At 41.1% G+C, this 132207-nt stretch overlaps 3 protein-coding genes and 1 long non-coding RNA gene across 15 annotated transcripts in view; all 4 read left to right on the forward strand.

Annotated features, from left to right (window-relative positions):
* Positions 1–6153: 6153 nt before the first annotated feature.
* On the forward strand, positions 6154–42134 carry sema3aa (sema domain, immunoglobulin domain (Ig), short basic domain, secreted, (semaphorin) 3Aa). Of its 2 annotated transcripts, XM_063500490.1 has the most exons (18): positions 6154–6484; positions 6609–6835; positions 18433–18593; positions 19965–20027; positions 25755–25874; positions 26632–26722; positions 26815–26934; positions 28850–28992; positions 29497–29611; positions 29716–29785; positions 32137–32281; positions 32380–32599; positions 34071–34162; positions 34259–34300; positions 34545–34702; positions 37839–37906; positions 38003–38151; positions 39305–42134. In XM_063500490.1, the coding sequence occupies exons 2-18, from the start codon at positions 6730–6732 to the stop codon at positions 40019–40021; spliced, it is 2580 nt and encodes an 859-aa protein (XP_063356560.1). In that variant the 5' UTR covers positions 6154–6484; positions 6609–6729; the 3' UTR covers positions 40022–42134. The 2 variants fall into 2 exon arrangements, with proteins under 2 accessions (XP_063356560.1, XP_063356559.1); XM_063500489.1 differs by having other exon boundaries at positions 6154–6835.
* Positions 42135–42758: 624 nt separating this feature from the next.
* LOC134615691 (uncharacterized) lies at positions 42759–44804 on the forward strand. Of its 2 annotated transcripts, XR_010091320.1 has the most exons (4): positions 42759–42777; positions 43620–43668; positions 43837–43899; positions 44299–44804. It is a non-coding gene; the product is annotated as an uncharacterized LOC134615691 (long non-coding RNA). The 2 variants fall into 2 exon arrangements; XR_010091319.1 differs by lacking the exon at positions 42759–42777 and having other exon boundaries at positions 43408–43668.
* A 13459-nt stretch (positions 44805–58263) lies between these two features.
* Positions 58264–116566, forward strand: pcloa (piccolo presynaptic cytomatrix protein a). 9 transcript variants are annotated; one of them, XM_063500464.1, is made up of 27 exons: positions 58264–58755; positions 60896–61886; positions 63506–64519; positions 80955–83843; positions 84814–88897; positions 89221–90749; positions 91363–93424; positions 94872–94919; positions 95533–95615; positions 95814–95889; positions 97650–97775; positions 99589–99697; positions 100029–100093; positions 100538–100722; positions 101450–101500; positions 101663–101793; positions 103169–103195; positions 104250–104343; positions 105673–105744; positions 105832–106078; positions 106662–106919; positions 108036–108224; positions 109294–109435; positions 109590–109651; positions 111574–111708; positions 113271–113416; positions 113507–116566. In XM_063500464.1, exons 1-27 carry the CDS (start codon positions 58544–58546, stop codon positions 113648–113650), a joined length of 15171 nt encoding a protein of 5056 aa, XP_063356534.1. In that variant the 5' UTR covers positions 58264–58543; the 3' UTR covers positions 113651–116566. The 9 variants fall into 9 exon arrangements, with proteins under 9 accessions (XP_063356534.1, XP_063356537.1, XP_063356535.1 ...); XM_063500471.1 differs by having other exon boundaries at positions 58268–58755; positions 80955–81152; XM_063500467.1 differs by lacking the exon at positions 106662–106919.
* Positions 116567–130416: 13850 nt separating this feature from the next.
* The window catches only part of cacna2d1a (calcium channel, voltage-dependent, alpha 2/delta subunit 1a), a 103383-nt gene continuing 101592 nt past the window's right edge, over positions 130417–132207 (forward strand). For both annotated transcript variants that reach the window (XM_063500754.1, XM_063500755.1), the window contains exon 1: positions 130417–130681. In XM_063500754.1, coding sequence (XP_063356824.1) covers positions 130602–130681 — 80 coding nt within the window. In that variant the 5' untranslated portion in view covers positions 130417–130601. The remainder of the gene's footprint in view (positions 130682–132207) is intronic.

The raw sequence follows: 132207 nt of genomic DNA on the forward strand, positions 1-132207 counted from the left end.
TGTAACTTTTACTTTGCACTACAGTTGAGGAAACTTGTCATGTAAAAGCTAAAGACAAAACCTGTAAGCTGCACAGTCACCTGTGTGTGTGCTAATGTTTTAAATTAGGCATATCCGGCTTGCGGCACAAATTTTTCGTTCTGTATTTAGTGGTAACTCAAACAAAATTCCGTCACGGATATAAATTTTAGTGAGTGTTAGATTACATACGGGCGACGTATGTTGAGAACGTGACACATGAAACAAACACAGCGATGCTGAAATAAACATAATGTATTAAAAAAATCAAAAATGATTGTGAGTTATAATAAATGATTAAAAAACATAGGTATAGATGTTAATAGTCACAGTATGTGTGAAGATGCTCGTGGAAAGTTTCAGTCAGATTGGACCACCTGTTACAGACATACACACATATGCTATGATGATTATAGCAGAATAACAGTTTTAGACATTTGATTTTCTAACCAACCATCTTGAGTTAAATTTTTGATTTATTTGTCAAACTTTATTAACAGATGGCAAAACAAATGCTATTAGGATCAAACTTAATCTCTGAGCCGACACGGCATGAACAGGGTTCCACTCTGATGCTTTTTGTGTCATCGTTACTTCCGCACAAAATTCTTGCCACTCGGTTTAATTTCACCGACCTAGAAGAGAAGTTAATGCTCTTTGAGGAGATCTGTCACAGCCCCTATTCACTTTGACTCTGGGTGGAGATGGGAGGCAGGGGTGAGAGAGTTCTTAGAGGCCTATAAGCTCCCTGATTTAACTACACACAGGGAATAATGAGCTACTACACTGTTGTCTCAGCCCAACTGCAGACTTAAGTCCTCCCCCAACAAACCCTCATTCAGAAATGTGAGTGTTTTGCATTTACATATACATACAATTTAAAGGAATCCTTTAGGTCCTGGATTAGTCCACTCCCCCCTCGCTTTAAGGTTTCTATTGGTCTTTTCCGCATCAGTGATGCTGCATGATGAGCTTTCTCTGGAACCAACCAAGTTGCAAGAAGTCTTTCACCCCAGAGCTGAAGGTTGCTCAATAACTAAACATAATTCTTTTTTTCTTTTAAGTCAAACTGAAGTTACTGAGAAGGACAGATTACACTTGTGACATCATCAAATTGTGGCTCAACAAGTGCAAGCCTGTTAATGTCAGAGAAAACAACTCCTCCACATCGTCCCCTCCCATGTGAACGTCAGCAGTATTGCGCAGGAAATAATCCCGTTTTTTATGAATCAGTGTGACACTTCAGTCAAATTTCCTTCCTTCCTGTAAACGATTCCTGATATCCCTCGTACCACCGTCATCAGATGTATGGGGTGGACACATCTGTGTGAGTCAGAGCTCCACAGGAGACCAGAAGATGGATTGAAATGTATCAACGACGAATAAATACACCCAACAGCTTGCCTTCATCCATCCCTCCCTCACTGCAACAGATGTTACAACTTTCCCCTCGTGCAATGTGGTTCCACTTTTGTTTATTTGCGCTCCGATTCCCGTCCTTGTCTTGAGTGGATGCGGAAACACCATGCGAAACTGCGTGTTAGTTTGCGTCGGCGGAGCTTCTCGCTAAAAGAGATTACCCAAGTTCTATCATGCACACGATGGGGTTGCGTGACCCACATTGTAAACCTGAAGGACAACCTCTGACCTTTCGAGAAGCGATGAAATGGAGGGAAACCTCCCATTTCCCTCCACCAGAGTTGGAGGCTCTTCTGGGGTAGAGGAAGCATTGTTAATGAGCTCTAGAATTGATTTTTAATGAAACCACCACTTTGTTTGACGAGTAAAAGAGCAGAGCTAAAGAGCATGTGAGAGCAGAAACAGGTGTTGACTGGGGAGCCAGTAAATTAAGAGGATGATTTTATATGTTTTGTGATTTATTTATATTTTTTTAATTTTTCCTTTTAAAAGGCTTAGCAAGGGGTCACATAATGGCTTATTTCTGTCCCACATCAGCTACTTTTCCTTCAAAAATGCTCTCTTTCTCCGGATTTTAGAAATATTAGATACCTTAATATTAAAACACTTTCACATGGTTACGGAAAAATACTTTCAGGCTTCATCTACTTTGATATATAGCTCTTTGTAAACTTCTGACAGAGAAATATACATTTACCGAGTTCCAATGATGATTGTCCACACAGATGTTTGGGGTTTTTTTGGTTGCTTTCCCATACACTGCTACGTGCTCAGGCAAATGCTTAATTGTGACATAGCATTTGCGCAACTGGTGGTGACATATAAAGGGATTTTTCTTTTTACAACAAAATGTGTGTGATGGAAGGGCACACAGTTGCAAAGTAATCAGTCTTAACTTACTCTTTCCTTCTCCTTCCCTTTGCAGTAAATACTGTCATGATTACTATAGCTGATATTTTACAGTTTCCTTTCTCAACTTGTCAAGTTACTGTATCTTTTAAGGTGTTACATGATCACCCCTTTCCTGCCCGTCCCACGCACATATGTGTGTATATGAAAAACATACACCACACTGACCCTAGTATCCTTCTTTTGCTTGCCAAATAAGCAACATTAGGCCCTTGGTTAGCTGTTCTCCAACACACGCACGCAAGGAGATGCCGCTCTCATAACTCCCACGACATACTACTGTTCTTCCTCTATCCTTCCTCCTATCTATCCTGACCTTTTCCTCTCATTTCCTGGATATGTCATTTGCTGAGTAAGGGGCTGCTGTGTGACCTTTGTTAACATAGAGTGGGTGTGGGTGTTTGGGAATAGGAAGTGAACAAGAAGAGGAACCCCGGCAGTATCAAGGAAATGATGGCTGGCCGTACCTTGAACTTGAAATGTCATTTATCGGGACAGCGAGGAGTTTTGCGGTGTTGCTCCCAGTGGCAATGGCCTCAGGAACTTGGGGTCAGTTAGGATATGAGCAGGAAGGTTTTAGGTGTGTGCTAAAGAAGAGAAGAGGTCAGAGGGCGGTGTGTGCGAAGTACTGGGTGGGACATTTCCAATGTTCTCTTTAAAACAGACATCTGGGATCATCTTACCATAATCATTTTCTCTAACGCGCACACAAGGCATTAACAGCGGTTTCCATACCGCCAGATGAAGATACACCGTCATATCAGTAACAGCACATTGACACTCGCCGCACACACAGACCCGCCTGACGCCGCTCTCCTATCTGCTGTGTCCTCATAAGCAGGGTGTCTCGTGTCCTCTTCTATTTTTACCGTCAGGCGCTGAAAGCCTGTGGAAGCTCCTTGTCAATGGGCATCTCATTCCGCCGCCAACGGCGTGTCACCATTTATTAAGTCGTCATTACTCAGGGCCGCTCCGGCTGCCGGCGTGCCAGGGGGGTGTCGCAAATAGATCCGCAACGATAGGTCAGACTGTTGCTGCACTCCCTAAAGGGCAACCCATAAAGGCGTGTTCCAGCACATCTCACTCCAGCGGTGAGGATCGATGCAGGTAGCTGCGCCGCTATTAGTTTGCCTAATGCAGATAAATGGAAGGAAGGTGGCGGATCGGGGCAGAGGAGAGAGGCCGAGGTCGATGGAGATGAGCTGAGTGAGACGGGAGAGGGTACTTTCACGTGTCTGTCCACACATCTTTTTGTTGTGGGTAAACAGCTAAAAAGGCTGTTTGGACTAAAGGGGTGATGAGATACGAAGCCAGGGACACCACGGTGGTGGAAGTGAATGCATAATGGAACAAGGATGCGCATCAAGATTCAATTACACCCACTAAGACAGAAATAAGGGCTGTAAATGTATAAAAAATAACTAACTTTATAATTTAAATCAACAGGTCAGTTCTCTGAACATCATAAAAGGGGAGGGCTGCTTATCGCCATAGCTTTAATTAATTAAACTGTTAAAGTTGTGGTAATATTGGAACTTAAAGAAGACCAATAACCCCGAGGTTTAAAAATCAGACAGGTCAGAAAACAAGATGATGTACAAGATGTATGTACACAAAGGTACAACTTTTTTTTACCCAGTCTGTAGATGTTAAAACACTCCTCAGCGAGTGGTCTTCAGAACCACTTGCTTAAAGAATACTTTAGTAAATAGAAGATGTTTGAAACTCCAAAAATATAATACAAGTCATAATAAACTGGAAATAACCTTCTTGAAAGAGGCAGATACCACAAACAACACTTTCTTTTGTTTGGAGGAGGGCAAATGATATCAAAGCTTATGCTAAAATCTTACAGACAAATAGATACACAGATCAGATATGCTTTATGATACAGCAACAAAAGCCTCAAAACACAAACACACTGGTGGGAGCGCTGGCGTATAGGGGCGCCCTCATACTACAGCACACTCACCGCGCAGACTTATACTTATACCAGCTCAGTTCTCAGGTTGTTTTCCTTTAGTGTCTTGAGGTGTGTGAGTTGACACATCAGCACTCCTGTTTATCAAAGCTTTTATCACTTCACCACTGCTATGTCACCCCTCAGAGGAAACAGGAGGTGCCCCCTCTTTCTCACACACACCAGCACCTGCGGGGGCCGGCGGGGGTTAAGAGGAGGGGGGTGTTGTTGACCTGCCTCGCTGATGTGAATGACTTTAGCAGAGACAGGATCCCTCTCAGACTATGCAGGTTAACTACCAGCATGTGTTCCCTTTAACAATGAGGTTTCATCTGGATAAGTCGAAAACACGCTGGAGCGCTACGTTCTCCATGTGCGTGGAAACATTTATGAATAAAATATTGCAATTCAAAATTCAAAGAAGTATATCAGACAGTAATCACGTTCGAGGCCAAGCATAGACTTAGCATGAATATAATATTGTTATTAAGGAATTGAGACTCACATGTCGGTACTTTTTCTAGCACCACCATCTTCATACTGAAAGTTTCAAATTAAAAACATAATAAAATAAATAAAAACCTAAAAAAAAGTCAAAAGTTTCACCTTGAATAAAATAATGCAAGACTTTTTATCAGACTTTCTCCCCTGTATGTATTTAATTCCACCCATATTATTGGTTAGGTTCTGCTTGTTCTTATTCTGCTTGTCCATTTCAGGGTTGCATAAGTGCTACCGTAGGCTAAGAAGCAGGATACAGCCTGGACAGGTCACAGGGCTAACATTCACACCTGCGGCCAATTTAGAATCGCCAACCCCATCCATGGCTTTGGACTGTGGAGGAGGCTGGAGTACCCGGAGAAAATCCACACAGCCGTGGGGTGAAGAACATGCAAACTCCACCAAGACAGTCCCCAGTCGACCGGTGGATTTGAACCCAGGACTTCCTTGCTGCGAGGAAACGGTGCTAATCAAGAAAACGAACAAGAAAACGGTGTGTTTTGGGAATTTTTATTGGGCGTATAATCACACATCCTGACGGCACCCTGAAACAGCTGCAATAAAAGATATAAAATGTGTTAGAAGATCGTAAAAAATCATAAACATGTGTATGATGTCTGTCAGTCTAAAAAAACCAAAATAAATCACACATTACTTAAACAATAATTTAATAAAAGTTGCCTTTTTTCACTATTTCACTTAAAAATTGAGCCAATGATTAACTTTTTAAATTATTATTATAATTACAATTTCCAGATTTCAACCGAGAACATAAACATGTAGACACTAATGTATTTCATGTCTAAGACCTTTATGTAAAGTATTCTTAAAAATATAATTTTAATTAATAAGTAAATTAATGTATTCATTTAAAATAATCAGAAAATTTGAAGCAAGCAAATGAAAAAAAAAACCCCTTCCTGTAGGGCTACTGCTGTTGGATGTAGTAACTCAAACATCTATGTCTGCTGTGTCAGTTGTATTTATTTGGAGTTTTCAAATTAAAGTCACGCTCTTTTGTGTGAAAGTATTTACTCTCCTTGCTAATCGTTACAACCTGAGATCAAGCTGTGAGTTACTGTACGTGGCCAGAGAGAAAGAATGGGTGAAAAACTGCAAGGCAAAGCATATGAGTTTTAAAGTAAGTCGTTAGAATAGCATTAGAGAGGAACTGGTGACAAATAATAAAAGAAAAGAAAAAAAAACAGGAAATGGGGAGGGATGACTGGAAACTATAAAAACCTAACCATTCACAATAGTTCTATCCACTACACTGGCTTCATCATTTCTTTCAAGTCATAGCGCCCTCCTCTCTCTCTCTCTTGCTCTCTTTCTCGCAGCTCTCCTTCCCCTCCCCTCCCCTTCTGTTGATGGTGTAGCTCTCTCTCTCTTTCTCTCTCGCTCTCTCTCGCAGTCTGGTGGAGCTGCACACAAGGATTAGAGGGTTGCTGTGAGTGTCTGCTCAAAGAGAAGAAGGCAGAAAGAGATATATCTATTTTTTTAAATCTCTAGGACAGGATAGCCTTACTGTTGTGGATAAGTGTTCTGATTTACCTTTGCACAGCATCTACCTCTCATCTAAGTCGCACCAAGCTGAAGCGCTGCTGCGCCTTCACCTGGGGGAGGACAGATCAACCCGGGGGACTATCTTGCCTGGACCTCCACACGGGGAGCCATGTGAGCAGCACCCCACCACCACTACCGACTTCACACTACAGAAGTCCCCCTCCACTGTCTGCACTCTGAGCTGGGGAGCACAACCAGGATTTTTCACCCCTCTCCCTGGAATCTCTACTTTCAGGGCTTGAGTGTAGGGACTCTCCAAGCTTGGTGTACCCCAGTGGAAGGCACTCTTCTCAGGGCACTGGTCGGGCTGTGAGTGCCCCCCTGGTCTGGAGGCCAGCCAGCAGCACTCCAGCACCATGGAATACGTTCTTGGGATTGTAGTGCTGCTGTGTGGGGCGGTGCAGCCGGGAAGAGGAGTTAATCCAAAGCACAACGTACCCAGACTAAAGCTGTCATACAAGGGTAAGCCCATTCTCCATTCTCCCCTGGCTCCAGGTTATATAGGCTCACCGTAGTAGCTGGTGCTTTTAGCCAACACTAGCCTGTCAGTTTATTTTTCTTGCCCATGGGTTCTCTTTTATGCTTTGCTTTTCATCTATTCTTCCTCATGTTGAGTATGGCTTTTTCCTCCTTTATTTCTGTGGATCTATTTCTGCCTCTGTGTCTGTCTCATTCACTCTTTCTCCCTCTTGGTCAGCATACATGATCTAACTCTCTCCTTAACCTACTGTCTTCCTCACTCCCATTAACTCACCCCTTCTTTCTGGCTGGTTCTGTCTGTCACTATTCTACTTACAAATAGTCAAATTGGTTCCATATGCTGTGAACGGCTCTTGCCTGAAGTTAAATGTATATATTGGCCCCTGTACCAATTTTCCCTTGTGCTGTCCCCTTGTGCTAGTACTGTACAGCCCTGTTAAGTGCTCTGCACGGGCAGTAGAACCTCTGTTTTAATGGCTTCTGTCCCAAAAACTCCTGAAAAAAAGGAGGAGATCTGCTTTGGTTGTGACACAGAGCCCCTCTTTATGGGGCCAGGTAGATTTCTCTACTTCACATTACTGTATCCTGTACGGATCCAACAGTTGGAGTGTGTGTGTGTGTATTAAATCACCTACTTGCACTAGAACATACATTAATGGTAGAGAGTAAAAGAGAAATTTATTAGTTTTCTCCTTTTTTTCATCTTCCTTTTTTGTTTGTTTTACATCGTGCACGTGTAAGTTTTTGACGTATATAGCAAACATGTTATTCTCTCTCCTTGTGTGTTATTTTGAGGGGAGACTGCGGAGCGCCGGTTCTTCCTCTCCTCCTCCCTCTTTCTCTCTCTCTCTCTTTCTGTGTCTCGTCTCCTCTCTCACACCCTACACTAAATCAGGCTTTTTGTAATAGCAGACTTTTCATCGCAGCTAGAAATAACTGGCAACATTTTTGGCATATTTTTTTTTGCTTTTTAATGTCAGTGAGGGAAGGCTATTGTGGTTCTTTGTCCTAAAACATGACCGAAAGTATATGCCTGGGAGTGTGGTCTCTCAATTCTTTATTTTCGTCCTGTTTCCCTCGTAAGACGTGCCCTCTGAAAATTTACGAACAGGCTGATTTGCCGTCGGGTTGCAGCCGAAAACACGAGCGTGCGGTTGAAAAGTACGCGTGTGCGCTTCGTCTGTCACCCAGAGCTTTTGCTCCTCACATGATTTCAGTCCAAGTTGAGGGAAAATCACATTTCGGGCTTGAGGAGGGTGAATATGATGTTTGTCACAAATTCATTCTCTATCTTTAGACAAAACCTTTACTATAACTTATGTTTAGAGGCCTGCCATATGACATGCACGTTGTAATTTGGGAGTAGTATATTTTCATTTATCACCCTTTCAACTTCCAAATGTGTATGATTGTATGTGTTTTAAATCCAAAATAAAATCTGTGTGAAATAGTATTTAAAATTCTAAAAAAGAAAAATAAAGCTTTAAGAGTGCCATCATCATACGGGATTTCAAAGGGTGATGACATGCATTTTCCACATGAGCTGAATAAATCTGGAAAGCATCATTCTTGAACTCACCTGCTGCAAGTCATGTATCCCCTGGGTTCCATCTCTTCAGTTCACACGAAGCCAAGCCTCTAGGCATGATGAGACGATGTCATCCCTTCTTTACCCAGCCATCTGTTTAAAGAATGTGAATATAGTTCCCTCCTGCCCCCTTTTTGTGATCCTCTTCACTGTTCAGTCTGACAAGTGAACATGTTGCTGACAACAGCACTAGACAAGAGATATGTCATCAACCATCAAAGTCTGTATTGACTGACTGTGTGAGTGATGGACGAGTGAGAGCAGGTCTGCTCGGGAAGGGAAGCCTGTCACGCTAGACGTACTTTTATGGATTTCTTTTTTCTTTTTTTTCTTTTTTTTGTGCTAAAAGTGCATCAAAGCTTTGTTGTTTATGTATGTGTGCGAATGTTCTTGCCACATCTTGGTGTGAGAACTCAACACCCTCTCTTGTGATTTCCTCCCCTTAGACTGTAAGTGGTGTCTCTGCATGCGAGTGTGTGTGTGTGTGTGTGTGTGTGTGTGTGGCGCAAATGTGTCAGGTCTTGCGTGTCCCCATATAATTAGACACCTGGTTGTGTGCATGTGCATGTGCCCGCGCGCATATGCATGAGCTCACAGATAAGTTTCTTTTATTGTGCCGTTGCATCAGTGTTTCTATAATTATGCGTGATTGCATTCTGCTGTTGGCTTGCGCCGTTGTGCGTGTCACAGCGCGAGCGGGCGTGGGGTGTAAAGGCATGAGAGCATATCGTGCGCCGCTCTCTTTGTGTGTCACCGCTCGCCAGCATCTGCGCCTGTGTCTCAGGCCCACAGGTGTTTGATGGCTCTCTTGATGTCTGTCAGGAGACAATTCGCAGTTCACACCCACATTGTGACGGATGGAAGGAGGAAAGGGAGGACGCTGGTAGAAATGGTGGAGGAGATGAGATTCGCGTTTAATGAAGGAAGAGCTGGCAGGCGTACAGTTGATGACGCAAAAGGATGGGAGGCCGGGCTTCGAGTGAAGTGTCGCTCATCCCTTCTCCCCATGCAAATCCAGCTTAGTAATTAAGTCAAATAAACAGCAAGGAGGAAAGCTCCCAGGAAGGACAGTCGGGCAAGCACCGTGCAAAAAGTCCAGCACGAGAGCCGAGAGTGAAGGAGAGACTCCCAGGCATAGGACAGCCACAAGAACTAGCAAGGTTTGTTATTTGTGGCAGTCATATAAACACAGAGCATGTGAGCAGGGGCCCATGAAATCATTCTCAAATGAGCACTGATGACACGCCTCCAGGGGCCGATAGTCACACAAGACGGAGCGTTTTTCTTCTTCTGGAAAGGACAGGCGGAAGATTGCAGAGTGAGCAGTTTGTGACGGAGAGCGACTGAGAAATGGGAGACAGGTAGATAAAATGACCTCTCATGGGACGGCTGGCAGGGCAAGCGCGGAGTAAATGATTTCCCTGTGGGGTCAGTTAGACGTTCAGCAAAAAAGGGATCGTGCTCTGCGGGGACGGGACGCTGATCAAAAGAGTTAATGATTTTCTTGTCTCCTTGAGACCGAAATAGCGCTTACTTACGTCGCCTTGAAGTAGTAACACAAGCAAGGAAGGCGTAAGGTGAAACTCAAGTCCAAGTTCAAATGATCTTGCTTAAATTTGTGGCACGTGTTGATACCATCTCATCACAGTTCTGCTTGCGTGAAGAAGAATTTAACGCTGTGTGTGTGTAATGTTTTAAAGCAAAAGAAAAAGGAGAGGCTGACTTGTTACTCAAAGTGAGTCATTACCACCTTGAGTTTTTGAGCAACACATGTGGAAATCATCACTTTAGAATGAACTGCGACTGCTCCACAGTCCTGTTGCACCACTGCAATACGTCATGCATGCGAATCACAAGGAGAAAACACGGGTACACTCCCATGGATCAATGCATACCTGCACACACATTCCTGAACAATCGATGTACAGCACTCTCCCTTACTGTGTTAGTAGCCATCAGGAGGAAGACTGACCCCTAAAGGTCATCTGAGGTGCATGCAGCATGAGGGGCCTTTCTGTGAAACTCCCACCAAGACCCAGTGTGTCGGTCTTATAATGAAATGAAAAGCGAGACTTAAAAAACTTTAAAATGTCCCATCAAACAACCTGATAAATATTCTCAGTGTGTTTGATTATGGAGCCTAGGTATGACCTCTCAGCGCCATCACAGACGCCCCACGCTGGCTCGATGGGTGGAGCTGATGAGGAGCCGGGGAATCTGGAGTTGGCTCACAACCCTTCAAAATAGACACTTGGTGTGGAACCGCACTCGACGCAGTCAGTCTGGACTCAGCCCCCATAATAAGCCTGTCTGTGTGTCCATGTGTGCTTGTGTGTGGGCGTGCCTGCTCGCCTGTGAAAATATGCGCCTGTTTGTATGTTTGCGGGTGTTTGCATGTGCGTTGGGTTCGTCAGTGTGTGTTTTTTCTATTTATTCTTTGATATGTGAATGAGCATCTGGGTGTCTCGCTCTCAGCTTCTCTCTGCTGTATCTGTCCGTTCTTGCGGGCTGGGGCTGACAGAGCGGATGTAGATAATTATAAGGTGTTCGTACAACGCGCCAACTTTGGAGATGCCTGCCTTCGTCTCTCTCTTTCTCTCTTTCTCATCGTCCTTTTCTCCCTAACCCTCCTCCCTCTCCTGCGGCTCAGTCGCTTCAGTTGAGGAACCACAACACCGCAGACCTTAAGTACAATCTTCAAGCAAGCTCTGTGTGTGTGTGTGTGTGTTTATAATTTTTTTTATGTTCGTCTCCTTTTCCCGTCTCTTTGATTGCAGCTCACTTGATACATATCTTTTGGCTATCCTTCTTTTCAACTCTTTTTGGACACACACACACCCACACACACTGAACTGCCCTCATCTTTTCTCCCACACAGCCACATTCCAATAGTATAAACCAATGTTTTGCACTGGTTTGGTTTTCAACTATGCCCCTGTGTTACATCGGAATATATTACTTTTCCTTCCCCTGACTCACAAACCTGACCACAGAGTTTGGTGAGCTCCCACCACCCCGAGTCCACAAGTTTAAAGATGGCAGAATGAATTTGTGCATATGTGTGTATTTATGTGACACTCATTGCCCCACAGATACCCAGCTCCACTTGGGAAACAAAAACAAAAATCCATTCATCAAATCCCTGAAAAAAGCAAATCTGTTTTCACTGAGCTTTTATACCGCACCAGCTGATCTCATCCTGTGGCATATATAAGAATATAATGCAGGAGGAAGACAGCAGAACCCTTTGTGTAATTTGCAACTTCTATGAGCATCCGTTGCATGTGTCTTCTTCCCATCAGCTATTTTCTTTTTTAAATTGCCATAATAAAATAATCTGCATGTGCACTCAAATGTCACAATAGAAGGGAGCGTCAGCGCAGTTGGTGTTTGCCGGGAGATGAATATGTGTGCGCACTGCAATTGTGTATGTTCGCTGTGCATTTTTTGTGCCTGCGCACGCATAAACACAGTACGGGCATGCACGCGGGAAAAATATCCCGTGTCTTTGCATCTGTGTTTGGGATGTAGGCTTAGGTTACAGCATGGTGCAGATTGCTGAACCGTGGGTATGAATGGGTCCCGCCACCTGCTAAGTCTTGTCAGTCAGATGGAGAAAGGGTGCACCGTTCAATCTGAGCAGAGTCGCGTTACAAATGAGGGGGACATCTCTGCAGAAAGACGGACTGAGGGACCGACAACAGACGAATAAAAGGGGAGCAGCTAACAAGAAAATGTTAAGAGAAAGTAGAGTGTGTAATGATTTTTTACACAGGCTGATATTACTAAGCATTAGTGGCTATTTATAAAAATTATAGACACTGTTAACAATTTTAATCTGACTCTACCAATTTTAGTGTTTTACTGTCAAAATCAGAGGTCAACTTGAAATAGCAGCGCCTTAAAAATCACTTTAATTTAAGACTCAATTTAATGTGAGGTCATTTTTTCCCCGTTTCCTCAGACTTGCTGTTTTATTCCTGTCATAAATAACAGGAACAGCATAAGACATAATGAGGAGGGGTTGAAAACATATTGCTTCATTATGACAATATTAGTCTTGACAGTTTAAATTGCTTTCATTATCATTTTCCAGTGGAACTGCCTTTAACAAAGTGCACACAGCAATAATTCTTTTTTTTTGTTGTTTTTGACACAAAACCTAATTTGTTTGCACAATACCCCCCCCCTAAAAAATGCTGCACAGAGCTGAAATGTGCATCCTCGCCCGTGGATTTGTGTCGCATCAGTGTGTTTGCTGTCACATTCAGATTCCTGGCCCTGCCTCATTAATTTGTAATAAAATGGCAGAGCTGACATTCAGCTACACTGTACAGCTGACAGGCTGCACTAACAGGCAGTGGCTCCAGACATGACCACCATAACCACAGCCTGGTTCCTCTCAAAGTCCATCCATCAAACTGCCTGGTGATAGCACCAGTGGCTTTGCAAGAGGAGCGATTTATTTTTTTTCTTTGAGTCTACGCGTATGTGTGCTTGAATAGACACAACCATTTCTGCCAGTTTGTTCATACTCCGAGAAGTTTGGATGGGTGACTGCGTACAAAAGTCAGTGTTTAGATTCCCTTGTGTGTCTGTGTTTTCCTTAAAAGTAATAAGAACCAAGGCAGGCCTCATTATACCGTGAACATTTAGTGGTGTGTGAGTGCGGTAGGCACGGCCAGGCCTCGAGCCGTCTGTGGTCGTAGCCCTGGTCTGTGGTCCAGCCGTCCAATGACAGGAGGAGACACACGCTAATGAAACGGTTCCATATTTGACCGCTTTTGTTGTACGCAAGCTTTTTACGGGTTTCTGCCTCTGTTTTGTCATTATCCTTGATTTGAAGGAGGTTTCTGTCTGTTGCTCTCTTTCTCAGTCTCTCTGTTTTTTCCTCCCGTCAGATTTTCTAGTATACCGTCCTCTTGTATTCTGTATTCCTCCTCGCTCTGTCTTTTTCTCTCTCCCTCTCTCTCTCGAGGGAAAACAGGCATGGCATACGGTGACAAGGAAGTCTAGCATTTGGGTTGAAAAAGATGAATGAGCTGTGTGGTGAAATTCAACACATACTTAAACTATTCATATAGATTCGGTGCGGTTTGGATTGTGGTCACATTTCCTTATTAGGGCCTCTGATGCATATTCTGTGTTTTCACATACACTGAGTCATATTCACAGGACAGAATATGGTATTAAAATGTCCCATAAGATACGGTACTTGACTATGAGTTATGGCTGTGAGTCACTTTTGGTTAAAAAATAGAAAATTATTATTGAAACTGTGTAGAAATCAAAGGAAACTTGCTCATTCTTCCTGCAAAGCACCATCACTGTGGCTTCAAAAGCAAATTTGTGACATATTTAGTGTGGCTGTAGTAAATAGTCCATCAACACGGGCTTCATTCACACACACACACACACACACACGTACACACGCACACACACACACGTGCTCCGTTCTTCTAGAGTAAAACGCTCATGGGAGTTCCTCTTAATTGTAGAGTTCGGGGCACCGTGTGTAAGGAAGCACATTTCCTGTCAGAGCTGTCACTCAGCTGCACCTGAATGAGAAATCCAACAGTCCAGGTTGTGTTATACAGACAGTCGCCATGGAAACCAACCCACACCTGCTACTGTGCTTAGAAAGAGAGCGAAAAGGGAGGGAGGAACACCGAGAGGGGAGGTGAACTTTTAAGGCATGTGTGGATATCCTTGAGCTTAGGATAATGTTTGAGCACTTTGTTAAGCAAAGCTCTCTGCAAATTTCCATGCGGCGGCTGTCTCCTCTTTTTCTGCCTCACACCTGCGTTTTGTGGCCGAGGCCATCACGAGAGAGGCAAAATGTACACTGCACCACACACAGAGAGAAAAGAAAGCATTCAAGAGCTGAGATGCCAAACCAAACCGCTGGAGATATTATAGTACTGTTCGCCTTTGCTTCTGCAAAGCTAAGCTTGATAAACACGTGCCATTTTTTCCCCCCGCGTGCATGTGAATGGAGTAGGTCTTTCGTAATACATAGATTTACACACTCGTTGAATCCACAGAAACAGCACCTATGAGGTCTAAATCATACACCGCACAAGAAAAAAGAGGATATAAACAGGACGTGGTCGAATAAAATGAGCATTCACTTGGACGTATGAACAAGGGGGAAAAAAAGACTTAAATAAGAGCGACATTGTTTTAGTGGAATATTATCCATCTGTTGATTCCCAGTCAAGTGTTTTCCTCTGTCAGGCTTTTATGTTTCGTGTCACTCGCACAGCACACACATCCTCACATACACGCATTCAGATAAACATAATTTAATGCCTCGTCGCCTTTCTTTCATGTGGTTTCATTATTCTGCTATTGCGTGGCATGTAGGCGTCTAAAACGCCTGGCTGTTTGGAGAATGGGGGAGTGAAGAGTACTCCATAGACAATTGCACTTGAATTTTGAATGTAGCTTTTTTCCCCTCTAGCTTTTTAAGACAAGAGCCAGGTTATTTTCCATAATGGAGTATGACGGTGAGCAAATGGTAATTTATTTGAATGAATTGCTTGTATTTGCCTGTTTCAAGCTGCGTCCTTGAATATTTGTTTGCAGTGATTGAATATGAAAACAAAGACATATAACGGCTGTCGAGTAGCCTACACGTGTAATAATGTAGATCAGCATATATGGCCATTCACTCTTGTGTTAATCTCAAAGGGAAAAGAATACACTGATGGCACGTAATTTCCGGTGTGGTTGCATATTTGCATCTGCGTGTGTAGGTGTGCCCTTGGCATGTTTGTCTGAAGCCGTCCGCATCGTCCGTTGTGCCTTTTGCAAAAGGAAAATGTGCAAGAGAAAGACAGCAGACAGAGGATGTGTGTAACAAGAGACAGTGAGGAACAGACACAGAGTTGTGTGCATGTGTGAAATGAGGGGAATGTATAAGCATGCACCAGTATGTGTTCAAACGTCTCCGTGTTCAATGGCTAGTGTAAGCAGACTGTGTGTGGTGAGGGGGCATGTGGCTTTGTATGAACGCATACGTGAGCAAGAGTGTGTTTCTGTGTGTGTGTCTGTGTGTGTGTGTCGGGGGTCCGGGCAAGGGAAGAGTGCTGGAGGTGGAAGCTGCTGAGTGCGCTCACTGTTCCACGAGTTCGTGCTGCATAAGCACAAATTCTGATTGGATTACAACTTGGACTATGTGTGTGTGTGTGCATATATATATATGTATATACATGTGTGTGTGTGTGTGTGTTTGTGTTCAGAGAGAACTAATGTGGTGTATACATTTAGGTCAATATCTGCATGTAAGTTCAAGGGTGTGGCAGGTGTTTGCATTTTAAAAACTAGAGCGCTGTGAATTCATGTCAGACCTGCTTTTCTTTTGTGTGTTTGTGTGTGTGTGTGTGTGTGTTCGTTCTATATGCCTGCTGACTGTGTGAGCGTTTGCTTGGTTACTATATTTTGTATGAGCTGTGCCTTGTGCTCTCTATCTTCTCTTGTTCCCATTTCCAAACGAGTGTGTCTGTGTTTAGGTTGGAGGTCCTTAGGTGCTTACGCCCCAGTTCCTCCGATTTTCCAAACCGCAGTAGATCCCGGCCCCAGATAAAGCCTCTCTGTGTGTTTTTGTGCGCACAGGCCACCTTGTCTTTGTCAGAGATTACCACGTGTTGAAATATGTGTGCGGTGATTTTTTTTTTTTTTTTTTGGCCCATCTGGAGGAAACTTTTCATGAAGGATCTCAGATACTGACAAATGGACCGCAGTTCTAACTCAACTCATATTCGATGAGGAAACTGAAAATTGTCCTCTGGTTTGTTATTTTGCTGTTTTTGAAATCGTCTAGTCTTCCTCTCTTCCTTTGTTTTCATCTTCTATTTTTTTTCCATTTCATTCTCATTTTTTATGCCCAGCTTGGCTTTCTGCCACGTCCATCACTTTTTCCGTTACGCCATAGCGAAAACACAAGAAGACCTCTCTGGCGTCCTGTCGGCTGGAAACAGCATTTCCTGACTTCCCTTCTCAAACTCATTTCCTGACCCTTCTGTATTATGTCTTATTGGTAAACTGAAAAAAGTGGGTCCCGACTGGTTAGCATATGATAACAAAATGTTTATGAAAATTGCTCTTAAGTTAAACAATGACTTCCTTGAGCACTGTGGATTTTTTTTCCCGTGGCAGCCGAGTGTGTGCAAATGTGAATGCCAGCATGTCAGTGTGCACGGAATGGCCCGCGTAGGAAAAGATACCTACACGCACTGAAACCCCCACACATGCGCTCAACCCTTGTGTGGTACAGTACAAAATTTCACACAAATTCACTCCCACAGACCTCCATTCATGCCCTCACCCACCCCCTCCAGGTTCCTTAACCTCAAAGGTAGCCTCAAACAGAAATCCAACTGACACAGATGAGCTGCGAGCGTCTTTATTAGGTGATGACCGCTCCTTCTCACAGCCCTCATCCACCCGGCTAGCCTTCGATCCACAGAGCTGGTTGACACACCACTTCCTCCGTATCCCCTTTCCATCAATCCACTTTTTATGTGGACACAGATGTCTAAGATCTTACACATTGTGAGCGGGCACAGATGGCTCCTATAGCAGCCCGTCAATCAGAGCTTTGTCGGGAGAGCACGGAGATCACAATCCACTGGACTGTATACTCTTGTGCATGTTTTCAGATAGATAGATAGATAGATAGATAGATAGATAGATAACTATCTGTCTATTGGAGCAGCATGCAGTGAAAAGCCAAAATGATGGTTGACATATTGGATATTTATTTTTGTTGCCATGTAATGATGTTACAGAGTTTTATTCACAATGATAATTAAATATAATTTAATGGGTTTGGTCAACGTATTCTCTCCACAACAGAAATATGTAATAAATAAAAACATCACATGAATGGCCGTACTAAAGTGTTTTTATACACAGTAAAGGATTTTCTTTCATATTTAATTAGGACTGCAAACAACAATCTTTTGATACATATTTTCTTTCTTACTTTTGTGATAGTTATTATATTATTATAATTTAGTTCACTTACTAAGCAGTTAATCTAATATCCGTATCAGGTCATGTCATATTGTAGATTATTTTGGGGTTTTTTTATGAAATTGCCTTTGACTTTGCATAATTGTAAAAATCAGTTTTCTTGGTTTTTTCGGACAAGTAGGTTCACGAGCATAAACGATGAGATAATCCAGGGTGGGAGTGCTGTTCTTTGTTAATATAATACTGTTGGTCTTGTGATAGCTGACCCTGCAGAGTGGAAGGGACTCATCTTTGCTGATTAAACTTTAACTGACTGGCTAGACTTCAGCCGATATGCCAGGTCTTTGGTTTTCATTCAGCTTGACCACATATTATAAGTTGGCTTCGCATACATGTGCTGTAGTATACGTGCAGCCGCAAACTCGTTTATGTAACATAGTAACCCGTTTAAAGATACATGGACACCTCCGCACATACTTGCTTACACAAAGTGTCTCCCCTGGCCTTTACTCCATATGAATTATTCAGCCAATCACACGGCTGAGCAGTCTGAACCGCGTCCCTGATTGGGACATGCTGTGTTCACTTAAAATGTCTCACGCTATACTTGACTGACAAGTGTCCGTGCAAGTGTTTGTGTGGAAACACAATTAAGGAAACATGAAATCTCCTTAATATCCTACAACATTATCATAGATAGGGAAGAACTGTTTGTTTGTTCTTTTTTCCTGCCATTGAAACATGGCTTTGATTAAAAAGCATTCACTGGTACTGACTGATTTAAGATATGAATAATTGTGATTTCATGCAATATTTAATCAAAAAGATACTGTGTGTTGCAAATGCATTTTTTACACTAGTCTTTTGTGGTTAGTCCAAACTTGGTGGAAGTGCGTTGGATAAATATAGACTTGTTTTTGTCATTTAAAAAAGCTTTTCTTCTGTCGTATAGCCTTTTCTTCACCCTTTCTGTGCATCTAAGAATCACCATGTTTTTCTTCTTTCCTTCCAGAGATGTTAGAGTCTAGTAACCTCATCACCTTCAATGGCTTGGCAAACAGCTCGAGCTATGACAGTTTCCTATTGGACGAGGAGCGAGGGAGACTGCTGGTTGGAGCTGAGGACCACATTTTCTCATTTGATCTCGTTAATATCAACAGGGACAACAAACAGGTAAAACTCGTTTCAGGTTTGTCTAAAAGTCGTCTCTCTCTTTCCATCTTTCCCTGCCTGCTGCTCCCTCTGGAGTCCATTACTCCATCACTTTCTCTCCTCCCCTCATCCCTCCCACTGTCTGTCTCGGTCCAGACGAGGCTGTCCATAATTCCATTACTCCACCTGGACTAGGTTAACAGTCTCTTTTATCTGATTCAGGCTTCTATCACAGACACACAAGACTGACACAGACTTGCCTGCAGGCTGCAGAGAGCTGAAAAAGGGAATGAAAGTGCTGAAAAATACATAGTCAATGCGGAGAGGGGAAAGTGCGTCTTTTAAATCTTTTGCCCTTGGCTCGGATGTGTATTTTTCCCCCCCTCCTTTCCTTTTCGTTCTTTTGTTCTAATCTTTGCATCATTACGAGATAAAGGCCAAAAAAGCAGTGATTAAGCAAATCTAATGTAATTATCCTAAAAAATGTGCAATGCAGAATCCCATGAGGGGAACAGTCAGCTGATCTAGAGAGGAGATAAATCTAGGAATAGAGTGAGCAGTGCGTGTGTCTATTGTAAGCACATAACAGTGTGGATATGTGTACGTGCATACATTTGGACATGGAGATATGCATACATTTCCATTGTCTGCAGACATCTGTGTGGCCAGGAGCAAAAAGTTCAGCTCTGTCGCACCCATTTTTGCAGTGTAATTAAGTATAATCTTTCCCGTACTTATTACAGCTCACACATGCATGCTCATACACTTCATATGCCCCATGTGTGTTTAATTCATGTGACACCAAAGGCCACAGATGGATGACAATGAGACCTATCTCTTCCAAAGCAAAGTAGCAAAACCCTGGTTTCTTTTCATATTTGAAGTGAAAAGTACAACCTTATGGCGAGGATTTCAAGCGTAGACACGCTGTAATTTAAACCAGAACCCCTGTTTAGACTGTATAAAATGCCTGTATTGACACAGCAAATGTCAGAGAGGGCAATAAAACGTATATTAGTCAATTTCAATAAAACATCAGATTGTATTTCTTTTTTTCATTTTCATGTCTGTCAATAAATCTCTTCTTTACTCCCCTTTAATGCAGTCAATCTTGCGCTGTTCTACAACGTCCTTATATTTATTATATGTGCACATATGTTTCTGATGGAATTGCCAAAGATATAAAGCGAAATAAAGAACTGGGTAATCCAGGAAATATCTTTCTTAATCATGTCCTGGAATTACACGAGGCTTGCTTCTTTCCTCTGATTCACTCTATCGACTCACTGCCTTCCAGTTGAGTGTTTCATGAAATGACTTTTAAATGTTCCTCTCAACCCCCAGCATGATATGACTTTGCTTTTTTGCTTTTTTTTTTGTTCATTTGCACAGATTGCGTGGCCCGCCACCCCCTCTAAGAGGGATGAATGCAAGTGGGCAGGGAAAGACCTAGGGGTAAGTCCACATTTATAACAGCGTCATGATTAGAGCTGTTCCGTGTAATGTTTGCTTTTTGTCACGGAAATTACATGTCTGCTCTGTCTTCAAATTTCCCTTTTTTGCTTTTTTTAACATCCTAATAACAATATAAGACAGAAATAATTTCAGGGCCCAGCAGTCGTTAAAGAAACACTAGCACGAAGAGGTATTAAATTAGCTCAGATAAAAGTCGTGGTGCAGTACCCGTGTTCCATTTCACCTCTGGCACGCTGTACTCTCTATAGGCTGTCCCACAATGACACCTACATCTAAACACACTGTACAGCAGATGTTCAGTCACACGATAGTGTACACAGCATGTCGGGGGCACAAGGACAATGAGCTTATTTGCTTCTGCGATGTACAGTTTAATTTTGGGAGCATGTTTATCCATGTGCCTCAGAGTGCGCGTTTGTGTGCATATTTATGTGGGAGTGTATTGTTTGAGTTCTCGTTATCTGACGCGGTGTGTTAGCTCACATGTCGCAAGTTTGCTGAACGCACTCTATGCTGCTGACTTTGTAAGCACAGTGGTGTTAGTGTGCTTTATTTGTATGTGTGTGTGTTTCTGTTTGGAAAGGCCTTGGCTGCATTGTATCTGATCCTAATTTCATAGCTGGATGAGTCTCGAGTGCGGTGCTGCTGGGTTTTTAGGATTATCAGGAATTGCGCAGTCTTTTTAAATCATAGTGGTTCCGCTGGGATCTAACTCACTAGCGACTTTTTGGGTTTCGCACAACCACGTAGGCAACACTTCACCTTCACTCCCTCGTGCAGTGGAAAGAGTGTGCTCTGGCAGCACAACATCACACAAAATACAATGATGAGGTATTTGCCTGCTGTGAAAATGTTTACCCTTGAAAATGAGGCGGTGAGAGCAGAGACAGAGTACAGCACGGAGAGGCCTTGATTAGGACATTACTAAAGCATTCAGAGCTCCCATAGTGATGCATTTCCCCAAACCACAGTTTACAGCGGCAGAACAAATGTAACAGCTGCCCCCTAAAAAATGCCTGATGGCTGTATCACTATCCGTGGTAGAATGGCTGTGTAACATGGTCCAAGTTGTTGCATTTGATTCACTGAACAAAGCGTTCAGAGTGTGGATTTACGATTTCGTAGAAGTGCCTGATGTCATTTCGGATTTGCTGTCCAGCTATTATAGACATTAATGGGAAAATAATACTCTCGAGTTATCCCACATTTCCAGTGCATTTTCTTTATTGAACTAGAGAACTCAGCATTATCTCAAAATTCATTCAAGTCATTTAAATGTTTACAAATCTGTCCACCTATTTTGCCCATGGGAGGTCAGCATTAACAACCAATCCAACGAGAGCCATTAATATCATCCAGTAATGACTCATTTATCCTCTGCGGGTGTTGCGGTTTCCACATAATGACATGGTTTGTGATCAGGGAAGTCATTTTTCTCCATGGAACAAGAAAGAGCCGCAAGTTTGAGTGACCATAACGACCGCCTCTCAGTGTTTAGGTGTGACCTACCTACCACGTAGCTAATGATTCTAACTGAGACAGCCGTGTAAAATCCCAAACAGAGCTGACCCTGGAGGGGATTTTAGAAGCTGATGAAATGTATATAACGAGGGCCGTGAGAATGATGTGGGGGGACATGCACGCTTCAGCAGTACACAGAGGGTAAAACCATTAGACACACAGACACACAAAGACTTGCAGGGTTAAGGTCAGCCACAGGGCTTCAAGTTAAGTTAATGATAACACACATAGTTAAAAGGTGTTTAAATACATGGAAAACCCCAGTCTTTTAGCATGCTATCACAGATTTTATATTAAGAGAACAGTTAGACTTAGAGGAGATAGAGTTATTTGCTTTCTTCCAAAAGTTAGACAAGAATATTGATATTACAGTCTGTAAGATAATTTTTAAGATGCTGTAACAGCATCAGGCAGTTACCTTAAAAACAGACAGGAAACAGGAAATTAACCAGTCTGGCCATTTCAACAGGTAACAAAATCTGCCTGCCAACACCTCTAACACTCACTGATTAACATCGATCTAGTTTGTTTAATCAATGAAATATAAGTGGAAAGGACTTAATGGAGTCTCCACCACAGACGGATAGATGCACAGTACTGCAAAAAAGTGTTGGTCTACCCCTTGTTTCTTTATATTTTTTATTGGAAAATGTAAATAGGTGCAGAGATTTACTGAAACATTTATAAATATACATTGAAATACAGTATATAAGGGAAAACTGAGTTTTTACAATTCTAATGAGCTTGAAAATCAATATTTGATATGACCAAAGCTTAAACTCTCCTGAGCCTTGATTTAACTCGGTTGCGCACACGGGCATGGACAACTGGAGATACAACAGCCCAGTCATTCCTGTTATAGTTCTTTGAAGTCCACTCGAAGTCCGCGGCCTGGGGCACATGCATAGTTAAGGCATTGAATTAATTCATCAGCTATGCATGTGCCCCAAGGACCGCGAGACCACATGCTCACAAAACACAGGCTGGCAAGTGGAGTCCAATGGACTTGTGGATACAAAAAGTTTTCATGTAATTTCTTGAAATAATCTTAAGGAAAAGTTCTCCAGTCTTTCTCTTGAAAAACATTCAAAGGCTGTCTTTATTTCCATCCTCTGTCAAGGTGACTCCTTCAATAATATTGAGGTTCAGGCTCCAGGGAGACAAGTAAATGACTGTTAGTGTTCCCTTGTGTGTTTTTCTATCAAGATATGCTTTGCATTGGCAGTGTGTTTGTAATCATTGTCATGCTGCAGGATCAAGCCGTTTCCAATCAAATGCTTTCCAGATGGTACTGAATTGTCGATCAAAATCTCATGGTATTATTAATAATTCCATCAATTTTGATAAGATCCGCAGCACCACTGGCTGAAATGCAGCTCCAAACCATGACAGAGCTTCCATCATGTTTTACAGATGGCCATAGACACTCACTGTTTTTCCTCCCTCCTGACCTCCTCATTGACGACTTGAGCCAAACATTTAAACTTCGCATTTATCACTTAATAAGCGCTGCTGCTTTTCTCTCCACTTCTTGAGAAATATAGCATACCACAGTCTTTTCTCCATGTTTGCCTTCCATAAGAATGGCTTCATGACAGCTACCCTTCCCCTCAAAGCATTCCTAATGATGTTTTGATGAACAGTAGATTGATCGACTGATGGGTCATATGCATCATTCAGGTCCTGTGTCAGGTCAGCTGGAGTTTTTCTCATTTCTTAAGCACATGATTTCCAGATACTGTTTATCTGCTGTAGGTAGTTTTTAGGCCTTAAACTTTTTTGATATCCTCAAATTATCCAAGAGCATATGAACGGTGGCTCAAAACATTTGCACAGTACTGTGGTCAGTATATGGTTTTGAACCTCATATTTTGAAGCTCATTAGCAGTTTGGCTAATGCCATGCTAGTTTGTTTGAAATTAGCATATTTATCAGCTAACACTAGCAATCCCTGCTAATTAGGGCAATGTACCAGAAATACTAGAATTTAACTCAGCAGAACTGGAGCCTCATCTTCTTGGATGGGCCGTACCTCACAGTAGGTCATATTATTGATAATTTCATGTTTCAGAAACAATAACAGCCTAGAGATCCAGTTCAGTTTGTTTTTCTACCTTGTGCTGTAGCGTTTTTTTTCAGCTATCGTTACAACCATGAAATAATCAATGAAGTAGCCTCCTGTAAAACCACAAACTCTATTTTTTTTACACTTTTTACAATACAAAAAAATGCATGGACAAGCTCATTTTTTTAACCTTCAAACAGACCTCCAGCTAACAACCTTGCTAAGCTATTTAACTCTCGGGCACACAGATATGTGAGTGGTATTCATGCCTTTAAAAACAAAAAGTCAGTGGTTTTCCCAAAATGTCAAACTTTCTCTTCGTGCAGGTTACTGTGGAGGAGAAACAGTTAGAGCTAAAACAACAGTTTTTGCCTTTTAGAATAATTACAGAAAATTCTGCTTTTTTTTTTTTTGAGGGGGGGGGAGGCGGCTTTGCAGTGAGTGATCCCAGAGTTTATTTTAAGCAGCACTGGAAAATGTCAGCATCCATTTACGGCTCATATAAGAGACACCATCAAATCATCAAAGCGAAATGTCTGCGAGCTTGAAAAGACTGAACAGATACATGTGTTTTAGGGAGGGAAGAAGAAGGATAATTTGGCTGCCTGTGTGATGTGTGCTGTATTTTCAAATCCCTGAGCAAATGTGTACTTATTTGTTAGGTAGATATCCAGCATGTATTTATAATTAGGCAAACCCCAGCCTAATCTCTTAAACACATGTGGCCAAATCAGCTCCTCAAGGCTGCTAATAGGCCTCCTACATTAACCAATCCCGTTGATTAGCACTCTAATAAACAGTCTCACACCACTGGGACTTTCAACACGCGCTGCAGCGCCAACCCAAATATCCTCAGTAAATTCAAACATATGGGTCGTTAAAGATCTGTGGTAGATTTGCCTGATTTTCCTTACAGGTGGGATTTCCTTAAAAGAGACTCAATTACACACACAAACTGGAAAGTCCCTGCTTAAAATTAAATTCCAGCAAATCTTTGCTATATTATATTCTGCTTTCTATTAGTCTCTATTTTCAGTTTTTCTCTAATAAAAACCTCAAGTTTATTTTCATAAAGCATACCAGTTAATTTAAACTTTATGATATGAAGGTGGCAATTGGCAGAATGAGGTTACTGTTAACATATCAGATCATAAAGAGCAAAGGTCACAGAGTTGCATGTGGCTGTATAATATCCTACACTGGTAACATTACAGCATAAACAAAGATAGGTATCACATTAACAAAAATGTATTCAAAACAGTTTTCCAGCCTTAAATCTCACGGTATCCTGTAAGCCACAGCCTTACAGCCAAAAACTTCACATTACTGGCCAAAATGTAGGTCTGTTTTATGCTAGTTTTTATGATTGTTTAACTTTATTGTCATGTGAAATGTGGTGTAAAACTTTATGCATGCTGTACAAAACTCATCCCACCGGCCTGTAACTTAATTTAACCTTATGCCTGCAGCATAACTGCAGCATATTATAACCGTAGGATATATAAAAGTTATAAATAATTCAGTCTTTTAAAGTAATGTTTATAGTTACTGTTGCATGGCTAAAGTTATGCCCTTTTATCAACACACATATTGACATATAAACATATTAATATGAAGACGAATTATTATAGTCAAGCGATCTTCATGCATGCTGTAAATATAATATTCATATAATAAAAAGATATTCTCAGTAATTGCAAGTTAAAAAAGTATTTTTATTATATTTAGGATTTGTGAAAAATTGTTTGCTTGTCACACTCCAGTCTCCAAAATGAAGAAAGGTTTTTTTATTTTTTACTTTTTATGGTCATAAAAATGCTTAAATTTCTAGCAAACTGGTATTAGAAGAAATGCATAATTTGGTAAAAGGTATTTGCATTAATATATCCAAAAAAAACAACTATTTACATTTGATGATTACCACTGAAACCTGTGTGAACTTCATCACTAGAACAAACTTTATATCACCAACACCAGCTTATGTAAAATTGGATTATTCACTGGAAAATCATATTTTTTTCCACAGATAAACCCAGTTTTGTCATTTGAATATGCCTGATCCGTATTAAGTTATTGTAATAGTGGAGGCTTTATGTTTCTGTGTCTCATTTCTTTTTTAGAAGGAGTGTTCTAACTTCATCCGTGTCCTTCAACCGTACAACCAGACCCATCTGTACATCTGTGGCACAGGAGCCTTCCACCCCATCTGCGCTTATCTGGAAATGGGCAAGAAGGCAGAGGTAATTCATTCGGGGCTTTTATTGTAACCAAATGTTTTGGGGTTTTAATCAGTTATATATATGCAAAGGGTCATTTAAATCTTAAACTGAACATTCATTAAGAAGGCATGAAATGTGACAACAGCGCTATAGTAAATTCATGTGAGAGAAAGTCTGAGTATTGTCTAACGTACAGCCGTGTTTATTCCCTCTGACGATTATCTTCCCATCAGCGTTGTCTTTTGTGCGAAGCAGTGGAAAAAAGCGGTCACTACATGGTTCAATTACAGCTGTCGAATATTTAACAGCCTTCCATCCTGCATTAAAGTTTAATCAGTCATCTTGAGAAACTTCTACAGGTTAATCAATGTACTAGCATGGATCCTGCCGTCCAGCAGTAGGGAGGGGTAGACCCCAGAGGCGTTCACTTCAGTTTAAAGTAGTGCTGACAGTCTGTAACTGATTGAATAAATTAAAAGTCACAAAAAACTCACTCGCTTTTCTTTAAAAGACTCAGAGGTCGTGTTTGTTTTTACTTCATTTTACTGCTTATATTCCCTTTTTTGGTGCATTTGGTAACCAAAGGCAGCAGTGTAATAAAACATTTCTTGTTTCTCCTGTCTGGAGGAAGTGTTTTTTTGCATCCCACTCCCCCAAAGTAGCGTGCTATAATGAGAATGTATTGTAACTTGAAACACATGCTATAAATGTACCTTTAACCATGCTCGTTGTGGCTTTCACTGCCCTCATTTCGATCTTTGACCTTTTCCCACCGCAGGACAACATCTTCCGACTGGCCTCACAATTTGAGAACGGCCGCGGGAAAAGCCCTTACGACCCCAAAATGCTCTCAGCCTCACTTCTCCTTGGTGAGTTTGATGTGTGCTTTTATTACTTCCAGGGAGGACGCAGTCACTTCAGAGCTGGTCATTTGTTCCTAACTATCCTTTCTCGCTGGCAGATGGAGAGCTGTACTCGGGCACATCTGCTGACTTCATGGGAAGGGACTTTGCCATTTTCCGTACGCTGGGAGATCATCATCCAATCAGAACAGAGCAGCATGATTCAAGATGGCTGAATGGTAAAAAAAAAAAAAATCTTAGAAGATGAGCTAAGAGTGAATTCTTTTATTTCTCATGTTCAATTCAGCAGTTGAATTTTTTTATTGTGGTGTATTCTGCTGAAGATTTCTCAATTATATTTATTCCTAGTAGCAACAGTGAAGTATAAACCACTTGAGACTGCAAAAACTAGATAACATGACTCAAAACACTTTGCTATTAAGGTAAAATTAGACCATTGTGGTCTCTATAGACCTCAACCTTTCCCTAAAAGCTGGATGTAAATCCCTGTCATTGGCCATTATTTGGAAAAGTATACCATTGAGCTTTTCAGCAGACTTTGAGGCATTAAATTCTCTCGCAAGCCTCAAGTCTCCAATCATTTCCATTCATGTGCAGACATCAGATATCAGAGCCCATTCACAAAGTCAGTGGATTTGCCTGTGCTAGCAAGATTAGCGCTGCAGTGAGGGTTATTGACTGCTCAGTCTGTCTGGCTATCTTTCGGCACCGCAGAGGACTTAGGGAGCCACAAAAGGTCAGTTTGAACCTTTCCCTCAAGCTCTGCCATCCCCCCCACCCTACCCTCTTTCCCACAGAACTAATCCGCTCTTAGCTGTTTTCCTCCTGTAGTGGAGTCAAATTCCTCGCAGTCCCCCACAACCGCCCACGTCCCCCTCCCCAGGCACCATCAAAAATCACAAACACGGGTCTCGCCAGTGCTGATTACTGTGACATATTAATAAAGAGCAGTATAAACCGAGGAAGTCATTGTTATAGCGTTAATCCTCATCGATCTTTCACCTTGTTCAAACAAATACGCTGGGGATTGTATCCATTCGGCTCGGCAGAATCCAGCGTCTTCTGCACAATGAGGGGATTGTAATTGCATGGATTACCGGGGTGGAGATATTCTATTGAGGCTTTATCAACAAGGTTATATGGTACTCAAATGTAACAAGAGAGAAACCAGCGAAGGAATCCCTAATAGCAGCTGATTCTAAAAGGATTTGGGGTTAAACTGTAGTTTTGGTAGTCCTGATTTATTTACGCATTCCTTCACATTTTGATGACCTCTTGCTTATATGGATGGTTGGATTTTTCCTTTGAATAAAGCAGCTTTTTGTTTGGATTATAGTTAATCAGTGGTATGACTTCAGTGGTCAGCAGCTTGTTTTTGTTTTGTTTTATCTGTGGTGTGCACACACAAATTTATGGTGGTCTGCATATAAGGGCAAACATTCACGATGGAAGTATGAAGTGTGTGTGGGGTACACACAATTCACAGCAGAGGTCTCGCACCTGCGCAACCCTTATAAATCTGCCTCCCACTTTGGCCACACGCTCCTTTTTCACAGCTACTCTATATCCTAAACGCCCATGGAGGTGTAACATGGCACTGCTTGTTTCTCTCCGCTTAAACCCCCGAGCTTTTGGACGTAGGCTCGCTTTACGTGCGGCGACGCCTCAGTGACTGCGGCGACTTTTCCTCGATTCTTACGCCCCCTTTATGCCAAAAGATCCCAGCCCTAAGGCCTTGGCTCCTACGTTTAGCTTTGATTTCCTCTTGCGCTTAAAGTCAGGATAAATTTATTCAAGTGTTACCCAGGACAATCAGAGCCATGTGTGTTTGCGAGGATGTGGTCTAGAGACAGGGTTTATGTGGGATTTGGATTTGGAGCGCTCACTTGAGGTAAAGTCACATACTGTAACACTATGGTGTAAAGTGAAGGGCTGCTATTACCGAGCCGTGACTGGAGAATATCGTGGGGGGGGATTGGTTACAGAGGTGTAAAATAGGGGTGAAATGATTGTCACCGGGGCAGAGGTTGGATTGTAAAATTGTATTTGTGTGTCTGCTGGGGTGAGTTTATGAGTGTGAACAAAGTTTATGTGCTTTATTTGTTTATTTTTCCTCTATTTTCTTTTTTGTAGATCCCAGATTCGTAGGCATACACCTGATCCCTGAGAGTGACAACCCCGAAGATGACAAGATCTTCCTGTTTTTCAAAGAGAACGCAATGGACGGGGAGCACACTGGGAAAGCTACTATTGCCAGGATAGGACAACTGTGTAAGGTAACAACACACACAACCCCACAAAACTGTTATAACAGTGTGATGTGGTATCAATACGATTCTGTTACACAAAAAAAGTAGCATACTTCTTATAATGTGCCTTAGTTATCAGTTTATATATATGTCCTAATGAGAAAATCAAAGTAATAATGAACAGCCAGAGTCATAGTTGCTGAAAAAAAGTTAACGATCATATGCCCATAGTTAACCTTTACCTTCCTTATAAATGCCTTAATATAGTATAAGTATAAGTTAGTTAGAGGTGGGAATCTTCAGACACAACGCCCCACAATACAATATTATCACAAAACTTCACACATGATACAATATAGAAGGAGACTGCAGTCCTATTTTTATTACTGCAATATGTTTTATAAACAGAAACTTAATACTTCTGTAACATTTTTAAACTTTCTGTTTATATAAATGTGATATTTACAAGGACCTTACTAACAAAAGTGCATACGGAGGTTTGGGCTGACAGCACGTCAAATGTTGTTGCAGAATGACATGGGAGGTCACAGGAGCCTGGTCAACAAATGGACCACTTTTCTCAAAGCGCGGCTAATATGCGCGGTTCCTGGCGTCAATGGCATTGACACACATTTCGATGAACTACGTAAGTGCGTTTTATTTTATTTATTTGTGTCTTTGCTCGATGTGGAAAAATTCTAACCTCAACTCAGAGCTTCACCTTCACACATTATTCTTCTCGCTGTTTAGAGGATGTGTTTCTCATGAGCTCCAAGGACCCAAAGAATCCAGTTATCTACGCTGTATTCACCACATCCAGGTACAGTCTTTTGCCCTTGACCTCCAAAGTGAGCATGCAAGGGTTTCAAATGTTCAAACTGCGTGACAGATGCTGGTAGTATCAGAATTGTTTTGTTGATGTGTTGCTAAGAGATCAGAAAGACTCGATTATTTCAACGGTCAACCTTCCTGTATAGGTTTCATCCTCTGCATTTGAAAAACACGCGCCTCGTATTTCTTTTCAAGAAGCCTTTCTTTTCTCCTCCTTTATCCTGCCCCTTTATCTGTAATTTCCTAACCATTTTAAATGGCACGGCACGATGCAAGCGACCAAGTGTGCCTCTGTCAAATTCCCAGACAGCGCTCTCGTAATCCACTTACAGGTGTCTCACGGATGCTTTTCTCTCCGAGGGTAGCCCTCCCCTCGTCTCAGATTTGGAGATTGCTTTTATCCGATTCCCCAATTCCTCACTACCTGTCCCGTTTTTCACTGAAACCTTGGCAGGCTTGTAGGAAAATCAGATTATGGAGCAGGAGGGAGCGAGAGAAACATGATATTCACTTAACAGAAATCCATGGGGTTTGTTGTTTTTTTTTTCCTCCCACCCCCCCTCGGCCACCGCCCCAGCTTCGAATGGGTTTTTCAGAAGCCGGGTGTGTCTCTACTGAAGCATGTGGAGAGGTGAAGGCATGGGGCAGGGCAGATAAGTGAGTTGAAATGGCACAGATGGTGGCACTTATCGTGATGATGAAGATGATGAATTTGCATTCAGGAAGGAGGAGGGCTTTTTGTGTGTGTGTGCGTGTGTGTGTGTGTGTCCGGTACTGTTTCTGCACCGTTTCGAGAGGAGGACAAACACTTCATCATCAATCACTCCTAATGATAAGACGAGCTGAATAGAGGAGCGGTGCAGGCTAACGCATAGTGACAGGCGCCTTGCTTTACCAGACCTGTTTGGCTTTTCACTGCTTTCAGGGATGTATTAAAACCCAGAGGTTGGTGGGCGCTGGTGGGCGTACACCCACGTATCCACGTCTGCCCACACACGCACGCACACACACACACACACGTACACTTTAAAATTCAATTATGGGGCATTGAGGAATTAGAGTGGTTTAATTGGTTTTCTAAGTGGCCGGTTTTCAGAGATGAATAGAGCAGAGATTCAGAGGGACCGGCTTTTAATATCACTGCTTAATGAGGCACAAAGAAGCTGCCACTGACAGATCAGTGTCTGATTGTGTACCTCTGTGTGTGTGTGTCTGTGTGTGTGCATTCTAGGGGTGAATTTGCATGCCTCTGTCTGTGTGAGTCTGTGTGTATCTGCACAAACACATTTTCACCCTTCTTCATAAGCACAGATATTGGAGCGTCTTTTTTTTTTTTGCCCCTGGAGTTAATTGAATTTCTCTGTAATTAACATTTTCAAATGCTAATCCATTCATCTTCCATGCTTTGTGGAGTACTGTCGGCTGTGTGTTTGCCAGCCACATCCCTAATTAGGCTGATACAACTTCCCATTGCAGTCAGCAAGACAAAGGACATCGAATCATTTTGAAGCATTCGGTTCCTGCAAGTGAAGGAGATTTGCTGTCCAAAAGAAAATCTGTAATTGTAAAATGTGACACCTGGAAAGTAAATGAATGATTATTTGGGGGCATTTATCTTTATAAAGTAAATAATTATAAATCTATAAAACTGTGAAATAGATGAATAGATATGACGGAAGGTTTATAGACTTCACGCTCTCCATAGACTGCAAGCATTGTGCTTATTCTGTCATAATCTCCACAAGAATATTTAATAACTCTTGTGGAGTATGCATGTTGGAATATTCATGTGAAACTCCCCGATTCTCCCATTTAATGACTCACGACTCAAATTGCTGTCTTCTGGATGACCCGCGAAAGAGCTTAAATTGAAAAAATAAAATCCACATCACTTCCCTTTTTTTAGCATGATTGATCGACCTTGCCTGCTTTCCTTGTGAAAGCAAAATCCACCCATCTGGCTCAAGCAAATGCTCACAAAATATTGGAGGGGATTTCAAATATGCTCTGAACCAGGTCTCCTGGTTTGTTGGTGGTGTGCCCAAATTCCTGTCTGTTCTCAAGAGGCTGGAAGCAATCAGAGAGAAGTTCCAATCTGTCATTGCTGTACTCAAGTAGTGACAACTTTGCTCCGCTCTGTCTTTGTGCGATGATGGGTCATTTTGTTGTCTTTCTTCAGTTTTTAACAAGCTCCTAATCCCTGTCTTGTGACCGATCATTTACGAATCCCCTTTGTTTGTCTCTGTCATCTCTTTTATTTCACCACCCTCTTGCTTCCTCCCCCTCTTGATCCTTAAACTCACCCCTTCTGGATTTATTTCTTTTTCTCTCCTTCCACAGTAACATATTTAAAGGCTCAGCGGTATGTATGTACAACATGGCAGACATCAGGAGGGTTTTCCTGGGTCCCTATGCCCACAGAGATGGACCCAACTACCAGTGGGTGCCCTTCCAAGGGAGGGTGCCCTACCCTCGCCCTGGAACTGTAAGGCAATTTAGCAAAAATGTTGTAAATTTATAAGTAATAATGAGACATTATAAGACGATATTAGAAGAAACAAACATATCACGTCTTGATCTCAGTGCCCCAGCAAGACATTTGGAGGTTTCGATTCTACGAAGGACCTTCCGGATGATGTCATCACATTCGCCAGGGGTCACCCTGCCATGTACAACCCGGTGCACCCAATAGGAGGACGACCCATAATGGTACGCACAGACGTAGACTACCAGTTTACCCAGCTGGTGGTGGACAAAGTGGAGGCAGAGGATGGGCAATATGATGTCATGTTCATTGGCACAGGTATGCAACAGATGACACCGCAATAAATATACTGCTTCTATATGTTTATTTTCACTGCCAGGGTGGTCCGCCATAAGTACTTTTGGCGTACACTGCAAACAAAATCAGTTCAAATAAAGTCCAGTGTATTGTTTTAAAATTAAAGACATTTTTAACCACAGATAGATTTTTACGATTTAGTATTTACAGATATTTCCACTCAAAAACAGATACAGAAAATTACAATAATATTTTCCTTTTTTTTTAACCGACTTTTAATTTATTTTTTTATTTTATTTTTATTTACAGTGTACAGGCATCAGTATCTAATACACTCAAAAAGCTTGATGTCACTAACAAATGTCTATGTTGAAATAGGGGGAGCTTGGGTGAAGATGGGTTTCAAAGCAGCTTGCAGGATCCAAATTTCACTTTTTGAGATTGCAAGCCGAGTGTGTAAAAGGATATCATCATGAGCCATCACATGGCATTGGGATCAGTTGATGTACCAGTTGATTCCGATTAACTTCTTGGCCTGAACCACTGAGCTCAATTTGTTTTTAATTAAAATGGGATTAAAATAATCAGAAATTTTGGGAAAGACAACTAATGACTAGCAGGACCGTTAGTCATAAATTATTAGTGATTTTTAATGGAATATCTGTCTAGGCACACAAAGACCCCTCCTGTGTTCCAGTGGTTCTTTGTGGTACTTAAATCCAGTTGATCAACTTTACAAAGCTGATTGATCGGTGGGAAACCCCTTTCCCAGTGATGTTAGCACAGCTGAAAACTGTTGTACTGATTAAAGGAGCAAAATGTTTGGATAGTTGAGCATCTGGATTATTGTAATGGACAAAGAAAAGACATTTCTTTGAAACTCACAGAGTATTATTGTTCCTGGAAATAAGAATAGAAAGAGAAATGGGAGGCCTCTGTGTGCACATCTGAGAAAGAGCACATCAGAATTTATAGTTTGACAAACAGATGCCTTGCAGTGCCTTTACCTGGCAGCTTCATTAAATGACACCTGAAAAACACCAGTCTCAGTGTCAACAATGAAGAGAGTCCTGGATGCTGGCTTTTCTCTGCTGAGTTATAAAGAACAAGCTGTGTTTTAGACTGGGCAATAAAATAGAAAGATTAGGATGAGTAAAAGAACACAGACGTTGGACAGAGAAAGACTGAAAAAGTGTTATATACATACAAAAAACCAAACAGAAAGAAAAGTGACTGAACGAAGGAAAATATGCTGGAGTGCTTAATGCACTTGTCAGGCATGTTAAAGATTTCTGAGAATCTCTTTTAATCGTTTTTAATTTTTTAATCTATTTCCATGTTTCTTCTTGCACTTAACATGTATTTTGAATAAGGCACACACGCGTATTTCTAATCTGTTACTTAAACCATGCATACATGCACCACAGATGTTAATGTATGACCAGCACAGGCCTGCATGTACACTTACTATATGGTGTCTTTTGCATTTCAGATAAAGGAACTGTGCTGAAGGTGGTGACGATCCCCAGAGAAAGCTGGCATGACCTCGAGGAGGTTGTATTGGAAGAGATGACTGTCTTTAGGGTATGACGTTTTGTAATTGCGTGCTAATAGCCTTCCTATAAAAACACATATTGTCCGTAGAAGTGTTGTTAAATGGGGTTTATTTGCTTTGTACAGGAGCCTACTCCCATTACTGCTATGGAGCTGTCCACTAAGCAGGTAAAAACTTGCTTTCTCACTTTGTAATTAATCCAAAAGCTGTTGACAAGGGTAAAGGTCCAAGTGAAACAAAAAAAAGCGAGAAATTCTCAGTCTTTAAACATACACTGTTATCCATAAGCAAAGAATGTGCCCACTGAGAACTAAACCCACAAGCACCTTCTTTTTTTGCAAGAACCCTTCCAACTGAGGCGCACAGGAACATTTAATTTTTACATCCTTGCTCTCTCTCTGACTCCCACAGCAACAGCTGTACCTTGGCTCAGCCCTGGGTGTATCGCAGATGTCTTTACACCGTTGCGAAGTGTATGGGAAAGCTTGCGCTGAGTGCTGCCTGGCCAGAGACCCTTACTGCGCCTGGGACGGTGCTGAGTGCTCGAGATACTTTCCTACCGCCAAGAGGTAGGAGCCCGCAATCACTAAACACCCTTCTTTAACCTTTATTTATCCTCAGAGGGTTTGCTGAGCATGCACGCTGCTTTTCAACAACATCCTGTATTAATGTCGTCACATGCAGTCACACCTGGGACTTATCAGTACACCTGCATTCTGCTGTTTTGGTTGGCTTTAAAACAATTGGTTTTAAATGTTTTGCTCAAGGGCATCCTGATGTGCAGCCTCATTTCTCTAGCGTCAGACCTCCACTGGCTTATTAGTAAGTGTGGCGACTCCAAAAAACAGACACAGATAGCCAGTGTATGCCAAAACATGGAAACATGGAAGTAATCTGAATACGCACTACTTATGCATTCCAAGAACGTACAATCCAGCAACTTAGCCAGTAACAGTTGTTCTGAGTTGTGCTTCAATCATCCTACCGACCAAGACACATTAAGAAATATGCACAAATATCCAAAGACAAGCAAACACACAATAAATTATAGCCACCAGGAGCTGCCTGACCACTTCACCCTTCAGCCAGGAGGAACATACACACCATCAAATGACCCTCTGTTGTACCCAGCAGGATTAGGCTGACCACTACACCACTACTACCCTCCCATACACACACATGGCGCGACACCCCCACGTCGTCTCATTCATCTAGAACTTCTCACACCAACAGAAGTAGGCCAGTGGGTATACTCCAGCTTGGCAAGATTACAGACGAGGTGGCACACCCCATGTTTAAAGTGGGGACAGGCTTCTCTCAGCTCTCCACTGCACTGCAAATATTTTCGCTACCAGAATGAGAACCAGACACCCAACCTTGCACGTGCTCAGATGGCCAAAAAAGACAGGAATGTTAGCCCAGGAAATGTACAGACGAGGGACATGTGTGAAAAAAGTGGGACGTAAGTGGTCATAATTTTGTGTGGAGAATTCACACAAACATGCTGAGCATTTTTTATCTTGTTTTTTTTGTTTGTTTGTTTGTTTGTTTGTTTAGTCTTTTTTTAAACCTTCAGTGGTTCTACTTTTTATCCCTACCTTGGTTCTTTCTCTTCTTTCCAGCCCTTGCCTCATGTTTGGCTCGCACCCGATTTGATTTTTGCAGCGGCCATCAGCGTTTTTTGAACCATGACAGCTAGGAACTGGGGAGCCATTCACAGCTAGTCAGTAAAGCCAGACTTTGAAAACGCCTTGCCATCGCATTAAAAAGCCAAATCACACAGTAGATTTTTTCATATGGAGAGGACAAAGACTGAGCCTGCTTTTACAAGGCATTTCAAGGGCAACACAATGCTGTATGTGTTTCATAATAACGGCTCATCGGAAGGCAATGAAGCGCACTGTTTCACTGCTCAGCAGGTTTATGTTTCTTACATTCTGCTGTTTTTTTTTTTCCATCCATGTGATTTATCAGTGGAGTTAAAGGTTGTGTTAGTGCCTGTTTTCTTGGGCATTGGGTAAACATTGCCCCCAAGTGGTGGGAATAAAAAAGTACATAAAAAATAACTTGTCATGTACAGCAATGATTCCCAACCAGGTTACAAATATACCACTGGATACTTGCAAAGCTAATCTTAGATAAGTTAAGTAAAAGTATAATTTACTAAGTAGTAGCAGCTAAAAGAAATTCATAAAAGATTTAAATAAAAAAGCAATGGAAACAAAGTGAATAAATGGTTAAGATCTCTCACTTACTGTATAACAGTTGAACAGCTTTTACCTGATAGCATGGGTAATGATTTTCAATACAATTTTATTTATATAGCCCCAAATAACAACAACAGTGGCCTCAAGGTGCTTTATATTGTAAGGTAATAACCCTGTAATAAAGAAAACGGAGAAATTAAACAGAAATCTAATGACAGGGGTCAACAAATGAAACAGTTGCAACACATTCAGTAGCTAAAAAGATGTTTTTGTTGTTGCTTTTTTGCTAAATGTACAACTAACTATTAGCTAATGGTGTATGTTAAAGGTTAAATAGCATATGGATAAAAAGTGAAATTTGTTAGCTAGCAGTGTCGGCTAACTGTTAGCTAAACTTTATGGAGAAGCAGGTCAAATCTGTTCACTGTACGTGTAATTATATAGCTGTAAAATCAAGTATTAGCTTACAGCAATGGAATTGGAAGCTAATAGTTACATGTGGTTAAAAGAGTTAACTGACAGTAATTGAAAAATTTTGAGGATTGTCCAGATACACTTTAATTAGTACAGTTAAACTCATTTATGTACAGAAAAGAGTTGGGTTCCACATAATTCCACAATCTTCCAGCAAATTCACCCCAGGGTCAGACCTCGCAATGCTGAGATAAACTGTAAAAACTTTAAGGGCAACATCTCTAACGCTAACATTTAGCATGCCAACTGAGAGTAAAGATGATAACAGTACAATTGAAAAAGGACTCAAATATGTATGCCTTGTGTGGTGTGATCACCTGGAGAAAGTTGCTTCACTCTAAAAAGAACATGACAGCATAGCTTAGGTTTACAAAATTGCATTTGAACAAACCACTAGACTTCTGGAATTGGCCATAATGCACAGTACCACGTTTGGAGAAAACCAAAAACATCATATCAGTGCAAACACCATAAAACAACGGCCAGCACAGTGGTGGAGGGGTATTAATTTGGGTTTGTTATACAGCCCCAGGACCTAAGCAGCTTGCAGTCACTGAGTCCCCCATGAACTCCTCTGTGTACTAAGGTATTCTAGAGTCAAACGTGAGGTCATCTGTCCGACAGCTAAAGCTTGACCAAGACAAGATCATCCAACAGGTCAATGACTCCAAGCATAGCAACAAATCTGTAACAGAATGGGTGAAAAAGAAAAGAAAAGTGTTGCAGTGATTCAGTCTAAGTCCAGCCCTCAACCTGATTAAAATACTGTGACATGATCTCAAGACAGCTGTACATAAACAAATGCCAACAAATCTGAATGAACTGCAACAGTGCTGTAAAGAGCAGTGGGCCAAAATTCTTCCACAACGATGTGACAGACTGATGAAGTCATACAGAAAACTAGTTATTGCTGCTAAAGGTAGTGCTGCATTACTGAATTATGCGGTGTACTTAGTTTTCCACAGGTCCTCATAGCTGTCTGTTTCCACCACTTCCATTCAGTTTCACTGTCGTTTTTTCACAGGCGAACCAGACGGCAAGACATCAGAAATGGAGATCCTCTTTCCCAGTGCTCAGACCTTCAGCATCACGGTACCTTAAAGATTTCATACAAGCACATACACACTGTCTCCTCCTCATGCCATTTGCGTCTCATTAGTCTGTCTGCATGTGCTTTGCATTGAGCAGATGACATGGATGGCTTAGGGGACAGCGTGGAGGACAGGAGTGTGTTTGGTGTGGAGAACAGCAGTATGTTTCTAGAGTGCAGCCCCAAGTCTCAAAGAGCGCTCATCTACTGGCAACTGCAGAAGCCCAACGACGAGCGCAAGCTTGAGGTGTGTATGCCTAAGATGACTTGCTAATATACTGCTAGATGATTATAAAATATATTACACATAGTTAGATTTCTTCAGACAAAATATCTCCATCCAGGGCTCCACCTTTCCTGCTCCATCATCTAGTGACTTATGACACTTCTAATCTTTAACCTCAGAGACCCAAAAGGGTGAAAACCACTGGGTGTGGGTGTTTAGATTAACTTTTGTACTGCGGCTGTATTTTTATAGCTGGCCTTTCTAGGCGTGTTATTTTAGGTACCAATAAGCAAAGAGAAATACGATACAAAAAAGTCCAGCTGTGTAATAGATCCACAAGTCAGAGGGTTTATTAAATGTGAAACACAGCCGTTAATAATTTTATATGGAAGGATATTACTGTTTCAGCAAAAAATAGTGTTCAGCTAAGAAATTAACCTAATAAGAATTTGCTGTATCCACCCACACTTGCTGCATGATTTGCTGCTAAGTTTAAGCCAGCTTCTACTTTTCTGGACAGCATCACTCTGTGCTGACAGCCCAGGTGATTGATGTAGCTGCAGTTTTTCCATGCAGTGTGAAGCAGCGTTAGCTTGAAAGGAACCTTTGGAGTTTGCTTCGATCTTTCTTACCAATACTCATGTATTCAGTGAGACCTGAAACAAGGCATTTCCTTTGAACCCTTGTTCATTGTTCTTCTTCTTTCCTGACCAAATTTGACATTATAATATAAAACGTGTTTTCTTTTTCTGATGTGACTTTCCTCGGTTAAGTGATACCAGCTGTAGAGATATATCCCTTCCCCTGAATGTAAGGGGGCTAAATGGCAGTATCTCCTTCCAGAAATCCTGATGTGATTATTAGAAATTGGTTTGGGGGTGTAATTTAATAGAAGGAATATTGTATAGTTCTGTCACAAAACTTCTCACATCAAACTTTATGGATTTTTCTGAGTAACTGGGTCATGATTTCTGGAAAGAGTTTTTCTAATGGGTTATTTTTGGGTAGTTTTGAGCACTGCAAGACAAGTGTGAATTAATTAAGTCAGACATCTCTGATATAGATTATCAAATATGTACGTTTAAAAACTGTGGTTCATTCTCATGTTCCATCTTTATTTTTTTCAGTATTTTCACCCATTGTATTCTTTGTCTTCCTCTTTGTTTCATTTCAGATAAAGCTAGATGACCGAGTGCTGCGTACAGACCAAGGTCTGCTGATACGCAGCCTCACTCAGTTTGACACAGGGGTCTACCATTGTCAGGCTGTGGAACACGGCTTTATCCAGCCTCTGCTACGCCTCAACCTCCAGGTCATCCCCACCCAGAGATTGGGTGACATCCTGCCTGGAATTCCTGGTGCGGGAGGTGGTGCAGGTCACTCAGCCAAGCACAGGATGTGGTACCGAGATTTCCTGTCTCTCTTGGACCACCCAGAGCTAAACAGCGTGGAGGAGTTTTGTGACAGAGTGTGGAAGAAAGAGCGCAAACAGAAGAGGGTGAAGACACCTAACGGCAACAGTCAGGGCAAGCCTGACAGCACAGGCGGGTCCAACTCTGCATTACAGCCTAGAGCTTTAGCTCCCACTGCTCAGAAACAGCAAGCCAGTCCACCTCTCAGTCGGCCATGGCTTCAGGCTGGAGCTCTAACAGTAGAAGAGCCAACACTCAGTCAGAATACCCAAAAGGGTATATTGAGCAGTGAGGCACCTAAGAACAACCAGAAAACCCAAAATGGCCAGAAGGGGCAGGCCAGGTTAGCTGGTTCTCAGCTCGCAGGGGGATCTCGGGCGAGCAGCCAACATGCAACCAAGTGGAGACGGATGCAGGAAAATAAGAAGGGACGCAACAGGAGGACCCATGAGCTTCAAAGACCTCCACGCAGCGTTTGAAAAAAAGAAAAAGAAAAAAAAAGGACACATTAAACCAGAACGACACACATGCAAGCACAAACCCACGCATCCACACAAAAACACACAAATACGTTCTATAGATGCAATGTGTGATTCAGTGACCTCTCCATAACAACAGAAAAAGCAAAACATCTGAAACACTTTTTAGGTAGAAACATGAACTCCGCACATGTAACGTCAGTGAAGCTCTCATTCAGACACAAAAGCACACAACCTGTGAAAAGGACAAAAATGAGAAGAGGACTGAAAAACTGGAATGCATACTGTAAATGTGTGAGGATATGCTGGTTGCCTGGGATACTGGCTGGCAGACACGTCAACCTCCTGTACATAAGCTACTAAAATAAGACCGGGACAAAAAAAAATGTTTAGTGAGGTGTTTGTTGGTAAGCAAATGGACATAGCATGCTGGGAGGACAGCCGTGGAGACGTTGAAAGAAGCGGGAATTCAGTGCGGCCCGCTGGCCCGTTTGACCTGAGCATGTGAACTGCTAAAAGAAAAGGATTCAAAACTCTTATTTTGAAGAACTGCTTGAGAGAAGAATAGAACCTCTCATGTCGTCTTTCAATTCAAGACGAGCAGCACGCTCACAGGAGGGCACAGAGGGGCTGCGGTTCGCCTCGACATGTGCACAGATGGCACCGGTGGTTTTCGCAGGACAGAAGCATTATTAGATGGAGAAATAAAAAAAACAAAAAAAAAAAACACTGCAAAGTCATGCAACTGTGCAAAAGTGCTTCATCATAACCCTCTCCAACTGAAGCTCGGAAAGCATCGTGCATGTTGTTGTTATGTTTTAATAATAAGCTAATTATTTTAAGAGGTTCTTTTTTTTTACACCCTTCCTAAAAAGCAAAAAGTTACTTCTTTTTTTTAATTTGCTTTCCTTTCGAAACCAGTGCTTCTACTTTTGGGGGGCAAAAATTGCAGGCGACATAGTAGTCTTCAGTGTGCGTAACCCCTTCTGCTCCCAAGGATTCTGTGTATAAGTTATTTTGTTGTTGCTTTTTCTGGGATTTATAGGGCACAAATCCCAGTTGTCCGCTATGCTAAAAGCCCAGTCTGAAACAAGACTGCCAGTTGTTTGTGTACATATATACGACAAACGTAACTCTCTGTGTATATACAGTACATATACAGTACAAGAACACCACTTGATTATTATTTATTTGCTCATTGTTTTGTGAAAGGGTTGCATTTATTTTTGATATTATGGTATTTTTGGCTCATCAGTATATTGGAGAAACAATGGCAACAGCAGCAAAAAAAAAAAAAATCTTTGATGGACCAAGTGGCCGGATGTCTGTGTGTCAAGAAGGAATCCCCCTTTTTGAGGGAGCTGAACATGAATTAATTAGAAGCATGAGTGCAGGGGTTTGTGTGTTCATTAAACAAAACGTCTGACAGAGATCCACCAACGATAAGCACAATTTTGTCTCTTTTTGCCTTTCATACCAGATCATCTCACTGTTTTCCTCTTCTTTTATTTTCTCCCGATCCCATCAACATTTTTCATCCAGTAGCTATTATGTGTAAGATAATTTCCCCAAACTGAAAAACATTAGCTGTGAATTTCTGTAAGAAATAGTGGAGAAAAATGTTAAATCTAGTCTGAGGAGAAGACACATTATACTGCATGTGAATGCTACCTACAGTAAGTGCATCTTTTTTATTGTCTTTTTACGTGTTTTGTGTGAGAGGTTAAAAAAAAAGAAAGGAAAAAAAAAATTCCTCAACGCAACGTGTGAATTAATTTTGCCAAACAGTGATATTAACAACTCATGATATCCTAGCCAAAGCTATTTTATAGGTCCAAGCTCCTTAATCTTTGATTCAACAATGGTACCTCCTGTCTCCCCGCGCCCTCTGAGTTCATGACGAGAGTAATGTGTCAATGCAATAAATTAGGGCAAGATAGTGTTCCCTACCAACGCTCAAAAGTTTGTTGTGTCCCTAATCTGGGTCTTTCCCTCAGAGTTAGAAATGTGAGAGAGCTGAAAGTTACCACTGCTGTAACACAGTTCTTTTTGGCATGCATTCAGTTGTCTAAATAAACATCTCTGTTACAAGAACAAGCGTCTTTGTTCTCATTCATGTCAAAAAAAACCCTTTCGATCCGCCCTCACCCTCCTACAATTAAAGGTCCCAAGGGCACCTTCATGACCCTCAAATGTGCCTCTCAGGTTTCTGCTCATAACACCATGTAGATTCATTCTTTCATGTGTGTATACACCTGTTTTGTTGTTGTTGTTTGTTTGGGGTTTTTTTTCAAGTTCTGCTCTAAAATTGATATTCTTAATGTCTGTTGCGTGACACTCCGCCATTCCAGAGCTGGACTTTCCTGAGGAGAGGTGACTGGCCAGCCTTTCAAGACATCACAGCACACTGTAAAATGTAATATTGTGTTTAATTAAAAATATTAAATAGGCTGAACTCAATTTTTATCAATTTGTTATTAGAACTCAATTTAAATAAGTTACCAGTACTTTTTATGCAAAAATGCTGATAAACTCGATTAATTTGAGTTGTCCTAATTTAGAAAAACTAAGTAAGCTGGAAGTTTTGCTTCTCAGGGCGGAAGGATGAAAGATGTGTTTTGAAAATGCCACGTGACTGCCGTTCTCCTCCCTCCCGGATCAGTCCGCATGTTCATGGCGCCAGCATTTGTTATGGAATATATTGAGCAAACCTGGAGATATTATTGTTGTCATTGCTGTGGATCTTTACTGACTTGGTGAGTAAATGTTTACTCTTATTCAAACTGATTTTGTGGCTTCTCTTAGTTTAGCACCAGGTTTATAATCTTGCTAGCTAGTTAGTGTTAGCCTAGCGTTGCTGCTGCCGCTGTGCTCATGTTACTTAAAAATTAACACCACAGCCTTAAAAACCTTACATAAAACTACGTCGGTGAATTTTTTTGTTGATTGTTTGAAATAAATAAGTGAGATAAGAGCCCAGACAAAATTCTTTGGGAGGTGCAGCCGTTAGGGGTGGGGTGGGTGTGGGTGTGGGGGGTGGATAACGGAGCTCTCCGAAAACGTGGAAGCACTTTTGCAAATATGTGATATTTTGATAAATTAAGTAGATATTTGAGCATTACATAGCTACATTCTCCCCTGAAAATATCTTAAAAGGTTATTTTGTGACCCAGAAAGGGTCTGGTGAAAAAGAGGATCGCATTTGTCGGCCACGGTTGTCGGAGCCTGTGCGTACTTGTAAGCGCGGCAATGGCGGAGGAGCACTGCTGAAAAACGTATTACTTTTTCTGGGTCACAAAATAAACTTTTAAGATATTTTCAGGCAAGAATGTAGCTGTGTGAATTTCAAATATCTGCTCGATTTATCAAGACATCACATATTTGCAAAAATGCTCCGACGTTTTCGGAGACGTCTATTTTTTCATGCTTTGTGGCAGCTTTAGAACATCTGTGGCATCTATTAATGTCAAATCTAGCCTTTATTTAACAACATAAGCGAACTCTATGTTACAATGATTGCACAGCCATTAAGGATCAAATCAGTTTCTGAAAAATGTTCTGTTTTTTCTCCCTCTGCTTGCTTCTTACTGTCTTTGAGGCTCGGGACCAGCACTCCTGTTGTTGGACAGAAAGACATCAACTCAGTGGTAAGTATTTTGGTTTTCCAATATATTAGCAACTGTCAGTGACATTTATATTAATCAGGCTGAACTTTAATCATACTTTAGATCAGCCTGTCTTACTTATTGTTTTATTTGTGCTTTGGTTTGGGGAAGTTGTTTCTTTACTGATCTTTTCCTGTCTTCTGTTATTAGACTTGAGATATGACTGCACTGTGCTGTTGCTGTGACTCCAGTTAATTCTGCAAGACATGCTGTGTAAGTAAACAAACAACAACAGTTTGGTCTGCACTTCTTGAAAGATCACATCCCCCAAACTTAGTTTAGAGGGTCTACACTGTATATAGTGAAGTCTGCAAGTTTTCTAACAGCAAAATTTGTTTTGTGCCCAAAATCATTTTGCACATCATTAGAATGAAAGTTATTGCCCATGTTTGCATAGCCCTTTTTAAAATTATTCTTTCATGACAATATTGTGTGTTGCGTGGTGGTCACGGCTATCCAGACTGACAATTTGGGACATTGAATGTCACCTCTCCGGCGGGGAGGGAGCCTGAGATTGTCTAAATTGGAGTCTGTTTTATACCAAATGCAGAAAAAATGTTTTAAGAAAGCAATTAAGTTCATGTTCCAAAAAATATGATTGTTTGCTTGCAGGACACCAGGAGAGATGAGTCCCCCGTCACAGATGGTGTGGTCAGTGAAGATGGTCGCCTGCAGGTTCAAGCTCATTGCATCTCCAACCCACATCCACTGCGACTGTACTTAAGGGAAGTTAAAGACTTTCTTCTGCACTTACATTTGGATCACCTCGATCCATGATAGTCATTCAGGCAGTAATACCTGGACTGGAAACAAGCCATCCTTAAAATATTACAACATTCCAGCTCATGTGTTGGAATGAAAAACGAATGTGTTGTTTAAATTAGAGACTGCACTTGTGACAGAACAATAAATATTTTATGTTGATTATATAAATAGTGTAAGTACAAAACAAACTTGTGGTAGGCCTAAACTTATTTTCAGAATAATTACATCTAAGACTTTGTTTCGTTGTAAGATTATAACAGTGATGGCAATATCATTTTTATTCAGCAGAACAGTGTCCAGTATGTTGGCTGTTGTACTTTGTTGTGTTTGAAAATAAAAGTTGTGCTCATTTTAACATCATTACAAAAGTGTTGTTAATTATTTTTAATGATATTCATGGTACCACAAATTGTTTTTTCATTTAGTTGAACTTGAAATGTTTGTCAGTAGGTAAACAATTAGTATTGTCAGAAAGTCAGAAATATCAAGTTATTCTTAATACTGCAGACTTGCAATGTATAAGTTGTCCTAACAGTCATCCTAAGTAAGCTTTACTTAGTTTTTTTGAGGCAACGAGTTTCCATAATTTTTTTGAGTTCTGGGAACTAACACGGCTGTGTACATTTTGAGTACAGTGTACTCAAAATGAGTAAGTTGCCCTAACTTGGTCATCTTACGTAAACTTGATCCAATTTTTTTGAGTTCTGGGAACAAATGAGCTTGTACAGAGTACTCAAAATAAATACGTTGTCCTAACTTAGTCATTTTTAGCTAAGCTTTACTCAATTTTTTTGAGGCAACGAGTTTCCATAATTTTTTTGAGTTCTGGGAACTAATTAGATTTTACAGTGCAGGCTGCCAACCAAAACAGCTCATTCAGGCACTTTATTACCGATATAAGGGAAAAAGCATGGCCTTTTCTCTGATTTTGAGAGCCTATAGAAAAAGTGACTCTTGCATAATTGAACCTTTTTTGACAATTGAGACAGTTGTGTGTTAGTTTGAGAAAACACAGCTGTGTCATTCTGATTAAATAATTACATTTTGTAAATTTTGGATTCTGACTGCATTTAAAGTCATGTTGGAATTGGATGAAAAGTCTAGATCCATCAGCATTAGATTCATCTTCTGGGAACGTCCACACAGAAGATGAATTTCTGGAGAAGAGTCACTGTTTATTTATGCTCAACTTCATTAGGTAAACTGGCTAAACTAGGTGGTTCACATTGCACCATCAGCCTGAACTTCTGCTACATGGCAGAAAGGATCCATGCTTTCATGTTGTTTATGCCAAATTCCGACCCTACCATCCAAATGTTGCAGCAGAAATAAAGACTCAGCAGACCATACAATATTTTTCCAATCTCCCGTTACCCAATTTTGGCGAGCCTGTATGAATTGTAGCCTCAGTTTCCTGTTCTTAGCTGAAAAGAGTGGTGCCCAGTGTGTTTTCTGCTGCTGAAGCCCATCTCCTTCAAGGTCTGACATTCAGAGATGCTCTTCTGTATACCTTAGTAGTGGTTATTTGGGCAATTTGTTGCCTTCCTTTCAGTTGGGAGCAGTCTGGCCCTTCTTTGGATTCAGCAAGGCATTTTTGCCCAGAGAGCTGCCTCTCAATGGATATTTTCTTTCTTTCCTTTTTTCCTCACCATTCTTTGTAAAGCCGAGAAGTGATTGTGTGGAAAAAACATTCAGATCAGCAGTTGGTGAAATATTTTAATACTCTATTTGAACTTCAACAGGTAGTCTTGACCATACTGACATGCTTAAATGCATCGAGCTGCTGCCAGAAATTGGCATTAACATACAGTTGGACAGGTATCTCTAATGAAGTGGCCAGTGAGTGTATTTTACACAGATGAAAGCTCTACTGGTGATGGTAAGGGAGCATAGCTAAAATTTCCACAGCAGTGTATTAAACTCTGCTTATTAACTTCGCAGAAAACACTTTCCATCGGGACTATTTCTTGGAATAAAAGTTTAGCATAATAAGCTTCTGGTTTTAAAGAGTCATTACAGACATTCTGGCAAACCACAGTTGGAATATCCCTGGCACAGCACATAATGAGTTAGGTGAATTAGTTTGCAAGGTTCTGTGCATGTCGGCTCACTGGCACTGTTTACTGAGGCATCGTTACCAAAATATTGTCCCTTGTGCATGCCCGGCTATGACAAGTGTCCAAATGTCTGCCTGTTCTGGAAAGCTGGAATGTCTTGGTGTTACATTTTTAAAGTGCAATCTGCATAGTGCTTTAATAATGAATGTGCCTTTATTGTGTTGTGATGCTGCCAAAAATCTCAGGGGCAACTTGTGCAATAGAAACTGACTGCAAGGCTTGATGCCACTTGAGATAAGTGAGATTTTTATTTCTGGAATTTGACTGAACTAGCTCTTCACTGCTAGCAAGCATGTACACCCACATTTGAAGCTCTCTGGGGAGTTAACTATAGTTATGATGACTTGCAAAACTGACCTTTCTACTTGCCAGAGTGGATGCGTTGTTGATGTTTATTATAATATCAGCAATCTTCCTGTTCTATATCCCGAAACTGCAACGCTCATCTTTCTTTAAAAATATTGTTAATTATGTGTTTTCTAGAGATCACGTGCCATCTATAGACAGCCTTAAACTCAGACCCAAATATGCTTCTCATGAAGATCCACCAGAGGACGCTGCTGGCCCACCACCTTATACCCTTATAACGCTATAAGATATATATATATATATAGAGAGAGAGAGAGAGAGAGAGAGAGAGAGAGAGAGAGAGAGAGAGAGAGAGATAGATAGATAGATAGATAGATAGATAGAAATAGCTTCCATTCAAATCCAGGTGCAATGACTTCAAAGGTAACATGTGGATGTGTAAGTGCATGCATGTTGTATGTCAGCTGAAGTGATTAGACTGGTGCAAACAGTTTCCCTGCCCCTCAAGTTTTATGCACATTGTGAATTTACTGCTCCTGTTACCATGACTACTGTCCTTGAATGTCCTGTGTGTCAGTCTGAGTTCTTAAGATACTCACTTTCAGCTGTAGAAACAGGATGTCTTGACCATTATGTTTGGTGATTTTATTCCTCTTTCCTTTGCTTCAGGGGGGCTTCTCACTGTCTGAAGGGCTTTCCTCTAAACGTCTCCTATCATATCCGTGCCTCAAAGCTACATTTCTATTTGAAACCATATTATTTCTTCAGGGGGTGGTACTGATAATCCACAGTTTTTTTAAACTGTGGATTATTAAACTGTGGACTGCTTAGGAAAGTGTAAGAGCAACATAAAAGTCTACACACAAATGTATTATAATAGTATCTCAGACTGTGTTTTACAGTAGGTACTGGTAGAGTCAAAACGTCCAGATTCAGATTTCTTCTAGCTAACTGTACTTTATTTAAATAAAGTACATGATATGTGCTAGTGCATTTGCAATATATGTGTATTCACATCCAAAGCGCCTCACGACTTTTAGAAAGTAGGCTCTGCACTGCTCAGAAGCTCTGACTCATTCCTTCTTGCCCAGGAGCTAGCCCAAGGGATTGTGGGAAATAAAGTCTGTGGGCAAGGAGAGAGGAGGAGATTTAGGTCAATGGCAGGACATGATAGCAGCAAAATGCTGAGCTCACTGCTAGTCCCCCCTCTCTGCTACTTTAGTATATTTCAAAGATACAGAAGATACAGTGCAGCTTTTTTTTTTTTTCCATTCTCTTTGAACTCAGTTTTACCTCAAGGGGTGCTGCTCAACTCTTACTATACCCTGGATGTAGTCCTGAATGCTTCAGCCATTGAATACAACTGTCATTTACTTGTAAAAAAGCTGCTGTGAGAAGCACTGGCACACATATGTACAGACAGTAGTCACGCAGCAGCTCAAAAAAGAAGGCAAGTTTCAAAAATTGCAGTTCCTGCACCGACCACTTGGGGCCGTTTCAAAAAGCAAGTCAACCTCATACATGCCATGTTAAAGTGTTTAGCTATGAAACATGAATGAACATGTTTACAGTCTGGTGCAAAAGACATTTTGTTTTCTACAGCTAATTTAATTCTTCAGTACGACTGTGTGGAGGTATTTATTTTATAACTTTCCAATGTAAATTTTATTAAGGCTTAAATTGAGCTTATTTGGGGGCATCGCTGCTTTGACTGACAGGTAGCCATTAACTCTGTCCTTTAGCTGTCCGCTAGGCTTCAACTGAGCTCATTTGAGTATTGACTTGAATCATGAACAACTAAACCATAGTGTCAGTACTGTTTGGAACATTTCAAGGCAACTATCACACAAATATTTTATTACTATGTTACACTGTCTGTGGGTGTATGATGCATTTTGCTACACTGAGCAAAATTAAACTTAAAAACATTGGATCTTAGCTAGAAAAGATCAGAAGAGAAGACAAGAGAGAAGAAGCAAGCAACATCAGGTGAAAGAAGAAATATGCTGGTCTCTGAGGTCATCTTCTGAGGTTTGGTTAAGGTTATCTGAGCTGCAGGACATAATAATGTTACATTTTAGAAACATTTTAGGCTTATAGACATATTAATCAGTTTGTAGCATTTCAACATTTTGTTCAATTAAACAAATGCAGTTTTGTCAGCTTCTGGTTATGGCAGAGACACGGTGCGATGTGCCAAAATCATCCAACAGATGTCTGTGTTTGTGTGTCCGTCTGTGTGAGAGCGATAGATAGATGTCGTTAGGCGTTAGGATGTTGTGGCGAACTGTGGAAATGACAACAGAAGGTTCTCATGCACGTTCATTAACTGTCCACTCCTGCACATGCTCGTGCATCAAAAAATTTCTTAAAGCATAGACTAGTTGTTCTGGTCTCTTATTATGGGTGTCCTACAGCAAATTCTTTCATAACTCAAATGGTGCTTAAATGGCTTTAAAAATGGCAAATAGTGAATAGGCCTGTCTCACGTTTGTCCATCTTTTACACACAGTCTATAATGTTGCTTAGCTGCACTATACTTCATGCAACTGATGCATGTTGCAGTAATCTTCAAGAGATCCCATAATTAGGAACCCTGCAGCTGAGTGGCAGCTGGAAACCATGGCAACTGGGGGAGGGATGTAATACAAAGCAGCTCTTCTTGATGATAGATGACATTTCCCATCAAGACTGAACCCTACTGTGTTCTCCAGGTGCAGCTTTCTTTTCTTGGCTGCACACTGATTTAATTTACTGGATTTGGCACAGTGCTGAAAATTTTCTAAATCTTCCAAGATCTAGAAAGGTTTATGGAAAATAGATTTAAATGAATATATATTTCCCCACTGCTCAGTCTAATATGTATTTAAAGTATATTAAATGATCTGGCTCTATAATTCAAATTAAAAATTAGGAGTGCTTTAATATAAAGTCCTATGATTCTACTCTTAACAAATAGAGGTTTTACTCCATTAAAATTATATTCTATTAGTTTAGTATTTTACGTACAGGTTGGATAATATTCAGGAGTAATAATAATAATATTAGTGAAGCATATCTATAGTCTGTATATAAAGGATGGCTGTAGATTTGGGGTATGAAAAGTGAAGTGAGTGAAATCTTTAAACCTGCATTCTTTCTAATGACCAGCAAGAGGCGACTCCTCTTCTCCTTGTATGGTCTGTGATAAATCATCCTTACTTCTCCTTTGATCTGTACCCTCGGTATACACTTGCCATGTCCAGTTTCAAAATGGCATTGTGGTTTGTGAAAACACTCAGCTCGATTTTTTAACAGTGATTTTTTTTTATCTTTTACACACAGTCAGTAACCAGACCTTTCATGTTTTTACCGTCTAATATCATCAAATCCAAAACAGTGGATTCGAGCCTACATTTCCCATCATGCATCTCAAGAATCACTAGAATTATTGCTTTTTAAAATCCACATCTTTCAAAATAGTTACCTCTTTTTTTGTACTGTTTCTGCCCGTGGTGCTTGTTGTGTTAAGTATGTGAATTTTATGGATTTGTTTATTAACTGATAATATGCAAATGAGTCACAATTATGCCTCTTAACATACTTGACTTTAAAGATACCTTAATTTGGACTGAACTAAAAGCCATTCAGTCATGCATGACTTCCATATTCTTCTCAAACACCAAGTTAATTTGCCCATGAGGATGTCAGTGCCTTCTAGGTGTCCTGTTTGTTGGTCTCTCTTGTGGAATTATGATTTATTATTTTTGATCCGTCCTCCTTATTGTGTTGGTACAGATATAAACTGATTCGCACTCACCAGTTTGACCTCAGCCACGTACCACTCGCTGATTGGTTGTGATTGATGAGGTGATCAATGACCTATTCCTGACCATCTCTGGAGAGAATACTGAATCAGAGGAGATTGCAGAGTTACACTCAAGGATTGGGTAAATCTTCAAGGGCTGCCAAAGCTCTCTGGTCCAAGCAGCTTTACAATCCAAGGAAAATACTATATGAAAAATACGGCAGCATGTAGAGAATGACCCCAAGTCCTGTGGAGTATTTTATGTAACCCCCTTGTTAGCTCCAAAATATGATGTGTTTGAATGGACATGCTCAGTTGAATTTGCCCTCACTATGACTCATCTGTGTTTAGTTTAGCTAGGGACTTACTCCCCTGTGGCAAAATGACGATGCCACGATCTGTGACGCACTGCCCTGACAACAGGTGTGTGTTGTTAATGATTCATAAACCACGGGGGTGTGCATGACTTGATTGGCATTTAAAGCCACATTACTTTGACATTAACCCTTTCACCTCTCTTTCCAAAATGAGCACTCTACCTCCCCCCTCTCCCCCAACAAAGGGCTACTCCCAGTCCTGTACCACTACTGATGAATCAGCTCATTAGATCCTGGAGTAGCATTAGTTAAGATGTCAACTTCTGTCAATTCACTGCAATGAATAAAAGAGGACTGTGGAGTGAGAGTGGGAGAGGGGCACAACACAAATCCATTATAGCAGTGAGTCGTGCTTTAGGAGAGTGCTCTCAAACTGAATATTTACCCTGAGAAAATAAAATATGGAAGGAAATGTAAGATTGATATCTACTATCTGACTCACGGAGATATTTTTGATAAAGTAACAGCGATTAGAATTGCAAATACATAGTACATATTTTGATGCGCAACAGCGCAGATGAGTTGCTGATGTAAAGAGTGACGTGATCATTTTCAAATTAAAGAATAGTTTGGTTTGGCTGTGGTGGCAATCTTGCCTCCCCGGCAAATAGATCCTGGATTTGATTCCAGTCTGAGCCTTTTCTGTGTGCGGTTTATGTGGGTTGTTCCCAGGAACTCCAGCTTCCTCTCACAGTCCAAACACATGCACGTGATTTGGTATTGAAAATGTATTTAAATTTATAAATCCAGCATCATGCAATGATTAGCTAAACTTTCAGATTCTGTGACTTTATGTGGGTCCTTTATTTTTTTCAATCTTTTCTATTTAAAAGCTGTTGGTAGTTGAATTTTGTCAGTTTGGGAGACTTTTGGCTGTTTCCCTTATGATTCTAGTTGTCTCCTGTGCAAGGATAGCATCCTTCCATGTCATGGCACAGGAGAGAAGAACATTAAGGGAAGAATAAGGCTAAAGCGACTGGAAACTGAGAACTAAGGACTACATGAAGGTAATAAAACTATTACACAAACCAGGAATAACAACGAATAATTAAATAAACAAAACTCAACCCAGGACCATGACAGCCATGACCAGCCACATCATCTCCAAGTTCCTCTTGTCCATGACTCTTAAATTCATCCCAGTGTACCATCTTGAAGGGTATCTCAAATCCTAAAATGCATGTGGCGAAAAGAAGAGCAATGAGATAGGATGCCCGCTGGAGGAGATGTGAGAAGGATGCACAGGTATATCCTTAACATTAGTCTTTTGGATCTGTAAAGTATAAAAGAGGTATGACACAGAAGTGGAATAAAATAAATAAATACATTTTTTTGAAAACCATGGTGGAAACAGGACAAATAAATGTTCTTTTTCTATTCGTGAGTTATATTAGCTGTAAAGATAATCAGCTCTGCGTGACTTTCAAAGCCCTTCACTGTTTGTGGGTGTTTGTATGACTTTAATAGATTCTTGTCTCACTAGACCTCGTTGTGAGTTCAATTAAAAGTAAATAAGTTGTCACGAACACTGTCATGCTCAGAGATCATAAAATATAGCAGCAGGCTTTGCAACTGTGCCATACGCCATAATTAATTGACATCACTTTAAAATGACAGCTCCGAAGCAGGGATGTCTCATTTGCTTAAATGCCTGTTGAGGCGACTCCCCCCTCCCCATATCTCTTCTATGACTTCTCAGGAAACAGAAAGAAATTCTAAGAAGCCTTTTTAAGGTAATAATCTATTTATTTACATTAAAATTAATGCTAAATCACAGGAGCTCACCGCTGTTTTAAAAACCCAGCTTTTAGGCAGTTTACCCCCTGAAAGATCCTTGCGCTGTGTTTTCACTCGACTGCAGCTTCTGTGGAATGCGCTGCAGAAAGTTTCTCTTAATTAGCACGAGCTGCCGCCTCCATTGAGCAGACTTCGCAATGACTGGTATGCTCACAGGAATTCAAACTTCCGAGGAACACAACATCAGAGTGCTGTCACGCTGACTGATCACTGGGAACAAGTGCCTCTCACCAGCTGAGCCTAAAGTGGAAACTGTGGCTACTTGTGCTATAATTACCCGCTTTTCCTGTAGTTTCTCCATATCCAGGCCCCGCTGTAACCACTTCACCTTTATTTAGCAAGAAGTGTACGCTGCTGTTACATCAGTCAGCTACTGGAAAATTGGCTTGGAGATTGGCTCCCAGACAATGACCTGCAAATCCTATTAACAGTTCTGTTACCAGTTAAAGTCTCCTTCCCACGCCCTTCACCCTAGCACCATAACAACCTCCGGGAAGCAAATCCAACACACATCGATTTTAGATTTTTTTTTCCTGCAATTTTTTTAAAACTGGAAGCCTGAAGTCTTTTGAGCTGACCACTGTGATACTGCAGCGAGTCTGTGCTCCTTTTGTATATCGAGGAGAAGATGCAGATGAGGACAGGTGTTGTGAGACTCCATCTCCTCCTCCGTGCAGTTGAAGCAAAGAAAAAGTCTTATTTGGTTTTCATCATATTTCAAGCCACATTTCAAACATGATTTCTGGCTTTTCAACAGTTCATCGCGCATATATACGTCGACATTCTCAGCTCTTTGTGTTTGTGCTGCTGTGTGTTTGTATGAAACAAAGGGATTTATATAACTTGTGTTGAGTCTCTGAATCTGACGCCTTTGTGTGTCTTCAGGGAGCGAGGAGCACTATTCACAGAGAATTTAGCTCCAAGGAAACGGCCTCAGCAATACTCTGAGAAAGAAGAGCGTCCTATTTCTTAAATACCACAGAGTAATCCTATGTTTTCTGTAATGCTGCTGTCATGTCATCCACTGCTGCCCACTCCCCTTGTTTGTGTTTACTGGGTTCAACAGATGGTGGTGTCGAGGCCTCTCGGTGCAGTTTTGGAGGCCAAAGAAATGAGGGGAAAAATTCAGTCTGGCAAGAGATGAATAATTGATGATGGATCCTTTTTTTCTTGCTTGTTTGTTTTGTTTTTGTTTGGGTGTTTTTTTTTCCCCACTGGGCTAACTTGACCCTCAAGTTTGGCACCAAGTCACAGCAGAGATGTGCTCACATGAAGTCTGTGTACAAGAAAACAGCTTACAGTGCAGAGCAGTGTGTGATTGGCCTATCTTTCAGAGGGAAAGCGGATTAGAGTGGCCGCTTATGTCTGTGCATGAGTGTGTCTTTGTCTGTTAGTGTGTGTGTGTGCGTGTGTGTGTTGGCAGCAGGTGCACTCAAGCACGCCTACCACGCGCTCCCGCTCCTGTGCATAAGGTTAGTAAGATTGAGAAACGAAAGGAAGAGAAGGGGCCTCTGTGACTTTAAAAATATTTTTAGTCCACCGTGCCTCAGTGGTCAGGAAAAAATTGGCACTGAAGGCGGAATTAGGCTTGTGCCAGGACGCTAATAAGGTTAAGGAAAGCTCACTCCTAATGTACCAGAAATTAAACGTCACTTGCAAGTACACCGTCACCTGGGAGCTGCTTCACCTCATCGCACACAGACTTTGGAGAGAGAAGGCGGCGCATATTTGTGCACGTTAACACAGGTATGTAGCCCTTGCTTGCTCTTCTTAGAATAAGGACAGCGATTTGGAGGAAGTTGGGAAATTTCTAGCAGGTTTTTTTTTTTTAATTTTAGACAAGAATATAAGAAGGGAAAAACAGGTGTTGCACTGTATTCACAAAGGAATCAATCTACAAGGCCGTGTTTGGGCGTATTTGGTTAATTTTCTAACAGTGGAAGCCTATTCTTGTGCTTTGGAAACTGTAGTTTAAACTTGAGTTTTGCAGTGGTGTGCAAGAGCAAAATAAATATATATGTACATATTGCATTTGTTAGCTTCTTTGCTTCATACCCCAACTGACTATTCAAATTTAATGAACACAGCCCAGTGTGTGTTATCTGGTTACCAGACTCAAGTTACACTTATGAGGCTACACAGCACGAACACACATACCTCTCGGAGTGTCCAGAAGAACACCTGATTCAGTGTTGGAGAGTACCTAAAGTACTACTAAAGTTTAGTTTTATTGTACTTTTAAGCTACACTTTAAGGAACTTCTACTCTAATACAGAAGGAAGTATTGTACATTTCTAGTCCAGAAAGCTGTGGTCGCATTTCTGATTTAAGGTTCTTCATAAAACATAAAAAAAACCCAGATATATGTCTCATTAAAGACTAAATCAATGCTTTAGTGTATGTTTGCCTCATGAGTGTGAACATGTCCAGTGAAGTGGTGTATTGAAATTACTTTTCATGGTCCTGGGAGTGTTGGATTTCTACTTGTAATGCAGCGCTTTCAGATTGTTTTGTATTGATTCATTCTCTTAATTAACAAGATGATCTGAATACTCATTTCACTCCTCTGCAGTTTTGCTTTTTATAACAGAAGCATGCCTAAAGGGCCCTGGTAGCACTGTACTAATAAGTGTATGTGTACACTGTATGCAGGTGCGTATGTGTCTGTATAAATTGCTGGGTTTGCACATGCCTCAGAGAGTGCTTGTCCCTAGGCCTGTGTTTGATGTTGCGCCTCTACGCTGGTTTGTGTTTGTGTGTGTGACTGTCTGCCCGTCCGTCTGTCTGGGTGAATGCTTTTGCTTTGCATCACTGAATACTTCAGTCAGTGTGTTTATGTGACTATGTGGATGAGACATACACACACACACGCACAGAGACGGAGGCGCATGTATGGACTGCTTCCGCCTCACAGCATAGAGACAATCAGGGCATGCTTCGGCAGTCAGTGGAAAGAAGGGGAGGAACCGAGCAATCGCTACACCACCATCATTTATCACCGAAGACAGACACCGAAACTCACCTCTGCCTACACGTACACATTCGTTTAGGTGAAGAGGAGGATGAGGAGGAGGAGATGAAACAGGAAGAAAGCAGAAAGAGGGAGACAACTATAAAAATATCCACATCTGTGAAAGCCAAAGAGGTGAAGTTAGGATGAAGAAAGCATGTTTTTGCAGAAAGAGGTACAAAGGCTCAGAGAAAAAGCAAAGCATTACAGGAAACAGTGAGAGTGATGGAGTAAAGCGTAGATTTGAATGCTGTAGCCACACCAATTATGGTTAACATTTTCCTACTCTAAAATATAAGAAACAAAGAATGTGACATTTGGCCTTTTTTTTCCTTCTTCTGCAACTAAATGAGATGCTTAACATACATCTTCACTTAAACGTGAAGCTACAACCAGGAGACGGTTAGCTTGGGTGTCAATAAAAACTGGAAACTGGAGAAGGGGAGAAAAAAACAGACTATTATAGCTCACCTGGTTGTGTGGGGGGGCCATATGCCAAAAGGCTGCAGGGGCTTGGGTTTGAATCTACCCCAGACCATTTGCTGCATGTCATTCTCCCTATTTTCCTGTCTGCTCTTTACTATCTTGCCAAAAAATAAAAGCTAAACACCCCCCCCCCCCCAAAAAAAATATAATATAATATAAATATAATATATAATATAAATATAATATATGTAAAAAAAAAAAAAAAAAACCCCGCTAATTAAAAACTCTAAATTTGAGGGGGTGGGGGGGCTGTTTGCCCCAAATTTGGATCTTAGACAGAAGAGTGATTATCTGATCTAAAATGTCATCTATACCAAACTTTAATTAAATAATCTCTCTGAATAGATTGTATGGCGGATTTTTATCAAATATTTATATCTAATTATTTCTATTCCAACATATTTATAGCAAAAAATCAAAAGACTGTACTCTCATGTGTAGGCTTATGGCTTTCAATGCCTAAAAACAAAGATATCTGAAGGACAAACAAATATCATCCCACTTGCAGGGGCTGTCATGCCATGTAAACAGTGGTAAAATGATGATTTGTAGTGCCACATGCTCTTATTCCTAACCATTCTCTTATTAATATAACAGGAAGAAATAGACACAAGCACTAAAGCTCTGGTCTTTGTTGTTTCTACCGCACTGTCTAGTTACCCAGTTTTTCCCTTTACCAAGCTAGTCCAGGTACTAAGGGCTTTGAACTGGGTAAAGTGAGGACACATTTCCCCCCCTCAGAGCTCCACATGCAAAACAGCAAATGAGCACTTGCTGTCATATCGTGACATATCTCCTTGATGTACAGCAGAGACGACATATTTTAATATCCTACTTGCCGAATCTGGTGGCCTGCTGTGCATGTTCTCAAGACAATAGAGCTAAATACACTGTAGGTTTAATTTGCAACATGTGGGCAGGTTTAATGTAATTCTGTTTACAGCTTTGGACTGTTGTGTGTGTGTTGCTGTGGTGGTGTTATGGTGTAAAGATGCAACATACTGCTGCCTCTGCGTTGTCTTTTCATTACCCTCCTTTTATATTACGCTCATTTGATCCTGTGCTGTGTTCTCCATGATAACAACAGCAATTAAATCTTCACAAGGAGAGAGGAGATAAAGAATTCATTGCAACTTATCTGGCTTCAGTCAGTGAAACCTGATTTTCCCAGCCAGCCTTCAAATGCACATTATCATATCTGACAATATAATGTATTTTGGATTAAAAAAAACTGAGAAAGAGAGATGTACAGCTGCCAACTGAAAAGGCATATGAATTACTCTTCATGTTAGGAGTCATCTGTGGACTACTGCAGATGTCCGTTACATACTTTGTGATTGTTTCTCTCCTTATATTAGATCTATATAATTTAACTATAACTGAATGGTTAGTCCAGGTGTAGGCATTATACAGCAACATCAACAAACACTTCCAAGGAGCTCCTAATACGTTCAGCTGTCTGATCTGTTTTACCTGCTTTAACTTGTGAGAAGCTGAACATACGACTCAATATGAAGGCATCAGTGAACCCGCCTGTTCCATACATTATGACGAATGGGTCTCCTTTAAATCCATATTTTCCCCCGCTGATGTCTTCGGATCACCTGTCATAGGAGGAACATGCGCGGTGGACATCAGAGCTGAGAGGCTGGTGGAAAACCTGCGTATCACAAAGCGGAAGTCAAATTCCGCTTCACTATAAAGGCATCCAAATGTCATAATTGAAGATGAAACGTTTAAGGATGAATTAGTTTCTTTTTTTTCTTTCATTTTAATTTACGATCCTTACTAATCCGTTTTTAACCTTCACTAGTCCAAATACGTCGTTGTGTGCGCAGTTTACGTTTTAAATGCTCAGTAAAAAACGCTTTCATTTCCTCTTAATTTTGATTTTATTTTGTACGACTGTACCGGAAACCAGCTTTTGTGGCTGTAAGCGGTTGTAGAAACGGAGACCCCTATTACGGAAAACTGTGGTTAACTGTGCTGTAGCTACCGCTGCAGAGATGCGAGGGACAGAAAAACGTCGAGAAAGGAAGCAGAGGGCAACACCGGACCTGAACGTAAAGTAACCGCCGTCACAAATCATCTGAGATGTTTCGAGAAACCGAGGAGCAGCATCTTCGCAGCGCTTTCTCCTGCTGGAGATAAAAAACCGAGAAGAGGATCGCGCATTGATCCGAGAACAGGGGGACGGGAGGGGCCGATCATGGGGAACGAAGCGAGCCTTGAAGGAGGCGAGGGGCCGCCGTCTGGGCTACCCGAGGGGCTGGCACCTGACGGGAAGGGGGGCTTTTACCGGGTCTCAGACGGGACACCGGTCAACCTGAGTGAACTCAGCGAGGAGCAGAGGCGGCAGCTCTCCGCGGCGATGTCAAGGGCGCAAGGCAGGCAGCCCGGAGGCGCGGCGGCTGGACGAAGGCAGGGAATTTAAACCGCATTTATGATGCACTTCAAATACCCATACTAACCAGGCCATTTTATACGACACGGAGAGAGGATGGGCACGAGTGGATGTGTTATGGTTGTGTGAAGCATCGTTTGGGAATCTCTGAGATGCTCTAAAGGAGGCAGAGAGCCCGATCACGCCCATTAAAAAAAAAAAATCATGTCAACCGCTCCAAGAAATGATTCCCTTCTTAGAGCTCGCTCTTATGGATAATCACCGAGATCTGATGATCTGCATGGCTGAGAGTGATGTCTCTCTTGGCAATTAAGTCGTACAGCCATTCGCGCTTCTAACACAGACGTGCAAGTCTCATTTTAACCCAGCAAACGATTTGTGTGTATGTGTGTGTTCCGTATTAAGAAATATACAGTATTGGTCACTGTTTATGTGTGGTATGTGCGTAAGAGACACACCTCCGGTATTTATGCGAAATTTTCGAAATGCCTGCTGGGTAAGAAAATCTGTCGTGCCCAGTGTGTTTTTCTCCGATCGAACGACGCCTTAACACCCAGCTAAAAACAAACCCGACACCGTCAGCCGTGAATGCGCGCTCCGGTGTCGCCAATTAAACGTTTACCCCTGAATTTCACCGAATTGGATTTTAACCGATGGTGTCGTGGAGGAGGAGTGGGGGGGGATGCTGGGTTGTGAAACTGGGGTGTAGAAACCTGCCGACGAAAACAATATGCAGATTTGGGTTTTACGTCATGTTTATCACGGTAAAAGGTTTGTGAATAGGTGTGGGATAAAATGCCAAGATTTGCCTTACTAATTGGCTCCAGCGAGGGGGGGGGGGGGTATTTATATCTGAGCTAGAGGCTGAGAGTGGGGGGAGGGGGCACATCAATATTAATATGACTATAAATAGAACAGAACAGGCGTTAATGTCATCACTCATATATGTCTTCACAGCTGAATGTTTAACTAAGTCGGGTTTCATCCTCTGTTGTGGACACATCTGCCCTGGAATGAGGCTGATCGCTGTCCGTGGTCCTGAAATCCACGATGCAGCGGGCTGGCTCACAGCAAGCATTGCGCCGCCACTACTTTTCACTGTTTGCTCGGCTCTTAAAGTACCCCCACATAGCCTGTGCTCACTATAAAAATAATCACATGTATTCATTACTGCATTAAACTTTATTGCCTGAGGATGTAATTTAATAATGGCCAAAGCCTCAGAGACTTTAAAGCAGCAGAACCAATATATCTCGGCTGTATGTTGCATACACACATGGTGATACAATAACAAACAGTATCCAGTCGGTCCATTAGCACATTGATGCATTTCTCTAAATATCCTGCAGTCCTTTGGCTAGGCTTGTGCTTACTGCATGTTGCCTCTCAGTCTGAGCTAACAAACACGTCTCAGCTTACCCCTGTGGAGCCAAGCGTCTCCCCTCTCTATCTCAACAATCTACACTCCCATGTCATTCAACGGTATTCACTTTCCTGTCAGCTTTACTCCAGGGCTGCTCACTACACATTTTGTGCTCACTGATGTGTTGAATAGGCCTGAGAGCTACGGGCTTAGCTTGTGTTATTAGCAGAGGGATGCTACAGATGAAGTTTAGGCGTTTACAAGTTTAGGTTTTGTTGTTGAAAGGATTAATAGCATAGCATGCAAACAGTCCAAGAAAAAAAGGAGATGATAAATGTTCCTATCCTCTGTAATTCACAATATTATTGGAAAAAGGAAGCTTTATTAAGCATTAATGTACACGTAACTAAGACAAAAGGCTCAGGTAGATGTTAAAGCGTGTGGTGCTGATGCGATTGGGTTTGGTTTATTTTTAGCGTTTGTTCAGAAAATGTGTTGGAGTGTCAAAGTGAATGTGAATGATTCAAGCAGAAACAATAACACAAATGAGTTGTTTTTCAGGGACATTGCACATTTATCTGAAGCTCCATAAATGTGTTAATTTCAGCCAAAGGAAAATTTTCAACTGCCGCCAGATGTTGGTTTGTTCTCTTAAAATACAAAGATTAATGGATGAAGGTGGAGTTGAAGTGGATTTTGGAACTATCCAGATATTAAAGTCTTGTTCCCAGTTAGCTCTTATTATCTATCTGTCTAACAGATAAACCTATCTGTGTCTGTTTTCTTTCTTCCAGACCATCAGAATCTGACGCACAGCAGCGTTCCCAGCAGGTAGGAACCTCCAGGGGCCCAACAGGTCTTAGCAAAAGCCGAACTGTAGACGCCTTCAACCAGGGTCCACTCGGAAAGCCCACACCAGGCCGCAGCCCTTCGTCTCTCAGCCTTTTTGAATCAAGATTCCGGCAGGAGCCAAAAGACCCTGAGACCAAGTCATCCGGCATGTTTGGCTCCAGTTTTCTCAGCGGGGCCAACCCCCTCAGCGCTGTATCGTCTATGACTTCGTCTGTCTCCTCCTCCATATCCTCCATGGGCGATACTGTCAACATTCCCAAATTTGGACTGTTTGGGGATGAAGAGGAGGAAGGCTTGCCTGCAGCTTCTGAGTCCAAGCAGGGAGGGAAGCCACAAGGGAAAGGCCCACAGCAAGGGCCAGGTCCGAAGGGACCACAGCAGGGAGGACCCCAGAAACAGAGTCAGGGCCCTCCTGGACAGGGAGCAAAGCCAGGGCAAGGACCCCCTGGTCAAGGACCCAGACAAGTTCAGGGACCACCAGGCCAAGGGCCAAAAGCAGGCCAAGGTCCTCCTGGCCAAGCACCACCAGGGCATCAGGCCCCCAGACCAGGTCAAGGACCACCGGGTCAAGGCCCACCAGGGTCACAGGCACCCAGACCAGGTCAAGGACCCCCAGGTCAAGGACCCAAACAGGGAGGCCCTCTCCAACAAAAAGGTGGTCCGCCACCACAGCAACAACAACAACAAGGACCTGGGAAACCTGGACCCAAACAGCAAGTGCCACAAGGGCCTGGTGCACATCCTGAAGCCCCAGGAAAGACTTCTGGGCCCCCTATTAAGCAGGGAACTGGAAAGCCTGCAGCTGGGATTTGCCCACTATGTAAAACCACCCAGCTGAACGTTGGATCTAAGGATCCACCTAATTACAATAACTGCACTGAGTGTAAGAACCAGGTCTGCAGCCTGTGTGGATTCAGCCCCCCAGACTCAGCGGTAAGACACGACTGTTCATTCTTTTCTTTTTTCTTTTTTTTTCCTCGAACCCCTTTCTTGTCATGAAGACTTTAAAAGAGTTATCACACCTTGTATAACATCCCAAATGATTCATTTCATGTCAGCACCCACAGATCTGTGCTTTCCAGCCATCTAAAGGTAAAAAAAACCAACATGTATAATTCCTATGTTAGTATACTGGCATTTAACTAATATTACACAATCTAGTTTATGTTATGATGACAGTGTGTGGAAAAGGCCAAGTATCATTAGATTTTATGTCAGTGAAACATCAGTTTTTCTGGGTTTTTTTAATAAATATAATCTGCCAGTAGGAAGACTTCTCGGCTCTGCATTTAAATCACCATAAAATGACTAGTCAAACTGATTTGTAAACAATGGAAGTTAGCGTCCTCATCCTAAATAGACCAACAAAGAAAAATGATTGCAGCATAAAAAAGAAATCAAGATAACTAGCCCAGGTGCACATCTTTGCGCTGAAGCTGAATTCAGCGCTCGCCTGTTAACAGCATATCGCTGTTCCATGAGCCTGGCAGAAGGAGCGCATTTAATAAGAGTTGCAGACGATTTGAGGAACAGAGGGACCATATGGACCCAGGGAATGTTGATCAAGGTGACTCATGTCATGGCCACAGGAAGATACTGTGCCAGCCGTGAGGACACTCAGTCACACATGGACTGTAAACGCTAGTGGGCCATGATTATAGCAGAGCAGAATGGCTGGTTCCGTCTGCTTGAGTTTCTTCTTGGGATCGTCTGATGTGCGTAATAACACTGGGGATAGTTCAGAAGGCACATTTTTAAAACAAGAGGCTTTGATTTTTGGGTGCATGTCTAGACAGACACTAGGCCTTTAAAATATCCCCCAAATATGTAAAGGGGGAAGTCCACCAAGGGTGTATACAACTCTTAGAGCGTGCTTCTATCGCTGCAAGTAGCAGCTGATACAATAATATATCATCACCCACGTTTATTACTCTTATCTGCAACAGACTCTACACAGCTTTGCCATTTATACTTGGGTTGTTCTTCGAAAGCCTGCGTATTTGCATATGTTGGACGGATTGATCTGTTTACAGTTACGCAATAAATAGGCAACCATTACACACAAAAACACGCACACTGCTCTATGCTACAAATACAAATACACATTCTTCTAGATAGCGATCAGCCTGTCAGCACTGACCCTTTTGAACACTGTACTTTGCACACAGTGGAAACCAAGGAGATAGCCAAACACTGAACAAAGAGCTCTCTACTGTAAACCCGGCTTTTTTAAGAACAGGTGTTGATATCTCCTGTATGGTGTAAACAAAGGCAACAAAAGACAGCCAGTTATCATCAACATATAGACCACCTGTAATAAAGCTACTATAACCTGGCATTGATGCATGAATAGTATTTGCTTTTTTTGACTGATTAGTATTTGTGTAAATGTTGTTGATGAAAAAACAGGAATTAGCATCATTTGAGATGCAAATTATTTGGTTGTGTCTTTTATTTGCGATTAAAGTTAGTTATTGGGCATATACTGTACTTACACTTGTGACTGGTGCATCTAACTAATGCTTTGTTTGTATCTTTTCTTTCATGCACAGGGTAAAGAGTGGCTGTGTCTGAACTGTCAGATGCAGCGAGCCATGGGAGGAATGGATCCCCCTGGTGTGACGAAGCCCAAGCAAGGCTCCGCCCCACCCTCTCCTCAGAGACAGGCATCGGGAAAACCTGGAAAGCTCCTGATAAAACAGCAAAGCACCTCCGACCAAGGGTTAACACCACCAACCACACCAAGGCAGAAATCCCCAGGTCCTACCTCTCCAGGACCACTTTCACCAGGCTCCTCAGTCGCGGGATCCCCCAAAATCGACCCTAAGACAGGTCGCCCCATTATTCAGAAGTCCAGTCCTCAGCAGTCCCCAGCTAAACCCAAGCAGGAATCAAGCTTCTTTGGAGGGTTGGGAGGTATCAGTTTAGGGGGGCTCACAGATGCAGCTAAGCCACCAGCAGCTGCTTCACATGCTGCTGAGTCAGTCACGGGAAAACTGTTTAGTGGGTTTGGTGGGTTGATGGAGTCGTCGAAGCCTCAGGCCCAGGCTGCTCCAAAACAGGAGGAATCTGTTGCTGGGAAGTTGTTTGGAGGTTTTGGAGGCTTGACAGAGTCCACTAAACCTCCTGCGGCCACATCTCAAATGTTTAGCTTTGGATCATCCCTCTTGAGCTCAGCCACCAGTCTTGTCACGGGAGAGGAAGATAAAGCAAAGGGTTCACCTCCTGGGTCACCACCTGACTCCCCTGCAGACTCTGGTCCCGGTTCACCACCTGACTCCCCCCTCTCTGGCCCTGGCTCTCCCCCTGATTCAGACTCTGCTCCTAAAACACCGCCCCCTAAGACCAAGAAACCGCCCAGAACCATTTCTGTGGAGCGGGAAGAGAAAGCCCCAGAAACCAAACCCGTGCCCGCTTCAGCTCCAGCGACGAAGGAAAACTGCCCTCTGTGTAATGTGGAGCTAAACGTTGGCTCGACAGACACGCCCAACTACAGCCTCTGCACCGAGTGCAAGAAGACAGTGTGCAATCTGTGTGGATTCAATCCTACTCCTCACTTAGGAGAGGTAAGAAACCCTTATCATTGTTGCTGTTTTCTTACGCCCCTACAGCTTCCTGCGCTCTCAGCACCGTGCACCTACTGCTAATTTATGCATTCTGGTGTATATAAATAGAACACAAACATCCTCTAGATGTTTCGTTGAAATAGGTCACAGTAGAAATACAATTACGACTATTCAGTTGAACGTTTTCCCCACTAGCATCTCGCAAAAATACCCTTTATTACTTCTTTTAAGTCTATTAGTTTGACTCAGATATACAGTGTAATGGCATCTGCACATATTTGACCGCTGAATTAATGGATGTGGTCAATTATGCAGCGTTTAAAAAAATCTGTAAGCCTCATTACTGTCAAGCTTTCTTTAGCTGAGAGCGCGGCCAGACACGTGAAGATGAATAGCTTTTTTTTTTTAAATTGAGGACTCATCGTCAAAGAGCACTTGACTGAACACTGTGTGTCTGTATATGTGTGTATGTGGCTGTGTGCGCTTGTGTGGTCATGTGTAGCGAATGCACGCTTTCCTTTATATAGAGCAGTCTTTAATTGTGAAACTGGATACATGCGACTTGGTAAATATGTAAATGCCAATGCTTATTTGTCTGCTTTTCTGTATGTGAAAGCATCTCCAACCAGTCACTTCCAGCCTGGTTATCTATCAAGGTGTGGGGACAGGTTTGCTGGTGTTTTCCACAATGTGTTGTTCTATGTGGAAGCAGCACTGTGAGACTGTGCTTTGAGTTGCACACAGCAGATGGTACTCTGTGGTGTCGAATCAGTATATAATGGGAACAGAGGCCAAAAAGTGCTTTTGGTTGAGCAGTTTCCCAGCATGCAGGCAAAGCATAGTCACATATGCTACACCCACGTGAACATGTGAATTGTCCCAATTTTGTTTATAGCGTATCTGAGTCACATCTTACAATTAGATCAAACATCCATTGAGAACTAAAGTATAACATAACTAAAGCTAGTGGTCACTTGGGACGCCTAATATCCTCTTGACATGGTCATGCCACTCAGAGCGCAAACACGTGTTTGCCAGGCCGAAGCTGTATCCTGGTTTCACGTGATAACTGCTTTGTTAGGTCAAGGTTTGGTAATCTGCTGTGTATTTCTGGCTCTAAGCTGAGAATCAGCTTGTGAATGCTGCCAGTTCAGAGGCAGTTTGACATTATGAAAAATATCCTTATTCCCATTTTCCCATTCCGCTTTCATATCTGTCTGTTAAAGAAAATGCTACAGCCAGCAATCCCAGGAGTCTCCTGGAGTTTGACACACAAACACCCTTTAAACGGGGAGTTTCTGTGTTTACACTCAAGTTTTTGCACCCACCCCTCACTCCCATGTCTGGCAGTCCAGTGACCAGAGTCCACAAGCAGGTCACGGTCACAGCTACACTCCCCTTTTGTATACGACCCCTATTAGTTTACAGTGGTGACAGGACTATTAAAGTTTTTATACTGTTGTCTTCTTCTGAAGCTCGGATTTTTTTTAATTGCACATGCTTGCTGGGAGACTGAAGAGCTGAATCACTTAATTGAGGCCAAGCATGGAGGGGGAAATGTAATTACAAAGGCGAGATGGGCATTCAAGCCACTGATGCTCTAATTGGACATAGATTAGTCCTCTTAACATCCTCTTTTCTTGAAGCCCGACTCCGTTTTGTTTTTAGGACAGGCGTAGCTAGAAATTCTTACGGCGAGGGATGACTATTTCTTTCTCTTGCAGGGCTGAATAAGACACATACGTTGAATAAAAATGAAAGGTTCTGACTGAAGTTGTGACCAAGCTTTTGAAGGTTTGGCATAAAAGACACGCACACACACACATACACACACACGGCACCTAGGTTGAGTCATCTGCCCCCTACGTAGTACGCCTCACTCGTGTGTCATTCGCTGCCATAATGTCGGCTGTCAGCGAGGGTTTAGTTGCTGACGTGTGTGAGTGGTGCAGAGTGTGTGGCGAGTGTGTGTATGTGTGTGTGGGAGGGGACAGTTTGTTTAATTTGTGAGATTGTCGAGCTATTGACATTTGGCTGAATAGGCTCAGGTGAGCCTTCACACTTCAGGAGAGCTGCTTCTTTTAGTGTGTTTTTGTTCTCACGGTGTGCATGTGCAAGGATTAGAAATAAGGCATTTCAGGGTCTGTTTGCTAAAAATGTGTCATTTTGTTGAAATATTCAAGGGTGAGCGTCCATCTGCACTGTAATGTGTCAGCATGTGTAGCCATAATCTCTGTCCTGAAAGGATTTAAAGGGCAACAGGAAGTCTGCCATTTCTGTTGAGGCGTGAGCCCCGACTCAGGTGTTTCTGCTTAATCCCATCAATATGAGTTGTGAAAATAGCCACCCTGGAAGAAAAGACACTCACCTTAATGTGTTTTCTCTGTTGCTTTCTTTCTTTCAAACACAGCTCCCTTCCTTGCATTTTTGTCCTATTTTCTCTGTCTTTTTTGTATTTCCCACTCTTTTGTATTCTTGGTCTTTTCCTATCCTTATAAGACAAAGAACGACTCTCCTAATACCTGTGTTTTTAAAGACAGTGTATTCTCTATGAGAACCCTCCCTGAACAGTGCTATCCCCCTGCTTTTACCAATGGGGCCCCCTTTGAAGTAGGGAAAGTGTGTAAATGTGTGTCTGCTGCTCAGCAGTGTTACTTTAGCTCAAGCTCCATGTCATATTGTCCTTATCAGTAATGAGTGTGCTTTTTGGAGGAGCCTTACGTAAAATGGGAAGTGCAAATCAAAGAGTCAGAGCTAAGAAAAAGCCCCCAAAAAAATAGGGCTGTCAGCGTTAACATGGCCAGACTGGTTCAAGTTGATAGGAAGGCAACAGCGATTTGAATATTCACTCATTATATCCAAAGTATGCAGAAGAGTAGAGCTGGGCGATAGAACGATAACGATATGTATTGCGAAATAACTTTTTCTCGATAGAAAAATTAAACTATTGCGATAGGCCTCATCTCTCGTCCTCTTAAAAAACAAACAAACAGCCAATCCAAATTAAGTAGCGCAGAGCCGAACCAATCACAGCCGCAGCGTCACGTCACGTGACTTGTTACGTACAGCACAAGTGCCAAGGCGCACATGTGTATTTGTTTTTGCAGCCGGGCTGCCCAGGTAATGAAGGAAATGAGTTTGCCGACTAGAGAAAAATCAACCGAGAGCGTGAGCGAAGGTTACCGAAGAAAAAAACGATGATGGTTCCAATGCCGGAGAGATTGTAACGGAAGGGCCATAGAAGTTCCGTAGTGCGAAGGTATTTCGGTTATTTCAAGTCTGACAAAAAACAGAGTAGCGCGCACTGTAAATTGTGCCGAAAGCAAGTCTGGAAATACAATTAACCGGCGCATGCTCAATCTCTGACTGAAAGCGCTAATTCGTCATTCGGCTTTTGTCAGACTAAAGTCACTGTTAAAACTGTTTGAAAAGCTAAGCTATACAACAAGGAGAGATTGAGAATTTCCTTTTAGTTCTCAGTTTATTTGATATTGACAAAAGTTAGTCAATTTTGTCTGTTCTTCTGTAAAACAAACTAAGATTTATTTTTAGAATTAATATTTTGTTTCTAAGTGGAATTGACAATTTAGTAGTCTGTTTTGTTTGTTCTATTTTGAAACTTAAAAGCTTTAGCGGCTGCCTTTTGTGTAGTTTGCAATATTTGCCTTTATTTATCTGAAACTGAAGTCTCATGTTCCTTAAGTACATCTACCCTGTTGAACTTATTATGGGAAATAAATATTTAAATCAAAACAAGCTGCAGATTATTTCACATTTTACTTGTGAGCAACGGCACATTTAAATCTTACAAATATAGTTATTTGGCTTATATCGTGATATATATCGTTATCGCCTGAAATGAAAAAAACATATCGTGATATGAAAAAATCTTATATCGCCCAGCTCTACAGAAGAGCATCTCTGAATGTGGAACACATCAAATGCTCCAGCAGCAGGAGACCACACCATGCACCGCTATCAACTAAAAACAGGAAACTAAGGGTTCAGTTCTCATGAGCTCATCAAAATTGGACAACAGAAGGAGAAATGTTGCCTGGACCGATGAGTCTCGATGTCTACTTCAACATTCAGATAGTAGAGCCAGAATTTGGTGTCAACAACATGAAAGCATGCTGCTTTATATCAACTGCTGTGGCTGGATCCTGGAGGTGTGATGGTGTGGGGTATATTTTATTTGCACACTTTGGATCCATTAACAGCAAATGAAAATCATGTAAACGCTACAGCCTGCCCGAGTATTGTTGTTGACAACGTCCATTCCTTTACGACCACAGAGAGGATCATCTGCTGGTGGATGCTTCCAGCAGGATAATGCACCATGTCACAAAATCACCTTAAGCTGGTTTCTTGAACATGAAATGGCCTCCACTGTCACCAGATCTCAACTGGCCACAGTACACTCTACCAGCGAGCCTTGTTTAGATAAATTAAATATGAAAAGAACATATAAACGAGAGTTATGAAGATGCATGGTGTTTCGTTGTTTTTTTTTTTCTTTTTTTCCCCCCACTTGACATTGGCCAACATCTACAAGATTATGCTTTGCTATCCTGTATCAACTGCTCTCCCTAACTTAATTATTAAATACTTTCTGGCTGTTGGTTAATGTATCCTAGAAACTGAACTGCTTTATTCCAGTTTGCCATTTTTGTATTTAGTCACAACTACAAGATCTTAAAAAATCGTCATCCTGGAAAATGAATAAGCAATGATCATAAAGTGTTGAGTACACCTATTTTTGTGGAATGGTGGAAGGAAATAGTTTAGGATTTTGGTAAGTAGGTCACCCTTGTCTGCTGTCAAACTGACATTTGGGTTAGGAGGCTAGCATCACTTTCTTCTCAAGATTTGTTTAGCCTCAAAGAGAGTAAGCAGAGCAAAATGCAAATGCTAGGCTAGTGGTTTCTTGGCGCAAAAGTAAACACTTCTTTATTTATGACATAAAGATGTCATGAATCTGCTCCTCTGGGTCAGACAGGAAAGGATCATTTCAGATTGTTTCGTTAACTTCACCTCTCTTAATATCTGCTTAAGTTAAGCTGTTAGTTTAGGCATGTAAAGTTTCGGTTAAAACCAAAAAGCCACTTGAGCGCTAGGTCCCCGTGTTGTGCATCCTCATGTTTCTAAAACCTTAGCCTGCATTTATTGCAATGTGTTTCCCGTGTCCTCCTTCCTCATTGTTATTCTGCAATCGTGCCCACGCCTCCGCCCACAGTCTGAACCCTCTTGAGTCTGCACAGGCAGATAAAGGCTCGCTGCGTGGTCATACATACACTTATGCACTTGCTTGAATATGCTTCTGTGTAGCGCTTGGTATCTCTGAACCCCCTCCTGCTCTAAACTTCTGCCTTATTTAAGTCACACCTCATTGCAGAATCCAGATATTAGATGATTCTGTTGTTTACAATACTTAGAAACTAACCACAGTTATATATCACAGTTATATAGCATTCAATCCGCTCCATACAGTCCAGTTGCTCTCACAGCTCTCCCATCAGTTGGTCAGGAGGCTGAAGCATACAAAAATAGCCACAGCCACCAAAGAGAGCCACAAAGAGGAGAGAGAGAGAGGGGAGAACACAAGCGACTGCAGGGCAGCCCTCACCCCCCCTCCTCAACATTCCCTTTTGTAGCTCTTTGTGTTCCCTCTTTCATATTCACTCCTTTAACTGTGTATTTTCTTCTGCCGCACCAGGCAACCCACAGAGACCCGCACATGGCCACATTGGAAGGCTGTGAGGGTATTTTTAGACATTAAGGTGAATGTGTGTGTCTGTGTGTGTGTTTGCGGATGTGTTTTGGTTGATTTTGTTGGCACCTGAATAAGAATATACCTCACAAGTTATACTGATTTTGTTTTATTTTTTTACTGAGAAATGCATCTAGCAAGTTGCTGTCTCAGTTGCCATATTAACAGATCTTACACCTTGGTTAGGCTATGAATGGTAGATCCTTCCTTTTTATATAGAACCCCTCATGCTCTATTCTAGAAGAAATTCTAATGATCCCCTTTCGAATTTGCAGTTTTCAAATTTTTTTTTAAATGCTTAGCAAGACTTAAATTTTCACCACCAAGCGAATACGTCAAGTGTGCCAGCAGTGGGGCCTCATCACACTGAGAGCAAAGGACAGGCAAGCAGAGACACATGAAGACACAGATTCTGGCACTGGCCTCTTCTTGTTAGCACTCCAACACGTGCTTTTACTTCACCAGCAGGGAAGGGTCTAATGTGGATTTTGGACTATCTCAGTCTGACTATTAAATGACCTTAAGTGGGTGAGGGGAAACAGCTTAGCTTCACCTGTGAAAAAATCATTTTCATGCATTTTTTGAAAAAAAAAAGGCAAGAGGATTAACTTTTATCCCATGTTTAAAGTGGTCCCTTTCATCTTCATTGGAGAATATAGGTATTGGTAAAGGAAGAGCAGTTGGAGGGAGCTACCTTGACTGACAAGTTATAAGAAATAGACCAGAAACTTCACAAGCGTCTTTTTATGATTTTTTTTTTAATTAAAATGTAAAATATTAAAACCACAGTCTTCTTTTTAAGCATGAAATGAAAGTAAGAGAGCACTGAGATGAAAAAACACGCAGACAGATAACATTTCATTGCAGAATGGAGGAGGACAGGCCCAAAGCAGAGGCGAGAGGAGACAAGAGATATGGTTGTGACAGAAAGAGGAATCCCATGGGGGGGGGTGGGGGGGGGGGGGTGGAGGAGGAAAGGGGTGTCACAAAGGATATGGGTGCCAGCCCATGCTGCCCTAAGCAGTGCAGACCATGACAACCTGACTGTTGCGGTTTGTTTTAGCACTCGTGACTCACGCCTGCGAGTCACATGAACAGCACCTGTGGGCAGAATTGACTGTCAGGCAGAAAATCTGATAATGCAAGAATCCTAACATAATATAAGATTTTATTAATGTATAGGAAACAGCCAGCCCTAGTTATGCCAACATAAAAATGGTTGTGCACTATATTGTTGTGCTAATAGATTCTGGAGGCCAAATTGTGCCTCTTTCTTTTGCATTGACTGAAAAAAGAATCTGTCATATGCTGAGACATCGGTATAATATGCACGCATTTCTGGCTTTTGTCTTGAATCATGTCTCTGTCGTGAGTAATGTTTGTTAGAGTACACACTTTTCTTTTTGCAAGTTTGAAGGAAACATGTAATTGGAGTATGACCAATATTGCAGTTGTGCTTGTGTGGTTTGCTTTAAAAAAAGAGAGTTGAGTATGTGGGTATGTGGGTTACCAAATAGCTTATTTTGCTATTGATTGTTGTTTGTTGTCGTTTATTGCATTGGATGATTGAAGTCTGAAGAAACAAGACAAATTGCCAACTTAACAATTTATTCATTTAACAAACAGGGGCGTCAGTAGAATGTGGAAAAACCTTACACAGCCCCAACAGCAAGGCACCTCATCCTCGTGGTGATCACCAGCATGGTAACACACTGCTGTGGGAGGGCATTGCAAAGTTAGCCACAAGCCACAAGCCCCAAGCTCAAGCTAATCCCACAAGTGTTAAGTGGCCTTGACCCTCTGATCAACTGCAAGAGGCAAAATCTGGACTCATTGCTGGACATAAAGTTTCTCTACATATTCAGGTTCCACTAGAGTTTGGCTGTCTACAGTCTATTCCAGATTGTCTGGGTAGAGAACAGTCGGCTATAACATCCTCCAAACCTGTACTGTAGAAGACTGCCTATGGTTCTTGACTGCCGACAGGGTGGGGGAACTGTCTTCTTGTGTTGTCGTCTTCTTGGGACGTCCACTTCACGGCCTGTCTCTGACATCCTGATTATATGGGATTTGGGCTTTAATTTGGAGATGGTAGTAGGGCTCACTCCAAATAATGCTGCAACTTGGGCTTGCAGAACACCAGCTTGCAGTTGCCCCATGGAACAGGTCCTATCCAGATCAGTCAAACATGGCATTCTTGGAGCAGACACCAAGTGACCTCTGTAGAAGTGTCCATGCTCACAGGTACTGCTAACCAGGAACCTGGGGTAACAGAAGCTCAAAACAACAGTCAATGGCAGAATAAGCTGTTTGGCATAGGTAGAGAATATTTGGCAAGTTTTCATGGGTGTTACCCATACACTCAATCTTTGCTGCTTTGGGATGTGATGGAATGGGAAATTGGCTTCATGAATGTAAAGCCACAAATCTACCCGTGTGATGCTGTCATGTCAATATGGACCAAAATATCTGACAATCCAACAGTCAGCTATAGCGACTATATCAATGTTTTGAACTATAAAACCAAAATAATGACCTTGAAGAAACCAAAAACTCTTTATATAGCCGAGGGGATGTGCAGAGTAAAAACTTTTCTATAAAGATTCTTTCTTTGTTTTGAAATGTAATTCATAACTGGAGCGAAACACTTGATTTAAAATTTGAACAAAGCCCTGTCACTTTTTTGATTTCGATAGGAAGCTGACTACTGCAGACAGTTTATGAGATAAACTAGATAAACAAACACAGATGCACACAGAATATGCACTGACACTTCTCCCTGTCCTTAATCCCTAGGCTAGAAGTGTATATATATTGTGTCAAACCCACTTTAAAAACAGACTTTTTACACATCAACAAACACTTTGTCCTTCTCTCTTCTGACACGTCTTCATTCACCTTCCACAGTGCAATGGAATATTCTGACATTATCGTCATGACAGAATTGAAACACTGAGGCTCTTTTCTGTCAACTGTCAGGTTTGATTTGAGTAAAAGATTTGTATTTAGAATGCGATAATTAACCTGTTAAACCTTCATTTATCCAGGGAATATTCCTCAGTAGGCTTATACTTTGTCCTGCAACATTCTGCTTCACTAACATTTTGCTACATGCACTCCCAGAGGATGGTAGCAGGATGGGACTTATTCAAATTCCCCACTCAGGTTTTGCTTCTTATTTTGTCATTAAAGCCTACAATCTCCTCGTCTCGAGCCCAGTTCTCAAACCTTAAGGCGATTACCACTCATGTAACGTTTACTTTCATGATTCATTTGAGAATTACATAAACATTTGTGCATGTAAGTGTGAATACAACACATTGAGACCACGATGTTAACATCCATAACGCGGAGACATCGATTAGAACAAAGATCTTTTTTGGCTCGCAAAGGAGCTGATGCTGTGATGTTCTGCTTGCGGTCTAGTGAATTGTAATTAAGTTGGCCACTGAGCATGCTCATCAATAGGAAAAGGGCAGAGACTTCCAGATTTTAATTTGAACTAGAGCTTTATGACAGAAACATGCATGAGCGGTGCTGCAAAAAGAGCATTAGTCTCTAGCCTTTTAACCTTATCATTCATATAGTGGATTATATTGTGTTTTCGCTAATTATCTGGTGATATACATCCAGATATCACCATTGCCAAGACATGTCATTCATTTGTGGGCTTAAATGTAAAATAACATTAATATTAAAATATTAAAGGAATAGACTCATAAATGTCCTTTTATTCCGCTTTCTTGCCAATACTTGACTGGAATAGGTAACCCCAGCAGGTGGGTAGCATTGGCTTAAGCATAAAGAATAGAAAGGGTGTGAAACAGCTAATCTGGCTCTTTCTGAAGGTGGCAAATTGAACTTGCTAGCACCTAGAAACATCATCATGAGCACCTTTTATTTCGCTTGCTTAAGGAAAAATTACACTGGTGGAAACAACATCTTATTTTTAGAGAAATAGAGGGTGTTTTAGCGCATTTTACTTTTTAAAATCAGCTAACCAAGATGATGAGAGCAATGAGAGTAACCAGGATGAAAATGATCATCTCATCTTACTTGACATAAAGACATGAGCAGTGTTGGGGAGTAACGGAATACATGTACCGCCGTTACGTATTTAGAATACAAAATATGAGTAACTGTATTCCGTTACAGTTACCGTTTAAAAAGGTGGTATTCAGAATACAGTTACTTTGTTGAAATAAATGGATTACACGGCTTCCTGTTTCATATTGTCGCGGGTCAGGACTGTTTGGGTTTGTTTGACAGCTACGCTCTGTTGTTCCAGGCGGAAGCGTTACGGTTGCCATGGTTACAGGGTGACGCTCTCTCTCTCTGCGTGTTTCCTGGGTGAGAGAGCGCTTTTTTGTTGTTGTTGTTGTGCTAAGCTAAAAGGCAGAATGCTACAGGCATGGCCCTAAAGAATGTAGCCTCATGGGCAGTGTAGTCCGTGCTGCAGCGAGAATGGACTACCATACACGTTATGTGTCTGTGAGCGAGGGAGGGAGAGAAAGGAAAAGTCCGAGCTGTCACGGAGCAAAAACGGGAGCTGGAAGCATGTAAATATAATAATAACCACTGCAGCCAAGAAGAGTGCCTGACGAGCCCATTTGTAAGTAAGCTATTAAGACTCAACTGTACACTGTGTTCGTGTTTTCCTCCGGAAAAAATAAGTTCCGTTGGAGCAGCCTTTCAACGCCTCTCTCTGTCTCTCGCTAGCAAAGTTGACCCAGACAACAAAGTAAAGCTAGTTTTCAGCTACGAGCCCGACACGGAACCCACCGTATTAGCCAGAGGTCCCTTTGCTACGGTTCGGAGCCGCGGACCTTCAGTAACAGTAATAAATCACAGCAATAGTACATTCATGTAGTTGTAAACAGCATGATAATATATTAAGTAATCCAAAGTATTCAGAATACGTTACCCTCATTGAGTAACGTAACGGAATACGTTACAGAATACATTTTGGGGCATGTATTCGGTATTCTGTAATGGAATACATTTTAAAAGTAACCTTCCAAACACAGGACATGAGGCAAGTTAACTGCAATATGGAACTATCTCTCCAGTCTACATATGATAAAGGAAAACTTAATTAATGAAAAGACACTACAAAAAAAAGCTGATGAAGAGGCGTTAACCTGGAAGAATGGCAGGAACTTTTGCCAATGTATGTACAAATGACGTCAAAAACATTCACAATCTCTAGTGTAACATTTTAAAGTCATTCTGGGCAGTCACAAACTGCAGCTTGTCCTGTCCTCTTGGCAGTTGATTTGCAGATATACAGGGTGATAACGTTAAGCTTGTTGGCAGTAGCTGATGTTGAGTCATTTCCAATGGTCATTAAGCTCCTTCCCTTTACTGTTCAGCTTGTCCTTCAGTGTGCTGTATTATGTTCATTTTCTCCTTCTGCCTATAGCCTTGACTGTTATTCTCTCTACTTATCATCTTCCCCTCATTCTTTCATCCTGTCTTGCATCTAACCCACCATTATCAGTCTTTTTTCCACTGCCTCCCTTTCATCTGTTTTATCCATCTGTCCCATCTTCCTCTATATCATCTGTTTAAAACGACGCTTCTGAAGTTCAGAGGAAAAGTCATAGAAAGAAATCTCATCAAAATACACGAAAAGTATATGTATGTGTGGATATGTCCAAGAATGTGTAAAGTGCAGGCAGTGGTAAGAGGAAGCGACTTCACCAAGTCTGTGGGCCAGGCTCTGTCTAAATTTAGATGAGCCAAACCCTCATAGGATCCTTCGTGTTAATCAAAGAGCTGCGCCGACCTTCACAACACTCCTACTCTCAGTTGGAGACAATAACCTAACATGGGTATGGCCCACCTCGTCCCAGCATCTGATTCCCGTCTGCGGTTTTCAGTTTGTCTTCTTTCTCCGCCCTTGGAGGAAGCCTGACGGAGATGGAAAATTTCGGAGCACCCCCTCTGAGTGTCATGATTCATTCATGTTTGAGCTCGTGCTTGTTTGAGAGCTTCATGTAGGAAGAGAGAGGGAGTTTGTATTCATCTTCCAAGGTTTTTGATGCTTTTTATCTGAGTATATGCATTTCAACAACATCGCCACAAATTCATCTTTGTGGGTGTTAGTGTTTGTCAGCTCTTTGGTGCCCACGTGATGTCAGAAAATCCTTGACGGTGATGTGCATGAGTGACTCCCTAGGTTACATGAATCATCCATGATGCGATTTGCAGAAGCCATCACAGCTATCTTACAGAGGCATGTCACATTTATTTGAAAGCTGATGTAGAAAAGATCATTATGTAAAAAATTCCGATTTTTTTGTTTTGTTTTTGTGGAAAGATAAAGTACTGTGCAAAACTCTTCAGCCACCTTTCATTTCTCTATATTTAGTAAGGAAAATAGAAAGTAGGTCCAGCAATCTATTGAAACATGAAAACAAACATGGAAGTAAAGGATAAAAGGCAGTTATAATGAAATAATGAAAGTCAATATTTGGTATGACCACCTTTATTTTTCCACACTTTTACCTGAACTCTCTTAGGCAAGATTCCTTTCAATTTCAAGTAGGTTTCAGGAATAGTTTTCCAGGCTCCTTGAAAGACATTTAAAGCTCTTCCTTGGATGTTGGCTGGTTTTTGTGTTGTTCTCTGTGAAAATGATTCCACATGGTTCAATAATTTTGAGGTCCAGGCCCGGGGAGGCCAAGCCATGACTGACAGTGTTCCATTGTGGGCTTTTCTATCCTGGTATGCTTTTACTTCATTGGCAGTGTTTGGCATCATTGTCATACTGCCAATCAGGCCCTTTCCAGATGATCTTATATGGTGAATCAAATTGTCATGGCATGATCCCCAACAACCTCAAACCATGACACGACCATGGACCTCCACCATGTTTTCCAAATTGCTATAGGCTCTCACTGTTGTACCTCTGTCCTGGCCTTCTCCATACATGTTGATGGCACTTTGAATCAAAATGTTCAAATTTGGATTAATCACTCAGTAGAACCTTTTGCCTCTTGCCTCTGTTTTGTGACAAGCTGCAAGTAAAAGAATGCCTAAAGATACATTTTAAAATTGATTCTTTGCCAACTTGTTTGCAGACAGAATACTGTTTTTTTTCCTTGAGTGATGTACCTTTTTATGCTTGAATGACTCAGCAGTCAGCATTAAGTAGTTTGGCAAACAAGGGAATAAAAAAAGAAAAGAACAAGAAAAAAAGGTCAGGTACAAGACTGGACTGACAATGAGTGAAAAAACACCCAGTATCCAAAGAAAAGCATTGCAAGACCTTCACTATTTCTCAAGACCACTTTAAAAAAAATTCTAACAAAATAAGAAATTAGCGGTAGCTCAGTAGTTTTGCACCGTAAACGGAGACCCCGAACTATCTCCTTGGTTCTCGTGACATCACAAATTCCTGATGCAGTTTGAACTTCCCTAGTGTGTTCAACTCATTGGCTTTGTGCTGATGTAGAAATAGTACAGGTAATATTGCCACTGAATTCCCAACAAGTAAGAAGGTCTCACCTGTCCTGCGTCATGCACACTAATCTGAAATAAGAAAGCAGCTAATGCCAACTACTTCCTGCTGTGAAACTGATTCTGGCACTTTGTGATTTAGTCAGAGAATGAAAGTTGTCAATTGATGTTCATCATTTTTCATGTACATGGATATATAGTTGTCATACAGTCTGAGGCCAGTTTGTCCATTACACACAAGTCTAAATGCACTAGTACAAAAAGACTACTTTCGTGACTAATTCAGGTTTCACCGCGAAATGAGATGGCTTGATTACATGGTGAGTCTTAGAGAGTAGTGTAAGATTCTTGCTAATTTAGATGCTGTTTTGTCACCCCGTAAATAGAATTTGTGATGACTTTGCTGAGACCTGTGAGAAATCTTTTCTGATGGTAGAAATAGATGGTGACTGTGAATGAAGTATTACAGTCTGACTTCTAGTTTTCTTTTGCTAAATAAGTTTGAGAGTACTCTGTCCCTTGTTACTTACCAGAGCCCAAGTTGCTCATTTTGTCAGGCATATGCTAAGCCAGAACTCAGATACCGAAGTTACTTATTCCCACTCCCATATTTTATGGGGCCAAAGGACATCCGGGATGCGTATTAAGGTTCTGACATCTGCAGTGAAAAAGTTGCCTTGTCTAGTTTTGTATAAAGCTAGCAGTACAATTTATTGACTGCTTTTCAGAGTGATAACTGTAAGGTAGGAACTGCATTTGAGATTGCCAGTGAGTTGTATTGTAGATAAAATTAGCACATTTAATTTAATGGGGCAGTGATTTGAGGCTTAAAAGGGTTGGTTTGGTTTATCTCACTAGCTATAAGAGACACAGTGATTTCAGTAAGTGTATTAAAAGGAGCAGTAATAGCTGTAGGTGTTTCAGCTCTGATGTCTTGATAACGTTGGTGATGACTGGCTGTGAAGTGGCTGAGGCTGACCGACAGTCTGAGTTGATTTCCTGCGTTTCCTATCGGCGGCCATCACTCCAGCTATCAGCGCCTGCCCTCTCTGGTTTAACTGATGCAGCCCTCAAGCTGGAGGAGCTCCTTTCTCAAGTTGTTTGAGCAGGGACCCACAGAAGAGGTCAAATGGATAATACTTGGACATACACACATGCAGTAATATCATTTTTGAGTTGCTATTTCACATATACTAAAATATTGTTCCTTCGTAAGTTACAATACCCACATGTCATTTCGGGTAAAGTCTACAGTATGGTACAAGAGTAAGGTTTATTTTATAGGCATGGTCTAAAACATGGCATGTCTTATTTAATCTGACTGTGCTGCTGCAACATTCCCCCTGTCATCTTCTCTCCTCCCCTCCCGTCTCCTTGTTTCTTTCTCTCTGTCTGCGCTTGGACAGAGGTGGCTTGTCTGCTGCATGGCTTAGCATACAGCCTGTGATCTTTTCTGAATTTAGCATAAACCCTGCTGCTAAGCCAGGCGAAGACATTCACAAGAGAGGTTCACAGAGGAATATCAGAGCACTTGGCAAAATGTGAAATGAGGTGTTTTGTGGTTTGTTTGATTGTTTTTTGCTTTGCCTTTCCAGAATGCTTGGTCTGGTCTTGTGTCCCTACATTGAATAGTTCCTTGCTCCTCGAGTGTCCTGTGTTTAAGTGAGTGCCCAGGAAAAAACAGCCATAATAGGATTGCCATTACAGCAGAGCTTTATTGGAGCTCCGAGACAACACATTAGAAGTTAGAGTTTCGTCAGCACGTGTCCTCTTCCAGAATTACATCCCACGCAATTTTAAGCAGGAAGTTATTGCGAAAATATTGGAAAAGAAATCTTTACAGTTTTTTGTGTATCACAATCATATTAGAGATGTAATGAAGGTAAATGACATATTTAAGATAGGACAGTGGAGAGAAGACAGGAAAGCTGGGGGAAAGATATGTAGTAAACAGTAACAGGGTGGATTCAAACTTGGACCTCCATGTTAGGTAACTGGTAAACTAAACCAGCACCCCTGAAATTGCTAATGTTTGAAGTGTTTAATTAACATTTTGCTGATGACAACAGTCTCGTTATGTAAAAATTCTGCTGATACAGATGCATTGTTTATGTTCATATATACTTGTACACATACACAGCAAGTCCTATAATAACACAGTCTCTGTGCTTAGTTTGCCTCATAAATGTCTGCATAGGCCACCCAACCCTTTCTGACATGCCTTGGTAAACCCCTGGTCCCATTACTATGCATTATGCATGGACCCATCTCTTAAGTCCCACAAAAGTAAAAGCTCCCCTTGAAAATAGAAGTTATACTGTCACAGTGTAACTTGTCACAGTGACATTTTAAATGTGCAGAAACATTTTGTTTCACAGTGTTAGAATTATAATGATAAAAAGAGCATCTTTTGGGCAGAGTCTCACCAATCTGCAAAACAGTTTCAAAATTGTGAAAACTTTGAATATCTTGCAGTATACAAATCTATGTGGGCAAGGAACAAGGCACTGTTTTAAAAATAAGCCTGACTCTGTCATGGAAATCACTGCATGGGCTCAGGAACATATCCAGAAATCTCTGTCTGAGAACGTGGTTTACTGTGTCATCCGCAACTGTAGGTTAAAGCTCTGTCATGCAAAAAAGAAGCCATATGTGAGCATGATCCAGAAACACTGCCGTCTTCTCTGTGCCAGAACTCATTTAAAATGAACTGATGTAAAATGGAAAAATATTCTGTGGTCAGGTTAGATTAATCAAATTTTATAAGTCTTTTTCGACGCTGTGTTCTCTAAGAGGACTAAAGAGGACAGATCAGTTCTAAAGCTTGCATCTGATGCCAGCCGTCAGTGCTGAAAGGTATATATATTGGTTTTAGAGCCGGATATTGTCTCTTCCAGAAGGTCTTGCGTATTTCAGCATACAGTGGTAAACTTTTCATTAATGGAAAACATTCGGAGCACCATGGAAATCAAAATACATCAAAGAAAACACAGGACTTTTGAGCAGCTATAATCCTCTATCAAACAAAGAAGTATGGAACCTCATTTGTCTCCCAAAAGTCGATCAACTGGTCTCCTGAGTTCCCAGAGGTTTATGAACTGTTCTTACAAGAAGAGGGGACGCTACACAGTTGGACTTTGGGTTGTAAAAATATTCACGCTAAATTACTAACAGTGTTTTTTTTTTATGTTTGTCTTACAGAAAGAATGGCTTTGCCTCACCTGTCAAACTCAAAGAGCGATGTCAGGCCAGCTGGGAGATGTTTCACCATCATCCATGGCTTCCCCAAAGAAGCAGCCTCCTGGTCCTGTTCCCTCCTCCACCCCAACCCCTGCTGGTGTAGATAGCAAACCTGTAGTAGAACCAGCAGAGCCAACCCCACCAGCTTCTGAGACCAAGGTAGTGCCCACAACCCCCCCTGAATCAACACCTGATAGTGCACTAATTTCACCTAATCGTAGTATTCCTCCTCCTGAGAACAGTTCACAATCAGAAGAACAAAACCAAACACTAGCAAATGACAATATTGTTCATTCTGAGAAAGAAGTTCCTGTAGTAGAACCAGCAAACCTAACCCCACAAGCTTCTGAAACCAAGGTAGTGCCCACAACCCCTACTGACTCTGTGCCTGAGAGTGCACTGATTTCACCTAATCATATTATTCCTCCTCCTGAGAATGGTTCACACTCAAAAGAACAAAATCAAATACTAGCAGATGAGCATACTAGTCACCCTGAGAAAGTGGTTCCAGTAGTAGAACCAGCAAACTTAACCCCACCAACTTCTGAGACCAAATTAGCACCCTCTGAGGCTGAGCTTGATAGTGTTCTAATTTCACCTAATCATAGCACTCCTCCTCCTGAGAACAGTTCGCATGACCCACCACAGACAGCAGAACAACAAGAAGAAGATGAGAATGCTATCTACCCTGAGAAAGAAGTTCCTGTTTCAGAGAGTTTAGCTGATAGTACCCAAGTGGCCCCACCAGCCGAGCAACAGCAAAACAGCTCTGAGAGAATAGCAGAGGATCCCCCTCAGCCAGGGAAAGAGCCATTTGATTCTGATCAACAAACTGTCAGTGAACTCCCAGCAGCTGAGCAACAACAGAGTAGCTCTGAGAAAGAATCAGAGGACCATCCTCATCCCTGTACAGAGATAGCTAATGATGAGCAACAAGCACAGAGTGCAACTGTCAGTGAAATCCCAGCAGTTGTGCAACATCAGAGTAGTTCTGAGAAACCCACAGAGGACCTTTCTCTCCCTGTGGAAGGTGAGACACAAAATCCATTGACTAATTCAGGTTTAGACAAGACAACAGACCCTGCTGGGGCAGAAACTGAGCCAAATCCCAAGATTACGCAAAGTGAGGCTGCCGCTCCCCTGGCAGATAGTAAGAAAGTGGAACCCACTCAAGAAAAGCATCCAGAAGTGACAACAAATGCAGCTGAGCCAAAGCCTGCTTTGATCCCCGAAGCAGTCAGACAGGAAACAGCTCCTGTTCAACCCGATACTACAGCTGCAAGTGTGAAAGAAACAACAGAGGTTTCAGCCGAGAAACCCCTGATAGGTGAACCACAAGTTACTCCAGCAGATCACACTCCACCTGACAGTGAAACAACACCTAATGTCAAGAGTGATGTTAGTGCAGAAGTAACGACAGAAGTAGAACCGAAGAACTCTGTGTCCCCTGTTGAACAAGTTGATGTCCCTGAACCTGATAAAGCTGAGCAAGAATTAAAACGAAAAGAGGCCACAAGTGTAGAACCTGAAATTCCTTCTGTACTGTCAGAAAAGCATCCTGTCTCAGCTTCAGAAGGAAAAGGTCAGGCAAACGAAGTGAAAGATGAACAGTCAGAAAAAGATCAGGAGCCCACATTACTTGATCTGGCAGATAAATCCTCTCCTGTTGCTCAGTTTGAAGGAGAAACGAAAGCTGTGGAGAAATCAAATGAGGAGAACACCGCTGAAAATAAAGTTTCTCAGGAACTTAATAATGAGGTAGACACAACAGCGCAGAAAGCACCCGAGGGAGCTGATGAGGGAACATCAGTTGAGATTAAAACAAATGCATGTGTGCCGATAACTACTGAGGTAAAACCTGATGACGAGGAAGCTGCTGAAGAAAAAGAAAAGGAGGAGAATACAGTTCATAATGAAAGTAACCAGAAACCTCTGGAACAGAATGTTACTAATACAGAAAATTCGTCTTCTCTTCTCGACAAGAAGGAATCTGCAACGGGATTAGAGCCGGCTGCAACTGTTCCAGAGGAAATGCCAAAAGAAGAAATAGATATACAGAACAAGATAAAAGCAGGAACAAAGAATGAGCCAGCTGAGGAGAGCATTATTGAAACAGCATGCTTGTCAGAGAAGTCACAGGAGAAAGGAAAGACTGCGGTCGAAGAAGAGTGCACACCTGAAGCCACGGTGTTAAAATCAGATAATAAATCTGACAATGCAACGGTTATCTCTGTTCCACCACCCCCTGACTTCGAAGAGCCACAAATGGTCAATGAGGTGCCAGTGCAAAGTGTAGACAGCGTGTTATCCTCAGCTGTTACTAGTAAGACAAATGTCAGCGATCAAGGCAGTGAGGTGAACCTTTTCCAAGATGAGTCAGAGATGGGCTCACAAAAGACAAAGAGTATTGCTGAAAATCAACATGAAGCAGAAAAAGATACATCAGCTGTGACAGGCGGCGATGAGCAAGAGCTTGGAAAAGTTGTTGAATTGTCAATCAAAGAGAAGAATGAAGCAAAATGTGACAAAAAAGACGATGAGTCACAACCTGTTGCTGGCAACATGCAGACAACTATTTCAGTATCAGAGGCAAACGCAGTGTGCGACAAAGAAGGCACTGCAGAGTTTGATGTAGGCGAGAATGCAATATCAAAGAAGGATGAAGTATCAGAGACAGCTTTTGAAAATGGAGGTGTGCCTCTATCAGTATCTTCAGCTCCTGTCACAGAACCTGAAATCCCAGTTTCTGTAGTAAGTGAGCAGGACAGCAGCCCGAAGGAGGAAAACACTAACATGGAGGAGGAAAAGGAGTCTCTTGAAAAGCTCAATGATGAAGCTGAACTTTCTGAGGTGACCATAGTATTTAGCAGATGTAGTGGTAGATTAGAAGAAATGATCTTTCTGAACTGCTTAACCATTGCAGAAACAAAATAAAAAAATTCATTTTGGTAATTACCAATACTGTTAATTTAGGGCAGCTGTGGCATAAACCTTACAATGGGTGGTGATCTAATAAATTTATTAAACACTGTAGGCTTTATTTCTATAACTTACATCTAAAAAAAAAAAAAAAATTATGGTTGGAGGAAATGCAAAATTGTTCATTCCAGATCAGTTTTACTAAAGGGTGGATTAAGTATTGGTAGAACAATATATCCTACTGCTTCACCTTGCAATAAAATTATTGATAATCTTGGACCAAATATCAATATTTCGTTAAAAACATGCTGCTACAATAAATAGAGTCCTCCTCAGCTAATTTGATGTACCAGAGTTGCTTTTAATGACTTCTTGTTGTGCCAAATGAATGACAGATAAGTGAAAGCAATATTACTCACATGTTAAAATAGAAGAAGCACAAATGAGGGAAATACAGTAGTAGACACTAGCTAGTTAAATGAGCTGACATGTTATTACACACACAGTGAAACACAATGAATCATTACATTACAATACCATGATTATCTACTTTAAGTACACATAGAGATTATTATAATAAATTAAACAATGTATGTCTAAATAGTTAAATATACAGTGTAATGTTTGGATTACTCATTGATCATATGACATTCCTGGAAAGTGGAATAGTAAAAGCTGGATAATACTTTAAGGTTTTGCTCTCATATGGTCATTGTTAAAAATACCCCACACTAGTCATTCCTATTAACTCCTGAAGTATATTTTAAATCTTCATTTTTCATTCCTGTCATTCCTAAATTTATATGAACTTGCATATTGTGCTCATTTAAAACATCTGTCTTCTTAATTGTCAGAAATTAAGCATATATACTGAAAAAGTTTTTTTTTTTTTATTCATCAGGTGAAAACAGTGGAGACTTTGAAAGAGCCTGGAATTAAAGAAGCCGCTGTCAAGGAAGGCAGCCCAACCAGCCCATCAGACCTAGCAAAGCTAGAAAGCACTGTCCTGCCCATCCTTGAGGCCCAGGCAACCACACAAGAAGAGGAGAAACAAACAGACACTCTAAAGGCCAGGCGTAAATTAGAAGTGCTTCCTCTCTCACCTGACTCTCCTAGCTCAGAAGAGGACAGAGAGGTTTCTGATAAGAACGGCAATGGTACCACAAAGAAAAAGCTCCTTGTGCCCGTGGATGTCAAGGCAGATTCCCTGGACGATAGCAGTGAAAGCTTTGGAAAAGAAAGCCCTATGTCAGGAGATGATGAAGAATTTATCCGAAAACAGATAATGGAAATGAGTGAGAATGAAGATGCTTCACCATCTGATGAGGAAAACCTAGTTCGGCGAAAGATTAGAGAGGACGAGAAGAAACAAAAGGAACAAAAGAAGACAGAAACTGTAGAGAAGGGCACGACAGGGAAAGTCAGACGGCTTACCAAGAAAAGCACCATAAGCCCAGATGATGAAGATAAGGAATTTGGTACTTTAGTGGATAAACCTGATTTAAACAAAGATATGGAAGCAGAAATAAAAGAAGGGAAGCAACAAAGTGGTACTGGAGTTCGCAAATTCCAAACTATGGAGCTAAATACAACTAGCAGCCCTGTGTCTATACCCAATGATGATGGAGAGCCTGAAATGGAAAGCCTGACAGACTCTCCAGATGATCGGTCTAGAGGTGAGGGGTCTTCCAGTCTACATGCATCCAGTTTCACTCCTGGAACTTCCCCAACATCCCTCTCCTCACTGGATGAAGACAGTGATAGCAGTAGTCCGAGCCATATCCGCAGTGGTGAAGGTAAACAGCACAGGAAAGCCAAACACAGACAACCTGGTCAAATGCTGCCAACTATCGAAGACTCTTCTGAGGAAGAAGAGTTACGGGAAGAGGAGGAGCTGCTCAGGGAGCAAGAAAAACAGAAGGGCTCAGGGAAAAAATCCAAAAAAGATAAAGATGAGATTCGAGCCCAGAGGAGGCGAGAGCATCAAAAGACACCGCCAAGCAACCTTTCCCCTATTGAAGATGCCTCGCCAACTGAAGAGCAGAGGCAAGAAGCTGAAATGGAGGAGATTAGACGATCATCTTGCTCAGACTTTTCACCCAGTATTGAATCAGATCCTGAAGGATTGGAAATCCATGCTGCAAAGATTGCGGCAGTCCAGAAAACCTATCAGCTGCCCATGTCTGTATCTCTTCACTCCCCAACAGATGATCAAAATATTGATAAACCACAGAAAAAACCTCTCAGATCTGCTGATGAAGCTTATGAGGAGATAATGCTGAGGGCCAAGTCTCCAACAGCTGACAAAGGTGAGATTCAGCCAGAAAAAGAGTCCCTATATGGAGGCATGCTCATCGAAGATTATGCTTATGCATCTCTTATTGACAATTCAACAGCTGATCTCGAGGAGCCAGAGAAGATTACTGTTCCCACTCAGCCCAAAAAGTTGCGATCGCCAGATGAAGTTTATGAAGACATGATAAAGAAAAGAAAGGAATTCATGCAGCTGGAGCAGGAATACCAAAATATGCAGGCAAAAAAGGAAAGCACTAACCCAGAAATTGTGCTACAACCTGCTGATATTACTGTCTCCAAAAGCAGTACAATAACATTAGACATGGATGGGAAGCCATTGCTGGATGCTGAAACTGCCTATGAAGAGCTAATGAAAAGAGTCCTGACCCCTGGAACAAGTCCAACTCAGCATGAGCCAAAAGTAGAAGCCACTGCATCTAGAAAGGCACTCCACCCTATTCCAGACTTAAAAGTAACGCAGTGCTCTTCAGGAGAGTTATCTTCTGATGATGAAATTATACCTAAAAAGGAAGAGGAGAAAAATGCTGTATCAGATGTCACATCAGCAATGGAAACTGAGCCTGTGAAAGAAACTTTTCCATCACCCACATCAGATCAGCAACCTGAAACCACAATCAAAGCATCCCAAGGTGATATTGTGGACTTGACTAGTGCATCTACAAAAACATCAGCTCCTGTGATTGCCAGTGTATCACCCTTGCCTACAGTCCCCCAGTATACACCTAGTATACCAAGTGTAGTATCAACTGCCCCACCTGTGCCCCCGAAGCCAACTGTCCTGCGTAGGGCTAATTCTCAGGAAAAAACAGAAGAACCTGTTGCACCGCCGCTGCCTCCTCCCACTCCTCCAAAACCTACTGTTTTTCCCAGGAAAGCTCCAGTTCCACTTCCACCTCAGGCTTCAGCAGCTCCAGTAAGGCAAGAGACAGTGACTATGACTACAGCTCAAGCACCACCTACAAGACAAGTAGTTACTCCAACATACAAACCTCATGTTCCCCCTCCTGTACCCCCAAAGCCATCCATCCCCGTTGGAATTGGGGATAGCCACAAACCAGGACATGGTGTTAAACCACCAATTGCACCAAAGCCTGGCTCACAGCCTTCATCACCTGCCCATGCCCCACATCCACAAAGACCCTCTGTACTTCCCACAGGTCCTAGTGACATAGCCCTTAATCTAAGCCCCACTTCTGAAAGCAAAATGTTTCAACCATCACCAAAGTCTCCTTCTTCTCCAAGATATGCCAGCAATCTTCGTGACACATATGTGGTCATCACTCTGCCATCTCAGCCTAGTTCTCCTGTAGATAGTGTTACGACTCATGCTCCCTCTAGCCCTGGTCCAGCATCTCCTTCATGGCAAGCTCAGCCTGAGACTTACCACCATCAGCAGCCTCAACCTCAACCATATTCACAGCAGCAGCAGCAGCAACAAACACCTCCTCAAACAACCAGGGTGCCTCTGGCATATACACGAGTCACAGAATCCATTGAAAGTCAAGAAATTTGTGGCCCTGAAAAACACGTATCTAGTTCTTGTCATATAATTGAGGCTATATCAGCCTCAGCACAGCCACCTGTGGTGATGCCCAACCTCATCTCTCAAGTGGTTACCACAGAAGTCCAAAGGACCACTGTCTCTGTTGTTCATGAAAGGACACCACCACCAGTGCCAGCTCCAAGGGCAAATGGTCTCCCAATCTCAATGCAGAGGCCTATGCCCCAGTTGCCAGCACAGAATGGACAGGCAATTCAACCTTCTGAAGTGGTAGATCTTAGGACTATGAAAGTGGATCCAGAATCAACCACGCGTGGTGTGGATCTGTCTGCTGGTCCAGACTCAAGACATCAGTCCCTTACGACTGATGGCAGTCGTCACAGCAGTGCAGTGCAGTCCCCTGTGGTCAACCTCAGTGCTGAATCATCTACAGTTTCTATAGTAACTGATAGCATCACCATCGTGACCTGTGCTGCCACAATCCAGCGACGCGACAACTTGGACACCTCTTTACCCTCTTCAGTACCCCTTCAACTAACAAAAAACAAATCATTTGAACCTGTTTCTCAAATTGTTTATCGACCAATTGATTCTCAGCCGTCTACTCATGCTACTGCTGAGATCCCTATTAATCTCTCAGTTGGATCTAGTACGAGTGGAGGAACACTCCAGGCCACCCCTGTAACAATTGCACCCGCTTCTGTTGCAAGTTGTATTGCTAATGGATTAACTAATGGCACAACCACAGTGTCAGGAGCTGTTGACCTCAGCACAAATAAACCATTCAACACTGTGGTTTCAGTGGATGCTGCGTCTACCGAAGTGGTTACAGCTGTAATCACAGACGATGGCAAACCAGTGGATCTGACTGCAGGGAAAAGAGCTGTATGTTGTGATGTTGTGTACAAGCTTCCATTTGCAGGAAGTTGTGCTACTCACCAACCTACCACACCCTTGCCTGAAGATCGCTTTGGATATCGTGACGACCACTATCAGTATGACAGGTCGCCTTATGGCATGAGAGGGTTTGGTGGAATTAAACCTTCTATGTCAGATACTAACCTAGCAGAAGCTGGTCTCTTCATTTACAAGAGTAAAAACAGCTATAATTTCAGTGGCACAACTGAAGGTGCAGTAGATCTTACCTCAGCAAAGATTTCTGATGCAGGTCAGTGCAGTGACATTGCAGACCTGTCACTTAAATGTCACTTTGAACTGCTTCCACTTATTCATGGCTAATGTGGAAATAATGGCTACTTTTTGTTTTTAATTTTGTTTTGCATGGACATTTTTGTCTTTGTTTTTTTTATCATCTTTTTGTTTTACCATTATATTTTTTTGCATGTACCTGCATGCTGTTACTTTGTTGAACCTCATTGGAGTTTTTTTGGTCTTCCACCTTTTTTCATTATTTGAACAAGGCATGGCTTGCTTCAACAATTAATAATTCTGTAATACTGGGACTGAAATGATATCTTTGACTTTTGACAGGTGAAGCTGTTGACTACTCCAAGAAAGGAACTTACGCTGGAATGACAATTCCTCCCTATTCTCAAGATAGAGTCACAAGTGCTGTTGGCACACTCTTTGGTACAAGCAGTGTTTTGAGATCATCAAATGGAGTGGTTTATTCCTCTGTCGCAGCCCCAGTCCCATCTACATATGCCATTACCACCCAGCCTGGGTCCATATTTAGTACAGCATACAACACCCTGTCAGGTATGCATACCAGCGACACCATGCCTTCTCTTTCCAACCTCCAGAACCTACCACTTACTCGATCCCACAGTTTTCTATCCACCATCTCTACTACTGCAGCAGAAGAACAAGCAGATGCCCCACTCAATCTAGAGATATCTAGAGGAGGTACTACTGCTGTTGATGCTGCAACTACAGCAGCAACTTCTTTATCTCTTGACACCTATACTGATGCGTCTCTGGAGGCTATAGCTGCTTCACTGGAAGCGCTTTCTTCACCCATGGTTCCTGGAGACAGCCAGTATCAGGCAGAGCGCGAGAGACTAGAAATGGAAAAACTCAAGCAACAGCGCCTGGCTGAGGAATTAGAATGGGAACGGCAGGAAATTCAGCGGTTCCGAGAACACGAACAACTCATGGTGCAAAAGGAACTGGAGGAGCTGCAGGCCATGAAACAGCAGATACTTGCCCAGCAAGAAGAGGAAAGACAGGCTCACCTTATAATGCAGAAAGAAACTTACGCTCAGCAGCAGCAGCAGCTTGAGCAGATTCAGAGACTCCAAGAGCAGCTCCGTCTGCAACTGGAAGAGCAAAAGCTTCGTCAGATGTACCCAGGTGGGGACATACAAGAGGCAGTTGTCTTAGGACCTGATGGCACTGTACTGGCCCGAAAGATCACAGATAGTGGGTGCCAGACAGATGAAGAGGATGAAGCAGTCAGCAAAGCTTACACAGCAGGTAGAAAAAAGAGAACTGCTAAAAAGAGCGTTGACAGTTGTGTACAGACTGATGATGAGGATCAAGATGAATGGGAGGCTCAGAACAGAAGCAGACAAAGCCGTCCACGTACTGCCAGAGGTGATAGGGGTGGGCAGTCTGAGATGTCTCTTCAAGCCCACACTGAGATTTCTATACAAACTGATACAGATGGGAACATTAGAATGGATACCAGAATGGAGCTTTCAGATTCTGAAAGGACCTCACCAAAGAAACGACCTACCCCCTTAGAAATAGGACAGTCTGCTAACCTCAAAGCTGATTCTTCTACTCTTCAGGCCCCTCCTAAATCCCCCAAAGTGCTCTATTCCCCTGTATCCCCTTGTATCTCACCAAGCAAATCCCTTGAGTTTGTGTCTTATGATAAATCCCTTGGTGATACAAGCCCACAAAACCTAAGAGGAAGTCCTGATCCATCAAAAGCCTCTCCAGCAAGTCCCAGAGGACAGAAATCCATGCAGAGATCTATGTCTGACCCTAAGCCCATGAGTCCAACAGGAGAAGAAAGAGCAACATCTGGAACCCAGTATGGTGAAGGCTATACTGTAAGTACTACCATTGTAATTGACATAAATCCAGGAAGCAAAACCACAAACCAAAAATATGAATTTATTTTAACATTCAGATGGTGTGATCTGTGTTTAAACTTTTCTTTTGGTTGATTAATTTTGACATTTCCGGAGAGTTATCTTCAGCTTAATCCCATTTCTAGGTAAAATATCATGGAGTATTGTAGTCAGTTTTCTGCCTGGGCAATTCACCACTGAGAATCTCATACATACATAAACAGTTGGAAATAAGCTGAGATTGCAGGAAACACTGAGCTGTCAGAGATCCATCAAGGGTTTGTGAATAAATTATTTCTTGTGCAACAGTAGTGTGGAATATTTATGGGCAGAAATACATATGTTACTGTTACCTAGAAAAAAGGTAATCAACAATTTGTCTTTCAATAACTCTACTGCAATACATCCTTATAGAGGAAGACTATCAAACAACTTAAATTTATACAGTTTGCTCTGTTTTAATTACTCATATAAAATCTAGCAGTTATCACTAATTAATTTATCTGAGTAGCATATTGTTTATGAAGATGAAGGCTCCTTAAACAATTATTTTGGGAACTAAACTACTTTTACAACACTTTTTTTCCTACAGGGCAAAGGCTCAGGTGGTACACCAACAGGGACTCAAAAGAAGGTGAAGAGGACTCTCCCAAATCCTCCATCAGAGGATGAGTCAACAACCACTGGACAGACAGCATATAGCACTGGCTCAGCCCGTCGAAGAATGTGCCGTAATTCCAACATGGCACGCGCCAAGATCCTACAAGACATTGATCGAGAGCTAGATCTGGTGGAGCGCGAGTCTTCCAAGCTCCGCAAAAGACAAGCAGAATTAGATGAGGAGGAGAAAGAGATAGATGCAAAGCTAAGATACTTGGAGATGGGCATTAATCGTAGAAAAGACGCACTGCTTAAAGAAAGAGAGAAGAGGGAAAGGGCCTACTTACAGAGTGTTGCAGAGGACAGAGACTACATGTCAGACAGTGAGGTTAGCAACATCCGAGAGACTAGAGGAGGTGGTGAGGATGAGGAGATTGAAAGTCATGGTCTTGAACGTCCCAGGACAGCTCCTCAGTCAGAATTAGATGACTTTGTCCCACCGCAAACCAAGCATGAATATGGAAAATACTCTCAGTACCAATACCCTCAAAGTCAATTTCAGCAGTCTCTCTACCAGACACCTCAGTCCTACCAGTCTCATTCGATCTACTCCTCTGTCCCTTCGCTCACTACCTCCCAGCAGCAGAGTTACCACCAAATGCTTTTGTTGCAGCAGAAAGCTGCGAGACAAGCAGCCCTACTCTCAGAGCTCGATGCAACGAAATATGATGTCATTAGCCGTCAGCCTGATCCCACTTCATCAGCTTACCTTGGTGTTAAGTATGACAAATATGGGAATCATCTTGATCTCAGAGCCTTAGAAGTGGGAAGTATAGCAGGTAGCCCAATGTCAGCTGTCTCTGATTCCTACTACACAGATGTAGATCACCACACACCTCGGAGTTACATGCTCCTGGAAGATGCTGCAGAACTAGCTAAAGGCTCCACAGGTCTGTCCTCATCTTATAGTCTGGCTGAGAGGGAGCTGGCAAAGGCAGAGAAACTGCTTCGTAGGAGTGCTGCTGATCTGGGGTCTACTGACTATTTGGGATCCACGTCCAGACTTCATACCTTTGGAAAGACCCCTGACGAAGAGGATACCATGGAGGAACCCTATGAACTGAAACTTTTAAAGCAGCAGCTTAAGCAAGAGTTTAGGAGAAGTACAGGTGGGACCGAAAACTTAGAACAATTGACAGGTCTCTCACAGCACTACTATACACCAAGCTCTAGCATCTCTGGTTACTCTCAGAGACACTATCCAAAGTCAGAAAAGTATAGCATCAGTCGACTTACTCTTGAGAAGCAGGCAGCTAAACAACTCCCAGCATCTGTGTTGTACCAAAAACATAAGACACCACTACTAGATCCTAAAATCTCCTCCAAGTATTCCTCTATTACAGACAGTAGAGGTTTAGAGACTGACTATACCAGCTATTTGGGGTCCACCAGTGCATCCCCAAGATCCAGCCGTCTCTTGCAGGATGAGATTACCTTTGGTCTTCGGAAGAATATTGCAGAGCAGCAAAAGTATTTAGGATCCACCCTGGGTGCTAACTTGGCTGGGTCACTAAACTTGGGTCAGAGCTTGGGTTTAGATTCTGCCTATCCTAGTGGTAGTCGTTCAAGACCATCCTCCAGGCCCACATCTTGCTATGGCCTGGACTTGTCTATCAAAAGAGACCCATCGAGCTCTTCACTCAGGCTGAAAGGAGATGGTGAAGCATCTGGAGACGGCCCCAATTATCAAACCCCATCTGGTCGCACCAAACCTACTAGCCTTCCCATTGTCCAAAGTGGGCGCGGGAGAATACCCATAGTGGCCCAGAATTCAGAAGAAGAGAGTCCACTGAGCCCTGTTGGGCAGCCTATGGGTATGGCCCGTGCATCAGCGGGACCTCTGCCTCCCATCTCAGCCGATTCAAGGGACCAATTTGGTTCTTGCCTTTCATTGCAAGACTCCCAACAGCAGCAACATATCAGGGAAGAGCCAACAAGGGGTAGGAGTTATGTGCTGCTGGATGATCTTCAGGGCACCATGTCAGATAGCGAAGGTAAAAAACAGACTTGTTACACTGCCACTTCTTTCCTAATTAGTGTTTCATCATTAACACTTTTTGGTTATGGTTTGTCTTGCATGAATTTATTACTAAAGTGGGTAAAATATAGCTTGTGTTTCTTCATTCAGACTCAGCATGTGTCTTTTGAGGTGTTTTTGTTTTTCCTTTGCATTCTGTTGAATGTGTCTTCTTATTCCTTTCTAGTGCAAGTACATTTAATATTGAGTTCCTTTGTGCATGCAAATCATTTGTAAACTTTTCTGTTTCCTATAGACTTGAATGTATCTTTATGTATACACTGTTTTCTATTTTCTGTTCTATTCTCATCCCAATTCTTGTGTAACATCTTCCTATATGAGTTCCCTGCACTGTACATTCTGACATTCTGTTTCAGATACATGAAAGGCATCCCCCAACAAATACAACTTTAAAACTCAACATGATGTCACATGTAGCTGTTGAAACGCCTCAAGTATTTTAAATCCTTCTAGTTATGCATTTAGACAACAGTAGTATATTGATCCTTTAAAATAGATCACATAGAGAATATGTTTTCCCTGTAAATGGTGCAATGAAAAAAGTGCCTTTGCCACTCAAAAAGTTAGATGTCCTGTCTGCATTTACATAGCCAGTAATATATAAATATATATTTTTGGATTATTGATGTACAATGTGAATACAGGATATTTACTTAGTTATTTAATGATTGCGTTTAACTTTCTACTAGTACCCAGTAAGACTAAACTATAGGAAGATTTTAAATGTTTTTTTTGTTTTGTTTCATTTTGTTTGAAATGCATGATATTTGTTTGCAATACTTCTGTGTTAATAAATATAAAACTTTTACATGCATGTCTTGTCTTAAATATCTGCTTTTGTGCACTGTGATACATGAGTGATTTTATGCTGCATGAAATAAATGCATGCCTCTTTCATGTAAGAAGATCACTGAAAATCTTATCATTTGATTAACTTCTGTTAAGCAAACATAGTTCATTATTTTTTCTGCAGCTTCTATAGCTGAAAGCAAATGAGCTGTCATACATATGAGGACAGTGTTTTTTTTTCTAAAACAGTGGTTGAAAAGCACTATTACAACAGGAAAGGGGAAAAAAACATTGTTGTTGCCAGCACTTGCTGTCGTGATAGAAGTGGTTCGCAATAAATCATGTGTTTCAAAAACAACTTCTATAAAGCAGCTCTAGAACTTCTAAACTTTAAGCTGAGGACAATGTATTACTAAAACAGGATGCAAAATGGGCTGTCATTAAGTGCAAACTACATTCATAGTAACATTTCCTATCTTTTTGTTTCATATGCTTAAAGATGCCATGTCTGAGTTGTCTTGAATGCAGTTTAATTATTTACCTATTGATTCATATGGATCCCAATATTTTATTCATACTTTATAATACATTAAACCCGTTTGCCTTGATTGCAGCCCTAAGTGATTCCCTGATGGCTTTGAACAGAGACGATGCAACCAATGGTAGAGTATTAGTTCAGTTCTCTACACTAATATATTAACTTGCACCACAAATAAATTGCATATCAACAAAATGGTGTCTAAATGTTGGGGAGGTTTAAGACATTTCGAATTTGGAAATACAAACAATACTTATATTGGAAATTTCAAACAAATTTAAATGATTTTACATTTTTTAAAATTTTCATAAGATTCATCACACATTTGTTGGGGAGGAGACTCATTCACCTTCCTAACAACTGGAGAAAAATTATATAAATATACCCAACATTTACATCTGTCGACAAGTATGGCAAGATAGATTTAGTTGATGCTACTGTGTTGTACTAATAGTGCTTTAATCGTTCTCAATCTGCCTTATTTTCTGTGCATACATATGGAATTGTTTTGGTTTTTGGCATCGTTTTCCTACTTTGCAAAAAGTGTAACAGATTAAACTTCTGTTTGGCTCATATTTTTTCCTCATATTTTTTGCAACCTAACAACTAATATGTAGACGTTTTTTCAATGGCATGTAATCACCTTTAAATGACCCGATAACCATCCTCTGTAAGTAGATGGAAAAGTCCAGATTCTCAGATTGGTTTTGAAGCTGTGCTTGTTTTTATCACTGAAGCCTACCACCTTAGACGGGAAGAGACAGATTGGTTTGACAAACCGAGAGATGGGCGGTCGGAGAACGGACAGGAGAAGAGACAGGTGAAAGAGGAAAAAAAACACACATACACTGTAGTAAAGTTCTCAAAGTGTCATCTATGCAATACCAAGCTGCATGCACCCACATGAAATCATCTTGATATATATAAATATATATATAAATATGTCGCATGAATGGTGTATGGTTTTTGTATAGTAGAACAAGGCACTTAACGTCTTACCATTGTGTATGGGCCATAGGGAAAAGGTCCATACTACCCCTTCCCTCACCTCAGGGTCAAACTGCAGAGGGATCCTAAAGACCGCAGTGTCTCAGGTAAAGTAACACAGTTTACAGCAGCAGCATGTTAATGGTAGAGTGACTGACTATACAGTCAGAAAGGCATGTACGTTCATGTGTTATTGACTGCTGTACATTCAGTCAGGACTGCATCAAATATAATTAGGAATAAGAATGTTATAAAATAAATGAAATAAAAATATTTACAAAGGATAGACAACAAAATATGCATAACAAAATATAGACATTAACCTAGATCTATTTGGGTTTACAGAGCATGACTAGTTAGCTTAATGCATATTACTTAATATTCAAGCCAAATCTCAGCAAACTAGCAGGTCACTTTGCTAGCCTATATGTTGCATCACACAACTCTTCCAGGCTCAAAGCAGCCCGGCATTTCATTTCCTGGCTTCCCTTTTGATTTGGCTCTCCTCCACGCTCATCAGTCATTGCCATGCTCAAAATGGCGTATCCCTCACACTCAGGATTATCTTATGCAATTAACAAGCAGCCCAGAAAGGAAGCGTTTTGTTTACTAGCGCCCAGTGCTGAACTGAGTCATTTTGCTGCAATGTTTTTGTTCTGGCTTCAATAACCATAAAAAATGGTTTCATGGTTCAAAATTAGTAAGGTTTCTGTTTTTGCGTAATTGAAAGCCTCTTTATGTAGGCTGAAAAAATCAATACAGGGGTAGTGGTTTAATCTGGCTAACAGTGTGCAGTGTGTAGACAGTGTGCTGCTACATATGACCTAAACTGCTGCTGGACACAGAAAATCTGCAAACAAAATGATGCACACATTTCTTTAAGACTGTGATTTAAATAAACATATAAATTTAAGCTATTAAGCTTTACCTGGAGTTTAGCTGGGTTTTCTCATCAGTTTTGGGTTAAGCATCTAGTAATTTAATTGTGGCAAATAATTAAGTTTCAGAGACTGCATCAAAGTGCATATTTTTCAGTCAAAGTTTACAGCTAGCCAAAACCAGCAAGTATGCTATACTGAGCTTTAGCTTTAGCTATTGGTAGTTCTGGCTAGCTCCCTAGCTTAATTCCCACTCCCACTATATCTAAACCCATAACTTTTAGCTACATTTTATCTGCTTATCTCTGAAAAATTATTGTATTTTTAGTAAATAACTTGCATGTTTAATTTGATACAAAATATCAAATTACAGGCTTAATTCTATTTTGACCATAGACAGTATAAAAGATGGGCATAGCTACATCACCTCTTGGCTTGTGAAGTCTCCTTAGAAGCCTCAAGATGAGGATTTTCATCATGTTGGTCTTTTAAAGTTAGAGGTCTTAAGAAAGGGGCACGTCTGGCTGTGAAACTGCGTGCTCATTGGGCGTTGACTCGTGAATCACAAGTAGTTAGCCAATGAGCTTATTTCTAATAATCCTCAGTTCTGGAACATGGTATGACAAGGGTTTAGAAAATGGACCTAATGCTTTATTAAATATGGTCTAAAACAAGTGACTGAGACTCAAAACTGACTCAAACTCAAAAGCACTTTTCCCTTTTTTGAAACCATAGGCATTGCCCCCTTGTGGCCATTAAAAAGAATTCAGGTCATGTCTTTTATACAGTCTTTATTTTGTCTGACTCTGTAGTCAGTGTATTTGGCTTTCTACATAATAGTCACACTTTTATGTTATTTGGCTGTTTTGGTGAGTTTATTTTTGTGTACAGTCATACAAAAGAAATCATATATTGAATTATAAATATTGTAGACTGTGGGCTACTTCTACCATAAACCCTCACCAGTCTTTCTTTTGGGGCATTAACAGGAAATGGTCTGGGTATCCGAGTGGTCGGAGGAAAAGAGGTCCCTGGTAGTAATGGAGACATTGGAGCATATGTTGCCAAAGTGTTACCCGGTGGAGCGGCAGAACAAACAGGAAAGATTCTTGAAGGTAAGCTCTTTCATCTAATTAAATCTCTTATTGTGAAAATTAAGTAGAGTAAATGGAGTGTAACTACAATGTGACAGATAACTCACTAGTCTTCTGTCATACAGTTAAGGGGTACCACCCGGTATTGTGCAATCCAAAATTAAGATACAAAATGTGTCAGTCTTCTCGTTTAAAATTCAACAAACCTATTCTTCATGCGTGTAATTTGGGTGCATTTACATCTTTGGTTTTTCGCAGCTGACAGACTGACAGAATCGAACATGTAGTTGGAGTGAGAGAAACAGGGAGATTACAAAAATAGGTCTTCATTTGCATTTAGTTTTATCACCTGCAGGCGACGGGCCATGACTCACATTTGGTCATGAGAGATGAGAACCAAAAACAAGAAGCTTATGGGTGTAGAGTGCTTAAACCAGCAGTTATATTTGTATTATTTTATTATCATTTTTCACCTTTTGACTAATTGGAATGGAGATAGAACCTAATGGCTGTGTCATGATAGCAGAGTTATTTTCTTAACAAATGTATTGTATTATTTGATGACTGTTCTAAAATACAAATCATTATATTATAGTTCTTAACCCACAGATATGGCCTTTTTTAACAATAAATTGCTTGTTTTGTGTGTAACAGGAACACATTATATTGATTTTTTACATGGGGGAGTATGAGATCAGTGAACTCCTAGTCATACTCACATGAAGGGTGTCACACAATCAGTAAAGCTTGAGTTTGGACAGTTTAGACGTGTATAATCCATCTGCCTGTACTCTGAGGATGTGTTTATGTGCACTTGAGCATGACCACCTGCTGCTCTTGGTTACGTCTCCTCCTGTTTCTTTTTTATTCTAGTACATGGCTGCTTTATTTTGCTTTAAGGCTCTCCACTTTTTTGTAAGCACACTATAAAGGGTTCCAGAGAGAACAGTGCCATGAAAAGATAGAAATATGATACTGAAAGTTGTTCTTTAAGTCAAAGGCCAGAGAAAAACACAGAGAAAAAACGAAAACTGTTAGCGGCTGCTGTAGTCCAAGAGTCAAGGTACATCTGTGGTGCCGTTAGCCAGACAGCATAACCATAACAACACCCGTAACCCTGTCATCAACACTGAGCAGAATGGCTGCAAAATACTTCGGTTCTGCCAGTGGGAACACGATGCCTCACTCTGTCTGGTGCGAATATGGAGAAACGTTGTCAGATTCAACAGGGGTAGAGGCTCTGTGTCACAGAAGGACACAGTGTGTGTACGAATGGGTGCTTGTTTGATCGCTGAAATTCAACCTCCAAAAGCTACTATATACAGTTCAAGGGTGTTGATGAATAATACCAGTGTGGGAATACAGTGTACTCTAGCTTTCCTTTCACTCATGCACGCAGCTCGAGAGTACCGTCGAAAACAGAGGACCTTCCTGATGAGCTGTTTCAGGCCATGTAAGTCCTGCCAGCGTGCAGGGTGTGTTTTGGAGAATGCGGTGGGTTTGCTGTGCTGAGTGGAATATCACTGCGCTGTTTTATACATAGAAATGATCAGCCTTTCCTGAGACATGTGTCACTGCTAAAGCAGGTTGGAGAAAAGTGTATTTGATTGTAAATTATATATTTTTAAGATTAAACAGACCCTTTTACTCTGCTTGCTCTTAACTAATAACTTATGACTAAAATGAATGGACTGATTTTTTTAATCATTTTATTGTTTTATGAGATAGGTTTTATTCGTTTTTTTATTTAGAGGGATGCGTCTGTACAGCACTGCATATGGGAAAATACAGGATCAATATTGATTGCTCTTCTGGGTGTGCAAATCGTATATAGGAATGCAGGTCCTGGAGTGGAATGGTGTTCTTTTGACGGGGAAAACCTATGAAGAGGTACAAGGGCTCGTTGGACAGCCGTGTAATGAGGCAGAAGTGTGTGTCAGACTGTGAGTATAACCTTGCAATCTTTTTCTTGTGCACTCTGTTCAACCTGCCATAGTGTCATTCTTGTCTTTTCTTTTCTTTATATTTAAGATGGATTTTAACCCCTTCATGACATTACTGTTGCCCCATGTCTAATATTTAAAAGCTAGTCATAATCACTAGCTTTGCTGTCCTGTTTTTTAGTTAACTATTGTCGCATCATTTTTTCCCCCATTTCAGTGATGTTTCCGTGGCTTTTCTGGTACCTTTTTTTTTGTCTTTTTTTCCTCGTCATTTAATTCCTTTAGTTTCACTTTTAAGAAATGTATGAAATGTAATTTTTCCAACTTTCAGGGATCTCAACATGTTGGCAGAGTCTGAGGGTTCCCAGCACCTAGATTTCCAGGAGCACAGCAAAGGTAAGTTATTACCTAATTATTTTTATTATAATTTCAACTGGAACTGATTCCACTGATTCCTCCTCACTCCTGTTCCTCCATCCTCAATTTTTTCCTATTAACTTTTGTCTCTTGTTATTTTCAGACGCTTTTCTCATATCGCTTTTTATCTTCAGCTCTCTTTTTCTCTCAAGTTGAGCCATGTTTTTTTTTCTGTGGCCTAGTTCCTCAGTCTGTTACACAGAACAGTTCTGGAAACATGTGATTGTTTTCACAGAGCTGTCTCTATGGTGGCACTTTAATATTCACTTTTCTTTTCCATTGAATTTGACTTGGAAGTGAATTGGGTTAAGAGCCATAGTGATGATTCATTTGGTCCCGGGACAGATCGTTGTCAAGATCCTTTGGTTTGTTATGTGCAGTGATGATGATCTGTACTCATAGCCATATGTGTTAACTTTCTAGGTGACAGACCTCCCAGATCTCCAGGTGTTGATCCCAAGCAGCTAGCGGCTGAGCTGCAGAAAGTGTCACAGCAGCAGGCTCCACTGTCCACCTCCTCCTCCAGCCTGCCTGCCACCACTTCAGCAACCTCCAGCCCCGGTCAGCCAGGATCCCCCTCAGTCAGCAAGAAACGTCACAGCAGCAAGGCGAGTTTAGAGGCATGCTATCAATCATATTCTTTAAGTTTTAGGTAGCCAAGCAAACATGTCAACCCCAGCCACAATCCACAGATACCATAGGGCATGCTATTCACACAGGCTTTTTTAGCTTACCCACAGTCGCTGCAAATCTGCAAGCTGCTTTGCAACCAACCTTCACCCCAGCTCCTCCTTTTCTCCTTTGCTGTTTCTGACTCTGTGTCACAACCTTTGATATTGATGCTTGCTCTATCCATGTAAATCCATGGAGACGGAAGTGCATGGTCTTCTTTTGACTATAGCAGTCCTGGCTGCACTGTAAGCACCATTAAGATTGCAATATTGAGTTTCTGGGAAAGCTTATTTTGAAGCAATCCCTCTGTCTGCAGAGAGCTTCTGAAGAGCTTTTCTAAGCTTTGTTTTAACCTTTGCTAGTAGTTGTCTTTGATTTCATAATAGATATATCTACTTCTAACTCAATATGAATTTAAGATGTGTATAATATAAGTATTTATTAGTTATAATGAGGTAACAGTTTATGTCTTTTTTAAAGGATGTCAATTATCTGAAAGGATCCCTGAAACAGATGCACAGATTCTATGATTCAGAGACTTCACAGTTTAGCCTAAAGCACTGCATAAAGTACTGTACACCACCGTATAATCAGCTACCAGTACACACAAAGTTTCCACCTACACTTTTGTCTGTTTCACCATGTTGTTTTCATCTTTTACAGATTTCAGAGGGAACAAAGAGCCAATCCCACCCTGTCTCTGGAGAGATACAGGTTTGTGACACAAATCTATTATTGCACATCTGTAATCTGTGTAGATTTAATTCTAAGAGTATAGAATCTGAGTAGATGGATGTTATTTTTGCTAAAATTAGATAGATGCAAGACTAAAATGCAGCCAAATCTATTGTAATTCAGTTGTGTTTCTTTTTGCAGCTTCAAATCCACTATGACAAGCAGCTTGGCAACTTGATAGTTCACGTCCTGCAGGCCAGAAACCTTGCCCCGCGGGATAACAATGGCTACTCCGATCCATTCGTTAAAGTGTATCTCCTGCCAGGGAGAGGGTGAGTTAGTAGTGTTTAGACTGAAAGCACATGTTAAGGATTTCAGAGCTAGAACAAGTAATTAAGTATACAGATTTTCAGAAGCAGTAGCAGCATTCTAGCTAAGATCTCTTTTTTCCATCTAGGCTACACAGACAGCCAGTCTGTTAAGCAGTAACTTAATTTCCATTCATTTTAAAATCGATGTACAATTGATTTTGGCTTATCATGACATCATTCAATGTGCAACACATGGATGTTTCTGATATGAACTCCATAACGCCTATGTGCTACTATGCATAAGGTCGTCTTTTATTTTGACATAGTATAAGTCCAAAACTCAGCAGCCCATTTTTTTTGCTCCCGAATGGCATAAACTTTATGTAAATATAATGAGGCACTTGAGTTGCCCCTGTTGATGTGTGTTCCACTGTAGGTGTGCAGTCAAAATCAATAGCTCTCATATTTACTTGCAATACAATCCAGACTCCTGCTTAAGTCTACTGCTCCCTTTCCCACTGTGATTGCACTGTAATGCAATTGACTCTCCCACCTTCTCTTCGGCATGAGATGAGGTCCCTCGAGAGAGTGGTTTTTTTTTTTTCCAGGGATCATTTCAGATAAAAGTAATAATATACTGTATAGCTGTGGGGTTTTTAGCTGCCACTCTCACACGCCTTCAGGTTGACTCATGCACCGATGCCACTGTGAGTTATGAATGGGATTGGGGCTATGCTAAAGAAACTGAGAGAATGGCAGCCACAAGCCCTACGGCCACTTTAAAGTGGTTATGGAAACATGCACACTTAAAGGCATGTGTGCACATACTCGTGTATACCCTGTGTGTGTATACATGGAATCTCACAGCTATCAATGCCAGCTGCAATCCATAGAGAGGCTTTTCAGTTGCATCGCAGGTCTTCTGGCAACTACATGGGACAGCGTCTCAATGCTGAGAAGCCAGAATAAAAACAGTGGGTTTTATTTTGTTTTACATAAAACAAATGTTGAGCCTCCAGCTCTTGCAGTAGAAACTTCAAGAAATAAATCAGACTGCGCGATCTGGCTCATGAGGGACAGATCTCCACTCCGGTTGCCACAAGATCTGTCATGTGACCTGGGAGTCCTCTCAGCACACATACATGCAGTCATGTACACACTATAGCAAAATTTCTTTCCACCACTGCAGCAGACCGCAGCTTCCTGTTCATGCCCCTTTCTAAAACGCACACTTGACAAATCACACGCTAAACCTAAGCTAAGTGTAGACTCAATCTCCCTTCCCAGCAAATGTACTCACAGTCCACAGACACTTTTTGACCCGCCCCCCACCCTCCCTCTGACTATTGTTTCTGTATGTTGTTCTCTATATTTAATGCATGCTGGACCCCCTCAGTCAGGTCATGGTTGTCCAGAATGCCAGGTATGTGACTTGCCCACTTTGGCACTTTGGTTCTGTTTTGGTTGATAATTGGTTGTCACTTTGGTTAAGGCAAAAAAAAGAGCAAGGTTAATTTCTCTCTGGAAGTTTATTGATAAAAGTCACTTAGTTCAGTCCTACTAACTCCTTTCAACCTGAATATATTTCCCTTAGTACCCATTATTTCATGATACTCTCTTTGGATGCCCCAGATATTATTATTTTACCATCTGTTTTACTTACCATATATAAACTAATAGTCCCCTGTGTTGTTTTCAGAGCTAACTGTTGTCTTTTTCTGGTAGATGGTCTGTTTTTCCTTTCTAACCATCGTAATTTGAAACCCTAACATCGGCCCCAATACCCTAGATTTTGACCCTGTTTTGTTATTAAAATCCCTCAGTAATATCCTACATTGTGCCCTGACATCATAATGTACCCTCAGTGCCCTGCATCCACATCCAGTGTACACTATTATTTTGCCCTGCGGCCAATTCATACCATTGTTGTCCAGTATAGAGTAGATTGTCCCTGTCTTTTCCAACCTAATTCTTCCAGACTTACTCATATGCTACAGTCTGAACTCAAACCCTACACACTGCAAAAATATCCATGTCAACAAGTCATTTATTGATGCCCAGCATAACTTTTTCATGTGAAATATCTTAACTCAGAATAGGTAAAAAAAACATTTGGTATACGGTCATTATGTTTGTTTTTGTTATTGCGACTATTGGTGCTTTTCTTCTTACTGGAGACCTGAAACATTTGTTCTTTCAATGCATCAAAATTCTGTGAAACTAAATGACTTGATGGGCATCGAAATGGACTTTTTTGCAGCACACCCTGACATCATACCCTGCTATCCATGCACATAGGCCCATACATTGTTACCATCCAAACAATGTGCATCACATTCATTCTTTTCCCTCTACTGTGACGTTGTGCCCTACTCCAGTATCTTCTGCTCCCTGCAATGCGTAGGTTCACTGACACGCATGTTATTTGCATACATGTCGTTGACCAAGTGTGTGTTGCTGTGATGTGTTCCCCCCAGTGCCGAAAACAAGAGGAAGACCAAACACGCAGGCAAGACTATCAACCCTGAGTGGAACCAAACTGTCATCTATAAGAACATCCACCTGGAACAGGTACTGTGTGGTCAGAGACACTTGATTACACTAAAACGGTGTCTAGGTACACGTGACACGTTTGAACCCTAGTGGATTCTTTTAGGAAATCTCACAATTACGCAATGAAATTTTGTACACAGCCAGCAGCAAACCAAAATCTCCAATTCAAAGTGCACTTGAGCTAATAAATAGTCTCGTACATTAAAATTCTGAAATTTGTAGAAGAAATAAACATTTTTACCACCCTATATAAAAAAACTATTTTTCCACATCATGAAATCCATGCCAATGGGTTGTCTTCTAAGCTTTATTTCTTCTAATTCGAGCCACTGAACTGGGCCTCACTGTACTGTGGTGTTGGTGCTTTTTGGAGAATTATTAATTTAATTATCTGACAAATACAGTAATATGACTCGCTTTGTGTAATTGTTATTAATCGTAACAAGAACATTTCCAAAACTTTTGTCTCCCAGCTTTGATTCTGTGTCTTTGCAGTGCACATATACAGTATCTGTACCATTTTCTTTAACTGTATGCAACCTGCTAACCAAGCTTGCTAACATTAGCTGATAACTTTGCTCTTCACCTTCTCATCCAGATATAATTAGCAGGAAAATAGAATCAACATATATTGCTTCCTTACATGCTGGGCCTTTATACTCTAAATGGTTGGGTGGGGGTGCCTCTTTTATATACAGTCTATTATTCACGCATGGTATTGATATTACTGTCTTAATGCTAATATTTTGCTTTGCTTAAATGTTTTAGGGTTTTTTTCTTAGCAAACACAATTGTATCAGCATGATAACATCATAAGCTGGAGGTGTCTTCATCATGAGCTTGTTAGCATGCCCTGCCAAAGTACAGAGTAACAAAACCACTAGTATAGCTATAGACTCAAGCAACATGTAAACCGACACTATGAGCTCAGACACTCAAAAATGTTATTGTTATCTTACACTGTTTTTTTAATGGCATTTTTCTATAACTCTGTAATAGTTCATATATGAAATGGACAAATAAGAAAGCCCTCAACTGATTAATTTCCAGATTGAAAATAACAAAAACTGCAGCACAATATATTGCTTTTTTTTTTACTGCTTTTATGCCAACCTGTCATCGTTGCCACTGGTTTTCAGCGGAGCAGATGGATGTATCGCTGAGATTTATTATATCTGTTTAGATCCCATTTTAGATTCAGTGAGCCTGTATCAATCACAGCAAAACTGCCAACTTCTGTCGCCGTTTCTATTTGTTTTTCAGCTGCTTGAAGGCGTGAAACTGCTTTAACTTTAGCTTTAAACTTGAAACTTTTTTATGAACTCTTCAACTGTGTGTACATTTTAGCTTAAGAAGAAGACTTTGGAGGTGAGCGTGTGGGACTATGACAAGGGCTCCTCTAATGATTTCTTGGGGGAGGTAAGCTCCTTTAATATTATATTTTATACATATTTGAATCCATAAAGGTTTTCTATAACTTTTAAAAACTTTTCTATTTGCTTGTAGGTCCTTATTGATCTGTCCAACACTGCCCAGCTGGACAACATCCCGCGGTGGCTCCCTCTCAAGGAGCAGAGTGAGGGGGACCACCACAGACGCTCGCACTCAGGCCAGGGTCGTCACAGTTCTTCTAAACCCTCCTCACAGCACTCCTCCCCTAAAACCACTGGCTCCTCGCATGATAATCAGGATTCCCCAAAATCATCTGTCATCAAGAGTCGAAGCCATGGGATCTTTCCAGATCCGGCCAAGGGTAGGACACGATGTATTCCCCTCACCTCGACTTAATCACCATCTTCCCCTAACAACACTCTGCTGCTTCTCTGCTGTTTCCTCGTCTCTGTAGTCTGTTCTTCTTTATCCCTTTCTTTCTCTTTTTTGCTTTCTTCCTGTCACTGCTCTCTCTATTTCTACCTCTACCTCTGTCCATTTTCTCTTTACAGTCTTGTCTCCTTTATTACCGCCACCTTCCACCTTCCTCTAGTCATTTTTGCACCCATTCTAGCTTTCGCTTCATGCTTTTTGCTTTCTCGTGGTCTGTTTTCTTGGTTGCCATGATGTCACCCTGCTTAGAGGCCTTGCCTTAGCTTCCCTCTATCTTTCTCCTAACACAGAGGGCAACATGGCCGTGGAAGGCTTTGAATGCTAGTTAAAAATAACCTCAAAGTAACATCAAATTTAATGAGCACGATAGACTATAAGACACACTGGCTAGATTCAGTATCTAACTAGCCAGCAACTCAGCTCGTTCTGAGTGGTGCTCAACAGGTGACAACCACTAAGAAAAGCAAAAGGTAGCCTTTTTTTTGGTAATTTGGTGAATCTGGTTGTTTTAGACACACAGGTGCCCACTATCGAGAAATCTCACAGTAGCCCTGGCACATCGAAGCCTTCCCCGTCCGAGGGCCAGAGCCAAAGCCACAGCCACGGACACAGCCAACACTCTCGCTCACACGGCGCTTCACGCTCCAGCAAAAGCGCCGCACGACAGCACCATCAGGAAAGCCTCAATGGAAGCAGAGGAGGCGCTGCCGTAGCAACGGGCGATGCCCAACAGCAGTCACAGCAGCAGCCGCCACAACGCCTCCAACCAAGTAAACCAAGACGCAAATAAAGCCTACGCAGCATGGCCTCCTCGCACTCATCTGTTCTACCTTTTGTTGAGTTTTTTTTTTCCGTTCCTTTATTTCCTTTTCCTTACTTAGTTTCCCCTCACTCCTCACACTCTCTGGTTCTCTTCAGCATTGTATCCACAGTGTGTCAACCTTTCATGGCTTCTCTTCTGTATGTATTCACAAGTGTCAGCAGCCAGCACCTCACCTGTAAGGTAGCACACTGTCTTTGACCCTTACTTATTTTGACCTCCTTCCAAATAGGCATAATGCTAGCTAATAAGTATCCAGTTCTAACTATTTAAAATCCTATTAGTGTTAAAAAATATGTAATAAAGAGGCTTAAATGTACTTTAATGGAGTTAAACATAAATATTAGCTTTTATTTTGACTGACATTAGCTTTTAATTTTAAGATGACAGTGTAAACAGTAGTAAATAAATGAAACAGAAAAAAGCAGATTTGCACAAGATGTTCAAACAAGCTTGGCGATAATGTCAGAGCAGCTCTCTCTAATGATGAAAGATAACTGATAAAACAGTTTCGTAACAGGAAAATAATTCTTCAGAATTCAGAAAATGACTTTTGCTGCCAGCTAGAACTTAAATCATTTCATTTAACTGATCCGACTTTAAAACTGAAGACAGTTGCAGTCCCCTCCCTTATATCATTTACCTATTTGGATTTTTACTTTGATTTTATTATTATTATTATTATTTATTTTTATTTTTTGAGTTCTATATAATTTCCTTTTTTGTTAACAAACAACGACCAGCTTTTCTGAAGCTCCTCCACCGAGATGGCTGTGCATGCAGTCCGCTACACCCCCCCCCTCCCTTTTTTCTGTTTAAACAACTACCGGACCCACGATGCACCTCAGTAGATGCTGCACGCCCCACCCTATAGTGATGTGGGAGGGGCACTGCACACTGTGGCTGCATGTGATTGACAGTCAAGCTGGTTGCCATGATGAAGATAAACCGCTCTCTGAATCTCCATCTCGCTCCTCCCTCCTTCCAATTTGAATTCCGACACCATGACCTTTGTTTCCCGGCGTTGACCCCTTGACATCGTGCCTGTGAAACTAAACTCATCCAGGCCAAAGAGGCCGCCTCTCACTGAGGCACCAGAGACACAGCGTAGTGGGCGTGCTCACCATTCAGAGAGCCCAGTCTGACTGGCTGCCTGCCCTGCCATCGATTGTGTCGGCCAAAGGGAGCAGAGCAGACGGCAGACACCTGACCCTCAGGAAAGCCGTGTCAGAAGAGAGACCGCAGAGCACCGGAGGTGAGAGTTTGCCCAAGAGTCTCCTCTCTGTCGTGTGACTGAAGCACAGATGGAGCAAGGAGAGAAAGAGAGAGTGAGAGAAAGAGAGGATGCAGTACTACTAACGCACACCTGCAGAAAGAAAGAGGGGAATATTCATAAAAGAGACAGGAAGATAGAGAGAAAGTTGCACTCAGCCACATCACCACAGATTCATGCACACACGGCACACACTTTTCTTGAAGGCCACCGACACAGTTCACTAATACCAGGAAGTCAATATCCGAAATTGTGAGATGAGTCATTGAACGTTAACACTTTGCCACTGCCACATCTGCTGCATCATTAAACTGTTATTAGTGAGCTTTTTTGCAATCCGGCATTGATGGCGTGTTGAGTGGCTTGAAAGAAAAACGTGTCGGCATGGATCCTCTCGTGCACCGCATCCACGCATCTTACTTCATTCATACTCTTATCACACTGCCTGATCAGCAGTTTGAGAGCAAAAAAGCTAAAACATTTAAAATCATCTAAAATATCCTGCATTAAACAGTTAAAAAGATTATAAAGAGACAGTCGTAAACATTCTTTAAAGTCCCGAAAATATGAAACTGAAGCACACTGAGGCAGTTTCACTTAAACTTGAGGAATCGGAACGCGATTCTTATTTCATATAGACGACTAACGATGTCAGTGGAGTATTCGTGTATCTTGTTTAGTCTGCATAAACATATACATGTGATATCGCTCTGGTTCTATGTGTGCGTTTTAAGTTTTAAATTTTAAATGTGACTTTTTACTGTCTTGTCTTTGCTGAGAGAAAGATGTCTGTCCATGTGCTTTTCGCTAGTCTTCAGTGTTTGTGTGCTATTCATTGCGATCCAGTCCTGTGTGCTTTAAAGTAGTTTTCTCTTTGACTTTAGCAAAAACTTTTCAAGTTTTATAGCAGATTTCCACTGCTGCAAATAAGTAATGCTACCTGGCCCATGTTTTTTTCTTTTTTTAATTATTGGAACCAACCGAGGAGGGGAAGGGGCAATTTTTCTTTCTTTGTCTTTGTCGTGATGGGTGTGGTGATATCTATGCACAGCTCGGTCAACCTACAAATCAGGAGATGCCCCGGTCACAGCAGCCTCGTTAGATAGTGGCTTGAGCGGCAGCGCCTACAGCCTACTGGACGAGGAAGCAGAGGCAAACGAGGTGGACAGTGCTATCTTCCAAGTGCCCCGATTGTGAGTCAATTTATTTATCCCAAAAAGAGCGGCACTTTAGCATTTTAAACATGTTAATTTGCTTAACTATTCCTCACTGTACTAAAGATATACTGTACTACATTGTAATATGCTATGCACTTAAATAATTTATTTATTTTTTTCTCTTCCTCAGTGGAAAGATCCCAAATGGCACAGATGTGATCAAATCATCACTGGGACACAGTGACACTGAAGGTTGGGCATGTATCTGTTATACAGTAAATGTTTTTTGTGTGTGTTTTTGGTGTATTCATTGCAACATTCATGACATGATTATCTAAGAGTGCAATTAGCAAATGGCTCCTGAAGTTTGCATGACCAACATTTAAACTAGTCCCTTGTTGTTATGTGCCATAAAGGGGCTGGACATGGTAGGCAGCTATTGACAGGTAGCATTTAAATAAGACTCACCTGGTATTAAATGGGCTCAAACTGTACCAAGAAAAGTGCCCTATGCCATTTCACCACATCAGCCTGAACCATTGATATAACCACACACTACATCTATACTTTTATCTTGATTCTGACCCTGCTGTCTAAATGTTGCGGCAGATATCAAGACACACCAGTCAAATTAGGCAATATTTTTCCAATCTTTTGTCCAATTGTGTGCAAATTGTAGCCTCAGTTTCCGGTTCTTAGCTGGCGGCTGAGTGGCAGTCGGTGTGGTCTTCTGATGCTGTAACCCATCTCCTTCAAGGTTGGATGTTTTGTGCTTTCACACAAACGTCCAACCTTGGAGAAGATGCTCTTCTGCATACCTTGGTTGTAACAAGTCGTTGTTAGAGGTTTTGGTGCCCTAACTATCAGCTTAAGGCAGTCTGGGCATTGTCCTCTGAACTCTGGAATCAACAAGCTTTTTTCCCCAAAGAATTGCTGCTCACTGGATATTTTTTATATTATATTCCGACCATTTTCTATAAATCCTAGAGATGTTTGTGTTTGAAAATCCCAGTAGATCTAAACTACTCAGACCAGGCTGTCTGGCACCAACAACCACGCCACATTCAGAGACACGTAAATCCCCTTTCTTCTCCATTCCTGATGAAACAAAGTTTCAACTTCAGTGGGTTGCCCTTTACCATGTTTGCCATGTGCCTAAATGCACTGAGTTGATGCCATGTGATTGGCTAATTAGATATTTGTATGAGCGAGCAGTTGAAAAGGTGTACCTAACAAAGTTGCTGGGGAGTGTATATATTTTATAACTGCTCACAATAGTTTCTCATCCAATTTTAAGTCAGCTCTATTGGTCTATTATATGATTTCTTACTCCTTCTTATGTTGTAATTTGGCTTACGACATACCACACTGTAATTATGACACTGTAATTTTATATTTGCACAAAGGTGCAAATACAAAATGGACTTATTTTATCTTTTTATCGTTTCACCATCTGCACTCAGTCTTTTTGTGCCACTGGATTTCTCGCTTTTCATCACTTCAGAAGACATTACATCCACTGAAGATTTACCCTAATCCCTGCCTGTATATGACTATATAGTCAACCTTAAACCCCAGACTTCATCCTAAATTGTAAAGATTTATGTTATTGTCCTGAGAAAGGAGCTGCTTCCCCACAATGTAACTGTGTAAACAGATTTATGTCCCCACAACATGAGTAATAAAAGTGCACATACACACAGCCTACATTTGCCAGGGACTTGTTGACCCAGCTTTCACAACTGCCACTTCCATTCAGTTGCCAAGGCAACTAGAGGCCAGGCAAGGCTCATCATAACTTCTCCTCGTCCTTGTTAAATCAATAAATGTGATTGCCTGCAGACCATGTCTGATATTAGTCATCGCATTCACACACTTTGTGCTCTGTAGAGCATGGCCGCTTTGAAAGATGCCACATTTAAAATAATTGTAATAATCGAGCTTATACCCATCCTTTTTTTCTTAAATTAGCTCTAAAGCCTCTAATAGTTTGCTGAAGTAAATACACTGTAAATACATCCCATTGCTCTTTTATTTGACTTTTTTCTTTTTTTTACCCATTTAGAAGGTGCCTGGAAAGCACTTGGGGTCATCTTCTGTTGTTTTAAAATGTGCCATATAAATAAGGTTAACTTGACTAGTGCATATTTAGCTTCATGTGTGTATGCGTTTAGGTAAGACTCAGGTAATGGGAGAGATAAAGATCGCTTTGAAGAAAGAAATGAAGACGGAAGGTGAACACCTGGTCCTTGAGATTCTTCAGTGTCGTAACATCACCTACAAGTTCAAGACTCCAGATCACCTGCCTGGTAACTGAAAATACCTGATCTATGCACATGACCGAACCAATGCCAAGCTAAAGTACACCAACTGAGCAAGCTGTTGTGACATATCACTTATTGTCATCCATTCTGTCAAGAATCGTGTTTTAGGAAGAGGAAGGTGAAAGAGAGGAAAAAGTATATTTACAGAGAGTTTCCATGATACGCATAATTTATATTACATTTAACAGCTGGGAAGCCCACACAAATATGTGTTCTGGCATGTAGCTTCCCTTCAAATGTTTGCCAGTTTTATAGCAGCAGAACAACTGGTGTTGCAATAAAGTGTTTCCCAGCCCACGTAGAGCATTTAACCCTTAAGTAATATGTACTGTATATGTGTAAGGCTAAAAAAAAGACTGGAAAGGCTCACTAATGACACATAAGCCTGGGCAAAGAAGATGTGGAATGTGCCATTTATGAGTTATATTTGACAAACTGTGTAGTTCAAGTAGTAGCATACATTACAGTATGTAACTCCCTTTAATTGAAAATTAATTAAAGTGTTAAAAAATACAAATAGCTTCATTAGAGTACAATTGTATGCTATTTAGCCTTTAAAGATTGTTCTGTGCATTATTATTTAGATACATTGGATAAATGCGTTGTGAGTTATACAGCACAATTACATGAATCTTTCTGCTGATAAAATGCAGATTGTTGCCCACACTGCCTCTGCTTGTAGTATTTACTTCCTTAATACCCAAGCTGCCGGCCACTTGCTTGATTTGCATTTGCTACCAGATGGGACCTGCACACAAGGCTTTATTTCAGCTGAGAATACACTGTCGCTCTGCAGTACAGAATCTTGCTCGGTGTTTCATAATGGTAACACTTTATAGTTATGACAGTTATATAAACTATTTATATGTTATATAAAAGTATAGTTTTCAGTGCAGCTGTGTTCGCTATAGACACCCAGTGTCAGGTTTCGCAGAATTGGGAGTCACACTCAAAAAGGCAGATTGAAGCAACAAAAGCCATCTTATTGCACTGATACAGAGAACACAAAGTCCAAAACAAACCATCAGGAATCCAAAGTAATCACAGAAATATGCAAGTGAACCACACTGTGAAAGAGAGCAGATGCTGAGGCAAAAATAAAGGGAAGGCATGGCTATTTATACACAAAGGAGTAATCAGGGAAGTGGACACAGGAGGGTAACGAGAAAACAGGGGAGTGAAACTAAAAGCAGGTTGCAAGAAACAACTGTCAGAGGAAAACAGGAAATTATTTAAAAGATATCTGCTTAAATCCTGAAATATGATACAGAAGGAAAGGATCAAGCCTTTATTTACGAGCTGGAAACTGAAAAAAAAAGGCATCTTTTTATTGCACTAATAAAACGTTATTAAAGATATATGTTCTTAATCCCTAATCCTAAGTGGAAAAATAGGACGGAACTAAATAAACCTTTTAAAAAATACCTAAAACTAATGATTATAGGAAGACATTTTCCTGCAGATGTGCTCCAACCTGTCCACTCTGTCAAGGTCACACTTAGAGAAATCTTATACTTTGTTTTGTTTTGCTTTGTTTCTGTCCACAGATCTTTATGTGAAGCTCTATGTGGTGAATATCGCCACCCAGAAAAGGATCATCAAGAAGAAGACCAGGGTTTGTCGCCACGACCGTGAGCCGTCCTTTAATGAGACCTTCCGCTTCTGCATGAACCCCACCGGACACGCGCTACAGGTAATCCACACAAAGTGTATGTTCACAGTCACATGCCACGTTAGCATCCCATTAAGCACGCACAAAACTGCTGCCTTTTGTTCTTTCCAGCTATTCCTGGTGTCCAACGGTGGCAAATTTGTGAAGAAGACCTTAATAGGCGAGGCCTACGTGTGGCTGGATAAAGTTGATTTACGCAAGCGAGTGGTGAGCTGGCACAAGCTGCTTGCCAGCACTGCCCAGATCCACTCATAGGAGGGGACTCAATCTAAAAGAAATAAGCTTAAGCGGAAAACAGGTTTCTGACATCTGGGTTCCACATCTGGAATGCTGATCCAGTCTTCTGGAAGGTCTGGGCACGGGAAGAGGGGGGATTTTTTTCTTCAACCTTTGTTTCAGGGCTCGCATACCTTGCAATTTGGAAAAATGCTTTCAGCAAATGATGATATCTGCTCTGATTATGTGAAAAACTTGGAGGAAACCATTATGTGTTTACAGGGAATAAACACATGTTTACAGGACATACAGTGTACAGCAGTGTAGCCAGGACTTAGAAGAAGAACACAGGTGCTGAGTTCAGAGGTCAAGTGCAGAATCAACCAGGTATTACACACTTTATCTCACATACACACACATGCTCACGACATTGCACACAGTCATTCACACAGAACTTTAAATCTAATAGATACAGGGAATGGACACACTTATAGATTCGAATTGATTTATTTTGATGTTTTATCCATTAAATGTTCTTTAAATGGGGCGCTCACCCTCGCTTTATTATTGTATTGATTTACAAAGCGTTTTGGGAATGAAATAGTAAAGACTCTGCTATAGAGACCTCTTATTTATTTTTGTATTATGATATTAGCGTAGAGTTCTATGATTTGTCTTCTCCTCAATTATTTAAGTACTTTAACAATCTATTCTGGGAAGGAAGTATATTTTATAATACACTACCTAGCATTCCAGTTCAATACAAAAAAAAATATTGCAAGCATGTTTTTGACTTTATTAACAAAAACTACTTGTTCCCTACCCTTTTAATCTGATTTTTCCCTGATGTTATCCAATGATGACTATTGTTTGATATAGCATCAATATTAATATATATCAAATTGGACATTATATGTTGTGCGCATGAGTCTATCTATTTGGTATGGAGTGCCACATGTTCAACAAAAAAAAAAAAAAAAAAAACACCTCCAAGGTTCACTTTGTATATAGTGAAGTGTCATAGCTGGACATTATTCTACATATATAGATATATATAGATATATAGATATCTTTATCACAGACAATCAAGTCTTGATGATTGTGGCATAGAAGTTTTATTTATTCATGACGCCCCTTAGAATGTGAGACGTTTACTATATGAGAGTTAAGCATTTCCTCTTTTTCCTTGTAAGATTGGAGCACATTAGAAGTCTTACATCAGTCTTGCTTTCGTTCGTAAGGGCAGTCAACTCGACGACACTCGCTTTTGTAGTATTTTGCACTTTTTCTGCTTAGAATGTAAAACTAACATCATCATCCTGCTAAATTATTATTTTTTCACTGGGAAAGTGAGAAACTATAGACTATATAGGAACTACCCAGAGTTACGATCCTAAGGCGCGATGCTGTAACAGTAGCATGATGATGTTTCGTCCCACCTCCACGCGCACTTCATTAAACGCCTATTATGCCCATTATTTCATGAGAAAGGTCCTGTTTGCTGTGTACAGGTGTCAAAAGACTGGAAGGCTGGTTCATTTAACATTTTCAGTGAAATATCCGAGTGATTTCTATGCAACATCTACTATATAGCGTAAATAACTGCACCCTGACTTGCCAGAAATATGACACTTGGTTTGAGAGGAAGCATTTCTGTTTATTTTGCACTGCTGTGTTTTCATGTCCTCCACGAAATGGTTACTGCTTTAATATGATTTGTTGTTTTCTGTTTGGTTTTTTTTATTTACCGTGTGATTTTTTGTATTGCTATATGAATCTTTATTTATTGCCTGTGAGACAATTTCATATGTTGTATTATATTTGTTTACAGTACATATCAGATGTACAGAGAAATTAGGTTTTTATACACTATGTAGTGCTTGTTTACAATATTTAGAGGGGCCTGAAACTCAGAGAACCAACTTTTTTGCCCTTGTGCACGAACACACGCTCACATTAAAAACGCCAATTCCACGTAGCTATAAATCAAAGGAAGAAAATCGAACATTCCTAGTCATGATTCCTATCTTTGTTTTGCACTCCCCCTTCGAATTGTTTCATTTTCCAGTAAGTTTATGAATTACCAAAAAAAACAACAACTAAAGAAAACCTTGTAATCAGTGGACTTCACACCTCAAACGTAAGGTGCAACGTGCATTTTTGGTTGCTTTTCTTAACTTTCTATCCATGTGCTCGTGTGTGTGTGTGTGTAGCATCTTCATACCAAGTCCATGCATGTCATTAGCTCTAATGCAGTATCCCTTCCTTTACATGTTATCTGTCTAAATTATCTAAAATTTCTCATAACACACGATGAATTATACAAACACACACACACACCCAGATGCCATCTCTATCTTCAACCTTGTAAATAAATAGTTTTTTTATACTGGGGTTTGGGGAAGCAATAGGTCTTTTAGCAGTCAAAACTAAACAAAAAACAAACAAAAAAAAGTCGCGTGATCTTAGAAGTAACAGGGAGTTGTTTCTCCTTGGATCGCTGTACAGTGGATAGGCCGAGGGAAGAGCTTCTGTCTGTTTATAGGGACCCAGATTTACCCGACCCTTTACACCAAACACTAAAAGTTTACCAGAGTCTAACACAGAAGTCTATCTTAACAACTCAAGTAGTTGCAGGAGAATTTAAATGTGCTCACACTGGATGTTGCATGTTTCGTTGATGGTTCATACTATTTTTGTGTCCGGATATTATTAAAGAAAAAACAAGAATGGTGTAGAGAGAGATATAGAACAAATGTTATAGAGGGGGAAGTTATGAAGAAAACTTATAATTGATGATGTATGCTGAGTGTACAAAGAGTATGCTTGTAAAACCTGTCTGGTTTTTCACTTGTAAGTAAACAGAAAAAAAAGAAATCTAATGTCATGGTTTTGTGATTGTATACAGGAGGTATTGATAAATTATGCAAAATGTGCTGTAAAAATGGCTGTTGCCCCATGTCTAAATATTAAATATCATATAAATGAAGCATTGTTAGCGTGCATTGAGTTTACTGCATATTCCACTGTTAGATAGCACGATTTTATTTTGAACCTAGAGAGTGCAATTTCTGGGAAACTGCAGTGTTTTTATATATGTGTGTATATATTTCGTGGGGGGGAGGGGGGGGGGGAGTGAGGTTGCATACATGGCTTGCATATGAAGAAGTAACAGAATACAGCCACAAGATGGTGCCATGCTGCTTTCGTTTTGGCCAGTTGGAGCCCTGTGGTGACGTCCAAGCAAGCCTACGCAAGCATGCAGTGCTCACACATGTGTCTTCACTTATTACTGATTAGTCTTTTCGTGACTGTGTGGGAGTGTGCAGATGGGGCTTGCTGACAGATCCTTCTGTAGCATCATTTGGTCCGGCTTCATTATGAGACAAATCAGCACCAGGTGTGTGTGTGTGTGTGTATGTGTGCTCAAGGCTATTTGTTGGTCCTTGATCCCTTTGTATGCAAAATGCTAAAATGTGCTATAATAGGATATCTGACATGTGCTTAGATGTGTCTATAATGCTATGTTACTTTCATATATATAATATGGTATATGGTGTTGCACTGTGGTAACATATGGTATAATATGGCATGTAGCAGCACCATATAGCATACCCTGTTTGATCCTCCTTGTTAACTCTAATGGTGTCACTACATCAAGTAAGATTAACATAATGTTGTATTCAGTAAGACCATAAGAGCAAAGGAGAAGATGGAATTCCCCCCTGTTGGCCGTCAGAAAAAAAATGCAATTTTAATGCAATTTTGAGATATAGAATCCTCGCCTATTTTAGAATAGAATAGAATAGAATAGAATAGCCTTTATTGTCATTGTACAGGGTACAACGAAATTGGAGTGCCACTCCCTTGGTGCAAAATGCAATAATAAATATAATAAAAAAATAGTAAGATATAAAAGGTACAATAAAACAAACATAAGTACTCAAACAAAAGTAAGTATGATATTTACAGGATAGCAGCATTAATATAATGACAGTATGACAGTATGAATAGCAGCATAATAATAATAGCATAATATAATGGCAGTGACAATATGGTATGGCTAAGCAGGTTCAATTGTTTTTGTGCTTATTTGCAATGGTGATAGCTCTGGGAAAGAAGCTATCCCTGAATCTGTTTGTTCTGGTTTTATGTGACCTGTACCGTCTGCCTGACGGTAATAGTTCAAACAGTTGATTGCTGGGGTGAGAATGGTCCTTGATGATATTGCCAGCTCTGCTGAGGTATCGAGAGTTTGCAATGACCTCCAGGCTGGGCAGAGAGCAGCCAGTGATCTTCTGGGCTGTGTTGATGACCCTCTGCAGTGCTTTCCTGTCTGCAGCTGAGCACCCTGCATACCATGTTGTTATGCTGTACGTTAGGATGCTCTCTATGGTGGCTCTGTAGAATGTCACCAGCAGCCTCTCCTCCAGGTTGTTCCTCCTGAGCACTCTCAGAAAGTGGAGACGCTGCTGGGCCTTTTTTACCACCGCCGTGGTATTTGCAGTCCAGGAGAGATCATCAGAGATCTGCACGCCCAGAAACCTCATGGAGTGTACCCTCTCCACACAGTTCCCGTGAATGTAAAGTGGGGCCGGGTCAGCTCTTCCCTGCCTAAAGTCCAAGATGAGTTCTTTAGTTTTTGTGGTGTTCAGTTGGAGGTTGTTAATTTGTTGTTAATTTTTTATATACAGTCTACGGTATGAGACAAAATTGTGTTAAAAAACAAACAACCAAACCTTAAACTGAAGCAAAATGTAACCATCCAAAGATAGATAGATAGATAGCACACAATGACAAAGATGAAGACTAAACTACACAGCACACCAGGGAGACACTATAAGGCACATATAAGGATGAAAGTAAAATAGGCAGTACCTGACAGCAAAACAAAGAAAGTCATGGAGACAAACAGTAAGACACCAGCAAGCAAGCATGGGGAAAAGGAAACACAATAAAACCTAAAGATTACAAAGGAGACTGGGAAGTCTCAAAATGTCTTACATGAAAAAAGGTGTCTGACATTCCCCATGGACAGGCTTTTCTCATTAGCTTCACCCGGCAACATCATGAAGAAAAGATTCAGTTGTTCGGCCCAGCAACCATGTGTCTGAAATCTTGCTGTACTTTCACCCCTGGAGGGCTGTTCTTTAAAGCCAGGAAACTCTGAAAAAAGCTCAGAGGCGACTAATGAGAATGACAGGTTAGCACTAAAACTTTCTAAAATCAATATACAGTCCACTGACTCATATTTAGTAGATCTGAATTTACTTCATGAGTGATGGTGGAATAATGTGTTTAATCATAGAAATAATCTGTAACAGTTTTTCATTTTAAAAAATGTTTTAGACTTTTTATACATATATATATTACACCAACAGGGGGCGTGAGAAATCCATTTTACACAGTCACACAGTTAGTTCTCTGTAGTGGAATCCTTTTGGACCTTTGACCTTAAGTATTTCTGAGTTCAAAATAGAGATCCCATAAGCTTAAATGCATTTAAACTTATAAATAACTTACTTATTATTGCATTTTTTTCAGGGAGTAGTGCGAGTCTGTGTGTGTGTGTGTGTGTGTGTGTGTGTGTGTGTGTGTGTGTGTGTGTGTGTGTGTGTGTGTGTGTGTTTACAGACAGGGGGATGGATCACCTGTGTCAGCACCTGCTGAATGTTGACTCTGCAGCTGAAAAACCACCTGCTTCTGCCAGCTGAGTCTGCCACAAAATAATTATGTGTTGGAAAAATAGAGGACTACCTACAGTTATAATACCTACAACAAAAGAAGGATTTTATCTATTATTTTATAGGAATGAGCAATCTATACAAATGCACAGTAATGAAAAGGTTTACAAGATGTAATGAGAGCTGCTACGATTCATGATTTGACGGTGACACTGTCAAAACTACAGGAGGCTGAGCTGGAGGTGACAGAGTTGAAAGTACTAAGGTTTTTGTTGTGAGTGACCAGGAGGGAACATGGTTAGATGTGAGTATATCAGAGAGGCATTTCAGGGTGAGTGGTTTGAAGGCAAAGTTAAGGAGGCAAGGGTTGAGATGGTTTGGACAGGTGCAGAGAACGGATAGTAGATATACTGGACAAATGGTTGAAGTTGAAGGTGCCAGGTAGATAGACACAGGATCAGATGGAGGCAGACAACTCACTGTGGTGACCCCTAAAGGGAGCAGCTGAAAGACGAAGAATATGCAAATGCACAGTAACTATATGGTTAACAGAAAACAAAAATCCTTTCCTCAGTCTACACAAGTACTATTTAATGCGCTAGTTAGCTTTTCTAACGGCTGAATTGCAGTTCTAAGAGATATGTATTTCTCTTGGCTTATTGGTGTACAGTGATAGAGAATTGATCAGGCATTTGGTGTTGATGAAACCAAGCAAAAGTTACTGCTGTGAAGCACCTTAGTGTTAATTTGTGCCCTAAAAAAAAGAATTAATTATATATATAAAAAAGCAGATGATGCTAATCAGGTACATAAAGCAAAAAGATGACTAATGTGGGGAACCTTGATCATCACTGGTGATCTGGTACAATTGTAATCTTTCTGAGAACACCTGTTGCAAACACTACACCAGATATCGCTGAATGGGGCAAAGTGAGCACTAATGAGCCTCAAATTGATCTTTTGGAGAAAACACTTTAAATATAGCAGGATACTAAGCTCTTAGCTACTGCATGCTAGAACAAAAGCGTACCCAGTAAGCTTGACAGTTGGCTAATGTTCACATGAAGTATCCACTATTTAAACTCTGCATATTTGTAGAAGAAGTTCACCTTCAGCCAGAGGTCAGCTAGCGGTTTCTCCAATTATACCTTTATGTGCTAAGCTAAGCTAGCCAACTGCTAGCTGTAGCTTAGCTTATATTTACACAATAATAAATTTAGAAAGAAGCCTGGTTCTGTCAAATAATATCCCACAAATAAATTCCTCTCTCACGCTAAGTTTAGAAGCTTCATAAAGCAAAAATATGCTTTATGTCTACAATTTGTATAGTCTGTAATGCTGCAGCTCTCTGTATAAGTTCTTTCCAGAAGTGTTCATGAGAGAAAGATAGAGGACCTTAGATTATATGGTTTGATTAAGTTATGATGTGCTTCTGGCTGAAAATTTCCACAACTTGATCAAATTATGCCAGGCTCTCTCTGCCAGGTTCTTCTCTGGTGTGTACTTTATTCTCTTTATGTCTCCCCTGTTTGTTTCATGTTCCCTGTGATCTCTTTCATATTCCCCCTCTTCATACCGCTTCTCAGTGAGTCCCCCTTTGTTTTCCCCCCTCTCTGATTCTGATAGATCCCTTACATCCTTCGCTTCTAAAGATGTGTTTGTTCCCCTCTTTTGTCTTCAAAGATGTGGCCTGAATCAGATGGTGGCTTGGAAACATTGTGCTGTTGTCCTGCATCTGTGATTCACAGAGCGGTAACTTTGATGAAAACAACAGAGATCTGACGAGGCGGGATCAGGCAATGTCGTCGGATGCATCAGCTTATGCAAGGTTAGACAGAGGTTACACATCCATCAAATATGCTTTGATCTCCAAAGAGGTGCTGCAAACTTTCACTTGAGATATCACTTGGAAGCACTGCTTCTTTAAGACTTTTGCTGATGGGATAAACTACCCTTGTAACACAGTGGAGGATAAGGGTGCCTAAATTGGAATACTCAAGTAAAATACAGGTATCTACTTTTAATTTTTGCATTGATTGAGTAAATGATCTTAGTTACCACTGCAGAATAGTGTAAAAGAAAGCATCTGGATTGTGATTGAATTTCCATAACCTTGTTACTAAATTTGTTCTCTTGCTCTGAAATTCACATTTGGTAAAGTCCAGATGTCCAGATGATACACAGACACGGATGTGCTGTCTCTAACCAGTGACTGATGGTAGTGTTTTGATAAGAGGAGACGCCAGCATTTGGACACATGAATGTGAATTGAGAATTGGCAAGTGTCAAAAGATGATGTTGTAGATCATGAGCTTTAGCTGCAGCGGTTGTATATGATGCAGAAAACATATGTTAACATGAGTATTAGGATAAGACATTAATCAGAGTCACCTGTTACATATGTGACAGTTTACTGCTCTACATGCATGTGGTCACATGAGTCTTGTCAACAAAAATTCTTTTGAGAATTTGAGTAGGAAAATGTAATTTTTTAGGAAGGATTCAAGATTTTGTGAGTTAAAAAAGAGAACAGGACAGCTAAGACCCTTCATATCTCATCACCTCAGATCCCCCCTGAAGACAGCTTCCCATCACTGGATGCCCAGTTTCACCCTAAGGCCATCCTTTGCTGGGCCATGACTTCTCTTACTGACAGAATAGTTTTCACTAATAGTAATGTGATCAGTCAGTGCACAGAGGGGACCGAGGCTGCCCCTGTCCCAAATGAGACATCATATCACGCACACTCTCCGTCACTTCTCTTTCACTGAGTCAACAAGGTGTAACCACTCCGGCCATCACCCGAGACAAGACTGTGGTGCAAGAAAACCAGTGTTGTTTTTTATGGGGTGACCTACAAACGCTGTGTCTGGCAAAGAAGAGGATATCCAAGGAATTTGCAAACACAATCTTTAAGATTATATAAATATCAATAAGTTTGAATCAATCATAAATAAATGATGTGACATCTCAGGGGAAAATCAGACACTTGCATGTATGCTAACAACAAATAGCATTGCTGTAGAGCAGGGGTAGGCAACTCCAGGCCTCGAGTGCCAGTGTCCTGCAGGTTTTAGATCGCACCCTGGGTTAACACACCTGAATCAAATGATTAGTTCATTACCAGGCCTCTGGAGAACTTCAAGAAATGCTGAGGAGTCATTTAGCCCTTTAAATCAGCTGTGTTGGATCATGGACACATCTAAAACCTCCAGGACCCTGGCACTCGAGGCCTGGAGTTGCCTACCCCTGCTGTAGAGGTTCCCTGTGTATCTTGTCTTGTGTTACTTATCCTGCATTTTTGGTCCAGAGTGGAAAAAGTATAAGGAGACTTGAAGGAGGAGCTTGGCCATTTGTTATTGTTTTGGGAGATTTCATGCTGCTGTACAGTAACTTCTCAAAGACTAGTGCATATCAGACCTAAATAGCAGAGGCACCAGTTGCTATAAATATACAAATATAGAGCAAGACTGGAGGAACAGAATGAGAACACAAAAGGGAATTGCCTAATTAATCCAAGGAACACAGAACCCAAACTCAAAGATAACCAAAAATAGAACGTTCGAATGAATTTCAAACATAAAAAACACAAAAGCGTGGGTATAAAATCCAAGGATCGTGGCAAGCAGCCATGCAACAGCTAGCTCATCTGAAGCTAAGCCTGCACTGTGTGCACTGACCCTCACGTACGTAGCCAGCATTCCCTCTATAGCTGTTGGTGTTTTGGTTCCCTAGGACTGATATTGTGCAAAACATTATCACTCTTTCCTCACAGCAAGAACCCAGGGCCTTTCTGTGTGTTTCTGTGTGAAGTTTGCATGTTCTCCTCATGTTTCTGTGGTATTCCACGGGGGGAAACCCACACATCCAAGGACTTTCAAGGCTAGAGTAAGTCTCTTGTCACTGTTTTTGACCAATGACCTATTGTACAGCTGGAGTTATTCCCCTGGCACAGCACAAAGGCTTCACATTTTCCTAATGCTTATTATATGTTTAATGGAAACAAAGGATATTGGTCCCGTTCTATTTTATCATTCTATTTGTCATTTCAGAATTTAAACTCTTTTTTTGAGTTTGGTTAAGTGGTAGAGCTAATGTTTAAAAGTCCTGTGATTGGACGTTGTAAGAAGTCTGTATTCTATTTTTTAAAGGCAGACTGTCCGACTTATTCATATGAGATACTGCGTGAGTAAGAAAATCTTTCAGCTATGATAAACACAGCGCAGTGTGATGAACAGAATCAAGAGGTTTCAGTGTGGAGGGTGAAGCATATGCAGTGTGTGGGAGTTTTTAGTGCATATTAGAATTAACAGTACTGAAGAATAATGGGTGTATTAGTGGGAGGTATTTAAGTAACAAAAGGCCATGCAGGTGTAGTAGGCCTCTTTGTCCTCCTCAACCAAGAAAACCTGATTCGACTGAAAGATATCTATATATTTGTTTATACTCGTGGTATATTTACTGCACAACAAACCTTATTTGTTGTGGCTAATGGAGTATGATTTTCTCCATCAGGATAAGTTGTAAATGCAATAGTGGCCCCAGACTGTGCTGCATAAAACCATGAATGGAAACTAAGAACATGTAAATTCTGCAGAGGTCCAATTTGCTTTCTGTTATGAATGCAGGTAACAGTAAACAAGAAAAGGCAAAAGAAGCGTGACAAGTATGAGTGTTTCAGGAAACTTCTTGTAAGTGCCTGGAAGAAATTTAATATAAATGAAATGAAATGAAATGGGTACATTTTCCAGTGAGCGAGCTAGTTAATCTTGTTGCTTTTCAGCACCCCCCTAAATGAGAGACCCTTCATCAACCAAAGTGTGACTCCACTGGGTCGTGGAAACGCACCAATTTAATATCAATTGGAAAAAAATGACCATATGGACATGGATGTGTTAGAAAATGCTAGAAAATATCCACCTATAAGCACAGCTTAAGCTCAGTAAATTCCTCCTGTTCTGAGGCATGATTATCTGAATTTGTGTGTGCTGGCTGTAGGTGGAGAGACCGAAGTGACAAATCTTGCCAAGAAAGCAAATAAGCGCATTTTCAAAAGGAAAAAAAAAAAGACTGTCGAAGTAAGGTTAGATAAAAATCATCAACACATCTCTTAATGCGTGCTCAATCATCCGGGTAAGTAAATCCCAAAAGGTTGAATCTGTCCAGATGAACAGATTCAACCTTTTGGCATCAACACCATCAACAACCACCAACTCGAGTTGATGGTCGAACCATCTAACACTGATGTAAAACGGGGTCAACAGAGCATTTATTTGTTAAGGAACTGAACTTTTTTTTAAATGTTAATAAGGAGATTTTATGTCATTTTTATTGTTCATTTATTGTTCATTTTATTGAAAGTCTTTTAATATTTCATCTTGGTCTGCTGGTTTAGTGTTTTATCTATCGAACATAAAAACTCCCTCAGCAACATTAACACCTGCTCCAAAATCAGGGTCAGTCAGAGAGATTGTTATTCACTCTGGAAAATCAGGTTATAAAGAAGGAAAACAAAAACATTATTAACCGTCCTGTCAATGTTTTGTCATCTGAATTCAGGACTGTGTGGGTAAGCTGCAAACAAATTGCCCTTTTGTGGATTAATAAAATGACCTGAATCTGAATCAAAAGACTTCATTTCTTTTCTTGTACTCTATCATCTTCCTCCCTAGAAGCTGGAACTGACAGTGAAGACTACATCCTTGTTAGCTCATGCTGAGATAAAACACATGGCCCTTAATCTTTCCCAGAAAGATGGTGTGTGGGGAGAGATGTGATTAAAGTTGGAAATCATTTATCGCCACAGTACCACAGACGAGTTATTAAATGAACTGTGTTTGGCATCCTGTGGGGGCAGGCAGAGTGGGTGCATGAATGCAGAATTTTGCTCTTTGGGGAAGGTTCAGCAGTATGTATCAATTTATTTGTCTTGCAGAATACTGAAAAATGTGACAGGATATGACAGTGACATTTAAACTTTTGAAATGGAAGCCAGATGTGACAGATGCCTCATGATATTTTATCATGTTGCGTGGCTCTGAATGTTCTCCATATGCTTACTACCTGCATTTTTCGGTGACGTCAGCATCATGAAAAAGTACCGGCAAAAAAGTAATTGGCGATGATCAGAAATCCAGGAAGTAGGGAAAAGAACACACAGTGTTTGTTTGACTTGAAGTGGTTATTTGATGTGAAAAATAGCCTTAGGTACATTTTTGTTATTTGAATATGATGCAAAGCATTTTGCCCTGCAAATGTGTTTTAATGAGCTTATACATTTAGTAATTAAACCTTATTGCTTGATAGATCTTCCTCCTTTGTGCTGTTATATTAAGAAATTGTGTATAAGAGCTGGTTGATTACACTAAAAATGATGTGGTTATATCTAGGGGTTACAGTGGGATGTCGCCGTTGGGGAAACCCCAAGTTCTGGTGTAAATGTGCAAGGTGGGGAAAATAATTACTTAGAAATAAGTCACATAATAATAAGTCACTGTGATCAGCTGACCTGTGCTGCTACGCAGAGATCCATTGCTCTTTGTAGGTTTACCCAACTGATTTAAACATCATATAAGCTGATGTTATGCAAGCTTAAATGGCTGATTTCCAATCCCTAGACACTATTAAGTATGAAAGGCACAACCCAGTGAGTGAATCTAATCAGCGTCATTACCCTAAATATAAATTTATGTCTGGTACTTTAGTTGTAACCTGGTAACAGTACCATAGCTGTAACTAGTCCTCAATCAAACATCCCTGTAAACTTTGACAGAATAATTCAAACTAACCGGTGTAGCCTGCACTAAACTACTTAGTGCAGGGGTAGGCAACTACAGGCCTCGAGGGCCGGTGTCCTGCAGATTTTAGATATCACCCTGGGTCAGCACACCTGAATCAAATGATTAGTTCATTACCAGGCCTCTGGAGAACTTTTAAGACATGTTGAGGAGGTCATTTAGCCATTCGGCTGTGTTGGATCAAGAATACGTCTAAAACCTGCAGGACACCGCCCCTCGAGGCCTGGAGTTCCCCCACACCCCTGGCTTTGTGTTTTAATGGAATCGTTGAGCAACAAAATTACTATACTTCGATTTGTTTTTGCAAGAGCTTTTACAAAAACACAATTAGGCTAAACATTGTGTATAGATCTAAAACTCCAAAATAAACAAGGATATTAAATATAAGATTTAAATTTTGAATCTAATTTGCTGACCTTTGAAAATAATCTCTGATCTTCCCTACTAGTGAAATACACCAGCTGTACATTTAGCTCACAGGCATGTTTTCTGACAGACTTCACAGAAACAGTTTGTGTGTTTGGTGAAATTTGTTGAGCTGTTTGAAAAGTTGCATTTGGAATCATGTAGCATTTAAAAAAAAAACAAAAAAACATGTTACTCTGTTTATGATAGCTCCTCTTATGTAACTAGTGAGACGCTGAAGTATTGCAACCTCAACTTTACATCTGCAGCATGAACGCATCACAGGGATGGGAGGGAAAGAGGATGTGCTGAAGATGTTAGACGGTAGTAGCATGTGGGGGCTGGAAGGCGTGCCAGGCCAGTAAAAAAAAACAAAACAAAAAAAAACCAAATGTAATAATAATATACATTAACCTCATTAACTAAAGTTGCCAGAGTGCCATCCTGAATCAATCAGGCCTAGTTTAATTCCTGGTTTTATGCTTCTGACAGGAAATTAAGCTTACATTTTGAATGATGATCTGAATATTGACGACACACACTTGTGAATTACAACCTCAATTCCAAGACAGCTGTGTTTGTATTTAGTGCGTCATGAAACAAAAATGATGACAAGAAGACTGCTATCAAATTTAAAATTAACTAATAGTCTTTAAAAGTGATACATTTTCTCTGTTTAAATATTTAATTTGTTTTCTATCTTTTATTGTGGATAAAATAGGAGTTTATAAGATTTACAAATCATTATGTTTTTTCTTTACACACTTTTTTGGAATTGGGATTGCAAATTTGATTGTCTCGGCAGCTTCATTTCTACAAGGACATGTTAGGCGTGTGCTCAGTGGATGAGAAAAAACAGCCTTGTGGCTTAGTTGACGACAAATGCATTGCTAGGCGACGGCCGGGGGGCTATTCCCTGGACAGGTGGGTGGGGTCGCGAGCTGATGACAGAGGCCGCACCTGCTGCCCGCCAGACGCATATACACATTTCTAATTCACTCAGAAACAGACACACACCTGTCTCACTGTTACACACACACACACTTGCGCTGATTTTTACCTCCTGCTCTTTTCTGGAAACATGACCTGAAGCAAATTGTACTTTAGTGGCCAACAGGTTAAAGCAAAAGTGCAGTGAATCGCATGACTGAAATCAACACAACCTTTACACAAGGTACAATCTTAAATGCCAAATCTATCTGTGTTCATAGTATTGTCTTTTTAACCTATTTAATTTTGTCCTACAATTTCCCATCTGCTGAATATGCTGACTTAAGTGTGCTGCCATCGGGGTGCATTAGGATTGGCTTTGAAATAGCATTAAAAAAAACAAAATAAGTATATTGCTCCAAAATACTTAAGCCTTAATTTAAGGAAATAGATAGTCAAGCAGCTGGGTTTTTGTTAGCTTGCTTTGTTAAACCTAAACGGCTGATGGCAGTTATCAAATCTCCCAGAAAACACCGGCTTTCTGAATCTACCATTAGAACAGAAACAGTAGTGTTGTAACCAGGTGACCTATTGCAAACAGCTGCATATTTCACACAAGAAGACTTGCATGACTTGCATGGTGCCCTGCTAAGAACTGAACCACTGGGGTAAACGTGACAAAGTTACCCGACTAACCTCAGATCCTGCTTTGCAGTGCAGGCCTCAGCAGATTAGCATTCGTGTCATATTGATGGCCATATTATTCACTCGCTTTGCAGCTTTCTTATTCTCTATGGGGGAAAAAATATCTGCTTTGCCTGTGCACTAACTTTTGGGGCAGGGCAGGTAGTGCACATAAATTATCAAGACTTTGTGTATGAACATGGAGCAATGAAAAAAATGGGAGAAAAGCTATAGTCAAAGCAAAACAATAAGCCAAAAGATGCTAGGAAGGAAGTTTAGTTTGTCACTTAGGTGTCTCCCTTTACATCACACAGAGTCATTTGATCCAGTGTTGGCTTAAAAATACAGATTATAGCATGAAACAACATTGAGTCAGAGATTTTATGGAAATTGGATGTATTTAGTCATACTGAATTTGCTGTTTTTGAGAGGCTTTTGTAAGCCAAAACTAATCTCTGTGAAAAACCCATATAATCCTATTTAAGAGAGTGTTGCATTTGCTGGCCTGTTTCAAAAACACGAGCAGCATGAGGGATTGTTATGTTTTTTTTTATGGGAACACATTGTACATTTTTTCCACTTAGAAATATCTTCAGAATAAATTTAAAGTCGACCTGTGGACGTTTTTAACTGATAATTACCACATATAGTTGATCTCTGTGGGTTTTTTTAAAAATAGTATATAGTATATTAGCCCTTAAACATTTAAACCAACGTTCTTCTCTCCATATGGTCAACACTCTTTCCAAACCGGCCCCTCCTCTTCACCATTGCTCGGTAAATACGCTTCTATCCCCCACCTCAGAGCCATGCCAGGCAAGAGGTCCCAGAGGAACAGCTTTTATATGAGCTATAGTGAAACCTGAGAGGGGGGGCATAGACAGCTATTTGCACAGCATATCTATTTGTGTGATTCACGTAGCAGGTGGGCAACACTTTGCCTTGTTTGTCTATTGTGACCCACACAGCTCATCTGCATGCAGACATCCATACACACAAAAACAAGCAGACAAAAATTCAAGCCAAAAAAAGAAAAGAATTATCTTTGGGGGGTTGTAATAATGGAGGAGCTTGAAGCAAATTAGTGAAAGATTAGTTTTGCATCTGACAAGGGGCTTTGAAGACAAACCCGTTAGAAAATACAGTATATGCTTCTGGTATTTACCTTGCTGATTGTCCCAGCAAAGGGAAATGTCACTCCATATTAAGTTTGCCATAGCCCTTGGAGCGAGTGGAATTTATTATCACATTTCTGCATAAAAAAGAAGCGCTGCGCTATTGAAAATTAAATGAAGGTTCATCATGATACACATAATAAAAGCGAGAGCTTTTATTGGATGGGAAGAGTGTATTATTTTATTTATTTTTTGAGATGCTTGACTGAATCTGACATGGACTACAACTGGGTTGTGGGCCTGAAATGCTTTAAGCAACGCATGTGACCAGACAAGAACAAAGTTGCCCTGGAAGTCACCTGACTTTGTTGTTTACAAGAATGCACATGAAAAAAGATTCAAAAGTCAGCTATGTGAGGAAGAAGATCATTGTAGGAAGGACAATATAGACGCACAGTCAGTGGAGTGTGTGACTTATGATGATGATCAGCTCGAGGTCATATCGGGCTTTTAAGGTTATCAGAGGAAAACTTAAATCTAAAGACACGGCCTGCAGTGTTGTTAGATGCGGAGGTGCGATCTCCCGTGTTTGATAAGGCCAGTGTGCCGTAAATAACTGTTGCTGGGTGACGTGAAGATCGCCCGGAAACCCATTTGCGCCTCAGCAACACAAACAAAAGAGACCACACACACTGCAAAAAAAAAAAAAGGGGAAAAAAGTGCCATTAAGAGTTGTGTATTCTAATTTTTTAAAGTTACCTAAAATCTTAAATTAAGTCATGTGTCTACACATAGACTGACTTTTCCCATTTGTGTAAAGATTTCTAAAAGACTTTCAAAATAAACTGTGAGTTTTTTTTCCGAGCCACGCAGAACTCTTGGGTGAAATCATCACAATCACTCAAATACACTTCCACCCCACGTGTTCATCTCCGCGAACCGACGATGTTTTTTGCAGTGTGCGGAGTGGCACCGCTCTGCCGACCGAGCTGGAGCTCTACTGTAAATGCGCCCTCCCCTTTTCTCCTGTTTTTTTATTTTATAAATCTTTTGGACACACGCTTGAGATTTGCTCTAACAGCCTATCCCAGTTTGAAACACTCACTTAAGAGTGTCCCCCTCTCTCACACACACAGATACACACGCTACACCCCCCCCCCCCCCTCCAAAAAAAGAACACACTCCTTCAACTCCATCGGTGGGGAGAACATAGCTATCGGATGAGATTTGTTTCCAAACGCGCACCGATGGCGGTGTGAGGCGTTTGGTTTGAGAAGTACGAGCGGCGCTTTGGATTTGTGGGCAATTCTTCTTCTTTTTTTCTCCATTTTTTTGTTCATCTGCTGAATCCTGCTTTAGGGAAATTAACAAAGATATGGATTACTCACTTTGTCTATTCCTACTCTTGGCGACCGTTTCGTCTGAGTCGAGCGGGCAATTCCCAACATCGCAGATGTGAGTACTGTACAGCTGAAAACAGCCTGTTGGCTTTTTAAAGTAATACGGTGTTGTATGATAGAAATGACAGCCTGCCTTTTTACGTGGCTCTTTTTCTGAACCTGTATCATTTTATGGCATGTTCGGAGATATACGGTAGATGCAAAGCAGCCTGGTAATCACTTAAAGAGAAATGTGGTGCTAAATATGCTTCTAAAGCTTACGTTAAGTTTGTGAACGCGCACTTTGTGGGAAATTCTCTCGGAAGCAGAACAGTCCTTCTTCTTGCCAACTGATGATGAGGATTGTACATGGGCTTTGTCCGTTACTTTAACTTTGTGCAATATGATATTAAAAGCTGCTGCCCATTTATTGCCAGCCTGCAGCAGTGTGACATATGGGGGGCTGTCACATGAATCATCCCAAGAAGGGAGACTAAGGTCTGAACTTTCTCTTAACCATGTCCACAGATAGTTCTGACATTTGGCTATATGTGTAGATTGCTGTAATGAATCACATTTGTTTACAGTGCATGAAGTCTGAACTGTAAATAGGAAAGCTTTTAGAAAGCATACTCCTCAGTTTGTCTTTTTTGACAGCAGTTGGTTATTGAAGGGTCAAATGACACAGTTAATCCATTATTTATCCAGAATATTGATATTTTTTGTCTTCTGCTGATAATATTGATGAATAATGGTAAATGTATTCATCATGACAGTTACTTGATTAGTAGATAATACAAATGATGATTGGTTTTCCAAATAAAATATTAGAGTTCCCTATTTTGCTGGACACATTTCAATATCACCTTGCGTTGATTAGGCAATTGGTGATAAAGTTGTCTCAAACCTTCCTTAAAAGTTTAGTTTCTTGTGATTTCCAGCATGCAGACCAGTACCAGTACAGTAGTAAACTCTCTGTTTGCCCTGCAAGACGTTAACTCGGTTTACAAACCCATGCCATCAAGTAGAGATATCGCTTGCACAGTCAAGCTATCTCTGGCTCTGTCTAAATCTGACCTTCCATATTTGCACTGCAGCATTAATAGATGTAACAGATGATCTGTCCGCAGTCGCAGGAATACATTTTCCCAAATTAAGCAAAAGTGTAGGTGTGCAAGCCTGTTCGGCTGACATGCTGAACCTCACACTTAATCAACAGGTTTAAGATATTCCAGATGGTTCTAAAGGAGCCAGGACTACAGGTTTTGGTTTTGAATGCAGCCCAAGTTCAGTCCTAGAGAGATGATGAGCTATGATGGCACTTAGCCTAATGGCTGAATATGGTGATGTCAGACTCGCAGAGTGGCCAGCCTACTCCCTATATTTCATGGGCACTAAGTGGATTGATCTGTGGGTTGTGTACATGATATTCTCACAGGCTTGGTGCAGACGTTCACTCGCTGGTGCACATTCACTCTTTTATTTTGCAAATATGAGTATTTATGAGTATTTATTTCAGAAGAAAGCATGCTAGAATCGAACTATAAACCCACAGATTTTAAGAAGGCACATTACAGTTGTAATGCGCCTTCTTAAAATCAT

This window comes from Pelmatolapia mariae, linkage group LG17, assembly GCF_036321145.2.
Source record: "Pelmatolapia mariae isolate MD_Pm_ZW linkage group LG17, Pm_UMD_F_2, whole genome shotgun sequence".
Classification (NCBI taxonomy): domain Eukaryota; kingdom Metazoa; phylum Chordata; class Actinopteri; order Cichliformes; family Cichlidae; genus Pelmatolapia; species Pelmatolapia mariae.

Bases quoted from the DNA above. Each gene is read 5' to 3' on its own strand.
- sema3aa (XM_063500489.1), top strand. From the start codon at position 6,730: ATGGAATACGTTCTTGGGATTGTAGTGCTGCTGTGTGGGGCGGTGCAG. The intron at 26,935-28,849 runs GTAAAAAAAAAA...TCTTTTTTGTAG, and splicing joins TGATTCAAGATGGCTGAATG to ATCCCAGATTCGTAGGCATA. The intron at 32,600-34,070 runs GTATGCAACAGA...TTTGCATTTCAG, and splicing joins TGTCATGTTCATTGGCACAG to ATAAAGGAACTGTGCTGAAG.
- pcloa (XM_063500464.1), top strand. From the start codon at position 58,544: ATGGGGAACGAAGCGAGCCTTGAAGGAGGCGAGGGGCCGCCGTCTGGG. The intron at 111,709-113,270 runs GTAACTGAAAAT...TTCTGTCCACAG, and splicing joins GACTCCAGATCACCTGCCTG to ATCTTTATGTGAAGCTCTAT. The intron at 113,417-113,506 runs GTAATCCACACA...TGTTCTTTCCAG, and splicing joins CCACCGGACACGCGCTACAG to CTATTCCTGGTGTCCAACGG.